The sequence below is a fragment of the Rattus norvegicus genome, chromosome 4, assembly GCF_036323735.1.
Source record: "Rattus norvegicus strain BN/NHsdMcwi chromosome 4, GRCr8, whole genome shotgun sequence".
Classification (NCBI taxonomy): domain Eukaryota; kingdom Metazoa; phylum Chordata; class Mammalia; order Rodentia; family Muridae; genus Rattus; species Rattus norvegicus.
In genome coordinates this window covers 125476414-125619248 of record NC_086022.1, presented here as the reverse complement: position 1 = coordinate 125619248, position 142835 = coordinate 125476414, and the positions used below count along the sequence as shown (strand labels likewise).

At 46.3% G+C, this 142835-nt stretch overlaps 4 protein-coding genes and 1 pseudogene across 4 annotated transcripts; 3 read left to right on the top strand and 2 right to left on the bottom strand.

Moving 5' to 3' along the window:
* Nucleotides 1–34819: 34819 nt before the first annotated feature.
* On the bottom strand, nt 34820–41064 carry Lsm3 (LSM3 homolog, U6 small nuclear RNA and mRNA degradation associated). The gene is made up of 4 exons (NM_001106611.1): nt 40944–41064; nt 40152–40262; nt 37655–37750; nt 34820–35200 (listed from the first exon to the last, which is right to left on the bottom strand). Exons 1-4 carry the CDS (start codon nt 40962–40964, stop codon nt 35120–35122), a joined length of 309 nt encoding a protein of 102 aa, NP_001100081.1. The 5' UTR covers nt 40965–41064; the 3' UTR covers nt 34820–35119.
* A 100-nt stretch (nt 41065–41164) lies between these two features.
* Xpc (XPC complex subunit, DNA damage recognition and repair factor) lies at nt 41165–68416 on the top strand. Its single transcript, NM_001107874.1, has 16 exons — nt 41165–41317; nt 46467–46671; nt 48471–48577; nt 50170–50290; nt 51664–51748; nt 52415–52572; nt 53024–53144; nt 56619–56708; nt 57480–58352; nt 59189–59349; nt 61499–61580; nt 64689–64823; nt 64921–65090; nt 65558–65651; nt 66353–66442; nt 67429–68416. Exons 1-16 carry the CDS (start codon nt 41224–41226, stop codon nt 67642–67644), a joined length of 2802 nt encoding a protein of 933 aa, NP_001101344.1. The 5' UTR covers nt 41165–41223; the 3' UTR covers nt 67645–68416.
* Nucleotides 68417–69262: 846 nt separating this feature from the next.
* Nucleotides 69263–84405, bottom strand: Tmem43 (transmembrane protein 43). Its single transcript, NM_001007745.1, is given in 12 exon segments — nt 69263–71035; nt 72464–72581; nt 75090–75191; nt 75801–75875; nt 76083–76204; nt 77408–77478; nt 78090–78159; nt 78409–78458; nt 79244–79338; nt 79733–79867; nt 80748–80897; nt 84309–84405. Coding segments are annotated over 12 exon segments (1203 nt in total). The 5' UTR covers nt 84321–84405; the 3' UTR covers nt 69263–70832.
* Nucleotides 84406–84686: 281 nt separating this feature from the next.
* Nucleotides 84687–93821, top strand: Chchd4 (coiled-coil-helix-coiled-coil-helix domain containing 4). Its single transcript, NM_001013431.1, has 3 exons — nt 84687–84882; nt 90269–90367; nt 92774–93821. The coding sequence occupies exons 1-3, from the start codon at nt 84861–84863 to the stop codon at nt 93070–93072; spliced, it is 420 nt and encodes a 139-aa protein (NP_001013449.1). The 5' UTR covers nt 84687–84860; the 3' UTR covers nt 93073–93821.
* On the top strand, nt 130784–131410 carry Vom1r-ps87 (vomeronasal 1 receptor pseudogene 87; annotated as a pseudogene).

Sequence of the window (142835 nt, the reverse complement as noted above, 5' to 3'; positions counted from 1 at the left end):
GGGAGATGGCTCAGCGGTTAAGAGCACTGACTGTTCTTCCCAAGGTCCTGAGTTCAATTCCCAGCAACTACATGGTGACTCACAACCATCTGTAATGGGATCTGATGCCCTCTTCTGATGTGTCTGAAGACAGCGACAGTATACCCACATACATGAAATAAACAAATAAATCTTTAAAAAAATTTAAACATACAATACTACCATTAAAATTGGGTGGGGAGGGTCTTCTAGAGCTGAGAAGATGGGTCAGTAAAGTACTTTCAAAGACCTAAGTTCCTCCTAACCACCATCAGTCCCATCTACAATAGCTAAACACAGTGACATACATTTGTAGTACTAGCCCTGGAAAGGTGGACACAGGAAGATCCCTAGGGCTCACTGACCATCCAGCCAGCATAGCTTACTTAGCCTGTTCCCAGCCAATGAGAGGTCCTATCTAGAAGAGAGGTAGAATTCATCTGAAGAGTGATACCTTACCTCTGTTCCATGTGCAGGAACACACAAATACATACATGCACCTCACACACATGCACCCAAACACAGGAACATGTGGGTATCAGAGGAAGGTCTAAATGCAGTCTGGGCAGTGCGCGCAGCTGGCAGCTGGGATGTACATTCACTTCCCCCATGGTCTTGCCTTAAGACATTTGGCTCTGCCCTTGGTTCTAGATATGGGAAAGCCATTGTTTCAGCAGATAGGCATTCTGGAACTGCAGTAGCAGCAGTGTTAAAGGAAACTGGCTGAGTATAAGCAAGCAAGCAGAGTTTCTCATGGGCCCCACCTTCGTCTGTCTGTCACTTGTCAGTGTCTTTGAAGCTTCTGGGAAAATACTGTCAGTGATAGGTTGGGTGTGACAGTCACAATGGTTGTGGTAAAATATGCTGACATAGCCAGCTTAAGTGACAAGAGGTTTATTCTGGTTTACTGTGCACCATGGCAGGGAAGTCAAGGTCATTGGGAGCTTGAAGCAGCTGATTGAGTTGTAGCCATAGCCCGGAAGCAGAGAGCCATGGATGTATCCAGCAGCCCAGCTCCCTTCCTTCACCCACACAGTCCAGGATCCCAGCCAGGGAATGGGGTCACCCTCAGTGAGTGGGTCTTCCCACCACAGTTAGCACAATCAAATGATCCACCATAGGCATGCCCAGAGTCCTGTCACCCAAGTGATTTTAGGTTCTGTCAAGCTGACAATTACCAAATACTTGTGCATCATTTCTTTGACTATGTTGGCTATCTCAGAGTGTCAGAAACTGCTCTGGGCTGATACACATTGCCCGTCTCTGCTTCTGCTTTCCCAAGCTGCCCCACACCTTTGCAGAATTATAGGCCTTTAACTGATGGTGGCCATAAGACTAGCAGGAATGGAAAGAAAAAAATTAACTGATTGCCAGTAACTATCTATTTTAGCACTCTGCCTTTTATCTAATAAGCCTACTTTTTGGTAAACATTCAGATGTCCTTCTGCACTTCTCTGGGGAGGCTGTTTTCCATGGCAGGGACAACTAAAGATTTGCAGTTTCTAGGCAGCCCCAGCCCCCTTGTCACCATTGAGAGCTCAAGAGCTCCGGCTGCTCTTGCAAAGGACCGAAGTCCAGTTCTCAGCACCCTTGTCAAGCAGCTCAAAACTGCCTGTAACGTCAGCTGCAGGGGATCCCTCTTCTGGCCTCATAGGCATTTGCTCTCATCTGCACACATTCACACCCAGACACAGAATAAAAAATAATAGTGATAAAACAGATCTTTTAAAAATACCATCATCGAACACGTATCATTTTCTCAAGAGCCTGTCTGATGATTTACAAAGTCTCCAAACTGTGTGGGTGGACTCCAGCCATCCCTGTCAGTGCTTGCTCTCATAATAAACCCAGCAGTGAGATCACCGTGAAGCTATGAATAGCAGACACACAGGCACACACTGCTCAAGGTGGATTCCTTCACAAGCAAATTCCTGCCAGAATTTCCATCCCATAAACACATGGGTCTCCAAGACCCAGGACCCTTTCTCTCCACTCACCACAATCCCTTAATATTTTTGGGTGATCATCCACAGCTGATATAACATGGTCTGAGACAGAAAGAACTCTTCCCCAGTTTTCTCATGGTATTAGACTGGGACCAGTCAAGGACAGCCATTGATGTATGTTGGCGTTGGACCTTCATAGTCATCTTTTTTGTGTGTGTGCATGTTCATGTATGTCCTCAGAGACAAGTTGTTCAATCCTTTGGAGTGAAAGTTACAGACATCTGTGAACCATGTAACATGGGTGCTAGTCCTCATGGTAGGGCGGCAAGCTCCTCTTAACTGCTGGGCCATCTCTCCAGCCTCTCAAAGTCATTTTGCAGTGTTTTACAAAACAGCTTTTCTCAACTAGGCATGGTGGTGTGAACCTTTGACCCCAGCTTTTGGGAAGCAGAGGAAGACAGATCTCTATAAGAGACCAGCCCAATCTACATGGTGAGTTCCAGGACAAGTAAGACCTTGTGTTGTGCCTTGAGAGATGGCTTTGCAGTGAGGGGTGTGTATTGTATTTGCAAAGGACCCAAGGTCAGAAAGCTGACACTGCAGTTCCAAGATATCTAATATCCTCTTCTGGTCTCCCTTGGCACTGCACTTATATGCAAAGTCTCCTATTCACACACATAAACTAATTAAAAAAATAAAAAGTAAAAAAGAAAAGAAAAAAAAAGTAAAAACACCCTGCAGATTTCATGATATAGGTGCATTTCCCCAAAAGGGCATTCATATTTTTCTCTTTACAGAATTGTAAACTTGAGTGTCCTGAATTCCTAGTTGAAGAGGGAAGACTCTGAAGGTCAAGCATTGGTGCACCCTGTAGGGTAAGTACCCTTTCTTGTTTGTCTTGGCTCCAACACATGTGCCTGGCCATTTCTGGTACAAAGGAAGACCTAGCAAACTGCAAGGAACTGGGTCTGTTATTGTTTTGAGGCAGAATCCCATATAACCCAGACTGGCTTTGAGTTCACTCTGTAGCTGGACACAACGTTGAATCTTCATGCCGCCACCCTCTAAGTACTGGGATTACAGCATGTGCCACTAGGCCAGGTCTGACTCGTCTAGTCTTTTCAATAAACTTTTGGAACAAACGCAATTAATATTGCCAGCCACCATCCCGTTCTGCAGATGAGAACAAGAGCCCAAGTTACATGGCTGATCCAAAGAGCTAGGAGTCAAACACCCGTGGCCAGCATCTTGGGCTCAAGCTCGCCTCCACACGGACCTACCATTCTTCCACCTGGGCCATTCCTCCCTCTCAGCTCTGTCTAATAGAGATCTCTGGAAAGGCAAGGGCTGGTCTGTAACTATTCTCTTCTGGCAGCCTTTCCGTAAAGGACAGAAGGCAGTTTGTTCTGTAATCATTGCTTCTGCAGAGCAGGGGAGCCAGGGAACTGGGGAGCTGGCTGGAGCTGGAGAAGTTGGGGGAAGGTAGCAGTGTTGGCCAGGCCTTTCCAAACAGCACCTTGTCCAAGTGGGCTCCATCCCAGGAGCATGGTTCAGAAACTCAGCATCTATGCACAGTCAGCTCTGGCCTGCCTCATGGCTGTCATCCTGGTTGAATCACTGGCCACCCACAACATCTTACCCACCATGGATTCTTGTTTCTGGCATCAGCTATCTCTAGCTGATCTCACAATCCTTCTTTCTCAAGTTCTGTCCTACATATTGAGCGAGGGAGGCATAGACCATCAGCTTATGGTGTTCATGGTGATCTCCCTGTGGCAGTGAGAAAGGTGCTATGAGTTCCAGTCTGCTGATGGGACACAGAGGAAGGTATTCACTAAAGGTCACACAGTAAGTGACTGCAGAGGTCTGGATCCCCCTCCTTATAGCACACTGGATCCTGTGGACTCCCCTCCAGAGACCCCAGAGAGCCCAGTTCTTTTGGTTTTTATCTGGTTTCTTTCTTTCTTTTTCTTCTTTCCTTCCTTCCTTCCTTCCTTCCTTCCTTCCTTCCTTCCTTTCTTTTGTTTCTTTCTTTTTTTTAAGATTTATTTATTTATTTTATGTATGTGAGTACACTGTCACTGACTTCAGATACCCCAGAAGAAGGCATCGAATCCCTTTACAGATGGTTGTGAGCCACCATGTGGTTGCTGGGAATTGAACTCAGGACCTCTGGAAGAGCAGCCAGTGCTCTTAACCACTGAGCCATCTCTCCAGCCCATTGGTCTGGTTTCTTATTTCTTCTTTTACATTTCCCTCTCCATACTCCCTCCACACATCTCTTCTCACTCCCACTGGTCAGGGTCTCACTCTGCAGTTCCAGGATGCTGAAATACAATGTAACTCAGGCTGGCCTTGAACCCACAGCAATCTTCCTCAGCCTCCCAGGTATGAGAATTGCAGACTTGGTTCATCATTACCGACTTTCATTTTTTTTTAATGTGTAAGTGTTTTGCTTGCATGTATGAATGTGCATCATCTGCATACCTGGTGACCAGGAAGGCCAGAAGAGGGCAATAAATTCCTTGAGACTGGAGTTACTGATAGCTGTGAGCAGCCTTATGGGTGCTGGGAATTAAACCTTAAGTTATTGTCTTAGTTAGGGTTTTACTCCTGTGAACAGACACCATGACCAAGACAACTCTGTAAATACAACACTTAATTGGGGCTGATTTACAGGTTCAGAGTTTCAGTCCATTATCAAGGTGGGAACATGGCAATGTCCAGGCAGGCATGGTACAGGAGGAGCTGAGAGTTCTACATCTTCATCTGAAGGCCACTAGGAGAGACTGACTTCCTGGCAGCTAGGATGAGGGTCTTAAAGCCCACAGTGATACACTTCCTCCAACAAGGCCACACCCACTCCAACAAGGCCACACCTCCTAATAGTGCCACTCCCCAGGCCAAGCATATTCACACCACCACACCTGGGTCCTCTGCAAGAGCACAACATTTTTTTCCCCTTTATTAACTAGAGTATTTCTTATTTACATTTCGATTGCTATTCCCTTTCCCGGTTTCGCCCTTTCCCGGGCGAGCACAACATGTTCTTAACCACTAAGCCATCTCTCTAATCCCCGGCCCCAGTTCCTTTGTGTTGTTGAGAGGAGTTGCGGGAGGGACACTCCAGAGGCAGTTCTGTGTGGTGACAATATGATGAATGCTGGCTGTTTTATACGCTCACAGCTCTGGAGGTTGAAAGTTCAGGACCCAATGGTTATACCTCTGGTGTCACGGTGCGGTGGCGTTTTGTTGTAAAACTGAGAGCTCTCATGGTGAGACAGAAAACCAGAGAGCAAGGAGAGATCAGGTTTGTTCTGGGGCTGAAACCTGCTTGCCTGGAGCTTGCAGGAACAGGATCAATGGTTCTGCCATCTGAAGACAGATGCGTATGGCTTCGAACCTCAATTCTGTGCTTTCTCTCCATGTCCCAGTTTAAAATTGGGAAGACAGCATCTGTGCTGGAGGACATGGTGTGAGCATGAAGGGCCACTACAGCCCTTGCCTTTATTGTCTCGTCCTGTGTCACCACTGTATTTGCTGTTAGCAGATCCTAAGCTCCTGGAGGGGAGGGCCCATGTCTAACAGCGCTCAGTGCCCATCACTACATTAATGCTTACGAAAGTAAATTTGAAGTACACGCTGACCTCCTCACTCTGGTGAGCTGCTCAGATTGCTGCTCGCCCCAACTCTTTGCACCCCTTGCCCTCTCCATTTCTTTACATAACACCAGTGGTTTCCTGCCTACAAAAATAGACTAATTCAATTATTCTGTATTTATCAGTTAGAACCAGTGGAATGAAAATAAGCTCCCATAGCACAAACCCCCCAGATGTTTGGGGTTAGTTTTCTAACACAGCGTTCAACTATTTTACTTATTTAATGTTTTTCTTAAGAGGCAAAACAAAACCAGTCTGCCCTGGGATTTGGAAACAGGATCCGCTTCTCTTGGAGCCTCCCGCTCCCTGCTGGGAGTGGCGTGGGCATGTGGGACAGACAGGTAATGGGAAACAGCTGCTTGGCCCACATCATCTTCCAAGCCCCAAATTGGTGATGAGGTGCCGCAGACAAAGGGCAGGCAGTGATGGTTTGAGTGGGGGTTCTGTGAACAGCAGTTAAACGCTTCTCACTAAGCTGATGGAGTGAATCAGAGGCTACCCAGATGGGCAGCCTCTGGCATTAGAAGCAGTGAGTCTATACCTCAGGCCCACACTTCTCTCTGACTCTGGGAGAACATCCCCAGCAGGCATTGATGCTGTGAAAAGCTCATCCCAATGTCTTGTCCTGCAGTGACCTGGCCACACTTCTCCATGATGCTATGATGACATGACATGACCCCAAACAGCAGGCACAGTCAACTTCAGAAGACATCATTGAGCTGAGGAACCAAAAGACTTCCTTATAAAGGACAAGACAAGAGTCGAGGTTGCACAGAGAAGGTGGGCTTTGGTAGAAGTGCTCATCAGTGCTCGTGTGGTGTGGAAGCAGCTGTAGATAACATGTAAATGACTGAATGCATCTATTTTCAGAAACATGTGGAACTGGATAGGGTGCACAACATGGATTTGGTTGACTTCTGCCTTCTTCACTGACCTCTCTGCTCAAACTCTGTGTGACTTCTCACTCCCTCAGTGTGAAGTGAAAGTCCTGAGTGTGGACAGGATGACCTGCAGGGCTGACCTTGCTTGCCTCTCTACCCTTGTTGAAGGCATGCCCAGGTTGTTCCTTCCCCCAGCCCTGTGCTCAGACTGCTCTCTTAAGTGCAGTGGGCTCCTTATCCCCACTTCTCCTTTCACACAAGTCACACATTCCCCCTCTTTGGAGCTCAGCACAAATGCCATGTCCTCAGAAAGTCCATTTCTGTAACATCGGAGACCACATGGCCATGTCCTCTCTCTCTGGTCAGAAGTTGCCATGGCACCCACCCAGTTTTATTTTCTGCACGGCACTTACTACTGTTGGAAAAGGTCTTCTGTGGCTTTGTGTGTATTCTTCATCCCCGTCAGCTCTAGGAGGGCAGCAGACTATCTCCAGTGCCTTGGGCCCATAGAGTTGGAGTACAGGGTGAGAGGGACCAGTTGGTCTCCCTTGGTCTCTCAGTCCCTCTAGTCTCTCAGCCATACTGCTGATTAGAGGTGACTTTTTAAAATGAGGACCAGATCATGGCCCATTTTTACAGAGTACACTTAGAATAGCATTCAGACTCTCACCATTGCTCCTGAGATGCTGCAAAGAGGACCCTCTGTCTCCTGCCCCCAAATCATCTCTCCCATCTCGAAGAGAAGGTTGCCTGTAGGTCTACTGATGTGAGCCCAAAGGATGCCACTTGGCAATGGATGTGTTTTTGCATTGATAACAGATAATGTGTGGTGTTCCAGGAATAATCTTTAAACAAAAGCACGAGGCCATAGATACCTGACTCACGAGTGCCTGGGAAGGTGTTCAGTTTCCTCATCTCGTCTCATCTGGGTCAGGCTCTCTCCTGTGGCATAGTCAGGGTAAAAATGGAGAACTTGATTGTTGCACAATGATGTCAAAGACCAACCAGACTGGAGCTACACAGATTTCGAGAATCACAGGACTGGGAGCACCAACTGTGCTTTCTGACCTGCTGAAACTACAGACTAAGGAGGGGAAGGGATGACGCAGGACTGTCAGCAGTTTGAGTCCTTTGAGTCATGGACTCCTTGTATATATTTATCTTGTATTACTTTCTCTAAAACTGAAAAGCTACTTACCATCCCACAACAGAACTTAGGCAGTATGGACAACTCGAATGAGTCTTAAGATGCATACCAGTTGAGTTACAAAAGGAAAAAATGTAATAAATGACTATCTTTTGTCTTCCTCTCAAAGAAGGCCCATGAATTGACATTTAAGTTGCTAAACGTGATATCACACTTCTAAATGACATGACATAAAGTATGTGTTTGAGATTGCAAGAGAATCCATCTTCCCCCATGGGCACTAACAAAATTATTTTAATTCTAGGTGGGAGGGATCATGGTCCATTATAATTTTTTTTCCTGAACTAGATTATTATAAAATGTTAACTGTTGAGCTGTTGGGTGTAGTGGTACCCACCTTTAATCCCAGCATTTGGAAGGTGGAAATACTTAGAGCTCTGAGATTGAGGCTAGCCTGGTCTACATAGTAAGTGCCAGGATGGTCAGGACTATGTAGTGAGTCAAAAAACCAAAGCAAAGCAAGACAAAACAGCAAAGCAAATCAAGGACCCTGCCCCAGCCCGCAGGGCAGTCAGCAGAGGTTGGGGACCACCTAGGAGAGAATGGAGGACAAGAGACTCGAGAAGGACACCAAGTCAAGAGTCTGATCAAGGTGACAAATTTTATTTTTTCCCAAGGCTGAATTTATACCATAGCAGGGGTAACAGAGGGAGGGGGGAAGCAGGAAACATTCACGAAAGCCAAGGACACTGTACTCTTGTGGTCAGGCAATGGGCTGAGTTCAACAGGATATTGGTTCCTCAGAAAGATCACAAGTTTGTCATATCATTAGGCAACCTGACCACCAGATTTGTATTAGTCTTCTGCAGCTGGCTGGGGATTTTTCATCGTCCTGACCTCTTAAAAAACCCAGTCATACTTAACTCTAACTATAATATTAACATCAATAATGGAGGATTTTAAGGGCATAGCTCCCAACAACAAAACAGCAAAACAAAACAAGAACCCAAGCTACCATAACCACCACCACCACCACCACACCACCACCACCACCACCACCACCACCACCACCACCACCACCACCACCACCACCACCACTAAACTAATTTCTGACTTGCAGTGCAGTGTTAACAGCAAGCTCAGCACATGCACCCCACTTCTGGTCATTTTTTCTTTGAGACTGAGTTTTGCTGTATAGCCCAGGCTAGCCCTGAATGCAGAAATTTGGTCATGTTTAAAGCCAAACCAAGGAACAAGGTATCACACCCTTTCGAGTTTATAAAAGGACATTTTGGTACCAGTGTCCTCTGATGCTAGTCGTGTTTTTGCTTTAGCTCCTTTTTCTGCTGCTAACTCTTGACTCTGAATTTCTCCATCTTTCTCATTATCGTCAGATTTGAGTATTTCCTGACACTCACATCTCTGTTCTCCCTGTAAGGCAGTGGTTCTCAACCTTCCTAATGTGGTGACCCTTATTTAATACAGGGTCATGTTTATTTAATATACCTCATGTTGTGGTGACCCCTAACCATAACATTATGTTCATTTCTACTTCATAACTATAAGTTTGCTACTGCTATGAATTGTAATGTAACTATGTTTTCCCACAGCCTTACACCTGAGACCCTGAGAAAGGGTTGCTTGACCCTCAGAGTGGTTGCAATCCACAGCTGAGAACCACTGCCCTAAGGATTTAGTCTTCTTGCTTCAATCACCTTTCAGTCTTTCTATATGTCCTATGACCTAAATGATATTCAAGCAGAGGTCAACTCTGATATTTGACCTTTGACCCTTGAGTAGGGAGCAAATGCTAGTGTGAGGTTACAGCGACACTGGACAGATTAGGAACAACATGCTCTATCCTTTGGGCATATGCCGCCTCTTTCATGCCCTCTCACCCTCCACTCACTGCCTTTCCCAGAGTACTTCCAAGGACAGGAAACTCCCAACTTCTCAGGACTGTCCTTTCTGTTTTTTTTCCTTCTTCTTCTTTTTCCTGACAACTTTATCAGAAAGCCCAAGTTGTCAACAAGCCTAAGAGCCCTGCAGTATTCTATTTCCTGCAGAGTGTCGATGTGTGGCATGAACTCCAAGGCAGCTGTCACCACACCCTCTCCCTGTCACTTGCTGTCGGCATGCGACAGGAATTAATCACTCCCACTTTTCACCACTGCATGTTCAGCCTCTGGTCATTCATGCTCAACAGATAAGTGACAGCCATAGCCACAACTGGAACATGGGCATGCTTCCAGGGTGGTCAGATATAGCCCATTATCACCACAGCTACAGTGCATGGGCTCATTGAGAACTTACTGGACACTTTATCAATGAGGGATGTGGGCCCAGAAGCACTGGTGCTGGGTTTCCGGTGAAGGAATGGAGGTGAAGATGACGTCTCCTGAGATAGCACCAAACGCTTATCTGACACGTTTGTCAAACGTCAATGCGTGGTCATCCCAGGTAGAGACACACTGTGGAATGCCTAGCCTGGAAGATGGTGCAGGATTTACAAATGGAAAAAATGAGATCTATGACAGGGTCAGAGTGGACCAAGGTCATGTAGGGAGACCATGACGGAAGCTCTGATTTCCATAAAGCAAGATCAAGACCCCATGCACTTTGCAAGCTGTATTGAACTTTATGTGAAAAGAAGGGGTGTGTGAGGTTTGTCTTGTTAACTTGACAAAGCCTAGCATCACATGAAAAGGAAGTCATGATTGAGGAATTGCTCAAATCAGATCGAACTATGGCATGTTTGTGGAGGGTTGTCTTGATTTTTAATTGATGTACAAGGGTCTGGCCCACTGTGGGTGGCACCATTCCTAAGCAGGTGGTTTTGTTGTATAAGAAAGCTAGCTGAGCTGAGCCTGAGAGCAAGCAGATAAGCAGCACTCCTCTGTGCTTTCTCCTGCAAGTTTCTCCTTGAGTTCCTGCCCTGGCTTCCCCAAATGATGAACTGTGACCTGGAAGTTTAAACTAAATATGAACCCTTTCCTCCTCTAAGTCAGTTTTGGTCAGAGTATTTCATCACAGCAACAGAATGAATCCAGGACAGGGGTCTTCACTATTTTGTACAAAAGCATATGAAATAGTCAGGAAGGACATGGTGGGGAACTGTGCTTTAGAACCCCAGTTCAAACCTCCAATGTGTGCCCCCATTCATTCCTTCAGTAGGCTTGTTTCAGCCTTAGGGACCACTGAGGACTTACAGTTAGTTTAACTTTTACAGAACTCTTGTTTTGAATGGGAAGATGGAGAATGAGTAAGTTAATGTCAGATGGGGGATAGATTCCAGAGTGTTCTGAGGACCCAGGATAAAGGCACTCAATAGAGAGGTATTGTGGGCTGGAGAAATGGCTCAATGGTTAAGAACACTACTGACTGCTTTTCCAGAGATCCTGCGTTCAATTCCTGCAACCACATGGTGGCTCACAACTGTCTGTAATGGGATCTGATGCCCTCTTCTGGTGTGTCTGAAGACAGCTACAGTGTACTCACATAAAATAAAAAAATCTTGGGGGGGCGTGTTGAGTACCAGTTACTTCCTGATGCCATCTGCAGAAAGAACAGTTGTGAAAAGGCCCTGGGGTACAGAGAGCTTGGTATGTATTGAGGGACATTCTCAGAAGCCAGAGGAGCTGTAGCTGAGGAGAGAGGAGGACAGGAAGAGAAGGGGAGGAGGGAAAAGGGCCCAGACCGCCATGCAAGGTTGTGAAGATCTTTGCTGGAATTTTAGATTTGCTCAGCATGCATGAAGGAAATCACTAATGTTTCCTGGGTCAGGAAATGAGGCAAACTGTGGCATCTTTTGAGTGAATTCAACTATTTGCCCATAGATGAAGGGTGAGAGAAGTGGGGTGACCTGTGGAGAACTGATGGGCCCTTTGAAATGTCACTTGGGCTGCAAGGTTGACATGAGAAAAGGCAGGCAGAAATAGACTGTCATGCTGATGGGTCAGATATGGGGAGGATATCAAAAGGACATCAAGAGTTTTGCCTGAGTTTGTAGACAGAGTTCTCATTTGCGGAGCCAAAGAAAATGACAGGAGGAGAACACGGGGTACGAGAGAGAATCAGAACTTTGGTTTATGTAAAAGACGGAAATGACCCCTCTAGACCATATATGGAAAGCTTGGTCCCCAGCCTGTGGTACTGCTGAGTGTGGCAGGGAAACTTTAGGGGACAGAGCCTGGTAGAAGGAAAGTCAGTTGTTTGGGAAGTGTCCTTGAAGGAGCTCCTGGAACCGGAGCCCCTTCCTATCTCTTTTAGCTTCCGGCAGCCATGCTGTGAGCAGCCTTGCCCAATCCCATCTTGCATCTCCTGCTGTGCTTTCCTGACTCATCATAAGCCCCGAGCAGCATTGCCAGCTGACCACAGTTCCTAACCTCAGAGACTGCCCTTCCTCCTAAGTTGTCTCACGTGTGTGGCCACAGTAGCCCTTGGGACAGGTGGCGCTCAAGTGGGGGAGGGATGTGGTCTGGGAGTGGTCAGCCAACAGGAAATATCTAAACTTTCTACACCTGAGCCCCATGAGGGGCAATGAATGTGTCAGAGGTCAAAGAAGTGACTGGAACTGAGTCTAGAGGCCCCCAACATTCAGAGGTCAAGGCTGTGAGGAGGCTTGCGTGAAAAGGAGAGGCATGATCAGTGAGGGATGACAAGCCCAGGGAGGTCCTCTCTAGATGGGCTGACAGTACTTCAGAAAGGAGGGAGCTGGAAGCTGACAGACCAAGAAATGGCTGGAGTCTTGGGGAACGTATCTGTCTCCCAGCTTAGCGTATACAAGGCCTAATGTAGCTGAATCTACAGTGCAGTTTACCTTTAAAGGGGGAGGAAAACGAAAGAGGGAATAACGGAGAACGACATGGGCATGGATTTAATCACCCGGGATCATTGCTGGTCGTTAGGGAAAAGCTTTGGTGGTATGGTGGGTGGGAGTGCCCGTGAGACCAGGGAGAGAGCAGTCAGAAGGAAACTCATAGTAGTTCTTTTAAGACTTTTGCCATCAGGAAGGGGAACAAAATGAGGAACAAGCTAGGATTACAAAAAGAGGGCAGCCTCCTTGTCCCTGAAAATGCCCCTCTCCCACCCATCACCTCAGACTCTGAAGAGCAGGCCTGAGCTCTTCATGAGCTTGGCAGGGTCCATCCCTCCTGCCTTTCAACACTCCCTGCTTTCACACCTCCACCCATCGGCCTCAGGCCCCAGGGCCTGTTTCAACATTTCTGTGTAGCCCAACTGGCACAAAGATAATCAGTACACACACCAGGAATATACCCCAGAAAACGCACAAGCAGAGTGTGAAAGGGGAACGGAGGAAGCTGAGGTCAGGAACTGCAGAGAACTGCAGCCTATGGGACGGAGGTGTTAGTTGTTTGAAAAGGGCAGCCCTTCAATTGCCCACTCCCTAGGGTTGAAATGGATGGCGAACCCCAGAGGAAGGGAGGCGAGGAATAGTGTGCCTCAGCCTGGGCTCCCCAAGAGGCAGTTCCAGCCAGGGATTTCATTACATAGCTTATTTCATGCCAAGACAAACTTGTAGAGGAATGGGGCTGAGATAAAGAAGAGAAGGAATGGAGAAAGCATGTGTGAACATACACGTTACCTCCGTGAGCGGCAGGAGCCGGCGTGGAACACCCTGGTATTCCTCCTGAGGCAGGCAGCAAGGGCTGCTGGTACAGTAGGTGTTCCCTTGGCAATTCTCGACTGCTGTATCTGTTCCGAGAGCAGGTCCCAGCAGCCAGAGGAGGCTCTCTGGCAGACAGGGTGGGCTGGTTTACATGGAAATGGAGACCTAGGATACTGGAGCCTCTTGGGTTAGGCCCACTCCTTTCTGCTACAGATTTGTTGATGCTCACGGTTTCTACAAAGAAGATAAGGATGTTTCTGGAGCCAGTGTTGTGCTAGTGCACACTTACAATCTCAGAACACAGGATGGAGAGGCAGAAGGTATAATTAAGCCCAGCCTTGGCTACATGAGACCCAGCCCTCAAAGTGACAAAACCAGAGTGTTCAGAGACCAGCTGCCACCCACTGCTGTGTTGGCTCCAAGTGCTCCTGCAGTTTCTGGTGTTCACTGTTGAGCTCCTGTTCCTTATGCTGTACACCATGGCCACTGCTCTGAGGGTGGATAGCTAGTCTTTGTCTCACAGGCCTGACCTCCTGGTCACCACTCTCTAGTTGGATGAAATTATTTCGTTGTTCATAGTTGTCATCACCAGTCAGAGAAACATCCAGAAGAGATCCACTGGGTCCCTTGAATTCTGAGCATGTCATCCCACACCAGCTGATTTCCTCATGATGACAAGACTCCATTGTTCCCACTGCTGTGTTGGCACAATGGGCCAAACCTAATAAGGCTAGGCTTAAATGCGTATGTTCTGATTCTCATCTTTCCACTCGTACGCACACACAGTCTCTCATTCTCTCACTCTCTCTCTCTGTCTCTGTCTCTGTCTCTGTCTCTCTCTCTCTCTCACACACACACACACACACACACACACACATGCATGCACACACACACATGCATGCACACATACACCATGAACCATGCAGGGACTACTAGTTCAGAGCCTAAGGTTCTAGGACGCCTGCAGTGAGGAATGACAGGCCAACCTCTCCTTTCTCTCCTTGCTTCTTCATAGTCCCAGCACCAGCTATGAAGTGCATACTACATTTTAAAGGACAGAGTCCCAGAGGAAGAACCACAGAGAGGGGAACTACAGAAACCCATGATCTACTGAAGGGGCAGTGAACTGGTAGAAGCTTCCAGAATCAACTTTATTAGAACTGGAAAACTAAAAGCTCACAAGACTCATGAGGATTCTTAATCAAGCACAACTGGAAAATGTAAACCCTGAAGAATCTTAACATTAGAACTTTGTGGTATTTGAACCCCTGCACCCATCAACCACTCCCATACCCAGGAGCCCAGTGCACAGGGGAAGAAGCACGGCTATCAAAGAACCCTGGTGTTCTGCTCTAGCCTGTTATTGATTCCCTCCAGGGACAGGGTCACTATTGAGCTTTCTCCAGAAAGAGGTTGAGTCAGCTTCCCAGGTGCTATCTGTTAAAAACAATGAAAGGCAAATGCATGGCTTCTATAGAGCCAGCAGAAAATGTCTGAAGCAAGCTAGAGACAGACCAAATTTCTTAGGAAGAAGGGTGGGAGATCGGCATTGGCTGAGGGATGAAGGCTCATCCTGGGGATATGCATTCTCAGAGCTTCAGAAGGCTCAATGGGTGTTCTCACTTCTGCCTGACCTTGTGGTCCTCCACAAACAGGAAGTGAAGACTAAAGTTATAAAACAAATAAAGACATGTACCAGCATGCATATGGTTGACTTGAAAACACTGGGAATTTTTTTTCTTTTTTCTTTTTGGTTCTAGGCTAAATGTATAGGTGTGGGTTAAAATCACTGGCTTTGGGCTGGAGAGAAGGCTCAGTAGTTAAGGGCACTGGCTGCTTTTGCAGAAGACCTGTGTTTTATGGCAGCTTACAACCATCTGTATGTAACTCCAGTTCTAGGGGATCTATCCTCCTGATTTCTGTGGCTACTGCATGCATGTGGTACACAGACACACATGAAGGCAAGCCCCTGCCCCAACTACGTACGTCTTTAAAAAGAGAATAAAAACCCAGTCACTGGCTGCCTGCCAGGTTAACAGAATGCACTCCTCAGAGGCTGTATGAACCAAGGAACATGATGTGCACAAGTTTAATTCAGAAAGGGGGACCAACAAGAGCAACAGAATGGTCACGACATGCAGCAGTGCACATTGAGTGATATGATTTCAGGGTTGTAGTATTAGAATATAAAAAAAAAAATTCTGCGAGGCATGGTGGCACAGCCCTTTAACTCCAGCATTTGGGAGACAGAGGCAGGTGTATGTCTCTGAGTTCTGGGCGAGCTTGGTCTATATAATGAGTTCCAAGTCAATATAGAGTTACACAGAAAGATGCTGTGCACACACACACACACACACACACACACACACACTCACACACACACACACACACACACACACACAGAGAGAGAGAGAGAGAGAGAGAGAGAGAGAGAGAGTTACTTTTAACAACAACAAACATGAATCTGTATGGAAGCTATGGAAGCCAGTTTGCGCCACGGACACATTACTAGAAACAGTCCTTGAGGGGCTGGGTGAGGTGGTGCAGGCCTTTCAGCTCAGCATTTGGGGAACTGAGACAGGAGGATCAAGGGTTTGAGATTTGAAAATGGCCAGGCTGGTCTACTCAGCATGATCCACGTGGGGAGCTGGAGAGATGGCTCAGTTAAGACTGGTCTGGGGGAGTATTGGCGTCTTTCCCAGCACCCATTGTTGACCGCTCACAATCACCTGTAACTCCAGCCCTAGAGATCCAATGTCCTCTTCTGGCCTCTGTGGACATCTGCACTCCTGCACAGACCCACCTACAGACATGTACACAGATGGACATAGTTAAACATAAAATAAGTCTTGTATATTTGTTTTGTTTGTTTGTTTGTTTGTTTGTTTTCTGGAAACAGGGTTTCTCTTTGTAACTCTGACAGTCCCAGAACTTGCTCAGTAGACCAGGCTGGTCCTAAACTCATACCTGCCTCTGCTCCATGAGTGCTAGGCTCAAAGGCATGCTGGCTAAAGCAAGTTTTTTTTTTTTAAGTTGTGAGGAAAGCAAGAAATTTGAGTTTAGTAAGCAAGACTGTATGTAGGTCAGCTTACTTTCAAAAGCTGAGGGCGGTACTTCTCTAAGGCAGGGATTTATGTGATACCAAAGCCAGGTTCAGACATCACAAGGAAACTGCAGACTAGTATCCTCATGGGTAGAAAATTTAACAATGCTTTCCATAAATTACTCATACAGGGATCATCACCAGGTAGGATTTCCTTCAGGAATGCAAGGATGGTTCAATACACAAAAGTTAGCCAATGCGAATAGACGAAATAACCCTGGTTAACCTATATTTATAGCATAACTGTTACAGCAGCTTCACGTGCCCACTCATTCACAATATCCCACCCCGACTCTGGCAATTTCCTTTCCCTATACTCTGAACTATCTGGGCTCATTTTATTTTAATTACTATTTGAAGATAAATTTAAATTTAAATTAAAAAACCCAAAAACTGTGATCATCTCAATTCTTAAGAAAAAGAACTTGATAAAACTACTCCCTTTTCATTCACACACACACACACACACACACACACACACACACACACACACACACACACACACTTTACCTGACAGGCTAGTAATAAAAGGGAAATCTTCAACAGGATAAGTGGTGCAAAGGAATGATTTAGAGTTTGTATGATATGTAGTAGTGAAAAGTTGACCCATCCCCTGAGGTCATGACCCATCCCCAGGGATGTTTTCCTTCACTGCTTCTATTCAGTATTGTATCACAAACTCCACCCTGGGCAGTTAGGCAAGAAGAAACGAAAAAGTACTTCCCAAGGTGATCAATAGATAAGTGCAGTCCCTACCAATGACTTGTTTTTGAAGAAGCAGGTGAATGGATCCTATAATTCCTTGAAATTGTGAGAGACCCTGAGTAACAAAAACAATGTTGAAAGGGATGTATGAAGTTGGAGGGCTTGCATTTCCAAATGTCAAAACTGAATGCAATGGTCCAGGAATCACAACAGAATGTGATGGGCGTAAGGATGGAGACACAAAGCAAGGGGACAGAACCTAGAGACCAGCAGCAAATCCAGACTGCATCTATGTTTAATTGGTTTTCAGCAGGGTTGTTGAGACTTTTGTTTTCTTTTAAAATTGTGTTAATTTTCATTTATATGTATGCATGTTTTCCCGTGTGTACCACATGTATGTCTGGAGCCTGCAGAGGTAGGAGAGGTGATCAGATCTCCTGAAACTGGAGTTTCAGATGGTTGTGAGCTGCCATGTGCACTGGGAAGTGACTGAGGTCCTCTGCTCTTGACTTCTAAGCCAGCTCTCCAAGCCTAGTCACAGCTTTTTAACTGGAAAAGAACAGTCTGTTCCAGGCAGTGGGAAGGGTCCCTGTGGAAGAGCAAAGTTGGGTCCATGCATTACACAGTAGAGGGACTGCACCCGATACGCACCAGATACCTCAGCATAAAGGTTACAACTAAAATGCTCACACGATTAAGCAAAAGCATCATCCTGAGTTTGGCCATAGTTTCTGATATCATAACCAAGGGCAGACAGTGAAAGAAATGCAGGCAAGCTGGACTTCATCATTGAAACTTTTGTGAAAAGGTAACCTGTATCTAGGAGAAATCATAGGCAACTCACGTTCCATATAAGGGATTGATATCTGGACTATGTAAAGAACGAAAACAAAAGAATAAGCCAACTCCAAACAAATGAGCTGGGAATAAGCCGGGTGCGCTGTGCGCCTTCAGCACCAGCACTTGGGAAGCGGAGGCAGAGGATCCTTTCAGCCTGCAAATGAGTCCAGAGCCAGCCTTCAGGACTTGAGCTACTGCCTCAAAACAGTGGAATCCCAGCTCTTCAGAGGTGGAGGTGGGAGAACCAGAATTTATTCTCAGCTGCATAGCATGTTTGAGAGCAGACCTACTTAAGACTTTTGTCTATAAATAAATAAATAAATAAATAAATAAATAAATAAATAAATAAATAAAAAGGCAGGGTTGGGGTGGGGCTGGAGAGATGGCTCAGTGGCTGAGTGCTCAATGCTCTTTCAGAAGAGCTAAGATCTGTTCCCAGCACCCTTTGTGGGTGGCTCACAACTGCTTGTACCTTCATCTGTAGTGGCCAATCAATTTACAGCCAACCAGGGCTCAGTTAATCCTAAGACTATACAGTACGACCTTTGGGAAAGCTGGCTAGCTAAGCTCCAGGATCAGTCTTTGCTGTTGCAGCTCTGATGCCATTAGTGGGTAGAGAACCTGCAGGGGAGTTAGCAGCCTTGTGAACACAGCCAGGGAGAATCAAGTTACCTGGGAATCTGGATGCAGGCACACCTGAAGTGAGAACCTTAATTTTTTTTGGCCTTAAGTCTGTTTAAGGGTCTTTGTTTTTATTTTAACGTTGGGGGTTTGGGAGTGGGGAGTGGTGGATGCCTTTAATTCCAGCACTCTAGAGGCAGGTGGGTTGCTGTGAGTTCCAGGACAGCCTGAGCTACACAGTGGGCTACAAATAGGTAGATGGATGGATGGATGGGTGGATGGATGGATGGATAAAAGTCTGTCATCTCCATGCCTGTTCTTGGCCTTGATTCTCATTTAAAGTTATGCTTTTCCTCAGCACTCACAAGACTGAGGTAAGAGGAACACAGACACACATGCACAGAACATGCACACACATGCACACACAGCCCTTCACCTTCTCAATGAAGTCTCCAGCATCTTGTGACTTCTCTTTGCCCAGGTTATACCTCCTCTGTCCTCCTTGCTGTGTCCTGTTCTACACTGGGCTTCCTGTTCAAACCTGCCCAGGGTTGTGAGAGCAAACCTCATAGCATCACCAAAAAGCTTCACTCTAATTTAGAAGATGTTTGGTCCCCAATGTTCCTCATGAAGGGATCACAACATAAAACCCTTGAAGTATGCAATGCCAGGGATATATATTGCATTTATTATCCCCTTTCCAATCACTGGCATCCTTCGAGATCAAGTCTGTTGATCTGTATGTCGAGAGCACACAAACTCAGGGCCCACATACCCAGCTCCCGCTCCTACTTCCCAAAGATGCCCTGTGGGAGAGAAGCCACAGCTGTGCCTTTTCTTCCCCAGTGGACAGGGAAGTTCTCCTGGGAGGAACCAGAGCTGCCTGTTTCACAGTTATCTTTCCAGTACAATAACCTTTAGAATCAGCTTGTCTAGTAAAATCCTGGGTCATTAGGCACTTTATGGCCTGGCTATCTCTCCAATAACTCTTTGCCAACCTTAGCTGGGAGGAGCTGCTGATAAGAGTACTGAACCCAGAGCTTGGAAACACGGAGTTCCAGGGCCTAGGTTGGCCATTAACTATGGCCAACTCCAGGTCTCCACCTCCCGTCTCCGAGTCCATTCACCACATCTTGGATACATCGGGAGTCTCAGTAGGATGGTATTTCTCAAGTTATTTTCCAGTAGCATATACTTTTTGGAAAATTTTAAAAAAAGGCAAAAGTGACTCCCTCTCATAGCCGCTGGCTGAGTGAACACGGTTCCTCATTATGGGCCTTGGGTCCTTAGTTTCTCTGTGTAATACTAGGTAGAAAGTCACCGCACACTGCAGGTCCCACACTTCCCTAACAGCGGAAGCTTGCCTGGTACTGTGTTTTGAAAAGTGTTTGCAAAATAGGCTTTGGGAAATATTAGGTTGAGGATCTGCAGGGCGATTATCAACTTGGTATTCTTTCTTTCATGCATAAATGTATACATGCTGTATGTGTGTGTGGGGGGGGAGGGGATGTACTCAGAGGCCAAAGGACATTGGATCCCCTGGAGCTAGAATTACAAGACATTATGAGCTACCTGATGTGGGTTTTGGGAACTAAAATTGAGATTGCTAGACTCAAGTGTAGTAAGTGTTCTTAACCACTGAGCCATCTCTCCAGCCCATAAGAAATTATCATTTACAATATATTGGTTTTTATTGTTGTTTATTCATATTTATTTTTCTTTTAGTTTGTGCGTTTGAGTGTTTGTATGCATGCGTGTATGTGTGTCCTATGCATACAATGCCCAAGAAGGACAGAAGAAAGTCTCGGGCCCCCTGGGATTGAAGTTACCGACAGTTGTAAGCCTTACGCAGGTACTGGGACCTGAACCTGGATCCTCTGCAAGAGCAGCAAGTGCTTTAAACCACTGAGCCAGCTCTCTGGCTCTTAGGGAATATCGAGGTGACTCAAGACTGTGAGATTTAAAAAGGGCATTCAGGATTCTGAGCAACAGAGTTTCATGGTCAATAAAGTTTAGATGAAGTTCAGTTGCAATTTACAGAAGGCAACTTGCTAGAAATGAGAGTCCCCATGTGGACAAGAAAGCCACTCAATGAACCAGAGCCGTTGGGCAGTTCTGAGCTGTAATGGGTTTGCCCTGCAAACTGGGCAATGCTGCAGTGTGCCTGGGCTGTCCTAGACTGACTGACTGACTGACTGACTGACTGACTGACTGGCTGATTGACTGATTGACTGACTGACTGACTGACTGATTGACTGATTGACTGATTGATTGACTGACTGACTGACTGACTGACTGACTGATTGACTTACTTAATTATCTTTCCTCCTCCTTGAAACTCTTTCGGTTTCTGGTCTGGTAGCACCAAAGTGCAAATAGCCTACAGCGAAGTTCCTAGGAGACTGTGGATGCAGAGAACTAATCCCACACTGTCCCTGGGAAAGGTAAAAAGCAAAATGAACTGTCATCTCCTTGCACATGCCAGGGGAGAAGACTAATTCCTCAGCAACCCTTATGACCAATCATAAAAAAATGACACCTGTGAGTAGCATCTTCTGTACTGTCTTATTCTAATAATTAAAAATGTTCATAAAAAAGAACTAATAGCTCTCTCTCTCTCTCTCTCTCTCTCTCTCTCTCTCTCTCTCTCCCCCCCCCTATATTTTTGTTTTGTTTTTGAGATGGGTTCTTACTCTGTAGCCCAGGCTAGCCTCAAACTCATGGCAGCCTCTACCTCAGCTGCCTCCTGAGTGCTGGGATTACAGATGTTACCACACCCAGAGCAACATCCTCAGAGACTACCACTGTGCTCACCTTCTCTGGGTTTCTTATACTGGATTCATCCACCACACATCTGCCCCGAGGCCTCCTGTGGCTGAAAGCTATAGCCAGAATGATCTCATAGGTCACCGGAATTCCTTTCAGATTTCAGTCATTGGTACACACAGCCCCGCCTGATGAGAGGCATAGAGGGTGCCTATCCTTCTGCTACAGTCTGGGTGCCTATCGAAAACTCACTCGTGTTAACATAGCCACCATAAGAAGATTGAGAGCCAGGCCCTTTAGAGGTACTAGGGATTGATGATGAAGGAGTGTGAGTAGGCTAATTCTCACAAGATAAACCTGTCAGAGCTGAGCTCTCTTGTTCTTCCATCTTGGACATGCTCACTGTCAGTCTACCCTGTGCCCTTGCCAGATGATGCCTCCATGATTTGGAATTTTCCAGTTTGGAATCCGGAGACAAACTTTTGGTTTATAAATTACCCAGTATGTGGCATTATGTAATAGCAGCAGAAACTAGTCTGAAATATCTTTATGATCCTCATTCCTCTGTGTGTGTGTGTGTGTGTGTGTGTGTGTGTGAGAGAGAGAGAGAGAGAGAGAGAGAGAGAGAGAGAGAGAGAGAGAGACTGTGACTTTCCCATGCCCCCAACTCCTTTGTGTTCATGGCCTGCAGCAGGGAGGCATGGTGTCCTTCAGTTGAGTGTGTGGCATCAAGAGATTAGGATCTCTGAGCTAAGGTCAGAGGATCTCACCTACTTGAACTACATAGCCTCTCCTGACAGTTTGCTCCTTCAGAGTCTGAGGTCAGGAGACTCTGTGGATGGGGGAATCTTCCTGTCAGCCACTATCCTGGCTCACTTAGAAAACACTAGCATGTGATGTCACCAGAAAAGTTGCTCCTCTCAGGAGTCATCCGTGAGCTGTGCTTCCAACAATAATGCTGTATTCTCTTCTGCTCCTCAGCTCTGAACTTTGTGGCCATTAAAAATAATGGAGCCGTGACATTTTTTCCTCTAGAATAACAAAACTTCGTTAATGTGTCTCTTTTATTCACACATTCTCCGTCACACATTCCTGTAAAGACTGTCCTTCAGATGCCCACAGAGAATGCATTTTCAATTCTTAACATAATTAGCTGGCTTCCAGAAGGAGCGAGAGAAGCATTTATGGGCATAGATAAATCATATCCTTGGCCAAGTACCCTCTTTGGGAACTCAAGGCGATCTCAGGACATGACTCCTTGTGTAGTCTCAGACACCCCTGCACAGAGAGCCGAAGGTCACCCAGCAAGTCCAAGGCAAGGCACGCACTAAACCCCAGGAATCTCAGACCTCCCAGTGCGGTAATTGATCTTCCAAGACAAACATTTGTCTTGCTAACTGTAGTCCTTGCTTTGGAGGCTGAGGATTATAGAGGGGTGGGGGCTGGTAATGAGTGTAGAGATTAATTGGCAGAGAAAGCTTTCAAGCTTCCAGGGAGGGGCAGGATCAATGAGCTGAGGAGAAATAAAACATCTTTTCAAGAAATGTCCCGCTCTCTTACATTGTTTCAATTCTTCATGCTCAGTTTCTTCAGGAGACATTTTTTTTGAAGTGGGTTTTTGTTTTGTTACTTTGTTTTTCCTTTTTGTTGTTGTTGGGTTTTTTTTTTCCTGCCAAGGTTATTCGATTGCATCTCCAACTTAGATTACTTCTTGAGTTGAACTTGACCTTTGCCCACTGAAGCAGAGCAGTCTCTGGTTTATCTAAAGGAAATGGGACCTGAAGGCTGGGAAATAATGAAAAACACAATCAGAAAGGGCTGAGAACCGGCACGTTCCCTCTCTGCCAGAAAGGTACGGTGGAGGATGAAAGCTGAGGTCATAGGACATTGGTGGGTGTGTAAGCTCTGAAGGGAGTCGCCTGGGACTGGAGCAGCGCTCTGACCCACAATTTCTAGTCTTCGGGGTACCATGTCATCTGCAGTGCAGAGAGCTGAGGGGCTTCCCAGCTCAGCTGTGATTTGCTGTGTGACACTGGCCAGTTAGGTGACTATTCTGTCCTAGGTTTTCTTAGCCAAGCTCCTACTAAGGTGGCAAGCTCCTTAGGGCCCAGACCCTGGGTTCTCAGGGCCCAACAGGTGCTCAGTACCTATCAGCTCATTGGGTAAACTGAATTCAATGTTGTCAGTAGGGTTGTAGGATCAGGGAGAGAATTGTCTGAGAAAGAATTTAAAGCCGAGGGCCAAGCCGGGCACGGGCATGGGCCTATATGTGCTTGGAGGCCGAGGCAGGACGATCTACTGTTTCCGAATTTGACTGTTGCCCAGGCAGCATAGAGAGGTCCCTGTGACTCCACTGAAGCACTGACACCCTCGGATTCTTCATTTCATCGTCAGACCAGGAAGGAGCCTGCCTGTTGGAGCTGGAGCTGTTTGTCCTGCAGATGGGGAAGCGGGTTCTTCATTCGTTCCACACGTATCCACAAGGCGCCTGCGGTCTGAAGGTCGCATCAGATGGAAACATTCTCCACGCTTAGGAAGTTTACATTCTGGCGGGAGGAGACCCTAAACAAGGAGACAGACATATATAAACAGAAACGGTTTACAACACAGAGTGCTGGGAGAAGAAGAAAACAGGTGATATGGGCTGGCAACATGGCTCAGCAATAAAGGTGATTGTCGCTAAACCTTGATCCCTAGAACACACATGGTAGAAAAAAAGACTGACTCCTACCAGTTGTCCCTCCCCTCAGGTCCCCCCCTCCAGAGAGAGAGAGAGAGAGAGACAGAGACAGACAGAGAGAGAGAGAGAGAGAGAGAGAGAGAGAGAGAGAGAGAGAGAATTAGAAAACAGAGGATGGGGCCTGGGAATGGTGGGAGTGGGGTGACAGGCTGGAGGAGTGACCAGATAGGACCTCTCTGTGGAGGTGACACAGGGTAGAGACCCAAGTGGTTGAAAATAATGCCACCCAGAAGTTAAAAGCTAGCACTCTAAGCCTCCTAAGCCTCTGCTTGTCCAAGGTCTGCCTTTGATTTTCTCTCTACTTTCTATCTATCTATCTATCTATCTATCTATCTATCTATCTATCTATCTATCTATCTCATGTTTATAGGTGGATTTTTGGCTGCATGTATGTCCATTTGAGGTTAGACTCTCTGGAAGTGGAGTTACAGACAGTTATGAGCTACCATGTGGGTGCTGGGAATTGAACCCAGGCCCTTTGGAAGAACAGCCAATGCTCTTAACCATAGAGCCATCTCTCAGCCCTCTCTCTTTTGTTATGGTAAGGAGAAGAGAATGCACTTTGATATAATTACAAAATTATGGAAGGCGATGGTTCTTCTCAATTTGTCAACCTGAGATCTAGAACCACCTGGGAGTCAGGTCTCTGGGCATGCTGCAGGAGATTACCTTGACTAGGTTCATCAAAGTGGGAAGACCTGCTCACTCTGGATGGCCACATTCTCTAGACTGAGAGTCCAGGCTGGATAAAATGGAGAAAGTGAGCTGAGTGCACAGGAAGTTCTGTGTTTCCTGACTGGATGTACCCAGCTGCCTCCTGCCGCTATGACTTCCCCACAGTGATTGACTGGGACCTGATACTGTGAATCAGAGTCAATCACAGCAGCGGGGAAGGTAGGCCAGCCTCTCCTACACTCACCATGTGTTTGTGTTTTGTCCTGTTATTGTTCCTCTATCATGTACGTTATACCTGGGATATCTACACCCCTTTTCTCAGAACCCCCTTTAAGTACATAGTACAAACATACTGCCCTGCCCCCAATACTTCAGTGTGTGTCTCCCAGGAAGAGCAACCTTCCCTCTCATGGCCATAGTCCATATCTAGCCTACAACCTATGCTCACCTTTTGTCAACTGCTTCAACAATGGCCTTTCAAAGTTATGCCATTTCCCAGGTCCTTGATCACACAGCACACCCATCCTTCTCATGTGAAGCCTTCGCACTTGGGTTTGATTGACAGCTCTGGAGGATTCAGTTGAGATTATACCTGTTTTGGAAGGAGGCCGACCAGCGTGACATGGAGTCTTCAGTGTGCAGTGGTGGGAGGCACATGGTGCTGGTTTGTGCTTCTAGTTTTGTGTGGTTAGGGAGGACACCACCTGGCTGACCCACTATGCCATCAGTTTCCTCTCAGTGATGTCTATGCTGTCTGTTGGGAGAAGAGGTGATGTTTTTACCATCCACCTATTTGGCCCCTAATTCATTTTACCATTCACAGGCAATTACCTTTATCTTTGCTTCTCCTTGCTAATTGTGGGTTAGCCAGTTTTCTGTCACCTGACAACATATCTGAGAAGAAAGGATAATTTTAGCTCCTGGCTTCAGAAGTGAAAGTCCATGATCACTTGGCCCCTGTTGCCTTGGGTCCATCATAAGATATGATCTCACGGAGGAAGCATGTGGCTCAAACTGTTTGCCTGCCCCACGGCAGAAGAAAAGCGGTGGATGGCCAGGTCCTAACATCATGCCCTCAATTTACTAGGCTCTTTCCACTGGGCCTTGCTTCCTAGAGGTCCCATGGCTACCCAATGGTACCATAAGCTGAGGACCAAGCTAATTACCCACATGGGTTTTAGGCTCTCTAAGGCTCACTGAATCAAATCTACACTCTAGAAGTTAGTGTTTTACTGTTTTTCTTCTCTTCACACTTATTTCTATAATCATCCTCTAACTACAAAATCACAGATTTATACCATATTACTAGTTTATATCACTACAACCAGATTCATCTCGAATCAGACCAATGAGGACTCTTGAAACTGGTTTCTGGGGCTGGGGAGGTGACTCAGCAGTTAGGAGCCCTGGCTACTTTTCTGGAGGACCAGAGTTTAATTCCCAGTATCTATAGGCAGCTCATAAACACCTGTAAGTCTAGTTCCAGGGTCCCTGATGTCCTCTTCTGCCTCTGTGGGCGCCATACATACACATACATACACAATACACACATAACTAAAAATAAAATAAAGATTTTAACTGGCTTCTGTGTCTCTGACATCACACTCATTTTTGAAGTGTTTCCTTGCTTTATGTGTATGTATGTATGTATGTATACATGTGTGTGCATGTGTGCAGATATGCATGTGAGTGGGTATGGAGAGGCCAGAGGACAACTTCAATTGATATCCTCAGGCACAGCCTGCCCACCCATTTTTGAGACATTCCCTCACAGGCCAGGAACTCCCCAAGTTGGTTGTGCTGGCTCACCAGTGAGCCCTAGGCATCCACCTGTCTCTGTTTAACCCATCACTAGGTACACACGCACACCACCATGCCCAGCTTAGAGTGAGCACAGGGGACAAGATTTAAGTCTTAGTGCTAACAGGAGCATGCCCTTTGCTGACTGAGCTACATCTGCAGGCTTTTCCCTGCTTTCTGACAGAGTAAGATGTTTCAAGATTGTCTCGTTCTTTCTTTGCCTCAGCCCTGGGCTGAGTCTTTTCTCTAACGAGCCTTAGTGTGCAAAGTTAATTAAGATGTGAGACCCAGGCAGGCCAGGCTCTGCTCCCAGTGTTTCACAGTTTCTGAGTCCCTCAAGACAGAGCTGAGAAACATCTCAATTCCTAACATGTATGAGTCAACAAGGACGGTTGGTCCAACAGGTCTTGTTTGCTAGCTGGAATGGTACTAGGAATCTGAACTCTGATAGCTTCCGGGAATTCTGATGCCCTTTACCCCCAAGACAGGCTGAACATGAAGGATGGAAGCCAGTGCTTCTCAGAACCTGGTGGGCATGTCACCTCAGGGCTTCTTTAAATGTGTTCTCTTGACTCTATACCCAAAGTGGCTCATTTGGTATCTTTAGACTAGGGAACAAGAACTTGCTTTGCTGTTGTTCTAAGAGCCTTTCTAACACACTGCATTTTAAACACATCTCCAGGTACTGCTGCTGCTTGCTGATCTGGGAGTGCGTTTTGAAAAACACTCATTCAGACATTGGCTCTGAAAGTGGCTACATACTAGACTTCTTAGAGATGTTTTACTGTTTTTGTTTGTTTGTGTTTAAATATCAACCCAGAAGACTCTAGAAACTATGACTTATTGGTGATCATTAAGAATTTTATGACCTTGGCAAGTGGGGCTGTTGCTCAGCACAACTGGAGATGATTCTAAGAGGAGGTAGGGTTCAGCGGAAAGGGATTTAGGAGGCAGTGAGCCTGGCCTTTGTGAGGAATAGCAAAGCCACTGGTGCATTTGGTTTGCAGGAGAGGAGAGTGAGGTAGGCAGCTGGGTAAGAAGTGAATGAGATGGGCCATGAATCTGGATGCTGCTCCAGTGGGTTGGGGAGCCTGGGGGCAGGCTGTGAGCTGGACCTTCTGTCTGGAGTGTCTTCACTTCAGTCACTTCGAGGCCAGCCTTCGTTTTACATACCGATCTTGAGTTCTCCCTAGCGGCTTGTGGCTGTGATGAAGGATGAAGGTGTTCCACTGTTGCAGGGTCACACCGTGAGCCCCAAGATCGGTTTAATCACTGGCAAAACCTGTTTCTAGTTGTACTGTGGCTCAACTTTAGTACACACTTTTAACAATGAAGGTAAAGTTAGCTTGTAGAATGAAGCACCCATGTTTGAAAGTAATGTCTAATTGAGTGGCAGACAAAGTGACGAATTAGACAGAATAGGCTATGCCCAACTCTCACAAGAACAGACAGGAAAGAGAGGCTATTTAAGAGAGCATAGAGAGAGGGGGTAGGAAGGAGGTACTTTTACCATACAGTTTTACAGAGAGAGGTAAAGACATGATGATCCAGAGAATGAGAAGGAGCCAGAAGATTAGAACAAATTGCTAGAGGCCAAGCAGGGCAATTCAGTCAGAGGCCAAGAAAGAAGCCAGATTCAGTCAACTTAGAGAAGTTTGAGTCAGAACAGTTGAGTTGAACCAGCCAGCCAGAGCTCAAAAAGAAATAGAAAGAGTGAGTTTATTCAGCAGTAAGTTTCAGAAGCTGAAACATTTCTAGGTTAGACTGTATGGAGACTAGAAGCTTCCAGGACTGGGCCTACCCTAGCAGATTGAGGCAGTGAGCCTCTGAGACAACACTTAGTACAGGCAAATAAAGTTCCTTTTACACTCTATGCTTTCCTCTCATATCTTGAGTCCTGCCCATGGATTTGAAACCTCTGAAAAAGAAGTCTACACAGAGTGATAAAGTATTGTGTTTGGAACAGGGACTTGGCAGGTAGGGGACATCTTCAGTCATTCACAACAGTGTGAATGCTTACTGTGACCAAATTCTACTTATACATCGGTAAGATGGTACATTTTATCGTGTGTGTGTGTGTGTGTGTGTGTGTGTGTGTGTGTGTGTGTGTGTTACTCACTTGTGAGAACACAGGTACAGGCCACCAGAGCACATGAAAGAAATAGTTTGGGACAACCATTTACTTTAACAGAATGACTCTTTACATGCAGTTCTACCCGTGGCTTGCCTACAAAGCAGGGCATGTGAGCTCTGAAGACACGATTGTTTGACGTGCAGCATGGCAGAAACACCAGCCCAGAGAGCAAGGCTGTCTGGCTTGATGCCTCCCGCAGTGGCAGTTCCAACAGCTCTGCCCTCCACAGGACATCGTGCAACCGAGTATGCTTGAATTAAACATGAGTGTTGCCACACGATTCTGTTCACATCTATTTTGATTCTGGCAGTTGCTAACCTTTCTTCTAGGAAAAGTGGGGGTGGGGATCCCTGTTGGTGAGACTCTACTGTTAGGAGCTTGTGAGAACGCTGGCTGGGTGGAGGCAGGTATGAACTGCTCCTGGGTAACTTTCAGCAACACTCCTAGGCCCTGATAGTTGGCAGAGGCCTGGCACCAGCTCTGTCACCCTGCCGTGAGGATGACCTGCCCTTTCCCTCAGTTACTGGAGCTCTGGGTTTTTTGCTGGGCCAGAGCTGACGGTGATGTCATCGTCTTGTGATGTTGTTGGATGACCTTGTTCGTGAGGCTGTTCTGCTCGTTTCTCTCACACCTGACAACTGAGATGAGAAAAGCATGAACCGAAGAGGGAAGGATGGAGGACCCTTCAAAGGAGAACTATGCCCACTCACTCAGCCAATCCCTAAACCCTAAGCACAACTGCCTTGGATCCAACTTAGTTTCTAGCAGTTCTCAGCCTGAAAAAGCTGTAAAGGAAAAAGAGAAGACATCAGTGAGGGCTGGGGTGCAGGTCAGAGGCAGAGCTCTTGGCTAGCTCCTATCTTACGAAGAAACTGGATCGAAGTGACTGAGTCTAGTGTTCAGCTAATTGTAAATGCAAGGTTTCTTGTCTCCTCATCTGTACCCTTACCTTGTAACACACAAATGGTGGCTCTCAAGTTCCTTTCAATCTCTCTAAACCTGTTGAATCAATAACAGGGTGCTCTTGGGCTGGAAGGACAGCACAAATGAGGACATTAAGGCCGACAGCAGGAACAATCTGCTCAGTGAGGTGGCAGAGTCTGGCCTTGAGCTCCACTCCCAACCCCCAAAGCTCAGATCAACCACCCAGATAAACCCAGGATAGAGTGATGGTGAAACCATCTTGCCTAGACTGTGTGTGCTTGGTGGTTGGTTCCAGCTCAGCATCATAGGAGCTGCCACTGTTAGAAGGATATTTTGCCTGAAAACTATCTCCTGGGGCTCTGGTGAATGTGATGTTGCCTGTTCTGTGCTTCTGGAACTGCGGTTGGAATTTCACATAGTTTGGATTTAAGAAATTAAATGGCACAGTCTGCCATCTAATATTGTTGACAGTGAACCTAGACAAGTTGAAACGGAATAGGGAGGAGTGTAGTGCCCTCTAGTGTCAAAACATGCTCTTGGCTGATCCTGGAAACTTAAAGTTGAACAAGAGCAACAGACCTGGGGTGCTACACAGTAGATTGTAGTTAATGGCTGTGTATTTCACAAGCGACAAGAAAAGATTTTAAGTTTTCACCACAAATAAACTAAATTTAATTATTTTTAAATACATGTTTGGAGATAAACATTTATATTCATTAAGATTCCACCCAGTGCAAACACGTTTTGGGACCACATTATACCTATTTACTTATGTGTGCATATTTTATGTTCTTGTCTATTGAGACCGGATCTTGATTCATAGACCCTGGCTGGCCTAGAACTTGCAATCCTCCTGCCTCAGCATCTTGAGTGCTGAGATTACAGGTATGCACCACAATGCCAAGCTCCAATGTTTAGCTTTTATGTACTAGCTAAAAATACATTTAATTGAGGAGGAAAAAAAAGAAAGAAAGAAACATGCAAGCTTAGGTGAATCCTCTTCGATGTACTCTATTTTCCCTTAGGTGAGCAAGTGCAAGCCAGGGACAGGAGAAGCTTGCCGAAATCCACAAAGCAGATTGGTGACAGAGCAAAGATGGGCAGGTTTGTTACCCACCTCTGCTTTCTCCAGGAGGCATTTACTCCACAGTGAGCATGAATAGGAAATCAGGTTCCATTTAGCCCAAACAGCAGCTGCTCACTCAGAAGGAAGAATCCTATCAAAGGGGAACCGAAGGTGCAGTGGGTGGCATGTGATCTGAAGGGACCACAGCCCCCAGACTCTATACTATATTCAGGTGCTGCTGGGCTGTGTGAACAGTGCTGCTCGGGCTGAGCCTCATGGTGCCCTGATTCCATTTCAGAGGTCCATTTGTTGTGTGCTGTGACCTAGGCAGGTCTCTTCCACTCCTTAGGTCTTTGTATTGTTCTGTGAGATCAAAGTACTGAGTGACGCCAGGCTTCCTCATTTCATTTGAATGCCCAACTTGACTCAGAATTTTCTAGCACTGGTCTCTTTGCTGACTTTCAGCCCAGGGAAGTGACAGTGACGGGAGCGGTGGTGGTGGATTCTCAATGCTCTGCCAAATCTTCACAGACCCTACTACTGTCCTGGGAGGCAGACCCCGAGGATGCTCGATCTTCTCCCTCCTTATCTTCTTACCCCTTCCTTCCTGCACAGCACTTGCTTCAGGCTCCTGTAGATCTGGCACATGGTAAACATCTTTCTTCCTCTCTGTTGTGAAGTATGTGTTCACATATGTTCGTGTGTGTGTGTGTGTGTGTGTGTGTGTGTGTGTGTGTGTGTGTGTGTGTTTGAAGAGGCCAGATGTTTATGTTTTATCATTTTCCACCTTATTTTTTGAGAGAGTCTCTCACTGAACCTGGGGCTTTCTGATTCAGCAAAACTAGCTAGCCAGCAAGCTCTGGCAATCCACATCAGCCTTTCCACATGGATCTGACCTTAGATCCTCATGTATATTTGGCAAACACTGTGCCATTTTCTCAGCCCTTGCAAACTACATTTTAACTGAATGAATCAAAGTATTTCAAAGCCAGGTTCTCCTGAAAACGACCCAGGGAGAGTGTGGGGAGCAGCTAGACTAAGGCAGCTTAAAGGAGTGACTTTGGCTCACTGTGCATGACCTCTCTGTGTTGCTCCTATCCTGGGGACAGTCCCAGGGCTGTCCTGGGCTGCTCATGTAGATACTCATCAGTCCTTACAGCTGACCTTAGGGTAACTCCATCTGCTTAGCTGGCACATGGCCAGCCGTTCTTTGAAGCTTGGTTATCTGGCACCCCTGCAGTGTGGGAACTTTCCCAACCCACAAAGACAACTGGGGGTGGGGGGATGTCAATATCTCACCCTGGATCTCCATGGCATAGGAAGTGGATGGGAGGAATACCAAGAAAAGAATCCCTCAGGGGTAATCAATATCAGAAACCACAGTGGGGCATGCTGTATCCACACCCCTGAAACTTAGGCATCAGCCAAGAAAATAAGAATCGACATGCTCTGTGAGAATGGAGCAACGGGCCTGAGGAGTTGAAAACACTGGGCGCTGTAGTCCTCAATTCTTGGCGTTTTCCATGTAAACTGATGCCTGGCCTGCTGGTGGTCTCAGGCACATGGTAGCAGGAGATGGGAGATGGCTGAGGGGTGAAAGGGAGTAAGGGGGACCCCGGTATTGGGGAATGATGTGCACAGCTTGCCTGGTCCTTTCTGCCTGCAGTTCATCACACAGCACTGCAGGCCAGGTGTCATTTAATCTTTACCTATTCAGCACTGATGGAATACAAGCTGTTGGCCAGGCCTCAGCCTGGGGTTGTGAATACATGCAGTCACTTGTCTGATGGGACTGTGTTCAATAAGTTCCCAGAAGCAGAGGGCTAATACCTACCGTCAGCTTAGGAACCCCACCCAGTGCTACAGCAGGACTCTGCAGGTGTCCCCCAACCCCCATGGTCCTGCTGCCACCATGCTGCCCAGTCTGTTACTGAACAAGCCTAAGCTTTGCCCTCCTTGATTTCTTGAGAGGCTCCAGAGCTTCTGGTGAGATTCCACAGCAATGGCCTAAGGGGTGTCCAAGGAATCTGTCACTGCTAATAAAACGCCCAGTTAGTTTCCAGCAACTTACAACTGACTTATCTGTAAAACAGGCCTTCTTTGCCTCTGACAGTGTCTCCTTGTTTTGACTGCCTGACAGAGGTGGGGAGCATTCTGCTCAGGCCTGGCTCATCGAAGCCTCCATTCGCACAGCTGGATGAACAGCCTATGGTTGAGCATAAGATGTCTGAATCTCCCATAGGGAAGCGCTTGCCCTGAGCTCAATGGAGAGCTAAGTGACAGGGACACCCACTGTGCTTCCTTTCCTTAAATAACAGAAATCCTGTGCAAGCCGGGGTGGCTTCCTTGTTTCCAGTGAGCTCCCTCATCACAGGTGAGCTTTGCTTATCGCTGGTAGCTGCTCACGGGAAGGCAACGACGAGTATCACCACTGGAGAGTAAATTTAAGGTCATAGGAAGCATTTGTCTGTTCAGATGGATGACACCTCATGTTGGGGCAGATCTTTGAAATTTACTACTTAAAACTGTCACTTGTAGCTAATGATTATAGATTAACTTTAGCCAAGTTACTTGGATTTCAAATAAAGCACGCTGCAAAGATAGCTCGCTATTTTCTGTCTTTGTGAGAAGCATCCACCATTCCTGTCTCTTTCATGAAATGACCAACCCAGGAGTGGAGGTGTGACATCTGCTATGCCCACGTATTTGACAAGAAGCAACTTACAGGAGGGTTTACTTTGGCTTACACTGAGGTACATTACCCAGGTAGGATGGCAGGAGCATGTGCTGCTTATGGGGGGTTCAGGAAGCAGAGAGAACAGGATGCAGGGTCGGACTATAAAACCTTAAGGCCATTCCTCTATCAATTACCCCATAAAGATTCCATAACTTCCCTCAACAGCAGCACCAGCTGGGACCAAGCATTGAAATACCCGAGGCTACGGAGGACAGTCCAAATTGTAACTGTCACAGACACTGTGTTACAAAAACCGCTCTTATTAATCCCACCAAGTGTAGGATACCCAGCTGAGGGCTCTCCGGTCAGAAGTCTAAGGCATAGTTGCTAGAAACCCTTTGCCAGTCTAGACAGTGTAGACCACTTCAAACCAATAGAGGCAGCCCTGGTATGGGGGTCAGCAGCAGGGGGTCTGCTTGAATTGTTAAGTTAGAGTCCTAAACACGAAAGAGCTGCCAACCTTACAGACCTCAGTTTGCTCCTTTTAAGACTGCAGGGCTTGTGAGGACCCTGAAAGAGACTTTGCCCGAGACATGCTAGTCAGTGAGCTAGTTATGGCCACTGCCGCTAGAATTTGGTTAAGATGTCTACTCAGGAAGGGGATCTCAAGGAATGACCACTTGACGCAGCCAAAATCCCAAGTCCTATGTGCCCCCCTGTGGGGGTGGTCAAGGTGGAGGGAGGGTTCTGCCCTGCCTACTCTCTGAAGACCAAACTTCTAGCAGCTCAGCCACACTTGTTTTTCTCTTCTCTAACTTGTAGGAACAGGTACAATAAATAATGAAAATAAAGCCTCATGACGTTGGCTCAGAGCACATAAGCAAAGTGCACTTGACAGTGGATTAGCAAACTCACTGAGCACATTTATAGACATCCCCCACAGTGTGGGCTGTCTACACGTTTCTTCTTTTTGTGGTGCAGGGACTATGCCCTAATGCATACAGGCTGAGAGCCACGGCCTCAGCATTATTTCCTGTATTTCACAACAGGGTAAGTACTAAGTGGAAGGTGCTGGCCCCAAGTGTCCTTGTGATTCTATGTGAAGTAGAGGCTGGCTGAAGCCAGAATGGAAGTAGCTTTGCTTTCAGCTGCTTCCCGCTCAAACTCTCCGACCTTGTCACTGGCGGCCTATGAGCCAGGACTGAAGACAGTTCTTCAGTCACAGAAGTCATGCTTTGCATTTTCCTAGTAGGTTGACAGTTGAGGTCACTTGCCTCCCTTCTTGTCTAGTTCTGAGTGCTACCTGAGCCCCTAAGACAGGCAAGGCTATCAACAATGGCCTCCCTATCCCAGAACTGCTGGCACAGCGCTACCTCAGACAAGGGCAGGGGCAGGCTGACCACTCTCTTTCCTTACACCCTAGACATGGGTGACACACTACACAACAGGTAAAAACTTGAGAATCCACAAGACACATTGAAAACATAGTACTAAAAAAGGAAACATCAAATTTAATTTAAAGAAAAACATCCTGAAAGTAACTGCAAGAACAATGGGCAAACCAACTCCTGAAGAGCAAGGCGGTCACACTGACTGGAGGGCTGGAGAAAGGGGCAGGCCATTTAGCTGGAGAGCTTGTGAGTTACTTGCAAATGAACTTCTTTGAGGGTAGAGGGATCCTCGGGTCATTTCTGACTATCAGATGCGTGTGAGCTTCTCTCTCTGGGAGTGTCCTGTACATCTCAAGAGGCAAAGTCTCCACTTCCCTACGCAGGCTCCATTTTTGTCTCAGCCAACTCTCAATGGAGGGGCGACTAGAACAACACCATCTCCCCGGACGAAGAGCATGGGGATATTCCGTTTTGTGGACTGGAAGAGAACAACAAAAGGGAAAAGCAGGATCAGGTTAAGCAGTTCAAGTGCCCATCTCCCGGGTGACCGCAACAGGGACCACTGCTGCACACCCAGACCCAGTGTACTGCTACAGTGCATTTCCCAGGCTTCTTTGTGATAGAGCTGGACACAAGGTAGAGGGGGGGGGTTGTGTTATTTTTTTGAGATGGGGACTGTCTTGTGGTGTAGCTCACATTAGTCTGAAATTTCTAATCCCCATACCTCCCACACCTCAACCACAAGTGCTGGGATTATTATTTTTTTAAGATTTATTTTCACTCTGTGTGTGTGTGTGTGTGTGTGTGTGTGTGTGTGTGTGTCCTTTCTTTTCTGGCATCCTTGGGCTCCTGTATGTACATGATTCACATGAACTCGCACAGATGCACACATACACATAAAAATTAGATAAATAAATGTAAATAAAAACAAGTCAGACATTGTGCCTCATGACTACAATGCTAGAGCATAGAGAAGGCTGAGGCAGGCAGGTCACCATGAATTCAAGTACAACTCGGCTACATAGCATGTTCCAAAACTGCCCATGTTATAAGACTGTGTCAATACCTCTCTAGCCTAGGTGCTGGGATTAGAGGATTATGTTACTATGTCTGGTTTTGCACTGAGTAGGGGAGAGGGTACTAGGGATTAAACTCTTTCACATTCTAAGCAAATGCTTAACTACTGAGTTAAATCCTTAGCTATGACTGAATTTTAGCTATGGATTTTAAGAATGACATCCTGAGTGTCAGTGGGTAGTCACTGTTTTACCAATGGATGGACCCTGTACACTAAGATCTCAAGGAGCAGGAGGGTAGAATGTCCCCAACTTAGCACTTGACAGGAAACCACTGTGCTGACTGTAGGCAGGGCCTCAGCCTCAGGTGAGCTCAGCCATCACACCTGCTTCTATGTACTCCTGGGAGCGCAACGGGGAACATACTTTTCAAAGCTTTAGCTCAGTGGTCAGGCTTTGGGCAGTCAGCAAACATGGTGCATCTGGAGTCATCACTAAACCTTGGCAAAGTGTTAGGCAGAACTTGGGAGCAGCCTAAAGACCTCCCAAAAACTACAGACTGCGGGGACAAATGCTGGGAAAAGCCAAATGTTAATAAGCGCTCTGGTGTAGCAGATAGATTTAGCAGGGAAGTACAAGAAGATCTGGCAAGAACTGGCTAGTTATCAGGAAAACAAAAAGAAACGATGCCAGATGCAACGATATTAAGTACAAAAAAAAAAAAAAAAAAAAAAGCACAGGCAGAGACCATGAAGGGTACTGGGTAATCAGGATGGTCTGATAGAGATGCTGTCTCCTCAGTTTCCAAAAGGTCGGTGCTTTAAGATGAGGGTCAAGATGGTTGTTACAAAGAGCACAGTACCACCACTAAGAGCAACCTGGCAGTTAACCACACTGTGGGCTGTATGGTAAAGGAAGGTGCTAAACATGACGGACAGCAGGAAAAGTGGGCTGGAGCCATTGACACTTTAGCAATCAACAAGAGCAATACTCTGTGGTGGACTGAGAACCACTTTCTGTCTTCCTATTAGCCAGTTGGTAGCAATCCAATCACTCAGGTGTTAATATCAACACTGTGGGGAGAAACTCTGGGAATCCTAGTGGTCTACGGTCCCCTTCCTGTTTTGGGAATGTTACAGTTCATTAGTTATGTCAGCTGAGAGAGAGCAAAGGCTGCTGTTTGTTTTCCCATTTCAAAGGTGATGAGAGATACAAGACAGCAATGTACTGTTCTCCACAGTGCTGCATGAAAAAGACTGTAGACACTGTCTGCAACACCAGTCTGTCCTGGCTTTGTCTGTAGTAAAGACACATGACACATTCGTAGACATGATGAAGAGGTGCTCAGCAGTTAAGAACATTGGCCGCTCTTCCTGAGAACCCAGGTTTAAACCCCAGCATTTATAGGGTGGCTCACGACTGTTTGTAACTCCAATTCCAAGGAATCTGGTGCCCTCTTCTGGCCTCCTTAGACACCAGGCATGCACATAGTACACACATATACAGACACCCATACATATAAAATACTTTTTAAATTTAAATTTAATAAAAGACACTATTGTATTTGTGGGTTTGGTGTGGTGGCACAAGCTTTTAATCCCAGTTCTCATGAGGCAAAGGCTCAGACCAACTCAGCTGACTGGAAAGCGCACTCTCAAACCGTTGAGCTGCCTCTAGGCTGTATAGTGTGCCCCAAGTCCCCAGCTTTGTGAGCTGTCACCCATGTTAGCAATACAGCTGACTTTAAGATTGGTGTTAAAAACGGGTTGTGTGACTCCCAAACCCTTGCACTTAGCTATACACTCTATCAGTGGTTCCTAAGTAGGCGCCAGAACATAGCGGGCTTTCCACAAACGTGTTAAGCTGCTGCATGTTGAGAACTGACATTGTGAAGAGAGAAGACTTGCAGGACTCACTTTATATATCTCTTCATACGTCTCCTCATCAATCTCTATCGTCGTCACAGTTTCTTCTACATCTCCCAGAATCATATTTAAATGTTGATCGTAAGCCTGAAGTAGAGGGTGAGATTTGAGAAACAAGGAATAGGGCTCAAAAAGTAGATACAAGTGGATTATAAGTAACAGGTTCAATACTTACACCCAAAATTTTTACATGAAAATAACAAACACTCCCTCTGTGCTAGTCTATCATGTCTTTACAAGCGCTACTGCTTATGATAAAAAGTAAGTTCACTCAAAGTAACCTGAGAGTACTTAAGTTCTTCCTTTACTTGTTACCCAAAGCGGCCCCACCATTCACAAGTTTATTATGAAAAACAGCAAATTCTGTCAGACTTCTTTCAGGAATACTAAGCAGCAAAAAGTCCTCTCACTTGTTGTGCGATAGATAGCACTGCGGTTCTCAAGCAGGAACTGTCATTTGATGCTCACAAAAATGAAACAGGTGTAGCAAAGTTTGGCCCATTTTTGTGGACATGGGTATGTGTGTACAGTATACACGGGTACTGCATGTTTACAAGTGTGTGGATGCCAGAGGCTGAAACAGATGCCTTCCTCAGTTGCTCCCCACCGTATGTATTAAGGTAGTGTCTTTAAGTTGAACGCAAGAGCTTGTTCTGGGGTCTCCACAGGTGTTAGGGATCTAAACTTCAGCACTCAAACTTTACCCACCAATCATCTGTCCCACCTTTACTTTGCCCATTTATAACTTGTCCAGAGCTTAACATGCTTTGGCATCTGTGGGCTCAGGCAGGAAGGATTGCAACCACAGTGTTTAGTGCAACCTCCAAAGTTCATCCCTTTTACTAACAGCAAACCTCCTGGGGCTTGTTCAGAACCCACTTATATGTTCTTCTAACAAAGTGCTAAGTGCTTTTGCCTGCTCATATCAAGATTAAAAATAGCCAGGCGCCACATTGAGAAGGAACTGCTTGGCAGCTACACAAATGAGCAAAATGTTCAGCTGGAGAGCAGGGAGGAAACAGAAACCTGGGCCACTTACTACAGAGGTAAGAGCTTCAGACACCTCCAAACTAAAGGCGATGGTCTAGCCTGGGGTCATTCCATGTGCCGAAGAGCCTTTCAATTTAGCTCCATCCCATGTTTCTCACCAAACTGGCACCGCTGTTTCCCTAATGCTGGCTTGTAGATCAACAGTCCAATTTCCTTCCAAGTCACAGAGGTTCTTTATCCTCAGGTTTCATGAAAGAACTAAAAATTTCTTCATAGAAGAAAGACTGAGACTGTCCCCCACACTGGCTCTGTGGGTGCCAGTATGGGGCTATTTCTAAGCCTGAACTAAAAAGACTTAATTCCAATTCCCGTTGTAAACCAACAGCTCTGAGGAAAGTAACAAGAAGAGACAAAACCCTAAGTGCACAATAATGCTACTTCAAGGGACCAATTCCACAGGCATCATAAATGTGCACAAGCAATATATGTAAAAGTGCACAATGCAGTTTTAAGGCTGGAAAAACAAAAAAGTGACCGAAGCCTTATAGAGAATCCTGGGCAACTGTGTCAGCTGCATAATCATTCCACACAGAAACCGTGTGGAAAAGGTGTGTACATACCAGACAAGGTTTCACTATGTAGTCCAGACTGGCCTCAAATATATGACCTTCCTACCTCAGTCATCTAAGTACTGGAATTATGGGCACATGCCACCGTACCTCACTAGGATCCTCCTTCAAACACAGACAGCATATACACATGCAGAAAAGATGTGGACGACTATGTAGCCAACTTTGAATAGTGCAGAGAAAATGGAATTTCACCTTTAGATTTCTATGGTGTTTAATTTTTTTTTGGTAGTGCTAGGGGCTTTGCCACATACTAGGTGAACGATCTCTGGCCTGCTATTTAGTTTTTTTCATGTCAAAGGAGAGTTTTATATGTCGAAAACCAAAACACCCTGTCCAATAACTTTTAAAAACATAGGACAATGGCAAGAGTGGTAGTGCATGTCTAAAATCCCAGTTCTAAGGAGAGAGAGGCAGGAGGATCTTGAGTTTGAAGCTAGCTGGGTTACATAGTATGACCTTGTCTAAAACAAAAAGAAGTTTATTCATTTTAAATAAACAGAGGACAAAGCTGAAGAAAACAAAAGTGTTCTACAGGGTTGTAGAGATGCTCAAATTAAGAGCACTGGTTATCCCTGCAGAGGACCTGAGTTTGGCTCCTAGCAACCACACCAGGCAGCTCACAACTGTCTGTAACTCCAGCTCTGGGCAATCAGATGCCTTGTTCTGGTCTCACAGGAGTCCCATCCCTCTCTAAAAAACATTCTGGTTAAGGAAAAAATATTTTAAAAGCCAATAAAGGAATTTCCAACTCCCAAAAGTCATTGTATAATTAAAAAAAATAAGTTTATGTTGCAGTTCTTATCTGTAAGGAGGTAGGAAGGGATGACAGGGGAGCATCTGGTTTTGAGATAACTTAACAGACTTACATGTAATCTGCCTCGAAGCTCTCGGTCATTTCTCATTTTCACATAAATTCGCTCATCCAAGCTGAGTCTTATAAGATCCAGGGGCTCCTCTACGGTATTGGTGGTCTGTTGCTGATGAGAGAAGAAGGCTTAGTAATGGAACACTGAGGTAGTGTGGTGTTTCAATCACTGTTAAGCAGTGAAAGCAACATGTGGGTGTTGGTACACAGCCAGGGTTGTCTACAAGAGCCAAAAGTGCTCTTAACCACTAAGCCCCAATAAATCCCTATTAAGGAACTTATATTCTAGTTGTGGAACGAACATTTTAAATAAAGAACACATTTAAAACAACATGCTCTGAAGAGAAACACTGTGTGCCAGGTCTTTGCTTGTTTTCTATATACTACATCTCTAGCAGTTTCTCTATCTCACATAACTGCACCTTTTATCTGACCTCCCCTCGTAACACACTCCAAGTGAGCCACTGCCTGCGTGCCAGGTGCTTACACGTATTACTATGCTGGTGTCCTACCGCTACAGTACTCTTTCTGTCGGAATCCCGACCGTATCTCCCATAGATGGGATATCCACAGCCGTCTGCATTCTACAGAGAAAGGGCGACGACGAGCGAGATGGGCAGATGGGCGGGTTGAGAAACTCTGGGCCTACGGAAGTTTTAGGAGCAGGCCTGGCTGCGGAAGGCCGTGGGAACTCGGGAAAAAGAAAAGGGCCATTCCACGGGAAGCGTGGAAAAAGCAAGCCCGGCTAAGAAACGAAAGCACTTCCTCTTCGGACGCCCCAGGACAAACTTACCTGATCTACGTCGTCCGCCATGTTTCAAACGCTGCGCCCTTTCCACCTCTCGCGAGAGCAGACACTAGGAAACGTTGGGCCGCCACGCACTGGAAGGCGAACTACACTATTTTTGTCCCTTCGCGCCCTTGTAGTTTGCATGGGGGCGGGATTTTTTGGAGGGCGTGGTCCTATCCGGAGCTGGGGGTGCGGCCAGGCATGGCACGCCTCGGGGCGGAGCCGGCACGCGGAGACTTTCGGCAGTCCTGCGTGGTTGTCCGGAGGAACGCCTCTGGCTAGCATGGCCCGAAAGCGTACCGCAGGCGGAAAGCGGAGGAAGCGCGGCCAGGAAGCCGAGGACAACAAAGCAACCCGGCCTGAGGAGAGCGATGCGGGTGAGAGGCCAAGTCTGCAGCATGTCAGGCGATGGTGGCGGAGGCTGGGGCGGGCGGCGGAGCGGATCTGTGTCTACCGCAAGGTCTTTACGGCCCGATGCGTCCCCCCTCCAGCCCCCGAGGGCCTCTGCTATCTGTCTTAACCCCTCGGTTAACCTTTAGTACCAAGTTCAGCCCCATAGCAAGTGTTGAAGGCCGAGCTGGAGAAAGCTTCGCAATTGCCTGGTATCTCAGGAGATGCCAAAAACCAGGACCGAGGGAGACCTGTAGTGAGAGATCTCTCTCATCAAGTTCCTGACTGCCATCCAGTGTAACTCCAGCTCCGGGTTTTTAGGATGCGCTTTCTGTTACTCTTGTTTTTTGCTTTGTTTTTCCAGACAGGGTTTCTCTGTGTAGACCTAGCTGTCCTGGAACTTGCTTTGTAGACCAGGTTGGCCTCAAACTCAGAGATCCGCCTGTCTCTGCCTCCCTAGTGCTGGGATTAACCGGCATGCACCATTACGCCCTGGCTGGAATGAGTTTTTAATCTAGATCTTGAACAAGATCCATCTTTCCCCTTAAACATATCCATCCCCCCAGTTGTTCTATTTCAATAAATCATCCCTTTTAAAACACACGTTAGAACACATCTCTTCTTAACTGCCAGTTCGGCATCAAGTCCAGTTCAGCTTTGGAACCACCGAAATCTGTACTTAATTCTCTTAATTTTATAGCTAGAGATCTTGTCCATATCGTTAAGGAAATGAACTTCAGGTTGCTTCTTTTCTGGCTTCCTCTCATCTGTCTGCCCCATCATCTAGCAGCCAAATGGATGTAGAACCACAACAAAACCTTATGCCTCTGTCTTCTTACTTAAAACCTCCTTAGGTTTATGCTCTCCAAGTATAGCATCTACCTCTCTTAGCTTGTTTCCCACAAGATTTGGAGGTTGTCACAATTCTACTCTGTCTCCTCTCCAGATACTCTTATTTTGATTTTTTTCCTGTTTAAATATCAGGCTGGCCTAGAAGTCGATCTTCCAGTCTAATTTACCTCCTGATCACGGGGATTGCAGATGTCACCATGCCTGGTTCTCTCTGACCATCTTTCTCCTCTTTAGACTTACTGTTTATTTATCTGGAGGCTCAGCCTTTGGTGTTTCTTTGGCTTAGAATGTTCTTTGTGGCTCTTGCTGGTGCTAATTTCCTCTCTGCTTCAGGTCTTAGACACTCCATGATCATCTTAAGGTAGTCATTCCTGGGAACCCACTACCACGGAATCCCAGTTACTGCCATGTCAACCTCTCATTCTCAAGTGATCTTCTTATCTGATTGCTTGAGGAAAATGTAACTTTCATTAAAACAAGTCTCATGTTCTTCAATATCCTATTTTGTATTTCCTCTTGTTTCCATCCCTGAAAAAACATTGCATTTTATTTATTTATTTATTTTATGGGTATGGGAGTGCCTTCATGCATGTCAGTGCACCATGTATGAGTTATGCCTGCAGAGGCTAGATGACGGTGTTGGATCCCCCAGAATTAGATTTGCGAGCTGCAGTGTGGGTGCTGGGAATTGAACCTGGGTTCTCTTGAAGAGGTAGCAAGTGCTCTTAACTGCTAAGCCATCTCTTTTGCCCTGCAAAAAAAAAAATTTTTTTTAATGTGTAAAATGCATGCTGCTAGAGAAGAGATAGCTGGACCTTTTAAAATAACCAGATAGAAAACTTGTTTAGTTCAGTGACCCTCCCCCCTCCCACCCTGTGGCTCCTACTACACTGGAATCCGATTACACATAGATCATGAATTCATCGTCCACTAGGAGATGCTAGTGTTTGCTAAACTTGAGAGGAGTTGGCTTACTCCACACTTAAGACGCTTCAGCTTACTCATTTACTCATTTGTTTCTGGAGTATGTGCCATGAGGCCATGAGGTGTCCACCAGTTAGGTACGTTCTACACAGCCGCTCTGAAGTGCACCCCTGTGCATGCAAATGAAGGTGAGGCTTGGCACCTTTTGGGAGTTGGCAGCAGAGAGCATCATCACTCACCTTGTTGCTGAGTGGGCCCCTCCTCTTCGTATGTCCCCCCCCCACCCCCCGTGATGTCTTTACTGGGAAATTGATTAGTTTCTCTATCATTTATTCAGTGCTCCCCAGCCACTGTCTAAGTCCTGGGAATATAAATGAAGCAGGCAAACTTCCTGTTAGGATGCTGATTTTTTTATGGGGAGGCAAGTGAGGTGCACATGACAAGATTTTAAAAGGAGAGAAAGAGAGAGAAGCAAATTGACATGGTGATGAGTAAATCTCCAATCAAACTGCCACTGTTGTGGGGAAGAGATTATCGGTGCCCTGGTACTGTAACCAGTTACTATGTGCAATTTTGAGCTCTTCATAAACCACTCGGTGGCATGGGGGCCAGGCAGGCAAGTATTCCTATGCAAAGAAAACAGGATGCTTAAAGGCTCGTGGCTAGACTCAGAATGAAGAGGTGAGAGGTGGGAATTGAGATGACTGAAGGGCAGGGACCTCGGCCTGGAGATCATGCTAAGGAATTTGAATTCATCTAAGTGTCTTGGGAGAAGGTGATTGCACTTGCCCTTAAGTCTCGGTAGCTGGATCAGCAAGCCACAGTGGTAATTCTTCAACTGTTGAAGTGACATTGAGCTCAAGCACTGGTTAGGAATGTTAGACAGTGCTCAAGTTTGGAAACTAATCTGGAGATTGTTTGAGAGGCTTCCTTACCCCTTTGTGTCTTGCGAAAAATAAACAGCAAAGAATACTGAAAAGCCACCTGTTTCTGTCATCTAGAGATTACCGCTGCAGGGTGATGGTCGATTTCCGTGCCATCTGTCTTTCAAACTTAGCAAAAACAACACTTCATGTTGAACATCGTATTATATCATTTTCCTTTATTTTGTGTATTTCTTTTTTTTTTTAAATTTATTTATTTCATGCATGTAGGCACACTGTTAATGTCTTCAGACACACCAGAAGAGGGCATCGGATCCCATTACAGATGGTTGTGAGCCACCATGTGGTTGCTGGGATTTGAACTCAGAACCTCTGGAAGAGCAGTCAATGTTCTTAACCACTGAGCCATCTCTCCAGCCCCCCATTTTCCTTTATTTTAATAATGATTTAATTAAGTCAGGCGTGGTGGTGGACCTTAATCCCAGCACTGAGAAGGCAGAGGCAGGTAGATCTCTGTGAATTCAAGACCAGCTTGGTCTCCATAGTGAGTTCCAGACCATTTAGGACTACATAGCAAGACTTTGCCTTAATAACAACAAAACATATTTTATAGGGTAATTTAATCATTTCATGGCAGGCTATTCAGGGTAGTTTGGTTTAGCATAGTTTATTTTTTGAGACAGGATCTTGCTTTGTAGCCCAGGCTGGCCTATTACTTTTAGCAATCATTTTTCCTCATTCTCCTAGTGCTTGACTCACAGGTAAATACCACCATGCTTCCCTAGATATTCAGAGTTTGGGGGAAAATTGATACTGTAAGTGTGCTGGATAGTTTTATATCAAATTGACACAAGCTAAAGTCATGGGAGAGGGGGGAACCTCAATTAAGTATCTCCATAAGATCCAGCTGTAGGCAGGCCTGTAAGGCATTTCATAATTAGTGTTTGATGTGGGGAGGGCCCAGCCCATTATGGGTGGGGTTATCCCTGGGCCAGTGGTCCTGACTTCTACAGGACTGAGCAAAACATGGGGAGCAACCCAGTAGACAGCACCCCTCCATGGCCTTTGCATCAGCTCTGTCCTCCAGGTTCCTGCCCTGGCTTCCTCCAGTGATGAACAACAGTGCTGTGGATGTGAGAAACCCTTTCCTCCCCAAGTTGCTTTGGTCATAGTGTTTTGTCTCAGCAGTGGAAACCCTAAGGACAGTAAGCATACTGTAATTCTTTTTCCGTAATTCTTATATCCTCCACCTTTTCAAACACAGAACCAAACTCTGCCTTTCAAATGACAAGTTTGTTAGTGCCTAAGAACAATTTTCTCTTTGTTTGCCATTGTATCTAAGTGTTTAAAACATGGAAATTGCTGAGGCAGGAGAATTATCACAAGTTCTTGACCCTGTCTTTGAAATTAAAAAAAAAAAAAAAAGACAAGAATTAGTGATTTACCTAGCATAAAAACAAATGTTTGTCTAATGTGAATTTTAGTTTAATTAAATTACTGTTTTATTTAGATCTAACCAAAGAGTCTTTGCCTCCCCCACAAATAAAAATATTTTTTCTGAGAATAGCAAGACAAACAGTGAATGACAGAAATGGGTTTGATTTGATAATTCAGCACTCCCTTTGGAGTCGCCTGCAACCCCATTTTTGAAACAGGGTTTCTCTGTGTAGCCCTGGTTGTCTGGAACTCACTCTGTAGACCAGGCTGGCCTCAAACTCACAGTGATCCACCTGGCTCTGCTTCCCTAGTGCTGGGATTAAAGACATCATCACCAGCCCTCTTTGGAGTCTTAAAGCTAATCTTGTCTCCCTAAAGTCAACTGGAGCAGAGTTATGGGATGCAGAGTTTCTGCTTTGGATTTGTTGATTAATGCAGATATTTCAAAAATGGAAAAACCTTTTGGTATCTGAACACTGGAATTGATGCCAAGTAGTTGAGAAACATCCACAGTCCTGAGGCTGTTGGCTTACATGCACCATCTAGGTTAGATTGGCAGTGGGCTTTGAGCAGAGTTTGGTCTAAAATATGTCAGAAACACAATGGTAAGAGTAAGGTGCAGAGGTTTGTGAACCGGAAGCATCTCACCTGAGGGTAATAGATAGATTCTAATAGGCCTTGACAGGTAGGTAACCGACAAGGTGTCGATGAGTGGGTTCAAGCATTTAGGGTGGTTTCAGTTTTAGAAGTACAATAAGAAGGGGGAGTGATCTGGTGGTGTAGCTTGATGACAGTGCTTCCCTACCATACAGATCAAGGCTTTGCGTTTGATCTGTAATTTTCAGCGTGACCATAGAGAAGGCTTCATGTGAAAGGCTGAGCACAGGGTGCCGTCTAGACACGGGCTGGTAAACAGGTCATAGGTGACCAGAGCCATGGTTGTGAGGAGATTATGAACGTTCTCCTGACCCTTCCTACAAGTCACACTGCGTCCACCCTCCCAACCACCCTTCACATCTTGCCTTCTATTGTTACCTAGACGACTTTGAAGATGAGAAACAGAAACCCCCAAGGAAGTGCTTTCTCCCGAAAGTTTCCCAAGGAAAGAGGAAGAGAGACTGCAGTGATCCAGGGGACCCCACAAATGGTGCAGCAAAAAAGAAAGTGGCCAAAGCCACCACTAAGTCCAAGAATCTCAAGGCTGTGAAGGAGGAAGCACTCAGCGACGACGGGGATGATTTCCGGTGAGACACCTAAGCACAGAGCCCAGTGGGTTGCTCAGAGGAGCGGGGGTAATGGGGGTGACTCCTTGCTCTCTAAGGGGATGTGGGAAGGAGGAGGGTCTTTAAGCATTTCTAGACAGGGCCAGGCCAGCAGGAGCTGGAGGCCTCGGTTCTCTGATGAGTTCAGTGGCTGCTCACAAATAGTGCTTTATTCATGGTTACACAGCTGGCTAGAAGCACCCTCAGGAGCAGAGCTCAGAATTCCTGATTCTTGGTCTGGTGTTCTCTCAACTTCACATATACTTAGCAGAGAGGCAGGAAACTTCCTGTCAACCAGAAATTTGGCACAGGTAACTCATGCCCAGCTGGACTTTGAGCATTCACTGGTCACATTCTTGTTCCCTGTTGCTCTTCTTAGTTTTCTGTTTCTGTTTTCTAATAGTTTAGCAGGTCAATCCAAAGGCCTCCTGTGTTGTGAGTAAGCACTGATCACTGAGCCTGAACCCCACCTCAGCCCCTCCCTCCGCTCTGGAGAACTCTCTTTCCCTCTGACTCATGTCTGAAGCCATCAGCTCTAGTTGTTTGTTTGAACAGATTCTTGGTCTCTTTGCTCATGTTTGGGCTGCTGCTGCAGCTGCAGAGTGTGATATGTCCACTTGGATGACAGTTATATATGACAATGCAGTGTATTCATTGCTACCCTCTAGGGTGATCACACCTCTTGAGTCTCAACTACAACTGTGAGCTTCATTCATGTTCACAGGGCCTTCATTCATGTTCGTGTAGGGTAGCTGAATATTCTTATTTCAGTACGAGGGACAGTAAAGATGAGACTTAGTTCATTACCCAGCCTCAGCAAGCTGGTAGGTAAATAGCAGGAAATGGGTAAGAGTTCTTTCGCTTCTAAATAGGTCAGACTTGCTGTTGATGTTGGGAGGGCAGTCCAGCAGAGGGCAGTAGTGGGCCGGGGGAAGCAGCCGGATTCTCCATTATGGTTCCTATGCTTCCTGGAGCAAACATAAACAAAAACAGAGGGTTTTTGGAGCTTTATTAAAGCTCAAGACTTTGATGGTCCGAAATGTGTGCTAAAATCTTGGCTGTTTCCAAGTTATAATACCAAGTTATAATAATGTTTATTTACAAGGCCCAAAGTAACCCAGAGCTGTAGAGGGGTTTTGGGGTTTATATATGAGTCTACGGAACCGTATCAGCTCACTGGCAGCTGTTCACCTTGCATCTCACTGGGTACCCAGCTGTTTATCTGCTGGGGTTTCCTCTGTGAGCAGCCACCCAGCCTGGACCGGTTACAGGTTCTTGTGTGGTCACACCTTACTTGCCCCGTGTGAGGTGTGCCAACTTCAGTGTCCTTGGGCTACATTTTCTAACGGGAGAAAAGCACTCTGAGTTGATTCACAGCTCTCCTGGTGTGAGCCTTCTCCTTGGCCTCCAGCTACTTGCTAGTGTGCCCAGCTACCTCAGTTCTCCCGGACTCCTAGGACCACGTGGCTGTTTTAATTTTGCCTTCGTCTTTTCAAGGTACAGGAAGGTTTTTGTTTTGCTTCGTTTTTATTTTTTTTGTTTTTTTCTTTTTCTCAAGGATTGTGAGTTAATAGGTTCTGGGTTTGTCTTGCTTGGTAACCAGGGCAGCCTTACACTGGCGCTCTTCCTACCTCAATCTTGGGACTTGTGAGAGTCAGCTGTCCATCATTTCATGGATGTGATTGCAACAGTCAACAGAAGGACTCCTGTAGGTTCTGCCCAGCCTGAGTGTGACAGTAGGACATGTGAGTGAGCCTTCTGTGTCTTTGATCCCTATACAGGGACTCATTGAGTAACTGCAGAAAGGCAAAGAAACATCCCAAAAGAGAGGTGGTGGACCAAGGCACCGATGAAGATGACAGCGAGGATGACTGGGAGGAGGTGGAAGGTGAAGTGCCTGTCTCCTTTTCTGAACTTTGCTTCTCTGTTTGCTGTTCAGAGCCAAGTCACATGTTGCAATCTTGTTTTTCTTTGTAACAGACCATCTTGAGATACAGTTGTAGTAGGCACTTGACAGAAGCAGTTTGGAGGAAGAGTGCACCTAGAAAAGCCCTGTAGTCCTAACTCCAGCCCAGCACCACCTCACATAGCTGTAGAGCGAGTTCTTTGCTTGCCTGAGGCAGGTCTCTTCACTGGCAGCGTTATGCAAATTGCATATAACTGAGCTGTGCCTAGTCAGCCTGCAGAATTTGGGGAGGAAGTCTGCAAGTGCTGTATGCCTCAGGTCTACACCACGAGAAAGAGCCGTAGTTAATGCTAATCCATGGTTCCTTCTGTGGGCATGCTTCCTCAGCCTTTTATTTTGACAAGGTTCAAATTACCAAGAGAGAGAGTAGTCTGGACACCCAGTCCTTTATATTGAGTGTTTCTTTCTCTGTTTAGTCCTAAAGCTCGGCTTTTGAATACTTGAGCAAACCTTTACTAAGAAGGTAGTGACGTCTTATCTGGCAGAGCTGCCTCATCACACCCCAAACACGAAAACAACCCTCAGTTATTAAAAAAAAGTCTTTAGAGCTCTCTTGCTTTCTTTCTTTCTAATTCAGGTCCAGGGGTGGTTGAGTTTGTAAATGCCTTTTAATTTAACTCCCACCACGTGTATTACCTTTATTAATTACTTGTGGTACAGAGGATTATAGCTTTAGGGATGCTAGGAGGGTGCTCTGCCACAGAGCTACAACTCCTGTTTCTTGCTTTTTTTTTGGTTTTGTTTTTAAAGTGTGTGTGTGTCTATTGTATGGATGTATATGTGTGAATGTGTGTGTGTTTTATGTGTGTGTGTGTGTGTGTGTGTGTGTGTGTGTGTGTGTGCGCACGATGTGTGTTTGATCAGAGGACAACTCCCAAGAGTTCTTTTCTATCACCTTGTGGGATCCAGCCCCAAAGTCAGGTCTCCTCAGGTTGTGTACAGTCTTGCCAGCCTCCAGGCCTTGTTTTGTTTTGTTTTGTTTTTTAGGTGAGATCTCTTATTGACCTGGGACACAAGACCATAAGACCTCTGGTCTCATTGCTGAGTGCTGGGATTACAGATGGGTGCCACCATACTAGGCATTGTCTTTTCCTCTTTGGCTTTTTACAGCAATGCCTGCTTTGAAAAGTTCTGGCCTCTTGCATTTTAGAATATCTGGTTTTGTCAGATAAACAATCTGGAGTGTTTATCTATTCCTGATTTTGTCTGTCCAGCAGAACCCCGATTTTGTTCCATATATTGACTATCGTTATTGTTAACTTTAACTTGTGTGTATAAGTGTTTTACCTGCATATATGTCTGTACCGTGAGTATAGATACCCATGGTACCCATGATACCCATGGAGGCCAGAAGAGGGTGTTGAATCCTCTGGGTCTAGAGTTACAGATAGCTGTGATTCACCACGTGGATGCCTGGAATTGAACCCAGGTCCTCTATAGTCAGGGCTCTAAACCACTGAGCTATCTCTCCAGCCCCAATTAGTGTTATTAACCTTTAAATTTACTGTTGGTAGAACTTACTGAGCCTGTGCTGGACATGGGAGAAAATTCTGCTACCTCGCGGTCTGACCTGCCTGTGAAGGCAGTGGAGATAGAAATTGAAACACCAGAGCAGGCGAAGGCACGGGAAAGAAGGTAGGCTGGGCTCTGCGTCTGTGCTCCTGTCCTGAAAATAGGCAGCAGATACACCAAGAAAGCCTTCACATGTTAGAGTGGTCTGGAGCCACAGGGAGGACCTAGATTTGCAGTAGGACTGAAAGGAGACACCTGGCTGTTCTGGCTGGGTGGGAGATGGAGGTGCATGACAAGGACTGGGCACCTTGTTCATCTCTTACTACCTGACCCTTAGAGCAGGATTGGAAATGACAGGCTCAGAGAGCATCAGTGACAGTCCTGGAGCCACTTAGCCAGTGAGTGAAGGAGCTGAGACTTGACTCCCCATTGGCTGACGTGGCACTCACGCTTTCACTACCACATATCCCTACAGGACTTGAGATAGTACCCATTGTGGAAGGAGCACCCAACCTTCCCAGGGTGCCTGGTTCCACTGTAGCCTCCCGATGGCCTAGGAAAATGGAGCAAACAAGCTTACTAATGAGGTTCTCTTCAGTGGGCAGGGAGGAGGGAGACGTTCAGGAAGTCCAAGGTTTTCCTGAAGGTTGATGGGCCAAGGGTAAAAGATTTTGCAGAATTGTCATGTAAATGTATTTAATTTAGCATCAGTGTGGTTTGCGGAGGTAGTCTGTAGTTGAGATTCTGAAGGAAGGGAATTTAAGGCCTGGTGAGGCACAGCATTCTGGGAGGGGTTGGCAGATGTATCACCCGTGTCCAAGAGCAGATTTACAGATGGGAACTGTTGCATCCAGGGGCTGCACAGAGACCTGTGAACAGGTTTGCAGATGAGCAGTGCTGCATCCATCATGGCTTCAGGGATGGACCAGACTGGGTCAAAAGACAGCCGTGTGGACAGTGATCAGTTGATCAGTGACTGGTCAGTTGATCTTAGACAGAGAAACCTCAACCCTCCAGATGCTCAGTGTGTTACTATAGAGAGGTGATCAGGGAGGCAGGGCTATTACACAGAAGTAAACAAGGAGGAGGGCTTATGGTGTGGCGCTGGATCAGGGGAACAGGCTTAGGCCGTCCCAGTAGGAGCAGTCTTCAGGCTGTAAACGTGGTGCAGAGCTATGGTGGACATTTTCTGTGTACACTTTTAGCATCCGTACATGAACCCCCGAGGGAGTGAAGCCTTCCCCATTTCTTTGAGTCTCATGGGCAAGGGAGGCTTTGCCATTTCCCTCGAGTCTGAGGCTGTGGGACCCTTGGCATGGCCATGCCTATGCCGACAACACATTTAGACATCGCTCTCTCCGCACAGAGACGGAGCAGATGGTGGTTGCTTGTTGATTTGACTGAGTAGCACAGCCCTGTGTAGGAACCCGGGGCAGGGACTCCTGTATCATGGCGGTTTCCTGCTTCAGTCTTGGTTCTCTCACTGTTTGTTTCAGTGAGAAGATAAAGATGGAGTTTGAGACATACCTGCGGAGGATGATGAAGCGTTTCAATAAGGAAGTGCAGGAGAACATGCACAAGGTAGGGCTAGGCGGGCCATGAGGAGCAGGGCCAGCCGGGACAGGCAGGCCTGTGTGGTTGGGCGCTGTCCTCACAGCTGGGCTTACAGGAGGTGCTTAAGTGGACTCATTTCACAGGTGTTGAGGCAGATGTGCTGAGGGAAGGAGGCGGAACGCTCTCTGTGGACATGAGAGAGAGTGGACAGCCTTACTATTACTGCAGTAGGTCAATGAAGGGTGATGTTGAGGGTGGAGGACAGGAGTTACGGTGGGGTGGCCAGCGGAGCAGGGTGGGTTTAGATGAGCAGGGTGAAACGAGAACAGTCAAGGAGGTTCATGCTCGGCCTCCAGTGGTGCCCTGAGCAGCCTGTGTCTCCCACTCCCTTTTCCTGCTGGCATCACTAAAGCAGACCCAGGTGATGTGATGCTTCATCTGAAATCCTGCAGTTTGTGAAGGGAAGGCTGTGGAGAGGAAATGTTCTTACTTGAACTAATGGATTCTTTGAGGAGAGACAAGAGTGAGACACAAAGCCTTGGAATATGGCTGATGCCAGCCTCTGTACTTGGACTTGCTGTGTGTAGAAGCACAGCCAGTGTTTCCTGTGCACAAAGCATCTGAACGTGGCAGCACTGTGCATGCTGTCCTCAGCCTTCCCTCTGTTCTGCCTTCTTCCACCCTACTTTGTAGGTTCACTTGCTGTGCCTGCTGGCCAGTGGCTTCTATCGAAATAGCATCTGCCAGCAGCCAGATCTGCTGGCCATCGGCCTCTCCATCATCCCTATTCGCTTTACCAAAGTGCCACTTCAAGACCGGGATGTCTACTACCTTTCAAACCTGGTAAAGTGGTAAGGCTGTCTACTGTCCTCCAGCACTGGGTTATAGGATTGGGCTTCTCTTGGGCTGACACAGGTCAGTTCTATAGACCTCTCCTGAAGTGGTCAGTTGGTATCAGGAAGGGGCATGACATTGAGGAGAGGGACACACACCAGGATGGTCCTAGGCCTAAAAGAGAGCCTTGGCTGGCTCGAGTCCCATATCCTCAGGCTAGTATGAGGAGTTCTGGGCAGAGGAGCGGAGGAAACAGGGTGCTTCCTTTGGGCGGGCAGTGGAAAGGGTGCTCAAAGAGGTGGCAGCTGAGTTGGGTCAGTGATGGTCAGCATTAGCTAGCTGGGCTGAGAAGAGCCAGTGCAGGTGTGTGAGTCCTAAGAGTCACTTCCTGTTGGTTTTCTTGGCTGTAAAAGACTAGAACTCCTTCACCTTGACTGCTGTCTAGAGGAGTACCTGGTCTCTCCCCAGGTTCATTGGAACCTTCACTGTCAATGCTGACCTTTCAGCCAGTGAGCAGGACAGCCTGCAGACGACCTTGGAAAGGAGGATCGCCATTTACTCTGCGAGGGATAATGAAGAGTTGGTCCATGTAAGTGGTTCCTCTGGTGACACTGCTCATTAATGGGAGTAAAATACCGTGTCATCCTGGGAGGTGCCTGTTGTCTCAGTGTCAGGGTTTCTGTTGCTGTGACAAAACACCACGTCTAAAAGCAAGTTGGGGAGGAAACGGTTTACTTGGCTTACACTTCTGTATTGCTGTTCACCATTATGGAAGTCAGGATAGGAACTCAAAATGGGCAGGAACCTGGAGGCAGGAACTGATGCAGAGGCCATGGAGAGGTGCTGCTTACTGGTTTGCTCCTCATGATTTGCTCAGCCTCCTTTCTTATAGAACCTAGGACTATTAGCCCAGGGATGGCATCACCCATAATGGACTGGACTCTCCCCCTTTCATCACTAATTAAGAAAATGCTTTACAGTCATAGCTTTCTTTTTTTAAGGTAACTTTTTTATTAACTCATATATTACATCTCCAACACAGTTTCTCCTTGCGCTTTCACTGTTTCTCTTCAGAAAAGAACAGGCCCCCTAGGGATATCAGCCAAGCATAGCTTAATAAATTACAATAAGACTAGGCCCAGACCCTCACATTGTGGCTGGAGGGGGCAACCCAGTGGGAGGAAAAGGGTCCCAGAAGCAGGCTAAAGAGTCAGAGAGAGGTTGGGGATTTAGCTCAGTGGTAGAGCGCTTGCGCAAGCGCAAGGCCCTGGGTTCGGTCCTCAGCTCCAAAAAAAAAAAAAAAAAAAAAAAAAAGTCAGAGACAGCCCAGCTTCCACTGTTAGGACTCCCAAAAAACACCAAGCTACACAACTGTAACATGTGCAGAAGGCCTAGGTCAGACCCGGATTGTCTCTGTTCAGTCTCTGTGAGCCCCTATGAGCCCTGGTTAGTTTATTCTGTGGGCCATATTCTTGTGGTGGCTTTGATCACTATGGCTTCTACAAGCCTTCCTCTGCTCTTTCAAGGAATTCCTGAGCACTGCCTAATGTTTGCCTTATAGCCAAATCCTATGGAGGTATTTTCTCAGTTGAGGTTCTATCTGTTCAGATAATTCTAGTTTGTGTCAAATTGACATAAGACTAGCCACACAACTGACCCCTTGTCACCTTGACATTCAAAGTCCAACAGTCTTTTACAAATTCTAATACTTTAAAATTTCAGTCTCTTTAAAATACCCAACATCCCTAAAAATCTAAATTCTCTTTTAAAAGTTTAAAGTCTTTTGGCTATGGACTCCTGTAAAAATCAAAATTAAATTAAATAGCTTCTTCTTTTTTTTTTTCTTTCTTTCTTTTTTTCGGAGCTGGGACCGAACCCAGGGCCTTGCGCTTGCTAGGCAAGCACTCTACCACTGAGCTAAATCCCCAACCCCCTTAAATAGCTTCTTCAAGAGGGAAGAACCAGGGCACAGTCATGATCTGAACCAAGCAAAACCAAACCCCAACAGTGTAAGTAACTTAGTGTCCAAATTATCTGGGATCACTCTTGATCTTCTGGGCTCCTCCAGCAGGCTTGAATCTCTTTCCAGTTCTGCCCTCTGCACACACACAGTTTATCTTTGGGACTCCGGAGCCTCCACCTCACTGCTGCTGCTGTTCTTGGTGGTCACCCCATGGCACTGGCATCTCTACAGTGCTGGGCAAAGGCTCTCTTCATGGTGCCCAGCCTCAAGTTCTTTGCATGACCTCTTCAGTCCTGGCCCTTCAGTGTGACTGAGGCTGCACCTTACCAATGCCTCCCCTGGCCTCTTACAGAGCCAAGCCTCAGCTGCTCTCTGTGACCCCTGCATGCCTTCAAAACCAATACCAATTGGGTGACTTTTTCATTACCAAGTTTGGCTGCTAGCATGAGGTACAACCTTGACTGTTTCTGAACAGCTTGTATGTGCTCCCCCTGAGAAAACACTTCCAGATTTTACTTCAGTGATGCTGGTTTCTTCTCTGTCATTGCCAATTTCTTAGCTCCAGATAACCATCATCAATTGTCCCAGCAAAGCAGAGGTTTCACTTTAGTAGTTCTGGTATCTTGTTGATCACAACTGATTCTTCAGCCCCAGCTAACCAGAACCATAGGCTCTTAATTCAAATAATAGCCCTGATAGAGCCTTTAAACTTCACTCTGAAATCTCACCAGCCAGGCCTCTGACTTTTGTATTCCTTCAATATTGTCATCTCCCAAGCGCCTACAGAAGAGCTCCCTAAGCACAGAACACTCATGGCTCTACCTGCAGAGTTGTAAAGCCCTTCCTCAGACAGTGCCTATTCAGGACACCACACTGCACTCAATTGTTGAGTCCCTTTGTTTCCTCCAGATTGTCATGGTTTCCTTTCTTTCTGGCTTTGGTGATCTTCACAATTTTGCAGGGAGCTGCCAGGGATCAGAGCCAGGGCCTTGAGTGGGGTGAACATGCTCTACCATTGAGCTGCCAGGGATCAGAGCCAGGGCCTTGAGTGGGGTGAGCATGCTCTACCATTGAGCTGCCAGGGATCAGAGCCTGGGCCTTGAGTGGGGTGAGCATGCTCTACCACTGAGCTGCCAGGGATCAGAGCCAGGGCCTTGAGTGGGGTGAGCATGCTCTACCATTGAGCTGCCAGGGATCAGAGTCAGGGCCTTGAGTGGGGTGAGCATGCTCTACCATTGAGCTGCCAGGGATCAGAGTCAGGGCCTTGAGTGGGGTGAGCATGCTCTACCATTGAGCTGCCAGGGATCAGAGCCAGGGCCTTGAGTGGGGTGAGCATGCTCTACCACTGAGCTGCCAGGGATCAGAGCCAGGGCCTTGAGTGGGGTGAGCATGCTCTACCATTGAGCTGCTTCTTTCAGCCCTTTCTTTCAGACAGGGTCTTTTATGTAACTCAAGATGGGCCATAATCATGACTTCTGCCTCAGCCTCCTGGCTGCTGGGATTGGGGGTGTGTGCCAGGACCACAGGACTGCTGTGTAACACATTGCTTTTGTTTGTTTGTTTTATTTAACTTTTTATTGGTTCTTTGTAAATTTCACATCATGTACCCCAACCCCACTCGTCGCCCCCTCCCTTCGTACCCGCTCTCCACCTTGCAACCTCCCCTGCAAAAGAAAAAAGAAAAAAATCTTGTCATGAAAGCTATAGTGTGTCATAGTGTGCCCTACAGTATACTCTTTTGTCCACACTTCTGGCAAATTTTAATTGCAGTGAGTCATTGGTCATCATTTTCTCTTAATTGTACATGGAACACTTGTCTACAGGGCAATCAAAAAGTAGATAAGCAGGAAGAGGCTGAGATAACTGTAGCCAGTGATGTGTTATCAAGTGTGCAAGTAGTCTAATATTATATTATACGTAGTCCTTCTTAGGATCCTCTCCTGTGAGCTGAGTCTCTGTAGTGTCAATTATATCAGTGTCCTGAGGACTGGTGTCCTGTCTGGGGGTGGTCCCGGCTCTCCCATCTCAGCAGCAGAGCACATTGGATTAGCTTCCTCACACTGTTCAGTTAAATATGTTTCTCTTATTCTTGTGTTATAGATATTTCTTCTGATTCTTCGGGCTCTGCAGCTGCTCACCCGGCTGGTCTTGTCTCTGCAGCCCATTCCACTGAAGTCAGCTGTGGCAAAGGTGAGGTTCGTGGGGCATCTAGAGAAAGGGAGTTGCTACTAGAGAGGAAATCTGTCATGTTTTATTTTATTTATCTTACATTTGAGTGTGTGTGTCATGGCACTTGTAGAGATCAGAGGACTTTTTTTCTCCCAAGATTGTGAAGTCCTGGGACTTAAACTCCAGTTGAGACTTGCCTTTAACCACTTGAACTGTCTCACTACCCTAACAATGTCGGATTTTTAAGAGTAGATATTCATGCAGCCGAGCTCCTTTGAGCCTACTTTGCTTTGAGGCGGTATTAAATGGACACACGTGTAGCTGTTAGTACCCCGAGCTCAGTGTGCGTAGTCATGTGAGAGAGGGTTGTTCCGAGCTATTGTTTCTAGCCTCTGAACCAGGTAGAAAGTTGCCCATCCTCGTGAGCATTGTGGAGGACCGATGGATAAAGGACTCTGCATTTTTAAGTATGTGAGGAAGGAGGTCAGTGCTGCCTCTCTGGGGCGTCAAGTCATCTCAGGCCTGGCAGTAATGGAGGTTGATTATCATAGTTTAGCCACAGCTGTACTCATGGAACAAATAAGACAACGGCAAAATTAATATGTCTCTCCCTCCCTCTTCTCCACTCTCTTGTTTGAGAGAAAGTCTCAGGTAGCCCAGATTTTTGCCTCAGACTCAACTGTAGTTGATGATGACCTTGAACTCCTGATCATCCTGCCTCTTCCTCCCAAGTACTAGAATAAAGGCATATAGCACCATACTCAGGAGTGCCAACATTTCTTACTGTTTCAGGGGAAGAAATCTTCCAAGGAGACATCTTTAGAGGGTCCTGGAGACTCTTCAGAACCTTCTAGTAACATTCCAGAAAGCCACAACAAACCCAAGACCAGCAAAAGAATCAAACAAGAAGAAACCTTGTCTGAAGGCAGTGGCAAGGCAAATGCCAGAGGAAAGAGAGGCACTGCCACCGCTGGCAGCAGGCAGCAGAGGAAGCCCTCCTGCAGCGAGGGAGAGGAGGCCAAGCAGGAAATCCAGAGCCATCCACAGGCCCAGAAGCGGCGTGTGGCTGCCAAGGTGTCTTACAAAGAGGAGAGTGAGAGTGATGGGGCAGGCAGTGGCTCTGACTTTGAACTGTCCAGTGGGGAGGGCCAGCATTCCTCTGATGAGGATTGTAAGCCTGGCCCTCGAAAGCAGAAGAGGGCCTCAGCTCCTCAGAGGTCAAAGGCTGGTTCTAAGAGTGCTTCCAAGACCCAAAGTGGGAGCCAATGGGAGCCACCAAGCTTTTCAGTGGCATCTTCAAGCTCTTCAGCCTGCAAGCGAGGCAAGAAGATTTCCTGTGGTGGTGAAGAGACAGATGATAGGAAAGCTGCTGGTGTAGACCAGTGGCTCGAGGTGTTCTGTGAGCCACAGGCAAAGTGGGTGTGTGTGGACTGTGTGCATGGTGTGGTGGGCCAGCCTGTGGCCTGTTACAAATATGCCACCAAACCCATGACCTATGTTGTAGGCATTGACAGTGATGGCTGGGTCCGAGATGTCACTCAGAGGTATGACCCAGCCTGGATGACAGCAACCCGCAAGTGCCGGGTTGACGCTGAGTGGTGGGCTGAGACTTTGAGGCCCTATCGGAGCCCACTTACCGAGAGGGAGAAGAAGGAAGACCAGGAGGTAAGACGCTGGCTGCACAGACCCAATGCTGGGCAGGAATCACGTTTGGCTCACAATCCCCATCATTGTCCATCGTTGAGGGCAGGAACTCAAGTGGGAGCAGAGACAAGAACATGGAGGAAAGATGCTTCCTGACTTGGTCTCCACGCTCCCATTCAGCTACCTTTATATCTTCCAGGATCACCTGCTAAGGGATGGCATTGCCCACAGTGGGCTGGGCCTCCTACATCAATCAGCAATCAAGAAAATGTCCCACAGATAGCCCATAGGCCAGTCTGATGGAGGCAGGTCCTCTGTTGAGATCTCTCTTCCCAGATATGTCTAGGTTTTTGTCAAGTTGAAAAAAAAAAAACCCATAAAACAACATCAACAAAACCAATACAATGGTGCCAGTCTGTAGGAGCCTCCTGGTGTTTTGAAGGAATACCAAGAGAAAGTTAAGTCAGCTTTGGGAAACAGAATTTGCTTCATAGCAGTGGGATTTACTACTGATGACTGAAAACCCACAATTCCTACTGAAGTACAAGACTTGTGCAGATCTCAGAAAAGCTGTAGGGTGGTTGCTTAAACCTGTCAAGCCTGTTTTCGTTAGAAGGTGGGCCTGGTCTGTTTAGGATTGGAGACAGATGCCTTTCAGATACGGGGGCACATCACAGTTACTAGGTCTTCCTGGCTTTCCTCAGTGCACCTCATGGCCACAGTGACTGGCAATGTCACCAAGTTGCTGATTGGTCTGGGCTCCACAGTCTATTGTCAGAACAGGCTCATGTATAGCAGCCCACTCGTAACCCCCTTCCTTGTCTAGGAGCATGCTCACCACTGTTTGTCCTTTGCAGTTTCAGGCAAAGCACCTGGACCAGCCTTTGCCCACCTCCATCAGCACATACAAGAACCACCCTCTGTATGCCCTGAAGCGCCACCTCTTGAAATTCCAGGCTATTTACCCTGAGTCAGCTGCGGTCCTTGGGTATTGTCGTGGAGAAGCTGTCTATTCCAGGTGCATGAAGCATTCTCCTTTTCCTCCTGGTGGCCTGGTACCTTACAGTAGAAAAATTGGTATTGTCTCCCATGAAGATCTTTAGTAGAATGGCTCACCCTGCTAAGGTTTAGCATGTTGAAGGATTGGTGACAGGTACCTTTCAGATGCTGGTGCACTTCACCATAGGTTTGGCTGTTAGCAGTAACCTCAGGGGTGAACCATGGTATGCGTGTACTGTGAAGAAGAAATGAGAGCTCAGTCAAACATGTATTAAAAGACCAAGGGTGAAAAGCTGTGGGGAGAATGATATAAGTGCAGGACGGTTAAAATACAAGACCATAGAAGTGCACCTCGAATCTAATGCACATCAAAGCAGAGAACGGAAGGAGTCAGGACCCACTCACAGGCATGCCAAGCCCTGCTATCTTAAACAAGTCATGACGTGGATACTGGCGGTAGCCAGACAATAAGTGTACCTGTGTGCTTCAGGCAAATGAAGTCACCAAAAAAAGTACTGTAAATAAAAACCAAATATACAATATTTACAAAGTTAAAACTGAAGAAAGAGGAATAGAATTTAGAACTGAGGAGAAAAGCAGCAGAGATTTTGAGCAATAGCAGTGGAAAGCAAATGAGAGGGATTTTTAAGGATATTGATGTGTAAGGACCGAAGCATGGGGCTGCTTTAAATAAATGGAAAACGCAGAAGAGATGTGTAGAGACCCAGCATGAGGATGAGTCTTCTGATGGGGAACAGGTCCTGCTTCGAGCCATGCTGGGGAGCCACACCAGACCTTTATTTTTACCTGTGAGTCATCTTACCAGCCTGTCCTTCCTTAAAACTATTCCCTGCCTGAGAAGCCATGGTTTGTTTACTCGTGTCAGTGGATACCCCAGCCCTTCCTTTGGCTGTTGGGAGTGATGTTGCTTTGTGTGTTAGTTGAGCAGATGCTTGGCATACTACAGAAATTTGAGGGAGATGGCTGACCTGTTTCCTCAGTGGCCACACCACTCACCTTCCCCTCAGCAGTGCACAATGGTACCAGCCACTCCATGTTCTCACCAGAAGTAGCTGGCAGTAGCCATTCTGAAGAGAGTGAAATGGTTGGAAGTTGGCATCATTCTGAGTGCTGTGTGCACTTCCTGGCTGTTTCTTAGGAGTTTCCAAGGGGTGCCTACCCATCAGCCTCTCTGCCTGCTAACTGGTCTGCTCCTGTCTGTAGTCCTTTGGGCAGTCAAAGATGATCTGGCTCCAGTAGGAGTGCAGGGTGAAGCCTCTGTCCTCACAGAGAAGTACTACCTGAGCTGGTCATCCTGGCTGATGGATGAGCTGCTGGGGCTCTACGGTGTAAGGGACTGATGTGGGCCTGCTGTGTTCTGCTGAGTCCATGCTGTGCTGTGTGAGCTATGCTGTGCGCAGCTTTGATAACCAGCAGTAGAAAGCAGTACACACAGCGCAGGCCTGGAGCAGCTTCCTGATGTCTGCAAACCTAATGACCCCGCTTGCCTCATCCTCAGACACGGGGGTGTGAGCTGAAGAGGTGCTGGGCTGTTGAAGAGGGCCTGGCCAGGGGCCGTCTAGCTTTACTGAAAGAATTGTAGGCCTGTGGTATAGCTCTGAGCTCAGAGACAGTAAAACAAGAGCAACTCTGCGCCTCATTACTTGGGAGTAATTACTCTGCCTGAATCATTTGTTGCTGGTATGGATGTCTTCCTCCACCACAGCCTATTCACTTCTTCAGTTAGTTTTCCATAGTTTTCTATTGAGTTTACCACGCCTTATGAGGAGTCACATGTCCCCACGTTGTTGAGAATGGTTAGACCCTCAGCAGGTGCTGCTCTGTGACTGCTGACACCTGCTTATGCTGGCTTTCACCGCACCCCACATGGCAGAGAGAGTTTGGACCATAGTCCTGGGAAAGGGGCAGTCAAAACTAGGAACAAAGCCTCAGAAAGCTCCAGCTGGGCGAGGGTCACACAGGCACAGGCAGTCCAAAGGTGAGGCCTTTTGCACTGTGTGGTGCAGGAAGGGTAAGGAGCAGGGCCTGCTCCAGTTGTGAAGTGAAGCTTGGGAGGAGAATTAACATCTGCTACATACAGACTCAGGTGAGAGCCAGAGGTCCTGCATCCCTAGTGTGCACTGAGTCTTCCCTTTGTCTTCCCTTAGGGATTGTGTGCATACCTTGCACTCCAGGGACACGTGGCTGAAGCAAGCAAGAGTGGTGCGGCTTGGAGAAGTGCCCTATAAGGTAACAGCAAGATTCCTGCGAAGAGAGATTGATTTTGCTGGCAGCAAGAGCTGGGAGGAGAAGGTAGTAAGGAAGCGCTGCTGGTGCATGCCCAGATAGAAGAAATAACCTGTTCTTTGCCTCCAGCAGGGTTTGAGGAGCTAAGCATTTAAATTTTTTATTAATAAGGCATGTATAGGAAATAAGTTTTCCAAATAAGAACTATAGGCCTGAAAGTAGCCTGAAGACTCATGCTATAAGCTCAAAGGCCAGCAGGTTAGAGCTGGGTTGCTGGGTTATTCTGAGGTTCAAGCCCTGCTTCATAAGAAACCTACTAGCCTGGTTGCCCTGCACACCAGTTCACCAAGCATTAGCTGCTGTGTTTCGGTGACCCTGGGAATCACTACCATAATGTCAGCCTTACAGATGAGAAGATTAGAGTTTGAACAGGATATGTCTTGCCAGGAGGCTTTGCAGTTAGTAACATCCTAGGCTCAGTAGGACTCACAGGCCCTCATCTCAGCTCTTGCCTCTGACTTTGACATCTTTAGGTTAGCTGCCTGTGAGAGCCATGAACTCAGCAAGATGTTCCAGACGTTTCTCTGGGCATTGGCTCAGTCACACAGGCAGAGCACAGTGGCCCTTACATACACGTACTGCTCTGTTGTCAGATGGAGGCGGAGCCCAGTGGGGCTGTAACTGGAGCTGTGGTGGGCCCTTAGCTAGTGGGAAGGGGTGGCAGGTCTCAGTAGTAGTGGCTGCCAGCAGTGGCTTAAGTGTATGGAGCTGCCTGCTGGGATCTGCCTAGACCTGCTCAATCTCAGACCAGTGTTGTCCAGGGATTATAGTTGAGTCGCACATTTAACATTTTTAGTATCCATTTCGTGAATTAGTAAAATTATTAATAAATACATAATTTATTATACAAAATTATTTTTAAACTTATTAAAGTTATAATAAAATTCTTAATAAATCAATAAACTAAATTTTATGTAGCTCCTATTTGTAATTCTGTGTTTGACTTTCAGTATCTCAGTTCAGACTAGATCCATGATTGCTCATGTAACACTCACTTCCTGAACGACTCCAGATTTCTCCTTTGTTCTGACCTCCAGCCTCCTGCCTCCTGCCTCAGTGTCTCTTCCTTGAGTAACAGTCACAGCCTCCTTCCTAGATCAAATGCATTCTCTGTATTAGTTCTGTGGCTCTTTCTGGAACACACTGGCCTCTGTGGTGATCTGGCTCTAGCCACCTATTACTTCAGGTAGTGGCCTCACGTGATCATGGTTAATGCTGTAGTACCTGCCTCCTCCTTTCTAGACCACCCCAGATGCAGCTGTTCTCCCTGTCCTGGCCCTAGATGCCCTTCTCTGCAGCTGTGTTCTGGTCAGCATTTCCCTGTCCCACTGATGTCTTGGCTTCTTTGTGGCCTGCTCCCATTCTTCCCTGCATTCCTTACCTCTCCCTACAGCCTGAGCTCTGTCCACAGGCACTGCCTCTTCCCCATGATTACTGTCCTGGCATGGAAGAGGTGCTCAGTGACTTCATTGAACACATGGATGGACTGTGGCCTAGTGTGCTTTCTGGTGCTGTGGTAGCCACCGTTACCAAAAGCAAGTCGGAGCAGGAAAGGGCTTTGGCCTACACTTCCAGGTCATAGTCCATCATCAAGGGAATTCAAGGCAGTAACTAAGGAGGAAGTATGCTCGCTGGCTTGCCGGGCTCGCTTACAACCCTGCCTGGGTGCGGGGCCCCAACAGTAGACTGGGCCCTCTCACATCAGTCTTTTTCAGATGGCCGCAGGCAAGGTTATCTGATCAAGGTAATTCTAAAGTTGAGGCTCTCTCTTCTTAGGCGACTCTAGGTTGTGTCAAGTTACAATAAAAACCTAACCAGAGCAAACAGCTTTAGGAGACTGTCAGACACGGAAGCCAGCTGAATCCACAGGCTAGCTGAGAGGTTATGCTAGAAGATTAGCCATCAGCTTGGGCCATACCAAGCCTGAGTCCCTTCGGTGGGTTCCTCATCTAAATAGTGATTTTCCAAACGCTTTTAAAAGGAAAAGAGTGAAAAGGGTGGGAGAGGCCACATGTAGTAAGCTCTTTACCAGCAGCTTTTGTTGACCTGACCCCTGCACCAGAGCAGCCTGTGTGCCCAGGTCCAGGCGCCATTCCTTAGCAGTTTCTTGTGCTGCCCGTCTGTGTTATGCAACCTCTGTTTGCCACTCCTCTCCTTCCACCCCTTAGCTTCCCAGGAAAACATGTAGGTCTTAACTGCTGTGCACTGCTTTCCACGGGTGACACTGGTGGATAGTGATTGATCACTCTACAGAGAGATGGGGGTTACCAGGATTAAAGCCTGGCTCTTCTCACCTATAAACCATGGTGCCTTAAGTAAGTCATGCCATCTCTGTCTCATGGTAATGGGTGTAGGAACTTAGGACAGAACTTAAAAGCCTTCGTGAGGGGTTGGGGATTTAGCTCAGTGGTAGAGTGCTTGCTTAGCAAGCTCAAGGCCCTGGGTTCGGTCCCCAGCTCCGAAAAAAAAGAAAAAGGAAAAAAAGGGGTTGGGGATTTGGCTCAATGGTAGAGCGCTTGCCTAGCAAGCACAAGGCCCTGGGTTCGGTCCCCAGCTCTGAAAAAAAGAAAAAGGAAAAAAAGGGGTTGGGGATTTGGCTCAGTGGTAGAGCGCTTGCCTAGCAAGCACAAGACCCTGGGTTCCGTCCCCAGCTCCGAAAAAAAAAAAAGAAAAAAAGAAAAAGAAAAAAAAAAAACCTTCGTGAGCTGTGACTTTGGGCACAGAATATCACGTGGGCTGCTCCTCTTGGGCTCATTGAGATTAGTGGTTATCTAAAGCATGGAGATGGAGGTCAGGCACGATGGCACACCGTGATCTCAGACTCAGGCTGAGGCAGGAGGATCAGGAGTTAGAGATCAGCCTGGGCTACAGAGCAAAATTCTGTTTCACCTCCCTCACTAAAAGAGAGTGAGAACCATATAATACCTACCCTGTGTGAGCTGGCTAGGGAAGGCCCACCTGTGTCAGATTGACAGCACTCAGTGCCTGGTGCAAGCTGAGTCCTGGAGCAAGAAGCATTTCTTATAACCCGCCCTGTTTCCTCTGGAGTAGATGGTGAAAGGTTTCTCTAACCGTGCCCGGAAAGCCCGGCTTTCGGAGCCCCAGCTGCATGACCACAATGACTTGGGCCTCTTTGGTCACTGGCAGACAGAAGAGTATCAACCTCCTGTGGCTGTAGACGGGAAGGTAAGGGCAGCTCTGGGGGTGGGGTGGGGTGGGGATCAGTATAGGCTGCCCAGTCTACCTGCCAGCTACTCTCTGGCACGCCCGTCTGTCTCTGCAGGTGCCCCGGAATGAGTTTGGGAACGTGTACCTCTTCCTGCCCAGCATGATGCCTATCGGCTGTGTCCAGATGAACCTACCCAACCTGCACCGCGTGGCCCGCAAGCTGGGCATCGACTGCGTGCAGGCCATCACTGGCTTCGATTTCCATGGAGGCTATTGCCACCCAGTGTGCGTGAGGGGCCTTTGGTGGCAGTTGGGGTGGCTGAGGTCCACATTTGACCATGGGTTTTAAAGTCAGTCTTCTCCCCTCATCAGCCCCAGCTTCTAACAAGAAGCAGTAGACCCAGTGCAGTGAGTGTCCTGGTACTGCTAAACAGAAGCCCTGCCCCCTAGTGCTACTCACAGACTGGGGACCAGGGCATGGGCTGTGTCCTTGCTTCCTGGGTGCTCCTGGGTGAAGTGGGGACTAGGGTTGGGAACTCTCTGGCGCTCAGGCAGGGTCTGTGGAGGAAGAAGTACAGGTTCTCAATAGGCCTGCCTCCTGCATGGCTGGCATCTGTCTCTTGACTGGCCAGGAATGTCGATCGGGGCTCCAAATGCTGAGAACGGGCCACTGGCTTCTGAGTAAGGGAGGAGGAGGAGGGGCTGGGTAGGTGGCCAGCTCAGTGAGCTCAGCTGTATTAATGTTCCCACAGAACTGATGGCTACGTTGTCTGTGAGGAATTCAGAGATGTGCTGCTGGCTGCTTGGGAGAATGAACAGGCCCTCATTGAAAAGAAGGAAAAGGAGGTGGGTAGTGTGAACGGGGCCTTGGAGGAGAGCAGCAGGTTCAGTTGGGGGCCCCTGACCCAGCCACTCCTTGCATCATTGAAGATGGTGGGAGGCTCCGTGTTAGCTCTTCCGGTGCTTGATGGAAGGTATCATTCTAGGGGTGAATGTATGTTCAAGGGACCGTGGGCCCTGACTTGGAAGGCCCAGATTCTAGACCTGATTGCTGCCTTCCCGTCAGTGTCAGTGATAATCACAAAAGGCCTTGTTGCTGGTGGCCTTCCCTCTTTTCTTTGTTATGTGGTGTGTGCATGTGTGTGTGTGCATGTTTATGGGGCACAAGGGAGGCACTCATGCATGTGGAGGCCCAAGGTTAACATCTGGAATCCTCAGTCATTCCCACTATTCACTGAGGCAGGGTCTCTAAATCAAACCCAGAGTTAGCTCACTGTTAGCTAGCCAGCTTGCTCTGGGGGTCCTGTCTCCACTCTGAGTCTGGAATTATAGGCAGGTTGCCATGTACACCCAGCATCTGTGTGAGTTCTAGGGACCCAAACTCTCATACTTGCACATCAGATGCTCTAACCACTCAGTGTCTACCCAGGCAGAGACCCTCCTGACCTGAATTGCATAGATACAGGTGTTAGAGCATCAGGCTCTGCCTTAATATTTTTCCGATGATGCCTTTTCTTCACCTTGCCTCCCTTTACTTCTGTCTGCAGAAAAAGGAAAAGCGGGCACTGGGGAACTGGAAGCTGCTGGTCAGAGGACTGCTCATCAGAGAAAGGCTGAAACTCCGCTACGGGGCCAAGGTCAGCATGGGGCCTTTGGAGACAAAATAAGCCTGGGGTCCTAAGGTTACCACTCAGTCGGTGGCCCAGACTCTGTGACATCACATTATAATTAGCTTTATATTAGGAAGCCTGCCAGTTGACCTCAGCTAGCTGCTCCTGCCCTCCCCTGCCCTGCTCTGGGTCCTGTTACTCTAAGCTAGACACTTACACTGGGACTAGTTTACTGCATAGTTCCATATAGGTAGTTCAAGTGTGTTGGGTCTTTTGTGTCTGCACCTCTTGGCTTCCAGGACTCCCAGTACTGTGACCAGCTTCCAGCCTGCACACTCTACGAACTTGTAGCATCTGTCCACAGTACTGGGTATGGGGGAGGGCTTTCTTCCCTGTACAGGCAGAACTTAGAACAGCCGAGTGATGGGTACTAAGTCAGACCCAGCAGGCCATGCTCTGAATGTTCTTTCCCTTTATGATCTCCCTTCCTATTGCCTGTTTGCCTGCTAAGAGACATTTTAGTCATGTGTTCCCTTGAATCTGGTTAGGGACCCCTTCATCTGGTTTGTTCTCACTTGCTTTTGGCTATCCATTTACTGACTTATACTGTTCATCCAGGACCCCTCCCCAAGCTAACCCAGCCAGCCTCCAGGGTACCACCTCAGATCCCTCAGTGCTGAAGGTTGGTCATAAGCACTGAGCAGATGAAAATGCCATGCATTTGTGTCAGAGTAAGGCGACATGCACGCCAGCAGCTGTTTGCCCTAGAACTTGATTGAGCTGCCTGCTTGAGCATCCTCTTTCCACCAGCAGTTTTCACCTAAGTACCTGCTTGGATGAGCTTGGATGAGGCTGGGGAGGGCCAGCAAGTCAGCCTGGGCTCCCAAAGCACCACCCACACCCTTGCCTTCCAAGAGGCCCAGTCAGGCTCAAGACTGGGTTCTTCTGGCCCTTTTAAAGTCATTTATCTGCAACTCATCATTAACTGTGGCCCCTCCCTGCCTTTCCCCCAGAGTGAGGCAGCAGCTCCCCATGCAAATGCAGGAGGCGGACTCTCTTCTGATGAAGAGGAAGGGACCAGTTCACAAGCAGAAGCTGCCAGAGTTCTGGCTGCTTCCTGGCCACAGAACCGAGAGACTAAAGAAGAACAGAAGCCCGACTACACGAAGATGACTCGGAGAAGGCGGGCAGCAGAGGCTTCCCATCTCTTCCCATTTGAGAAGCTATGAAGCCAGTGTCCTCGAGGCCAGAGAAGGCAGATAGCTGATGGGCCTGGGGACTAGGAAGTTGTGCTGCAGATCAGTCTGACACCAGCCCAGCTGGATCCCCATAGGGTGGTGCGGTAAGCTGCCCAGAGTCTACTCTGGTGTTTGGAACACTTTACTGGGAGATACCCTCTGACCCCTGGACCTTGGTATTCCTGTCTTTGGAAATGGGAGTGAGTTTTAGAGGGTCTTATTTGTTTTCCCAGCTGGTGTCAAATTTAAAATCCCTGTCTTATAGTGAGGGCTGAGATTATATGCATATACCACCATGCCTTATCTACCCTTTATTTCTGTTTTTTTAAATAGAAGTCACTGGGAAATTATGGGTATTGGAGCAATGAGAGGAATCCTCCTTTAGTGCAGTTCACATGTAGAATGCTTGCTCTCCTCTCTCCTTCAGACCCAGGGCATTTGCTTTTCAGGCCTGCCTTCCTGAGTCAGGTTTCCTGTACTGCCTGCTGCTCTTTTGTCAGAGAACACAGGTCATCTCTTGTCAAGGCACTTTTGGGATTTTATACTGACAGAAGACTAGAACAAAGCTAAAAATCAAGAATGAAAAAAAGAAAACAAATAGAGAATTATGAAAATGTTCATAAAAGATTATTAGTTTTTGGCTACATTTTATTCAATTCTGGATACATTTACTTTGTACTGGTGATACATTTTCTAAGCTGCTGTATGTACTACTCAGGAAAGAGTCCTTTTATAGAACCTACAGGAAATAAAGAATTTACCTAAAAGCCCTTGGCTGCTCATTTTCTTTCAGGTCTTAAGCCAGCTAGGAGGGTCCAGGAATTTTCTGTGTGCCGTGGGTGAGACTTGGAGAAAGCTCAGGTGTATTTTCATGGAGGCGTGGAACTCCTCACACACCAAGGAAGCTTTTGTGTTGACCATATTTGATATTGCTTCATCTTAGAATCTTTAAAATGTTGAGTCACTCTTACCAAGGCAAACAAACAAAACATTTGGGGTATGACTCATGTTGGACACTGGAAGAGAAACAGACTAGGGTCACCATGGAAACTGCACTCTCGTACTTTCTGCACCAGAGCCTGACAAACTTCCTACACTCGATTTCATTTCTGGGGTTTTGGTTAGGCATGACTATGTCTCTTGAGATGTAACCTGTTCTGGCAGCTGTGAGGAGGCATGATGGGAATGACATGTTAGGCTTGGAAAGTTTGCCTGCTTGAGAACAGCGTGGCAGTGCCTCAGATGGGCAGAGGCGCCATGCCCCAGGTACTTGGGCTACAATTGATTTATTCCTCACACCCATGTATGGTGACAGGCTCTGACCCCATTTTACAAATGCAGCAGGCTGGCCCAACACCATGAGTCAATAAGACAGACATGATCTGTGTGCCACTCAAAAACAGTGCTTTCAGCTCATGCTCCTAGCACATTCTCAAGGTTCATGAAGCATGAGTCACTTACTTTAAGTAAAGCCAAGACAAAGTAGACTTAGGGCAAATATTGAGCTGCCCTTTCAGAAAGAACTGAAACCATTGACAAGGAGCTGAGGGGGTTGGAATGGGTCTGAGTCCTTAAAAGAATGAACAACAAAAGACTACTGGCAAGATCCTATACCAAAAGATAAGTAGAAATTTATTTCAAAATTTAATACAAAGAATACAAACCTCATGGTTCCTCAAAGACATCAAATTACTCTTCTATAATTTTCTCCTAACTTTTGAGCTGGCAGGTAGAGACCATAGAAGAAAATGTTACACAGACCGAATCCCAAGCGTTGCGTATTTAAGCATCACTAACTGTACTGTATTTTCCCAAACCATCTGGGGAGTTTCGATGGGATTGTTCCAGCGTGCACTGAACAGTAGTGAATTATCATTTCCATCCTAAACCCAGTAAGCCGTCTCCGGCTGTATTTCACCCAGCTGAAAGCACAGAAGCCATAGGACATGAAAGGAACTGTCACTAGGGCCAGAGGGCCTGATACCTTGGTCAGCCACCAAACACTCTTGTTGCTACAGCAACCAGTTTGCAAACAGAAACGATACAGGATAAACCAAGGCTCTGTGATAACATCAGGGCTAAGTATCCCTTTCAAAGGGTGTAATAGTAGCAAGGTAACTTAGAAATTCTATCCATTGGTATGGATGAATTTTACCTGGGATGAGGACAGTGATGGACATTAAATGCAAAAAGAACCGCCCTGCAGCAACTACTTGGGGCTGGAGTGTCAAGGTCAAAAGCGGTCCCACAGAAAAGGGCCAGACGTGGCCTCCTGTAGGAAGCCTGAGTCCTGATTCTTGGCTTCAGTTGACTGGAGGTCACTTAGAAAAGCTTCCAGCCTTTTCTTAGAATACTGACTACAACATAAAAATGACCTCCAAGTGAACAGATGGTCTGATAGCAGAGGACAAAAGGGATGTGTTCCTCCACAGTCCCAACCCAGCATGACGGTGCATCCCCTAACACTGGTTCAAAAGCATAGCAAAAGTGAAGCTTCCCCATGCCTCAGGAGCTAAAACCAGGCAAGCCACGCCCGCTGAAACACCATTCCTGCTGAGTTAATTTCAGTAACAGCAACTGTCAAGTGTGAACCGTTCACACGATCCTTTTTGGGAAGGAAAACACGAGAAGTGAAGCAATAGAACCTAGAACCAGAGGCCTGAGGGCTTATATAGAAGCACTCTGTCCTGCCACAGTGACAGAGACCTTCGGGACAAGATCTTCAGTGTTAACTTTAGGCCACATCAGGTTCTACCCAGAGACCTGATGTGGGGTGCACTCCTCCAAGCCTGGGTGTCCTACTGATGAGGTGTCGCCAGCAGTGGAGAGTGATGGCTGTTTTCTGGGGTTGCGGTTGTAGCTGGCGGTTGTGGCAGTCCTGGCACTTGGTTCCAGCAAGGAGGGATGGGCAGGGAGGCTGAGCCCTTCACCAGCAGGTCAGCTGACAGCTCGAGAAGGGAAGGCATTAAGCAGAACAGTACTTGCTGGGTTGCCACCTCACGCTGCTTCTGCCCACCAAAGCTGCATTTTGGCAAGAAGTGGAGTGGAGAAGACATGAGCTGGTGAAGAGCAAACCCTACATGCAGATGTGGACACTGGCCTCTCAAAGAGTGGGGTGTGTAGATGCCTGCCCCAGCTAGAGCTGGGCAGAGGTGACAGGGAGCCTAGCCTCTGAGGCTTCACTCCAGCTTTTTGGTTGGCACCCGGGTCCGTGCAATGATAATGGGCACCAGAGCCAGGCAGCCGAGTAGAGCAGCCCACAGCGGTCGGTAGAAGAGCCAGCCAGCAGCCACAGTCAACAGTGTCAGTGAGGTGGCCACACAGAAGGCAAAGGCTTTCAAGCCAATGTTGACTAGATCTCGGAAGACAGGAAACCAATCCACTGTGGGGAAAGGAAAGACCATGAGTCCCTGAGGACATTGTGCTCCCTGCTCTAGACTGTTCCTCTCTGCCATTTGAAGGAGGAAACCAGTAAGTACACATACCTAAGGTACCAGGGGGTGGGAGTGGGTGTGGGGGGGTGGGTCTCAGCAAGCTACCACAATATTATTCCTGTGCAGCCCAGACCCAAGTATGAGTATGAATCTTCAAAGTCCATGCTTAGGCCACTGAAAAGACACCCATAAAACCCTCTCTCCTAGAGTCAATACTGACTGACAATCTACACTGTTCAGTCAGAGCCTGAGCTCTGTCACTGTGCCAACCCTACAGAGACAGGCTTGTCTATCCTCATGGCTCCATGCCTTGCATAGGAAGTCCCTGGAGTTCAGCAGGTCACATTTACTGATGGTCAGGGAAGGCTACATGGGTCCTGCCACAGCTTGCATTATCCCTCCACACTACATCTGCCCTAGGTGCCAGCAGGCCTCCAATGGAAGAACCAGGATCACAGGTAGGGCATTTCAAACATGGTGGATACTGAGACCCAGAGGGATTCAGTCACATGGCCAAGATAGTTGTTTAAATTCTGATGGCTGGTATTTGTGAGCACAACCTCAGATGTCCAGGGGAAGTCTGAGGGATGGATGACCTCAGTTTCCCATCTGTAAATGAGGAAGTCCCCCTCAACCCCAACAGTTACTGCCAATCTCAGATGTGCTCCAGCCACACCTCTCTCAGCCCACAGACATCAGTGGGGAAAGGGTTTCCGCTAGCACCACAAGAACGCTAGATGGGGACATGCTGAGGCGGAGGCCTTGGTTCAAGTCTCCCTGAGCAGGCTCTCCTCCTGCCTGGACAATGTCAGCCTGGCACACTCCACGTCCTGGGCACCAGGACTTGAACCAGGTTGGCTTGAACTTGGGTTCTCTGATGCCAAACTCGGCAAGTGAGCATCCCTTCCCCAGGCTCCAGATGTGCTGGCTGCTGCAAACCTGGTCTGGCTCGGGAGGGTGTTTCCACACAGGAAATCCCCAAGTAGTGCAAGAAAAGGAAGCCTAGGCGGGGATATCCATGACTCTGACTTGAGGGATTTCAGGTATAGATCCAGTTCATAGCACAGGCTGCTAAACCCCTCCCCATGGCTGCTCAGTTACCGAGTAAAGGATGAGCAGAGCAGGCCAGATCATGCAAACTGGACCAGCCCCCGACCCCTCAACGGATGTTAGTGCCCCGTCCCTCACACCTGCCTCTCTCTGCTCCTTCGTTTTAAGCTACTTACAGGGGTCACAGACAGGCCAGATGTTTGCTGTCTTCCTCACAGATCCCATCAGTATGAAAGGTTGACTGATGGCCGTGTGACTAGCACAGGGCTACAGGAGGCAGTAAGGCTACAGGAGGGAAGGCTGGCTCCTGCACCTCCCACACCTACCTAGGGTGTAGAGGATCCGTGTCATGAGGTTGAGGCCCATAAACATGGCCATCCATCCAGCTGCCCGCAGGCCCCACGTCTTCATGGAATTGCTCTTCTGTTCTCTACGGAACACCTCCTGTAAGACAAGGTGGAATGGTGTCAGGACTCAGTCACCAAGTGGCAGTGTGGGTCCTGGTGGTGGCGTTGAGGGTGCTGTTGGCCATTTCCATACAGGGCACCGAGAGACAGGCAAACCTCTCACCTAAGTCTCTGCCTATCTGGCTCAAGAATGTGGAATTGAGATCTTTGTGGCTTTAGCTCGTGGTCTCACCTCGAAAAAGGTCACCATCCTTCCCACTGCATCTATCCCATACGTAGACACCTCCCATCTTTCTGAATGGGCAGTCTGGGATCCTAGGTGAAGCATTAGCCCTCAACCCCAGTGTTTGCTGCTTCCAGAACACTGACCCCAACTGACTCCCTCCTACTCTGTAGGCTGTGCTTTCTGCTCCCATTGCTGTCCCTGGTTCTCTTCCTGCCTGTAAATGCTGACATCCTTTGGCTGCTTCATCAACTCTGCCCTGGGCTTGTCATACACCCCATGAGCCTGTAACTGAAACATAATACTATACACACAGCGCTACTTTTGGGCCACACTGCCCCGCTCCTACTGCCTCCTGGACACTGTCACACCTCCTGGAATGCTGAGCGCTGACTCAGAGCCTCACCTCAACCCGACTCTCCGTCCTCTCTGTGGCAAAGAATCCTACCACTTATCCAGAGGCACAACCTAGGGTCATGTGTAGTGTGGTCCCCTCACCAGAGAAGCAAGCTCTGTCAGCTGTTTCCCTGCTGTCTACCGTGATCCACATCATCACTGTTCCGCACAGGGCTCTTGCATCAGCCTGGCTGACCTCACTGTTTCCTCTCTTCACCTCATTCTCATACCACAACTGCCATAGCTCCAACCCCCTGACCCTCCACCAGGGCCTGGGCCACCTATGGTGCAGCCAGGTCCTGTTCACCCCTGTGGAGACTGTGCCCACAGCAACTCAGCAGCTTTGTACTCTCCTCCTGAGTCTTGGCTTAGATGTGATTTCTCCCGAGAGTCTCTCCCAGCCGTGGATTGAACAGTTCTCTGACTGTCCAACTCTAAGACATCACACAACGGACAATACCTGTCTCAGCATTTAGCGGCCACAGCCCAGTGGCTAAGAAATACCCCACTCTTAACCCAACTGGAATCTTCCTTCATTTTAAGGAGACAGGAAGCTGAGGCTCTGTGAGGTTGTCATAAAACCCCATGGCCTCACCATAAGGCAGTTAACTTGAAAACTATTCAGATATGCCTGTGCTACCCACATGAGATGCAGATGATGATGGTTTAAAATCATTTTAAAAATGATTTATTTCACAGATGAGGATGGTTTGCAGCTGGTGGGAAGCAGCGCCAGGACTAATGGGAACTTGACAGGAGCCTGTGATTCCTGAACTCTCCAGACTCTGGAGTTCCAGCTTTCTGACTTTGGGACCCAGCTTTCTTCTCAGTTCTGTGTGCCTGCCAGCAGCTTGTCTATAGATGAACCTTCCCTCTGGGTCCCTTCAGCCACGCATCCGACCCACCACTTTCTGGAGGATAGTTCCTGGGACTCTGCCAGAGAAGGCTAGAAACCAGGGGCTGGGCAAAAAAAGTCCTGGGAGAGAGAAAAGGACTTCTAATTTTAGAGCTGTCCCTAGGGTGACTCAGCCTAGGCTGGGAGGTAGTAGCCCCACCCTGAGCCCGGTAACCAGGCTCCCCAAACACAGACCAACCACACCCTATCTTGGCCAGGTAAAAGGAGCGGCTTGTGCCCTGACACTGACACACTGGCTATAGCTGGGAGGGAGGACAGAGAGCAGCTGAGCACCCAGTAATAGCAGCAGAAGGGCACAGCTGTGCTCTGAAGCCAGCTGTACCCTTGGCCTTTTCTGTCTGTTCTGGATTGAAACCCCCACATTTGCTTAATGCACACAGGGATGATCCTCTGGCTGTATCAGCAAGAGTGAGATCACCACAGTCTCACTGTCTCCGGCACAGAACTAAGGGTCAGCATCCCTCCACCTCAGCACTGGGTAAGATCTGACCTTTCCCAAACACAGCTGGAAAAGGCGTACCCGGTGGACTGTGGGACCTGTATGTAGGTGAGGTCACCTCACTCACATGGCCCTGATACTACAGCCCAAAACCTGCAATGGTGACCGTGAAGGAAGAAGAGATACCCAGGGTGGCCTCTTCTCCTCCTGGTGCCCACTGACAAAGTGGACCCTTTCCTGCCTGACTTGATTATTCTAGGGTGGACCTGTCCATTTTGAGACCTCTGCACAGAAACTGTCTATTGCTGGAGCATGGCTGCCCACATTCCTATCCCCACTTCCTGACCTTTCTCACTATCCCTCTACCCTCCCCCCCCCCCCACACACACACAAACTGACAGCCTGAGAGGGCAGTGCCTGTCCTCAGTGCCCTGCTCATGCAGGAAGCGGCTGTCGAGTTCCCTTCCTTGCCATATGGCACCGGCCATGACCAGTAGTAGTGGGGCTTCTTAAACAGCATTGGAAAGAAGGGCAGAGTGTGCCTGTCCCCACACAGGCAGCTGCAATTCACCTCAGCTGAGAAGTCTCCATGGTGCAGGAGCAGCAAGGTGTCCCCGGACTTGGTGGAATATGGGATTAACTGGTCACCTCGCTGCCGGGCAATCACAGTAACCTGATCAGAGAAGTCAGTATTAGAGTTGAGTGGAGTGACCTGAGAGACTCACAGCCCACCTCTCAGACTCCACACCAGCTAGGAGGTGAGGAGATCTGGGGCTTGCTTCTACGGGATAGCACTTAGGATGAAGCCCATCTTGGGGCAAATCTACACAGGGAAAGGCCCTGATGGCCTCCTGGACTGAGAGTTCATATAGATAGGACTGGTGGTCACTGCAGGCACTAGAGGAATAACAAGGCATATGCACATCAAGCAACCAGACCAGACCTGGATCACTGTTCCCCCATGGCTGCCTGAGCCCCAAGAGTCTCTGTCTGCCTCCTAAGTCAGGTCGTGGTACAGAGTTCTCACTGTATGTACTGTGAAGAACCACGACCAAGCACTGGGACTGTGTGAAGGAGCTGCCATAATTGGACTAGCTCCACTAAGACTGTGGCTCCCAGCCTGGGGTCCAGGAGGTGCTGTGGGGAACACAGACCTCTGAAAGGGCCCAAGAGCAGGTCTGATGTCTGTGCAAATGAGTGAGGCACAAAGTGGTCAGGACACATCCCAAGGTGTTTGGGCCCAGGGGATTATGACTGGGGTCAGCCCTTGGGAAGCAGTTACCACGTGAGCCGGGCCCAGGTCAGGGTCATCACTGCTCAGTCCCGCATAAGAAAAGGAGACTCGAACATCACCAACCTGAGGGTAGAAGAGAAGTGGGAAGAGTTAGTGAGTAGTGATCCCATCAACTCTCCAACACCTGGCTGCTGATCACTCTCGTCCTGACTGTCCTGTCCCTTGGTCTCCAGTCTCACTGAACAAGCGCAACCTGGGTCCAGCCGCTGCACACTCCACTACTCTAAAGCCATGGCCTCTGCTGTCTGAGCCGCCCGCATGCCCGCGTACCTCCGGGTACTTAGGGTTTTCACTGTGGTAGAAAAAGTCTCCTCGGCGAATGATGTCCACATGGGGGTCCTCCAGCTTGGCCAGGCTCAGGGGCTTGAAGTTGTCAATCTTGTCAATGAGGCCTAGGGAAGCGGAATGCTCAGAACCCATGGACTCCACTCAGAAGCCCAATCTGCTAGCTCTGCAGCCTGATCCTGTCTTTGGTGCCACCAGACAACAGGGCCAAAAGCTTACACTCTCTAGTTTTTGCTCAGTTGTCTTTCCCAGATGGAGTGAGCCATTTTTAGGTAGTGGGTCTCATGTAGCCCATGGTGGCCCCAAACTTGTTATAAAGCTGAAGGTGACTTTGAACTCTTGACCTTACTGCCTTTACTCTTCAAGTGCTGGGATGACAAACCTACGCTGTCATGCATGGGATCTTTTGTTTTGTGACAGGCTTTCACTATGTAGCCCAAGTTAGCCTCAAACTTGCTATCCTCCTGCCTCAGCTCCTAAGTGCTGGATGGCAGGCCTGTGTCACACCGCTGCAATGCCCTTTTCTCTTCCTCCTCTTCTAGAACTCCCATGTCAGAGTCCGCTTAACTTAATCACTAACTCCAGGACAGCTTTCCCATGCCCTCTCCTGCTTAGCCAGCTTGGCTACAGTTCTGAGAGTGACTTGGTTTCTGCCACTCCTCCTCAGAGCACACCCATCCACATCTAGGCTGGGGTTTCCTCCACCCTAGGCTCCAGCTGAGTGGCAGAGCTGCTGGGGCAGCCAGGCCAAGCTTGGCTATGTGGATCTCAAGGGTCTCTCTGTCACCCTCCCAGGTGAGGCCCAGAGATACAGCCTCACCATTACTGCGACTCATGCTGCCACAGTAAACCTAGTGGGCTTCTCCTTACAGTCACAACGGAAGTTGCGCTGCACCTCCTTGTGGCAAAGCTAAAAGCCAGGCAGGGCTCATAGGTAGAGCCAGAGGTCAGAGGGAGGAGGGCCTTGTCTGAACTCCTGGCTGAGAACTGCCTAAAGCAGGTCTCTGGTGCAATATCTGCTCAAAATAGACATGCACAGAAATGTGACGAGGATGTAATTACCTGGACTAATTTCTAGAACAGTCTAGGCTTCAGAAGAACTGGCTGGAGTGAGAGTTCTACAACCAAGGACTCACCTCTCTATGGTCCAAGCCCAGAATATGATTCTGAGATGGGGGCAAGTTGGACCCTGATATCAACTATCATAGGCTGTGGGCCCGCTAGGGGTGCTAGGGCCTCAGCCCTGGAAAAGGCCAAGGGGTTTTGAAATGCCTTTGGGTGGACACCTCTACAAGAGGCCTGAGACTCACCTGCTGACAGGAAAAACCTGCCAATCTGGACAAAGGGGGCAGTTGCTGTGAAAGACTCCACGGCCATGGCACTGTAGGAGAGCAGGGACAATCAGTAATAGGACACCAGGATGGGATCTGCTTACCTTCAAGTTGTAATGTATCCAGGAAGGGGATCCAGCAAGTCTAGGCATAGTACGGTCCCCAGGGCTCCCATTTCCCTCTCTGGGCTGAGCATCTCTACTCTGTCTCATTATCCAGAAGCTCAAGCTTTTACCCAGACCCACCAGCCGGCCCCGCCCATTAGCCATGACCACATACCATTTCCATCTGGACAACCTGGACCCTGGCTGCATATGATCTAGCCAATCCCAAGAGCTACATCACTGTCCTCACCCAAGCCCTAGAGTAAGTTCAAGGCTCAAACAAATGCCACTACGCCCTAGAGCCCCCAACCTGGGCTGAGAGTAACAAGACACTCCAGTGCACAGAGACCACTCAGTCTGTCACCAGTGTTAACTTGAGGGTCAGCATTCACCAGGCCTTGATCTATGTGGAGTCAACACAGGGCTTTGTTAAACTTATGTCTCCTGTGTTTGCCACCCTGTGGGGCAGAGTTAACTCAACCAATCACTCAGATTAACTGGGACTGGAGCCAGCAAGGGTAAGCAAGGCTGGACTCAGACCTAGGCCAAGTTCTCACCTGGGGTTTTTGTGGCCAATCTCTCGGTCAAAATTTTTGCTACTGACAATTTCTGACCTCCACTCTGTGTCTGCATGAAGAGAAAGAAGGGACAATTCAGACCAGTTAAGAGTGGCCTCAGCATCCTCTTACCAGCACCCATGGCCCTTGGGGATCAGGTCTCCCTAGATGCTGGGCATGCAGGACTCTGAAGACTGGGGTGCTGTGGCCTTCCACACTTGCCCATAGCCCCACAGTACTGCCCACCACTGCCAGCACGGACTACGATGGAGGCCACATGTCCTGAGGATGTACAGAGGTCTGGAGGCCCGGGACTCACTGTAGGAATACTTTGTCTCCTTCTTCACCTGTCCATCTTCCGTGTACTCACTGCAGAAAAAAAGGCAGTTAGCAGGAATCAGCTCAGGTACCCAAGGCCATCTGCTCTCTAAGTGTCTCAGGGCAGAAATGGCCTCAAGGCCCAGCTGCCCACAGGGAGTGAAGCCTGGTGGGCTCAGGAACAGACAGCCCCAATACCTCCCCAGGTATTGCCTCTAGAAGGCCTGCCTACAGAAAGATGCTTTCTCAGCTATGCTGACACACTAGGCTGCCTCACCCAAAGGCACCTGGCCTTGGGCTCAAAGAGCTATCCAGCTACAGCCTCTGGGAGGGCCTAGGGTGGCAGGGGACCTTCTCCAGCATCCCTTCACTTCCCTTTCCTCCCACTGGCCATGTAGTTCAAGTGGGGCTGCGGCCAGTCCTGGCTCCAAGTGACCCCTCTGGCCACTGAGAACTTGCCCTTGCCTTCTGATAGCCTATGAGTTAACTGAAAAGCAACTTGTACTCTTTGTGAGAGGATGGACCAATGCAGGAAAAGTGAAGCAGTGACTGGTAGGGGAGGGTCACACTGATCCCAGTGACACCACTGAGCTGTGTACCCTGGAATGCTCAGGTGAGGAAGCTGAGGAGCTCTCTCTCAGGTTTGGACCACTCTGCCCTAGATTATTGCTACCTCTGAATAAAAGGTCACCATGCACTAATGTTGGGGTTTGACACTTCTGACAGGCAGACCCTACGCTTTGAATTGAGTTAAATGGCATCTGCATGAAAGTCACTGCTCTTTATCTAACCCGAGCTCTTCACGCCCTCTAGGCCCTCAGCGCCCGGCTCCTCACTTGGACTCTTCTGTCTCCACCCACTGGTACATCTCCACATGCCGTCGAAGCTTCACAGCTGGTAGATGGACGCCATAATTTGGGTCAGACAAGAGCTTCAAAAAGAATCAAACAAATAAAAGTGTAAAGACCAGGCTCACGACAGTCCAGAGTTCCCAGGCCAGCGCTACCTGACTGCAAGAGAGACAAAGATGGCAAGACCGGAAGTGGGGGTGAATGAGGGAGACCAGCATGGGGCTGCCAACGTCAGCTCTCAACACAATGCCCATGACCCAGAGCTCAGACAACAGCCTAGCTTCTATCGTCAGACTGTCTGTGTGCTAACTGTAACCTGAGATGCTCTCACCCTCATGGCTGTGACTGCTGTCATTAGCACAGGGGAGACTGACTGAGAAGTGACTTGTCCACACACAGACACAGGGGGTCTGTGTATGAGGCCCAGTGCTAAGCCACAGCAGTGAGCAACTGCCACCCAGTCACCCAGCCTACCTTGGAAGTCCGCAGGGCCCCAATTATGTGTACCAGTCTCCCTTCATTCTCTGGAGCTACACTGTGGATGCTGTCAGGGGACACCACCAGAGACAGCCCCTCTGCAAGCAAGTTGGCAGTCTTCAGTGCTCGGCCCTGTCAGAAGCAGAAGAGGGGATTTCATCAGCTCAGGTGCTGTTCGGCTCCTTGCTGTGGGCACAGCAAAGGCCAGCCTCAGTGAGCAGAGACGTTGAAGTCTAGCAACTGCAGAGTGGAGACTAGAACCCAGGATCCCTTTCCCAGGAAGACCCCACCAATCTCCGGCTGCATGAAGCTGGGGAAAAGCTGTGTCTCCCTGCCCTGTACTAGTCCCGCACCTCCGCTTTCCTCCGCCGTCCACTCCCCTGGCTCCCAATCCATGTGACTTACAAAGGCCAATCTGAACCACTGTCCAAATCATGTGATCTAGGCCTAACCCACCAGCTTTGTTCTCAGCTTAGCTGACACACTTCAGCTAGCTCACTCAAAGGTACCTAGGTGCCTTGGCCTCAAAGGGATATCTAGCTGCAACCTCTGGAGAACCTATGGTGGCAGCAGACCCTCTCCATCATCTCTTGATTACTCCCCTCCCGTCACAGGTGGTGAGGTTCAGTGGGGCCTGAGTCCTGTCCTAGTTCTAAAGACTGAAACCTAAGCCAAGAACCTGAGAGATGGCTGTTAAATTCATGGTTCCCTTTTTCTCTAAGTCTAAACCGCTTCGGTGTGAGACTGGAAATTCGGGGTCCTTTTCTGCTCCCACAAGGGAAGGGGCTGCCTGAGAAAATTGTCACAATAAAGAGGCAGAGATTCCAGTCACCTAGTGTGAGTACCTGAATGCAGCCACGCCCAAAGCAGGTTTTCAGGGGTGTCGACCGACTCACTGCCCCTCTTGCTTACACTGAGGTATTTCTGATTACCTCAGCACCCTTTTCCCTCCTGTAAAACCTAAGCCCTTTGTTTCAGAGCCCAGCCATTGGATCCTCACCCTGCATCTTACCTCATTGGTAAAAATTAAGTAGAAGGAGAGCAAGAAGGTCACGAGCCCCACGAACATCCCACCGGAAGTCTCACTCAGCCGCTCCAAGAAGCCTGGCTGGGGGTCAGATGTCACTTTGACGTGTTCTTTCCTGCTGCCGGTACTGGAATACTGAGGGGGGAATTGACAGTTTGAGGAAGTTTGATTTTGGTGTCCAAGGAGATTCCCAGAAGAGACTCTCTTCCCCACAGATACTGGTGGACAACTATCCTTTGACATAGAATTTCTGGACCATAAGTTAGTGTATGTTAAAGATACCAATAGGCTATTTTACAAAGCAGCTAGAAATGTATTTTTTAATTAAATGTGAGAAGTAACGGCTGGGTTTCTTGAGCACTGTGATGTTCTGGGAGAGTGGCAGGTGGCCTTTTGGGGCTAAGAACTACCAGGAGGCTGTGCTGAGTGTCCAGTGAAAGGAGGCACTCAATGCTGGGTGTGCCTTCCAGCTAGAACATCAAGACAGGCTACGTGGAGGAAGGGGCATAGAGGCAGGCCTCAGGGAAAGGGTACCCTTGGCAGAGGACTGTGAAGTGATGGTGTGGAGCAGTAGCCTGCTGTGGCTGAGGAGGGCTGGGTAGACAGAGCAGACGGGCATGCCCAGGCAGCTTTCCACAGGCCACAAGCCACAGGTCAGTGGAGCAGGCTTCACCCAGCTTGTTACTGTCTGAAGTACGTCTAGTGCTCATCACCAAGAACAGGGACTGAGCCTGAATCCTGGCTCTGCCACCCACTAGTTGTGGGCCCTCCATGTCCTCACAGGTAAAGTGGGGGTGAAAACCCAATGCTTGGGGTGGTGGCTCCATGCTGGGGCCTCATAGGCACCTGTGGGAGTTGTGGCTAATAGGAACATTATCAGATTTCTCCACAATTGAAACTGGAGCTGCCACCCAGACTGTGGGTGTGGATGGAAGTCACAGAGATACAAAGTGGTCACCTGGCAGGCACCTCAGAGAGCCAGGCCCCTTCCTGCCCAGGATCAGAGGATGGATTTGAGACAGAATCCTTGAGCAGAGCTAATGCTACTTCTGGCGGCTGTCCACTGCTGGCTCAGGCCTGCTGAGGACACCCACGGTATCCAGAACAATACCATATAAAACTCAGTGGAGACAACCACTGCAGACAAGAAGGCAGCCATAAGCCAGCAGATGCCCAAAATGACATACTCATTTGTTACAGGCCAATCATGGGCTGGCTCAAGGGTAAAGAGGCTACCACTACCCATTTCACAGAAGAAGAAATCGAGACCCACTGTTTAGGTTATCAGCCTGGTTCAACACCTTGTAAGTAGTAAGTGGGTGTGCAATGCAGGGAGGGCCCTCTACCCTAGACTGTCTTCTTCATCGATTAGCGCAATTCAGGCTGAACAACGGAAAAGGAGACGTGTATCCCTGCTGGCTCCCCTTAAGGCCAGGAAGGAAGGGAAACCAGGAAGACGTCCCTCCAGCTGGGAGAGAGGTGAGGTGGGAAATAGCACCTGTGTGTATATGTGTGTGTATATGTATACACACTTATGTATCCACAGTAACGTGTTCCACTTCCAGCACACCGGGCTCAGAATCAACAAGCAATGAAGCAATGGGTGGGAACACACTGGGCCTGGAAATTGGCACACCAGGATTGGAGTCCCAGCTGTTGCTATATGAGCCTGGCAACATGTGCTCCGCCTTTCTGGTTCTGGTTCCTCACTTGCTGGTGACAACACCTACCTGACAGGAAAGTTGTTATACTGAATTCAGGGGCTTTTGTTCCACTCACTGTCTTAAGATTCCCTTGCTTACCCTGCCTGGTGACTCAGCTACTGCGTGGATGCTCTGGTACCGTCCCTAGGCACGGCAGAGCCACTGTCATATTGAAATCGGAATAGCTTAGATTGCCCAAATGAAGCCCTCACATTATGCGGCACGTTCCCTGGAAGAGTAGAAGAGGATCTTTATAACCTTGCCTGGGATTCTGGCTTCTCACTTCCCTCTGTGTCCCACCCCCAGCAGTGTGCAGAGGATACAGGAGGCAGAGGGCTAGTGGAAGGGAGGGCACACACCTCCATCTAGGCAGCCTTCCAGAGGCAGTCACCCATGCCGGCGTGGGACTCTGGTAATACCCACGCTCCTGTGAGTAAGCCCAAGATGGTTCACCAAGATGGAGTTGGTGCAATGGCTCCTTTGGTCTATGATTATCCTGACTGACATGGATGAATGTTCATGTCTTCCCGGGAAAGTCACGTAACAATGGATGGACAAAGGCACGCTTACTGAAGATATCCATTGTGTCTGTTTGTTGGTGTGAGAGTCAGACCCAAGATGGCTTCTGCCCACCAGGGCTGTGTGTACTAGCCTCTAAGTGTGACTTTTTCAAGGATTAAGCACCTCCCATGTACCAGGCTCTGTGCCCAGCAACCTCCCTCAAATTTCACAGTAACTGATCCCATGAGGGTAAACCCAGAGGCTTGTTAAGAGTGGAAGAATCTGGATTTGCCTCCAAAGCCTGCCCTCATCTGCACCTTCCCAGGCTGATGATATAGCAAGCCAAACTGTCTAAAAGCCCCCAAGCAGGTGTCTTCTGCTGGGGAACTGTAAAATTTGACGTTGAACATATGGATCCGAAGGGGTCCGCCCACTCTTGCCCGGCTGGCCTGCTGGTTGCCTTCTCCTCTGGTTCCAGTGCAGCATTCCTAACCTTTGGTTCTCCTCCCCTTCTAGGGCCGGACAATGTGCCAAGCAGATATTGCTTGGACAGTGGGTGAAACAAACTCTGATCTCCCAGGAGGTGTAGGAGGCCAAGAAGTTTGAGGACAGAGGAGGGGCCTGGGAAGAGGGTGTAACAGGCCCAAGGATGGCTGCAATGACACTCTACCAAGGAGGGAGAGAGGGTGTGACTGGGGCTGGCAGTGCTCCTGAGCTGGTTCCAGAGGCGCTTTCACCAGAGGCATTTATGAGTCACCAGCTTCTTCCACACCCAGTCCCCTAGTAGGTGGTGTTGCTCCGTTTGTTGAATGAATGTTAGGATTCACTAGGAAAGTTAAGGACTAGTTGCAGTAGGAAATGGCCAGAGGTCTGGGGCAACTATCTTCAGTCAGGGTCTCTACCCAAATCAGTGCACCAGGAACCGAGCAGTAGAGAAAAGCCTCCCTTTCTAGGTCATCCAGCCAGGCTTGTCCTGCTACATCACAGCCTAGGAGCACACACCCCCTAGGGAGCGGAGACCAAAGCAGCCTTTGTTGGACAGCTCCACCTGGGCAGGAGCACCTTAATCTGCTCACCGACAGACACTTTTCTCGTGGTCCTTCAGTTCCACAAGTTTTATATCCCCAGGGGCCCAGAAAGAAACTAGGAGTGGAAGAAGCAGCCGTGCACGAGCGGATTCGACTAAGAGCTGAGTCCCACAAACGTGCAGCCCGAGATAGACGAGTTCAGGGAGCTGAGGGCAGCCGCACCCACTGGGGTCGCAAGGCCGAAGGACCCAGCGCAAACCTAGGGGAAAAACGACCCAGATAATGGTGTAACCCGGGGATCAGGAAGCACTCACGTTCGCTGCCATGGTGGGCCTGGTTCGCTGCCGCCGTCTTGCTTTGTTCCTCTAGGAATTGGGATGACGACCGGAACGCAGAATACGGTGTCCTGTCTGCCACAGAGCTGCAAGACTCCTCGAGGAATCCAGGACCTGGCGGGACTCGGGATAAGAGTTACGGCCCCGCCTACGTCTCAAGTTGTCTGCGCATGCGCGTCTCAAGGATTGCTGGGAAATGTAGTCGGACGTCGGACGCTTTCACCACAAAATTACAAAACACAATATTTCACTGGTGCGCGTGCGCGCTGCAAGATTTCTGGGAAATGTAGTATAGCTTTAGTTGGCGGGCGCAAAGGCTGCTGGTCAATGTATTTTCGACTGAGAAGCGGTGCTGGCGCTTAGGACGAGCGGAGGCAGGCGCGCGGCGGGCAGGCCTGGAGGGGGCGGGTCCGTGTGGGCCTCAGTGCCACCCGCCAGGCCTGAGAAGAGGCGAGGGAGGTCACAACGAGAAGGTGTAGCCGCTGTAGCCGCGCCTGCTCCCTCTGCGAGCTGGGAACGTTGAGAACAACCATGTCCTACTGCCGGCAGGAAGGTGAGTCGGGCGCTGCCATGGAGACCGGCCGGCGCGGGCCTGCGAGAGACACGCGGTCTAGTGGTTTCCATCGAGCGGCTGCGGGCCCTTTAGTGGGCCTCACGCGGCGGTTTCCAAATGAGAAAGGCAGAGGCTCAGTGAGGAACGAGGCTGGTCCAAGGTCAAGGTGAAGCCCGAACTCGGGCCTCGGAGGCCCTCACGTGGGCCCTGCTAGTGTGGAGTATGTTGTATCTGGCTGGAAATCGGGGACTGTTAGGAATCAGCCCCCGTCGCTCCTCGCACTCACCACATGTTTCTCTCCCGCTTAGGCTTTTTAAATATCCCGGAAAATTACCACTTGGGCTTGAGTGGGTGTGCTGAAGTGCCACTAGCAGGAGCACTTATTGAGCTCCTCCTGTTTACTAGGCACTCTTTTAAATTTCACGTAGCGGTCTTTATATATCGGGTTCTTTTACTATCCACATTTTTATCAAACGGTAAATTAGGACAGGTTACTCGATCCAAGAGCCCACATCAGGTCATGAAACTGGAGCCCTATACGAAAGGACTTGCTTTCTTCCGTCATTTCTAGCCACGTTGAGGATCACTCACTTCCTCTACCTATTACCCATAGACAGGAGCCCAGAAGAATCCAGACCAGTCTGCTCTAAGGCCTCCCAGCACTAACTGGCTCCTTATATTTGAGCTGCCAAACCCTCCAGGCCCTAGTTTCCACTCTTGTAAATTGAGAGACCAGGCATCATTTACTCTGGTATTCATGAAGCACGTGCCCAAGGCAGGAAAGAGTTGGGAGGACTCTTGAGAATACAAAGCTACAGAAAGACGTAGTTCACCCAGAATTCTAAGCTCCTTTACTCTTAAGTCTAGGGAACCTGAAGTATAAAGGAGGAAGTAGTCCACCCAAGGCCATACATTCAGTTAGAAGGCTCCAGTCTACACTGCACTGCCTTTTCCTGTACCCTAGTTTGCTATAGAAGCCCCTCCTTCCCAGCATTGCAATTGACTAGTACCTCTCCTGAGGACTGTTTCTGTTGGTTAGCACTTGGTGTTCCTCATACAAGTCTCCAGCACTGTTAGGCAGACGATTCTTGTCATGATTTTTGTTTTCCTTCAAGTCTAGTTGGCAGGTTGTTGATGGTGAGTCTTTGGGGTAACGAAACTATGCAGGTAAACATTACTACCTCTTGATGGATTTACAAACCTCAGGTTTTCCAGGAAGGAGGGTGGGTCCATCAGCTGCTAATGCAGCATAGAGCTTTTCTTTCTGGTTCAAAAGATAATATGTATGTGTGTGTGTTTAGTTGTTTTCAGACAGTCTCACTATGTGCCCCAAACTCAAATTCTTCCCTTCCTCCCAAATCCTGGGATTAAAGCCACATGCCCCTACCTACAATCTCTGTGAGTTCAAGGCCAGTATAAAATAAATACCATGTTCCAAGCCAGCCAGGGCTACATAGTGAGATCCTGTCTAAAAAACAAGTCAAAACTACTATGTAAGGCCTTAGGTGACCATACTGTGTTATTTTTCTAGTATCATGGTTTTCTGCTTGCTCCTCAGTGCCTCTGGCTGTGCCATTTGTCAGGTACTTTCTCCCTCCAGCTCTTTGAATTGCTAACTTATCCTTTAAGAACCAGCCCAAGTGGGCATGGTGGTGCATGCCTTTCATCCCAGCACTTGGAAAGCGGAGGCACGTGGAGCCCTGTGAGTTTAAGACCAGCCTATGAGTTCGAGGACAGCTTGAAATTTATTTTACAGGGAAAACCCTGTCTCCAAAAAACAAAACAAAACAAATCCCAGCCCAAATGCCACCAGGTCTTCCTTGATACTTTGTGTCTCCATAAACACACTGAAATTATCCACTCCCACAGAGCTGAGAGATGGCAGAAAGCACCCATACAGTGGGTGCTCAGGATTTAATAGAATGACCCCAAGCTCATCCCCTATCCTCTGTTGTAATTAGGCAAACAGTTGCCTGGACACAGTTATGTCAACAGTCCATACATCTAGTCAGTCTCCAGGTTAAAGACTTCAGGTTGGCATTTAGGGAGTCCCACCATGTAGATGAAGCCTCAGTCTGGCCTTATACTATTGGTGTCAGTGCCATACATGGTTCCTTAGTCTTTTCCTAGTAATACACAGCCTGCCCTTTTCTGTTCATTCAGCAAACATTTTGTATCGCCGTGTGATATGCTAGCTATTGGCATGTAACAGTGAGTGAGGTGCCGCTTTGGATCTTTACAGAACAGAAAGAGGTTGGCATTAAAGCATTCCTGGATGGACAGATAATTACAAACAAAAAATAGGCACTGTACTGAGACACCAAGGCTCTGCAGGGGTTGCCCAGGGGTTTGAAGACCATTTTAGATGCTGTTTCCTCAAAACCTTCCCAGTCTTCAGACCAAGAGAGAATCAACACTGACTTCTTAGAGCCACCTTTTATTTACTTCAGGCTTCACTTGGCCTTAAGTTCCTAATCCTGCCTCTACCTCTGTTGGGACTCTAGGTGTGGGCTACTGTGCCTCCTTTATTTAGTGCAGGGATCAAACTTTGGGTTTTGTGAGCATACTCAGCCAACATTCGGTGGGCTGAGTGAGGCCCCAGTCCTTTTTAAACTGTCTTGACCCCAGATGACTTGACATGTATTATAGTCAGCTCTGACTCGCTTCCCCCTAAAGTCCTGATACAAACAGGAAGTATTGAAAGTTTATGGACATAGTAGATCTTTTCCTTTTTTAAAAAAAGTTTATTTTTTGTATATAAATGTTTTGCATGATATATATGTGTATCAATTACATGCCTGATGCCTGAGGTGGTCATAAGAGGGCATGAGATCTCATAGAACTGCTCTCAGTCACTGAGCCATCTCTCTAGCCCAATACTAAACTTTTATGCTTCTATTTGGAGTCAAGTTCTCACTGTATAGTCTTGTCTAGAATAGAACTCATCATTGTAGACCAGGCTGTCCTTGAATTCACAGAGACCCACCTACCTAGCTTCAGATATCAAACTCTTAATCTTTACCACCTGAATTTAGGTCCTAGCACCCATGTCAGGAGCTGCACCCTCACACACAGTATACACATAAATCACATAAATGAAAATCTTTAAAAACAAAACCCCTTACTTCAAGCCTGTTGTGTTGGTTCACATCTATAATCCTATCAACTCAAGAGGCCAAGGCAAGGATCATAGTTTTAGACCAGCCTGGGTTACATAAGAAACCCTGTCTCAACGAGTAAAGCAAGTAAATCAGCATTGATTTTTGTATCCCTTCTTGCATCTGCTCTTATTTTTCATTTTACCATTCTAGAGATGGGATCTAGGGCACATAGTAGCCCAGAGTCACAGCCCCCTGTCATCTGCTTTTAAACATTCCAGAAAGCACTGTACTGTGTAGCAGTACACAGTATTTTTAAAGGAACACACTTAGGATCCTTCAAAGCACAGGTCCCACCCTTGCTCTGGCCTTATTGTTTTCTTAGGTTTATTTCTTAGTACCTGTGGGCTTCCCCTTTTAAGAAAGGAGATTAGAGAAAAACTGCCCCTATGTGGGTGCAAGAGCTAACAGATGTAAAGGAGTCCTAAACTGCTTCATCCCAACCTGACTGGGTGTCAGTGTCCAGGAATTAAGGAGCCATGTGGGTATACCATAGGGTTTGCACTTTGGTGAGTGAGGTCTGGCCTCTGATATATCACATACTGCCCCAGGTATTTCAGAAACTTGTCCAGGTTTGTCCCCTTCCCTTTGGGTCCAGGTCACAACTGTCAGAGTTGAGCTGAGAGCTTCATGTCTGCCGATTTTACTTAGCACTCATCAGTTATGCAATTGCTTTTGAGGGTCCTGGAAACTGGCCAGTCTCTCCAGGTTCACTAGGTACTCTAACATGACCCATCGGTCTTGTCCAGATGCTCTCTTCAGCTGTAAGAGGAATAATCTGGCATACCGTTGGTTGCTGAGACCAAAACTGTCTCAGTGCAGAGAGCCCAAGTAGGGGCACTGGGGCTAGTCCTATATACTGAGACCAACCCATTGCTACTGTCCACCAGTGCATGAGACCTTGTCACCTAAACTGTCCTTTTCACTGATGTAACCTTTTAGACGTACCTCTCACTTGCCTTCTCCAGGCCTCTTCCTTGGATATTCCAGCCTAATCATGGGCCCAACACTTTGCCTTACTTTTCCATCACATGCCTGGAACTGAACTTTCCTAAATGTAAGGGGAGAAGTGGACACAGTGCTTGCAGCTTTCAAAGAGTCACCTATCGACAGCCTGACCTCAGCTTTCACAGTAGCAACCTCACTCAGGGCTACTCATGAAAGGCAGGCTTATTCATTCATACCTGAAAAGATTTTCCAATGTGCCCTCTGGATGAGGGTCAAGTGATCCCAGGTGCCTTGGGGTCAGGGTGAGCTGTCAGAAAACTCAGGATTGTCTTTGTGCTTTTCCTGAGGGTTAGAAAGACATTGGCCTTTCCTTTTTCCTCAGCCTGGGCTGGGATTGGTGGGTCTCTCTTTCTTTTATTGTTATGCTCAGTGCTCAGGTCAGATGTCAGTCATGCTCTGTGCTGGGGAGGAGTGTGTGGGTACGGAGGGACTTTGGAGGTTCCAGCCCCTGTGAGTCACCACTTGTGCACAGAGGGCACTGCTGTTCCTCTCAGGAGTGATGGGTAGAGGAAGTGGCTGCCACAGGGATCTAGAATTGAATCAGTCCAAGTCTTCCACAAGTAACACCATGGAAACAGACGAGCCCCTGTGCATTGTGGATGCTGAGGAAAAGTTGGGCGCCAAATATAGCTGTATAAATAATAACATGGAGGCTTCTGAAACAGTTTAAAGCTCAGGCAGTCCCCCATGCTAGTTCATCTAACTTAACACAATTAGCTTGCCCACTACTGTAACTTTCTCTGCTCTGTCTGTGTCTGCTATGGAATCTTCCTCTTCTGATTTCTTCTTCTAGTATCCCTCTCTTTCTCAGAAGTTCCGCCCCAACTTCTTGCCCAGCTGTTGGCCCTCAGCTCATTACAACCAATCAGCAGCAAGACAACCTCTGATATAATTCCAGATTGCCTCTAAGCAGAGAGGGCTGTCTGGCACTCAAGTATCAGAGCAGGTGTGGAAGGACAAGTATTCTTAAATATAAGGCCGCTGGTGATGGGCCATAGAAAAGACAATACCAATATTATGCCAGCGGAGCAAAAACAACAACAAAACAAAATGGTTACCCCAACACCCACCATCTGAGTACTGTTCTCATTCTAGCTGCCTCTCCTGGCTGCTGGGCCGTTTAGTCAGTGAGGGACAGATATAGGAAACCATCTTCAGATTGACTGTTCTGTGTTTCACTCCCCCCCATTGAATCTGTTTTCCTCTGCTCCAAACCCTAGGGAAGGATCGGATCATATTTGTGACCAAAGAAGACCATGAAACTCCTAGCAGTGCTGAGCTGGTGGCTGATGACCCCAATGATCCCTATGAAGAGCACGGTGAGAGATGGGGGACCACCCACAGACACACCCTGGGGAGGCTTGGTACTGAACACTGCTTTCCCACTTTGTCTCCCTTGGCCATGGACAAATGTCCAGCTCTGTGGTTGCTTTCTCTCCCTCCTAAGGGTTGGGATTGTGGCCAGCTAGCAGGCAATAGTTCCTTCTTACTAAAACATTGCTTCTTTCCTTCTGTGTGTCCGTACTGAGGTGACTAAGAGTGACTGGGAGGCTGTCTGGATTCCTGAAGTGAGGACTGGCAGGGCTCTCTGCTCTGTCAGGTTATTAGGGTAAGCCCTGCCAGGTGTGCCAGCTGAATTGCATGCAAGAGAGCAGCAGCCAGGCTGCTGGTCCTGCTCTCATGAGCACATGTTTGGTGAGGTGTCTTAACAGATCCCAGTTGCCTGGAGCAGGACTCAGCAAAGCTACTCATAACTGTCACACACATCTAGGCTCACCTCTAAATGTAACAGTAGCTTCTTGGACACGGGATTCACTCTATAAACTTCAGGATAGGCTTGTTGATCCTCCAGTCTGTGTGGGGTAGGTGTATGCAACATTCCCAGTCCACAGTGTCAACAAGACTCAATTCAGAACAAGTGCCTTGGGTGAAAATTGCTAGTGAGTGAAATTGAGGAGCTTAAAGCAGGCAGCCCTGGAGGACCAGCTTGTGGTTAGGACTTTCAGACCTGATCTAAAGCAGATGCATGTTCCTAGGTGGGACCCTTCACCTGTTTAACTACTGCTAAGCTAAGGGTGAATACCTAGCATCCTGTTGGGAAGAGGGCAAGTCAGATGTCACAGGGTGTTAGTGTTGTGAAAGTGATAGCTATAGTCAAGTCAGCCTTTCTTATCAGTTCTAGTCCTTTGTTACCTTGAGTCTGCATTAGCTGCACATATGTTACATATGTTCTGTGTGGACAGACAGGGTATATCTGCTTATGCTGCACCATAACTGGTAAAGCTACCATCTTGTGGATGTGTGTTGTATGTCCACATTCACATTGTACCTTGTCCTCTGCTAGGCTCTGAGAGGAAGGAAACAAGGACTTCTGTAGACCTAAGTTGTCTTTCGTTGTTGTTGTCGTCGTCATCGTCATCATCATCATCATCGTTATTGTTGTTATTGTTATATGTGTATGAATGTTTTGCTTGCACATGCATGAAGTGCCTGCTAGGGTCAGAAAAGAGTGTTAAGATTTCCCTGGGACTGGAGTCATATGGTTGTGAGCCACCATATCAGTACTGGAAATGGAACCTGGGTCCTCTGCAAGAGCACTTGGGAGTTCAAGGTTCCAGTATAGCCAGACCCTGTCTCAAAACAGTAGTTCAGGCTGGGGTCATAGTGTGTTCCTTGACAATTAGCATCTGGGCTTTTTAAGTGATAATCTTACTTCTTTTGAAAGCTGTCTATTGGTTCTTGCTGGAACCTACAGTGCTAGCATTTTATTGAGTCTCTGAGAGGTTGCAATAGCTGGGTAGTGTTGGGGCTCTGGAGATCTGATGGGTCCTGCTGCTGTCCTGACTGGGCCTCTGACCCAGAAACATGCAGACAGTGTCAGAAGGACCACTTCAGCTGTCACACAGCTTTGTGCATAGGACCTCACTCTGGAGGTGTGGTGCTGGTGATGAGCTTCCTGCTCAGGAGCACCAGCCACATGACATCTGTAAATAAGGACCAGTTGGGACAGGTTTGCTGATGAGTGCAGCTTTCAGAGCTGCAGTTGAGAGGCAGGCTTAAGCCTAGGACTTTGGACACTAGCTCTGCGGCCTCTCCCATACTTGCTGCTGGAGTAAAGGATCCATTTCAGTGGGCTTTGTACCGACCTTCTTCCTTTTGGTAGTGCTAAGACTCCTCAACACTGGAGGCAGGTGCTCAACGGAAGTCAGTGTAGTGTTTACTCAAAACCCGTCTACAGCTTGACTTCCCAGCTCATTCATAATAAATCACTCAACTTAAAATTTTGATTGATTTTTTTACCGGTTGGGATGGAACCAAGGATCTCATGAATGCCTGGCCCTGCTCTACCTCTGCTGTACCTCAGCCTTAATGTTTGACTTATTTTTATAGGAAGAATACAGCCCCACTAGTCTAACAGTACTTGCTTTGCATTGTACAACAGCTTTTAAGATCCTTTCACGTCCATATGTTTGTACTAGCTCTAGGCTATACTCACAGAGGTATGGAGCAGGACCTGGGGGATTAGATTAGTACTTGGTTTAGAAGATTCCTGGTATCTAAGTCTCAGTTCAGATTCTAGGTCTGAGAGGTGGCTTAGAAAATAGATCAGAATACACATAGAGGTCACAGGGGTTGCCTCCACACAGTAAGGACTAAACAGATTGTGCATGCTTGAGATCAAAGAGAATACCTCTCATCTTTCCCTGTTCATCTTTCTGTTCCAGGGTTGATACTGCCTAATGGAGACATTAACTGGAATTGCCCATGTCTTGGGGGAATGGCCAGCGGCCCCTGTGGGGAGCAGTTCAAGTCTGCCTTTTCCTGCTTCCACTACAGCACAGAGGATATCAAGGGATCAGACTGTATAGACCAGTTCCGGGCCATGCAGGAATGCATGCAGAAATACCCAGACCTCTATCCCCAAGACGAGGAGGAGGAAGAGGAGGCAAAGCCAGTGGAACCAGTGGAGGAAACGGCTGACACTAAGGCCTCTGCAGCCAAAGAGCAGGGGGCAAGCTCCTGAAGGCCTCAGGCCCTGGCTGCCACTCACCATGGGACTTTCTATACAATGCCTTTTGGTCACCTCTGTGAAAGTTCTTTCCCTCTGTGCACTGTAATATACAAAATAACTTATTTTAATAATCAGGGGTCTTGGCTACTTGCCGTATACACTGAAGAAAAGGGGGTGTGTGCACCTGTGTCCTGCATAAACCTGTCCTTAAACGTTAGGCCACTCCTGGATGTACTCTGTGATTGCCCTGGATTTTGCCACTTTGAAATAATGTGCTGAGGCTTCTCAGCAACCAAAAGTTGTTACTCAGGAAAGTTTACCGTGAGAAAGCTGATTTATTCTGGTCCATGGTATGTATTCCTTTTGGTAGATTTTTCACCTCTTGGGAAAATTAAGTAAGTAGATGCCAAAACTCTTAAGAGTAGGTCCATCCCTACTGGAAGAGGCTGGTGGTCAGGTACTGGAGCTGGAGGATGAGGCTGCTGCCTCGTTCCTGACAGCTATGTTTCTGTGTTTGCAGTCCAGGCTCCAGGGCCTACAGCTGCAGGGTGGGATTGGACTCTGTGACTCCCAGTCCCTCCTAAGTGAAAGGAGAGGCTGGCTTTGCAGTTTATTGTTTTCCTGTTCTGAGAGCCCTGGTTTGGGGCCCATGTTCACTCAGTTGTGATATTGAGGTGGGGACCTAGCTGCTTCCAGAGCAGAAGCCAACAGAGGAATGTCTGAATGAAGTACTCAATTAAAGAGAAACAATTTCTATCTGATTTTGAATGGCTTTTTTCGCCCTTTAACTAGTTAGAAAGTCGTTAGCTCTCTTGTGGTGGTGGAGACTGAACATGTATGAGGACTTTTGTGCCAGGCAGGAAGTCGACCATGAAGCCACATCCCAGCCTTTTGTAATTTTGAGACAAGGTTGGCCTTGATCTTTCTGCATTAGCTTCCCAAATAGCATGCCAAGCTACAAGTATTTTATTTTTATTTTTAAGATTTATTTATTTATTTATTTATAATGTGAGTACAGTCACTCTCAGACACACCAGAAGAGGGCGTCAGGTCCCATTACAAGTGGTTGTGAGCCACTGTGTGGTTGCTGAGAATTGAACAGTTAGTGCTATCCAGCCCTGAATATTTTTATATAAATTTTTAAAAAATAGGAAAAATTTAATCCTATTGAAAGCCTTCTTCAGAGATAACCAGTAAAACCAGTTTGATGGTGGCAAATGCCTCAATCTCAGAGGAGTCAGGTAAGTGGCTCTCTGAAACTACAAGATCAGCTTGATCTATCTATATAGTGAGTTTCAAGACAGCCAAGGCTACATAGTGATACCAGTTCTCAAAAAATGAAGCCAAACCAGGTTAAGTCTTTAAAAGGGTTGAGTGCAGAGCAAGCTCCTCTTTCTTCTGAACACTTCTACAGATAAGACAATTGAATATGGGCAGGGTAGATTGTCCTCTTTAAGAGGAGGGGTCTATAGATCCCTTGGCTTGAAGTAACTGGCTTAGTTCTTAGGCTGTGCTGTGCTGAAGCCTCAGATGTTCTGAGTGCATAGTTGATGTTATATAAAGGTAACCTTGAAGCCATAAGGATGTCCTTGCAAGGTCTGCTGGGGGCTCCCAGGTATGGCTTTCCCAGGTCTGCCCTTCAACAGAGTCCTCTCCAGGCTTGGCCAGCTCCTTATAAACTCTAGAGCCACTTTTGGCCTCAGTTCATCCTTGGTTCTCAGTTCCTGGCCATGCAGACCTTGCCTTAGAGCAAGCAAAAATAAGAGGGAAGGCACAACCCCTTTGTAATTTAAACTTGAAAACCAAGGAACACTCACCAAGCTACCCCACAGACTCCCAGTCAGTGGCATTGCTTCCCCTACTGCCATAGCTCTTTGTGAGAAGTGGCCCAGTCCATACTTCATCTTGAGTACCAGGATGCTGCCATACCACACTGGGACAGGTACCACTCTGGTAAACTCGAGAGCACAGAACTTTGTGAAGTTTGGGCTAGTGACATGGCTCAGTGGTTAAGAGTGCTTGCTCTTGCAGAGGACTTAGGTTCAGTTCCCAGCACCCACACCTGTAACTCTAATCTTGAGGGGTTTGATGCCCTATTCTGGCCTCTTTGGGTGTTTCATGCACACAGCACACATATGTGCAGGTTCTCATATCTAAAAATAAAGACCTTTATGTAAATGAGTGTTTTGTATAACTGTGGACCATGTGTATGCCTGGTGCCTACAGAGGACAGAAAAGGGTGTCAGATACCCTGCAACTGGAGTTAGAGTGGTGACCTGCCCTGGGGGTTCTAGAAATCAAACCTGGGCCCTCTTAACTACTGAACTGTCTCTCCAGCTTCAAAAACAAAGATAATTATGCATTTAGAGAGCTCAACCCGTGGATGGAGCTGACCAAATTTGAGAGCTGTGACAATCTAGATTTCACTGGATGCAACTTCACATACGGAACAATAAAACAGAAAGAAAAAGGTAAAAATTTGATCATAAGGTATTGATGTATAGACTTGCCTGATAGTATTCATTTATGAGTTCAAGAAACCTGAACACCCATATATAGTGTAACACATTGCATCTGCCAGGGCAACTAGGTAGGAGTGGTGCACACACATCTAAAAGCAAAAGGAATGATGAATATTAGGCTATACTGATAGACTATATATAAATATTGTTATCTGTAATTATGTGTGTCTGTAATTATGTTATCTGTAATTATGTGCATTACCTGTGGAAGCCAGAAAGGGTGTTGGAATCCCTGGAGCTGGAGTTACCAACAAGTGATTGTAAGCCACTTGACATAGGTGTTAGGAATGGAGCTCTAGTCCTGTGCAGTTCATGCAGTACATGATCTTATCCACTAAGGCAACGCTCCGGCTCCAAAAATTCACATTTAAACTGCCATCTGTCCTCATGAGCAAAAACAATAGATGAGGACAAATGACAGATACTGTTGAGCTGATTTAAGGAGAGTTGAATGAAGGTCAACTCAGTGTGAGACGCAGCTGCTTACAGCAATGTTCTGTTACTTAGTGATGATGGCCAGCACCCAGCGTCCACATAGGTATTTTTGTTGTTGTTTTGAAATGCGGTCTTTCTATGGAGCCCTGTGTGGCCTGAACTCAGTGTGTAGCCCACAAGATGTCCTTAAACTTGCTACAATTCTGCCTTATAGTATGCACAACTATACCTAGAAAGGCATAGTTCTGAACAGAGCCCTGGAGGCAGGAAAGGATTGGTTTTGGCTTACCGTTTGAGAGGGAACAGTCCATCGTGTCAAAGAAAGAATTATGACAGGCATGTAAGACAGTGGGTCACACTTCCAGCCAGTGAGACTCCACCTCCTAGGGTTCTACAGCCTTCCATAATACTACCATTGGCTGGTAACCAAAATTCGAACCAAAATTCAAACAAGCCTATGGTGACATTTCATGTTCAAAAAAAATAAATAAAATAAAAATCCTCACGCTGGACTATCTTCTCCATTGTGAGCAGATAGCTTTAAGGAAAACAGGCCAATATGTGGCCCTGGAAAACTAGCTATGTTTCTTATATCAGGTTTCTTAGTCATGTAAATAAAGAATGCCAATTCCCAACAGCCCTCAGGAAGCTCCTATCACGAGGTCCTCAGAAAACTCGTCACAAGTCAACTTAGATAGGAGTCTTCCCTTGAGAGTCTTGTAACTTCCAGCAAGGCTGCTGTTGTTGTTGTTTTAAAGCCTAGGTAGGGGCTGGAGAAATGCTCAGTGGTTAAAATGTATACCGCTCTTGCAAAGGACTTGAGTTCTGAGTTTGGGTCCCAGCACCCATGCCACACAGCTGGAAATCACCTATAGCTAGTGCCAGCTCCAGGAGATCTGACATCCTCTTCTGGACTCAATGAGCAACTACGTACATATGCAAATACATACAGACACATAATTAAAAATAAGTCATCAGCTCTTCTAAATTTTTTAAATTATCCTTTTTGAGATAGGATCTCATTAGTCTGTCCTGGAAATTTCTATGTAGACCTGGCTGGCTTAGAGCTTACAGGGAAGTCCTCTGCCTTATGGTGGTGATAGGAACAATTTTTTATTGTTATTTATTTGCATCCTAAGCAAAGCTTCCCGTCCCTCCTTTCCTCCCACTCCCTCTCCCCTCGCCTCCCTCCTTCTACTCAGAAAAGGGGAGCCAGGCCTCCCATGAATATCAACCAGCCTTGGTATATCAAGTTACAGTAAGAGACTAGGCATGTCTGTTGAGGCTAGACAAGGCAGCCCAGTTAGGGGAAGGGAAAATTCAAAGGCAGGAAATGTAGTCAGAGACAGACCCTGCTCCCACTTTAGGAGTTCCACATGAAGACCCAGCTGTACATCTGTCACACATGTGCAGAAGGCCTCATCCCATGCTCTCTGGTTGGCAGTTTAGTTTCTGCAAGCCCCTATGGGCCCAGGTTAGTTGATTGTGTAGGTTTTCTTGTGATGTCCTTGACCTCTTTGGTTCCTTCAATCCTTTCTCTATCGCTTCCACAGGATTCCCCAAGTTTGGCTTTGAGTCTGCATCTGTTTCCCTCAGGTGCTGGGTGAATCTTCCCTGATGATATACCTAGGCTGCTGTCTGCAAATATAGCAAAATGTCATCAATAGTATCATGGGTGGGCTCCCTCTCATGGCATGGGGCTCAAGCTGGGCCAGTCGTTGGTTGGCCCTTCCCTACTCCTGCACATCTTGTAGGCAGGACAAATTGTGGGTCTTAGGCTTTGTGGCTGGGTTGATGTCCAAATCCCTCCATTGGAAAGTCTTGCCTGGTTATAGGAGATAGCTGATTAAGGCTCCATATCCCCCATTGCTAGGAGTCTTAGCTAGTCACACCCATAGATTCCTTGGAGTTCCCATTGTCTTAGGTTTATAGCTTATTCCATATATTTTCCCCACCCTTTGCCCTAATCTAGTTGTCTCTTACATTACTTGTTACAGGATATTGATTGTTGTACATAGAAAACCTAATGTTAGAAAATTATAAAAGCTTAGATAGATGTCAGATGCGATTAAGAATGCACTATAGAGATGAGTGTGGGTGTTCCTCTAAAAGCCTCCAAAGATAAATTCTAAGAATGGAAGGTTCCTGCCTATCTTAAGACAAGTTACTTGGGATAGGTCTTGTGGTCTTTGCTCTATGACCAGAGGCAAGTTGGCTTAAACTGCCCCACTGTAAAGGTGAATTGGTTCAGCCCCTACTGACTTGATTTGGAGTCCCCCCACTATGATGGTGACATGGTTCAGCCTGCCAAAGGTGTGGGGGAAGAGCTAGAGACTTCTTTTATAGCAAGCAATTGGACCTCTGAGCTCTTCCCACCTGTCTCTTTCTCGCTAGTCCTCTCTCTCCCTCTCTCTCCTCCCTCTCTTCCTCTCCTTCTCTCTCTCCCACCTTCCCTCCCTCCCTCTCCTCTCTCCCCACTCTCTCTCTCCCCTTGGGTTTGGAGGAGCTCAAGAGAAAGGCAGACAAGCTCGGTAGAATGACATTAGCCCATGCTCTGCTTCTGAGTTCAGAGATAACTTGAAGTTTTTGTATATGGAGCCAGAACTCCAGCCATTCATCCTGGTGACTTTTTTTCTTGCCTGTTGACTACTAAAGAGTCTTGAAGGGGGGAGGTGTCCAGGATTGAAAGGAATTGGTTGGAAAGTGGGAAAATGAAGCAAGGAAAACATGACCAGAAAAATAAGTCTCAGAGGAGGCTGTTTGGGGTGTCCCCAAGAGGCAGGTAAAGTTTTATATGGTTCTTAGCAAAGTCAGGGCAACAAGGAAGTTAGTGGTGGACGGTCAGAGTGTAGTTAGTCCCATTTGAGCCTAACTGAGAACTAAACCCTGTTCCTTTGGAAGAACATCAAGAGTTCTTAACCTCTGAGCTATCTCTCCAGTCCTCAGTGAGATTTTGTTAATGTTGCTTTTAAACATCATAAATTTGTGAACTAAAAACCTATTTATAGGAGCCAGAGGGATGGCTTAGGAACTAAAAGCAGCTATTGCTCTTGCACAGGACCCAAGTTTGGTTTTCATGCCATGTCCAGGGGTTCACACCTGCCTGTAACTGCAGCTCCACAGGATCTAATGCTTCTGGCTTCCGTGGGCACCTGCACGTATGTGGCCTACACTTTGATTAAAAATAAATCTAAAAACAGATGAGTTGTGCTATGTGGAGAGAGGGGGTCAGGGATGCCTTTGGAGGTCAGATGACAACCTTCTGGGAACTGGTTCCAGAACTATGTAGTCAGACTGGGCAGCAGACACCTTTTCCTACTAAGCCATCTCATTGTGTAGGTGGATTTTAATCTAGCCACACGGCTACTCTGGCTGAACTACAGACACATCCTTAGTACACACTTTTAATCCCCAAAAATGAAGGTAAAGTTAGCTTGTAGGGGAAGCACCCATGTTTGAAAGTGATGTCTAGTTGAGAGGCAGACAAAGTGACAAATCAGAGAAAGATTTGACAAAATAGGATTTGCCCAACTCTCAGGAGAACAGAAAAAAGAAAGAGCCCTGCAGAGGGAGGAAAGGAGAGAACAGTTTTTGTTGAGGCCTGCCCCTCCCTGGCATAGCTGTGGTCATTTTGTTCCAATCCCCACTAGCTGTTTCATATAGTGGCTGCAATATGCCTGCCAGTCATTTACATACAAAAAACTTGACTCAGAGCAGAGTCATGCTGACCAAATACCCTGTTTTGTTCTGTCTGAGGCGAGGGTTTTTAATCTTAAGAAATTCCACAACTATAAACTTCACATAGGATAGGGTTAGGGTTAGGTCAATAGGAACTGTCCTCGCCGACCTCTGACCCACATCTAACGTAAAAGGCATGGCTTTTTCTGTATCTCGACTCCTTCTGCTAGTTGCTAGGATTTTCCACTTGCTTCTCCTGTTGTTTTCTCTCAAACTTTAATAACATTTTCTGGGGGACCCCTTCCAATTCCATTTAAAATTTTTTTCTATTACTGAACAGTGTAGGCAATAATGTTTTTATACACTGTGTAAAGATTAACCTTGTGTTATTCAAATTCTGTTTTCCCTGTCTCCTCATCTTCAATCTGGACATAGCATTGTAATGCTTATGTCAAGAATCTCCTGTCTCAAGTTTGTGTAAACATGCTTACCATTTAGTCTCTGCCTTGTCAATAAAAGCTGATCACCAATGGCTGAGCAGAAGAGGAATAGGGCTAGAGGAAGGAGAGAGAGGGGGGTAAGAGAGAGAGAGAGAGAGAGAGAGAGAGAGAGAGAGAGAGAGAGAGAGAGAGAGGCGCAAGAGAGAGGAGAGAGAGAGGAGAATGGAGAGAGGAGAGAGGAGACGAGAAGAGGAGAGTGAGCATGAGGAGGAAGAGGAAGTATAGAGTTCATCTGGAGAGCAGAAGGCCATAAAGTACTATGGAGATTTTGACTAGGAGGTAGCCAGATTAGTTTAGGGGATTTAGACTGCCAGGTATTGAGGTGAAGCTTGAAAATAAGTGTCATTATTGGGAACTAGCTAGGATAAAGAAATACAGTTGCTACTGGTCTATCTTGTCTAATGGTGACCTTCTACTTCTGTCTTCCTCCTCCTTCTCCCTCATGGTTTCTCCTGCCACCCCTCATTCAATCCTAAGTTCCTCCTTCCTATCCTCTCTTCCCAGTCATAGGGTCCAGCCTTTTATTAACAAATCAGAGATTATTGGGGAACATTCTTTACAGCCCATTGGTCAATACAATGCCCATGTCCAGACTGCAACCCGATCTTGGGGCACAGAACTCAGCATCTGAATACAGAGCTCACAAGACTAACCCCAACATCTCCCCCTTTTGGTCCAATAAAATAATCTTTTCTTACAATAATAAACTATATCCAATAAAAGCTATTATAAAACAATTATGAAAATTATCATGTAAGAGTTACACTTACAATGTTCAGTCCATTTGTATTTGGCAATTTGGAGAAAGAATTATCTATCTTTTCTGTATCAATTTTTTAATCCTAACTTGCATTACCATCCTAAAAACATCTTCTTAGACCAAGAACACTTTCTTAAATCCTAAATAACTTTAGCTTAATATGAGACTATAACCATCTAGTCATCAACCTCACCAGGGACTTGAGATGGAATAAATATTACCTGCATATGCAGGAAATGCAGATCAATCAGCTTCCAAAACCACAGGGATGACAAAGAAGCCGACTACCTGGACACTTCCCCCAAGTTTTCTTCATTGTAGGAGCATCCGTCTTCAGTCTTCTGGCCCAGATGTTTTTGTGAAGCAGGAGATATGAAGGACTGCTTACCTTGTCTTCATAAAGCTCAGTCTTCATAAAACTTCTCTGCCCCCAACACAGAGGACCTGAACTTCATGAGTCCTACTCTGGTAGCATATCCAGCTAGGAGATAAGTCGTCTCTCTCTAATCTCTTAAGAGCTCCAATTTCCCTCTTCTATAACAAGCTCTGGTTTCACCAGGAAACTTATTCCTTCCTTCCTTTCTTTCTTCCTTCCTTTCTTCCTTCCTTTACCCTAATCAGTTGGAAATGAAGGTAAGCTCCTGTGGGAGCTCTTTGGGTTTTGACATCCAAACCATCTCTTTCCCTCTCCTTCCTCCTCTGGCTCTGTGAGCTGAGGGCATTCTTGGCTCTCATCCTAGTGTGATTCATAGCTGAATTCATGCCTGGGCTGAAGTGTGCATACTTCACCTGCACCTGCTCCAGGGTACAGCCTTGCCTGGGAAGTGTTACTTGGGATTCTCTACAGAAACAACATGTAGAATGGTTATAAATTGCAAAGGATATATGTTAGAATGCCTTACACAAAAACTGATGGGTACCCCTTCAATGGCTGCCCACACGCTGGAGAGCTTGGGGATTTGGTACCTGCTTAGTCCCCAAAGTTTGGTTTTTGAGTAGTCCTAGTCTGATATTGAAGGCCCGAAGGAATCCTAGAGAGCCACTGAGGGTGAGTCCATGCTGGAAGGCCATAGAAGAGGGTGGCAAAGGGCAGGCAAAGGAGCAATAGCTTTCTTTTAGAACTCCTTGTATCTGGGCCACCACTTGAAGGTGCCACACACTTTGGGGGTGGGTCAACCCCACTCAATCATTTCAGGAAATACCCTCAGAGACTGTCTCAGAGGCAAGGATCTTAGTTGAGTTCATGTCCAGTCAAGTAAGCCAAGAGAGAGTACACTGGAGACAGTCCCAAAGACTCTGCTCCCACAACAAACGTAAACTAGTGGCCAGCAACAGAGCTCATCATATAAAACCACTTGCTTGCACCAGAAACTCATGGTGGGTGGAGAGAACCAATTCTTATCTCTACACCTGAGACATGGTGTGTATATGTACACACACACACACACACACACACACACACACACTAACTAAATTATTTATTATATTATACATAATATATTAATTGTAATACAATGTATGAATATTATTTTATAAGACATTATATAATTCCAACATACCATAATATATTAATATATACTATATACTATATTGCATATGCTAATATAGTATATATTAATGATATATACTATGTTATTATAAATTATATATTTTATAAATGGCACATAATATATAGTATATAGTAACTTTGCTATACAATAATAATAAAAATATCAACCTAAAATAGCTGCAAGTTCAAGGTAACAACTTAACTTTCTTCTTTCAACTTTCCTTGAAAAATGAATGTGCTTATCTATATAGGTCAGTAGGCCACTCAAAGGAAAGGAAAGACACAAAGTAACAGCAGCCATGCCAGACTTTTCGTCACACCATTTGGTTTGACCAGATGAGAAATTAATGCATTTTAAATCTGCTATAAAAAGGTCTTAATTTCCTAACAGATTGGTTAATTGGTTACTATGTTCCAACCCAGCAGTGAGTGCAATCCTTGCCCCTCCCCTTCCCCCTGCAAATGCTTGTGGATTTTTCTCACCTCCCACTCTCTTCATGCATCAGACTTAACCCTCCTCCCTGGAGGGGCAGCATTCTGGCAGACACAGTTAAGCAGGATCATCTCTGTGATGGGTTAGATTTGAAATGTCTCCACAGTCTTCCTGTGTTTGAACAGTTGATCTCCAGCAGGTGGTGCTTGGGGACATTACAGAACCCTGGAGAGTCTAGCTTAGAGAAGTGGGTCATTGGGGTAGGGTGTGAAACATAGTACAACTGGCCACCTCAAGCAGCCACAGCCTCTACCTTAAGCACCAGGAAAGTGCGAAACCTGCTGTGGGTGTGCCTGACTGGGATTGGTCTGTTTCTTGCAGAGCAATGCAGGGTCCCTGTTCATAAGAAACACGGGTTGTGGCTAGGTTTTACAGTTCAGAAAGTTGTTAGTTAGAAGGTTGTAGACTTGGAAATTGGAAATTTGTTGAATTTGACACTGATGCTCTGTTGGGTTTTTGACCTAGTGAGTTTGTATCCTGGCTTATTGGTTTGGGTTTAGGGGTTTAGGGCTCAGTAGAAGATAGGTAAACGTTTTGTTAATTTTTTTTTACATTTGTTTATTTTGGTATCTGTTTGTGCATATACTGCAGTGCATATGTGGAGGCAGGAGGACAACTTTTGAAAGTCAGTTCTCTCCTTTCACTGTGGGTTTCTGGGATAGAACTCAGGTTGTCAGGCTTGGTGACATCTTTACTGTCTGAGCCACCTGGCCAGCCCTGTGTAGGTTTTTACATAATACATGATCTCTAGTTCTACCCACTTTCCTGAAAATGACAGTTGTTCTTTATGGCTAAGTGTTATTCTTGTCCTGATTCTATTGCCTCCCTCTTTCCCATCTCTGTCTTTGCCTCTCTCTCTCTCTCTCTCTCTCTCTCTCTCTCTCTCTCTCTCTCTCTCTCTCCCTCCCTCCCTCCCTCCCTCTCTCTCTCTCTCTCTCTCTCTCTCTCTCTCTCTCTCTCTCTCTCTCTCTTTCTCACATCAATTCATATGTGTTGAACATCCTTATTCTTGGATTAGTTGGTGAACTCATCTTGGTCATACAGTATGGCCTACTTAATGTGTTATTGAATTGATGTATTAAGTATTTTTATAAGGGATTTTCACATTTACATTGTCCTGGAAATTGGCTTATAATTTCCCCTTTGTGTCTATCCAGCTTTGATGTCAGGTCATCCTGGCTGTGTGGATTAAGCTCTTTCCATTTCTGCTTTAGGGAAGAGTTGGGTTTGGTGTGGCCCTTCTGTAAAAGTCTTTAGATTCCTCAGTGAATTCATCTGGACCTGAGGTTTTCTTTACTGAGAAATTATTTAATCACTATTGATCTTGTTGCTTGTACATGATATGGTGTTTTCTCTTGGTTTGATGTTGGTGGACCAAGTATGCCTAGAAACTTAGTCTTTTCTTCCAGACTTTCTGGTTCACTGGAATGTAAGTTTTCAGAATAGTCCCACATAGGCTCTGGGTGTCAGCAGCACTGAGTATGATTCTGAAGCCTTTCTAGTCTCTCATTTTACTCACATTCTCTGTGAGCCAGGATCAGGCTTTCAGCTCTGCTCTCAGTTACCTCTCCACCTCACCAACCTTCCACTTCCTTTCTGTCCTGTGTCATTCACTCCTGCTCTGCTCTTTCTTTCTGTTTTCTCTCTTTCTTTCTATTGCTTTGGTGCTTGGTTTGCTTTGGTTTCTGTGGCCTTGAGGAGCATCATCAAGTTGTCTCTTTGGGATGTGTTCCTTTTAGGGTAACTTGTTTGCCAGGCACACAGTAGGTACAGCAAGCTGGGCAGTGCTGCCCACCATGCCTTCCTGATGTGGCAATTGGAGCCACAGTTCTTTCTGAGAACTGATTTCAATTACTTTAATTTTTAACAGCACTGTTAATTGCTGTGATGGTGTTGGTTGAATCTCAAGGTCATGGCTCCTAAAGAGGCACTTCTCAGAAATAGTTATGCGATCTTGAATGCTATTTACCAAGGCAGCTTTGGCAAAATGGAGCTCACCTGCCACCTCCTGCCTGAGACCCTGGTGGCCTTGAAAGTCCTGCCAAGGAACTCCTCCATTTTCATGTCAGAAATTAACATCATGAAATCTGTCAACCATCCCAATATTATCCAATTTTATCAGATAATCAACATTACTGTCAAGACCTACCTTGTAATGGAGCATATGATTAGGGGAGGGCTGTGGGACAGGATCCAGGAGGATGGCCATTTTTAGGAGGAGGAAGCCCTCTGACTTTTCCAGCAGATTAGGAGTGCTATTCATTAAAGTCATTCAAAAAATATGGTGCAGAGTCCCGAGGCCAGAAGATATGCTGGCGTTTGGTGAAGGCAACATCAAACTCAGTGACTGTGGGTTTGGCATCCAGGTGAGCCCTGGGAAGAAGCTGCACTCTTTCTTTGCAGCCTCCCAGAGCTTCTGCAGGAAAAAGACTATGATGGGCCTGCAGCTGCCATGAGGAGCCTGGGAGTGGTCCTCTACTTTGTGACCATGGGCTGCTTCCCTTTTCAAGCACATAACAATCTTAGTAAAAAGTAGAAGATCCTGTGTGGGAAATGCTGCAGCCCATCTTATCTCTCTGATAAACATAATCGGCCAGTTACTCACCCTGGACCCCAGCAAAAGGGCCAATGGATACTCCATCATGCACTGCTCATGGCTCTTGCAAAGCGAGGAAACATCCCTTGAGTTTTTCCTTGGAGGCATTCCTCAGTCTCCCAAACCCCACATCATGATCATCATAGTTGATTTAGGGTATGGCCCATATAAGGTCCTGGAATCTTTAAAAGCACAAACCTTCAATGGCTACATATTTGATATTACAAAACAAGAGCCCCTGAGAGAATAGCCAAGAGAGCCAAGTGAAGACTGTGCAGCCAGGCGTTACACCTTGTACGACCGCTGCAGATCTTTCTACCTTCCCTCTCCCTCCTGAACAGGAGAGACAGTGAGCCTGCACTTCATGCCTTCCCCCATAAACATCCTCCTCTTCTTGATGATAAACAGTTAAGGACAGGCGGGCTGGCTACCATGTCTTCTGCCCCCCAGTGCTCCCTACTGAAGAGGACCATCTCTTATGTCAGGGCAGCCAGCCGTCATGGTGATGAGGCTACCCTCTGCACTCACTCCAAGGATAGCTGTGAAGCTGAGACTGAGAGCCATGTGGGCTCTCAGGATACACAACCAGAAAACAACTCACTTCCCAGGGAGGATCTTCAGACTCTGGCCACCAAGCGTGCTTGTACAACAGATAACAGCTCATGCTATGGGGATCTATCACCAGAACCAGTGATCTTGTCCAGTGACCAGCCCAAGAGTCTGGTGATTGCCTGGACTCACAGACACTGCCCAGGCTGGAAGAGGGTGAGGATGGTGATGAACTGTGCGCAAAACTGTGCTGCTGTGTGTCTGTCCAGAGGAAAAGTCAGGTCTCTAGCATCGAAGTGGTTCCAGTCAAAGGGAAGGAGAGTGGCAAGATACCCAAAGCCACGAGGTGAGGCAGTGATATATTTGTGCATTGGCCTCATATGCACTGTTATTCTGTGCTTTTTAACTGACATCAGATACTGTGCACATGCATGGGGTGTGTGACTTTATGTGTCTGTCATCTCAAGAGGACAAGTCTTCAGGACTGACTCATGTAGAACTTGTAGCGCATGTGGACAGCAAAGAGTAATGTTTAGGTGTGGGGACAGAGTTGGAGGGGGCAGGAAATGGTGGTAAAGGAGTGAAAGGTCCAGACCCAAGGAATCAGTTGAGCAGCTATCACACCGTGAGGAATAAGTTCTCTGGGTCTCAAAGCCACTAAGGGATGCTCTCTCATGTTTCTCTGCTTTTAAGTGGTGAGGGGGCAGCCCTCTAGCTTCAAGGATGATGAACTGTAGGGTGAGTTCAGCCTGGCAAGGACTGAGACCACTGCAGCAGTGAGCCAGGCTGAGAGTGCAGACTGCTGTGTGTCCACGTGCACAACCCTGAGGTCACTGAGGCAGGCCTGCACAGATAAGTCTCAGTAAGTCATGGGGAAATATGTCCTGACCCCAGCCTTTCTCAGCATTCAGTGTGGGAAGTTGAGCTTCTTGGGGATGAGAAGGTTGGGTCCTCCTGGGGGAAGGTCAGACTGCCTTGCCCTGCCCCCATCTGCTTGTCTATCCTTTCATTCAAGTTTCTGGACTTAGGGTGGGTGGTCTTCAGTAAACAATGTCTATCACTTGAAGTGGAAATTTCTGGTTTCTTTACAAGTTAGTTGTGTCATGTGATACTTTTCTAGAAGCTGTCTTTTGAGAGAGCACGTGATGTTTTGTTGAAAACAGACACAAGAGGGCTGGTGATCTTTAGAAAGAATGCAAATAGAACCCCACAAACTGCTCTTGCAGTGCTGCATCATGCAGTGCTTTGCTTCTTGACTGGTCCTCATAACTGGTCTTCACTAGTCTTTGCTTTGTAGAGAGAAATGCACCAAAGAACTTCTTGTGGAATTCGAGCTAATTCTGGCTGACTCATGCTGATTTGGTGGAGCCTTGCTGTTTCTGCTGGATCATGCTGCTGCTACTGAATCATGTTTGGTGTTTGCTATTGAACTGTACTGCTGACAATAGAGTGGGATCTCCCCAAGGAACAACTTAGAAGAGAGATTGAAGCATTTAAGAACCCTAAATAAAATAGGTTTTGAAAAAAAATCTAAGCATACAATCACATCCAGATAACTACAGTTCAGGCTAGTCTGCTTTTGTCAAGGTTGAATTCACGAGAATGAGGATTGTAAGCCACCAGCAGCAGACCTGTAGGATTCCTCTGTAGGGCAGCCAACTGCCATCCTGTCCTCAAAATAGAATGCATGTGCCTGAGTCCTGGGAACCAATGTAGCACACAGCTTGGGAAAGACTCATCTAGACACTGGAGTACTTGTGTTCCCTCTCCCAATGCTGCCCTCTGACAATCTAGCCTCCAGTGTCTTTGTTTTTGCTCCATTTGGATCCTTCCATCAACCCAGCTCAATGGCTAGAACCAACAGCTGCAGCATCTCACAGTGACCAAGAGACTGGTGTTTGAAGCTGATGCCCCACTTATGATGGCTGTTTTAGATTAGCCTGGCTGTGACGGGATTTCAGCAGATCAATTTACAGGAAGCATTTCCAAGACCTGGCCGAGATCTTAGACCTAGCCCCTGAAGCTACACCCAAAATCCAGGGCACCTCCATGTGGACAGGCTGCCCTGAGGACACTGGTCAGTTGATGTAGAAGAGCTGACTGTTTGAGGTGGGACACTGGTTTTGGACAAGCAGGAACAGAGTGAAGACCCTGAACAAGCATGGTCTGGTGGAGGGCTTTAGGGTGTGGCCAGAGAATGCAGAGAAGAGAGTGTTCCTGGTAGAGGGCCCAGCTATGCCTGGGAATCTGATCTGGGGGCAGAGCAGGAACACATGACAGCAGGAGGAATAGACAGATGGACTCATCCTGATGTGGAGTCTCTGGGCCTCCTCTAGCTCCTGCCTGAGCCTTCTCAGGCACTCTGCCTCCACCTGTGTCTTTAAATCTCACAGCCTGCTTCCTCTAGACCTGAGAGGTATCCTCTCTTCCCATCCTGTGCTCTTGTCATTGCTCAGGGTCACAGGTAGATTCCCGTCCTTGTGTTATTGTCACACCAGCAGTTCCAGAACATCTACTACGGTTCTGGAAAAGTGAAGTTGGAATAAAAATCAGGCACGGCCTCAGCCATCTGCTCACAGGCTCCTGGGAACAGTCTGGAGGAATGCAGGATTTAGAGAGGGTGGTGGTTGGGAAATATCTGAGTGTAGTGACAACACTCAGGTGACCGGCTCTGAATGGCGTTCCTTTTTTCAATCCTCCTTCTGTCACATTTTCTGAGCCTCTTTCAGCCCTGGCCCAATGTCTTCCCACCCAAGGTGTGGAGGTCATGGCTGTTACAACAGTGCCAGGTGAGGCTGGGAGGGGTTGGGGGAATGGAGTGGGGCTGAGAATGGCTTCATGAAGGTGGTGATCTCTGATGAGCTGAATCTACAGGATCCATGTTTTACTTTCCAGGGCCTGGTACTGAGCAGGGAATGAATATATGAATACAAACCAAATGAACTTGTGGACACACATCTCCTCAGCAGAGTGGAGGGGATCCCACCCAGGCTGAGGCATAGAAACTGAGGCACATCGGAAATGTAGAGACTCCCCCTAAGAGTCTCTGTAACTTTTACACTCACACTTGCCTGTACTTGTGTTGTGGGTGAAGTGGGGTGGTATGTGTGACTGGGGATTTGACTCCAGGGCCTGGCCTATGGGAGGCAAAGCTCTACCACTGGGCTGCATCATTAGCTCTTGAGGGGTTTTGTTTGTTTGCTTTTCTGAGACAGTATCTCACTCTAGCCAGTTCTACAATGAGAACTTGTGAGAGCTCTCAGGGCCTCCTAATGGTCTGCATCACTGCCCACAGGCTGTGAGGACTGAGAGATGCCCAGGAAATTTAGAAACACACACACACACACACACACACACACACACACACACACACACACACACATACACACACACACACACACACACACACATACCTGACTGTGTCTGGTATAACATGTATATTTTCCAGGGGTGTCCATTCACATCTTGACATTGTGATTGACAGTATGTACAGATGTGTTGGATTATACTTAAAGCTCCTGGGATGCCTACCTGTGGGCCCTGAGTTATAGGCTATATACAACTGTTTAGGGTGATATTTCAAATGCTTATTGTCAAGTGGCAGAACTAATAAAAGTAGGTCTACTTGTTAAAGTAGGTTAATAGGGTGTGACTTGTATGGGTATGATTTGACCCTGGCCCCTTCCTTCTCTTTGCTTTCTGGCCACCTGAGGATGAGGCACTCTGCTCACTGTACCTGCCACCACGATTCCCTGCTTCATCACGGGCCCAGCCATAAGGGAGCTGGAGCCCTTGGACAGAAACCTCAAGCATGAGTCCAGGTGTGATTGTGGGGACTTTGGGAAGAGGGATTGCGAATGTGCATCCAGAGGCAGTGAGGTATGCGGATGCCACCTCTGTAATGAGGGGGTCAAGCAGTGGAGATAGGGCTCACAAACCTGACAGATTGTGAGTTCTCTTTGCTCAACAGTCATGAGCACATCTCTATGCCAGGAACTTTAGAGGTAGCTGGAGCCCATCAGGCCTCTGAGACTCAGGACACATGTGATGTCTGGTAGTTGACCAATGTGGGACAGACTAGATGTCACATCATTCTTCAGGTATGAGTGTAGACAAGCATCACGCAAACAGTAGCTTTATATTCCGGGACCTTCCTGACCCTTTCAGCTGCTTCCTGAGAGGAACAGGATCACAGGGTAGAGGAGACACAGCACACTTCATGGGATACCAAAGACAGAGTAGAGAGGTGTAGATTGTCAAGTTGGTCTGGTGTCCCCTGGGTCTGCTCCCTCCCATGCAAGACAGGGAGCCTATGTGTGTGATAGGAGAAACAGCTGCTGCAGGGGGCGGTTGTGGCTGCGCACTGTGAGAAAACGGAAGAGATGATGGGTCTGAGGATAGCCTTGGGATTTGTAACAAGCAGCAAGCACTAGACCTGGCAGCGTATATAGGATTCATCACGTGCTGCTGATAAGGAAACGGAAGAACACCTGGAGCCAAGCCTCCTGCACCAGGAGGAAGATGAACCCGGGGCGAGGAAGAGCCTATTTCTGAGGCCTATGAGGACTGTTTCTGCCGTGGCAGAAATATGCATGCACGCTTTCCCTTTGACAGTTACCATAATGTAAGTTCTTTGGAAGTTATTTTCACACATATTCACTTATTAGGTCGTTTTCCCTCTCCAGATCTCAGGCAGAAGTCATCCCAGTGTGAAGAACCGCGGGAGTAGTGAGCACCGAAGAAGGAAGGGTCAGAAGACAGCCCTCAGGGACCACGGCAAGGGAGGGACGCAAATTGATGACGCCACTGGCCAGCGCTTTCTGATGACGCTATGTTATTGCGCCGTCGCCGCTACAGCAGTAGAGTCTCCGCCCAGTCAGGCCTATAGCCTTCACTGCGCACGCCCCAGGCTGTCAGGAAGGTACTGTGCTTCTGCTGGAGCTTCATATCTGGGTGAAGCTGGCTGTATGAACATTATCTCTTGAGAACTGTATTCTCATATCCGTGGCTCATCACTTGACTTCTAGCTATTCATTTTTTGAGCGTCTGTATATTTTAGCCATTTGCCGTGTGATGTTCAGTTAACAAGGTTCAAACTCGTGCCCTGATGACGCCCAGCGGGTAATGACCTCCAGCCCTCAGTGTTCTCTCTCAGATATTGCAGGGGCAATGAGTAGACCACGTAGTACCAACTCCTGGAACCAGAGTATGTGGAACCAGAGTATGTGGAACCAGATGAGTGTGAACTCGAAAACTGTAAAATAGTTGGTTTTAACATCTATGATACATTTTTTAGTATGTTTAAGAGCTAATCTCATTCATTTGTTATTTTGATAGCAAACTTTGGATAAGATTTTTTCCTGAAGGAACACGGGCTTTGTGATCGAGTGTCCGCCGAGGGAGCAGGTATTCAGCATGAACTCCACTTTCTTCTCTAGCATTTAATATTTTTAAAAATTCTTCAAGGTATTTAAGATATATCAACAACTGCCCTATTGTATGTGTGTATATGTAAAAAGCAATGTATTTAATTGATGTGAAATTAAAACATAACTCCCATGACTATATATATATATATATATATATATATATATATATATATGAACATGTACTATTTCAAATCAGTAATAAAGATGAGTATCGCTCTTGCCAGTTAAGGAAAGTCATCTTATTAAAACCAAACAGTTGAAATGAGTATTTCTCATGACACAAATGGACTAATTATATAGATCTCAAAAATGTTTTAAAAAGTATCCTAAGAAGACAGTTTTCTCATTGGACTACACAGAAACCATCATCTGGGAAGGGGAGTACATGGAGGGATGAAGGGCAGCTGCTAGGGCTAGAAGCCTCTCCTGAAAACCTCACCTAGAGGTTTAATCTGTCTCCTTTCATAGCTTGCTCAGGACTGTGCCACCTCTGAAGGAATAGAAACTCCTGTACAGCACTTGTCTAGTCATAGACTCAGTGTGGGTGTCAATCATTTGATGAATGGAGAAACAGCACAAACACACAGACCCTAACTCCCCGTGGCACACACCTAACCATTCTTTCAATCTGATCCTAGTATCCTATCCTCCACATCCATTCTCTAAGACTGATCCCTAGTTTAAGTCAACTGAAATGTTTTACAGTGAGTGATGCCTCTCCTGTTTGGTGAGACTTCTGGTACCTCCTGTGAGTTGGCAGTAGGCTCAAAGGTCCTTCTCCCTATGCATGACAGGATTCCCCCCTCACACCTTAATCCATTCTCACATGCAGATTTGTTTATAGGTGTCATTGGTTGTGCTTCCCATGATTTCCAAGTTGTGAATGGTGCAGCTTCCAAGCTGCAAGTTAGATCTAAATGTAAGCTTAAAAGAAGTCAAAATAAATTTGGAAAAGGGGGCTGAGCATGGAGTTCAGTGGTGGGGTGTTTGTTTAGTTCATAGTGAGGCCCTGGATTCTATTCCTGAAATAAGAGGGACAAAGAGGGAAGCAGGGAGGAAGAAATGGAACCAAGTCACCAACTACGTGGTGTGCAGCAAAAACAAGGTCCATGTGTAGATTTGTGTCACTCGGTGTATACCCTGGAAAGAAGAAAGATCTGGTGTCAGTAATTTAAACTTCCTCCTGAGAATATTAGAAAGCAAACAGTGAAATAGTAGAAGGAAACAGGAAAATCATTTAAAAACTGGAAACAATATCATAGAGGAAAAATGAGAATCAGTTCTGTTTTCTTAAAAGGACAACAGGTCAAAATGTTGCAAGAGGGATTACCAATGTTGATAACATGACTTTCTAGGAATATGGAAAGAGGCACAGAGAAGATTCTAAGACGGCTAATCATGTGCCAGCACTGGCTGGCCCTTACAGTATTTTGTATGTAAACAATAAAAATATATGTATTCCCTCAAAAATAGCATTTGTTTCCATTTATTTTCTGGTTTGTATAGACTAGGACATTTCTTTAAAGCACTGAGTATACAAACTCTAACATTTAAACTGGGGAAAAAGTGCTTTCCTTTAGAAAGTTTTGGGAGAAAATTGTCTTAACAGTTTACTTCTATATTGTTGCATTTGCTACGTAATGATTAGACAGAAAATGCAAATAAATGTTTAATTAGTACCCATTAAAATAGTCATTAATCAAGTACTATCAGAGGATTCTGTTGGGCAATGTGGAACATAAGAATTATATATATTTTTCGTTATAATGTTTTAACAAAAAACATTGTGACAATGGGCAGTATTATTCTCTGGAAAGCTTTCGATGAGAATGGATTGATTTTTGTTTTAGAATAATTAGAGAAAACATTTATAAATTAACTGCCTGGTATTTTTGCTCTCTTTGTAAACTTTTAATTCAAAGTTAATTTGTTATTAAAAATAAAAAAGACTGTTAATCAAAGGCTTAGATAAAGCTGATCGATTCCTTCAGACACAAAAACTTCCAAAGGAGAAATAGAGAGTATAACGGAATCATATCACTGGAAAAATTGAATGAAGGAATAATGTAAAAAAAAAACTATCACCAAATTGTTTTTCTGATGAATTTTACCAAACGTTTAAAGAAGCAGTACTGTCAGTTCATTACCAATTTTTTCAGAAAATAAAGGCAGAGAGAAACCCTCCTCATTTTAGGGAAGAACCATCCTGACAGTGAAACCAGAGAGGACATTACAAGAAGGAAACAAGATGGATCCAGAGGGCTTCAGTAAATATTAGCGAGGTGGATTAGCAGTGCTTTAGCAGACTCCAAACCTTGAGCAAGTGAGAGTCACTCCAGGTGTTTAAGCTGGCTGGAAGGTGAAAAGAAATTAATAGAACTCCATCTCAGCAGCTCAAGGAAAAGATATCAAATTGTATCACCTGATGCAGAAAAGCGTTTGGCAAAATTCAGGACCATTTATGATAAAACAAGCAATAGAGGAAAACTACCCCAGCCTGCTAAAGAACATGTAAGAAACTATGGAGAGCCAATACCATGGCTAACAGCTAGAAGCCAAGTGCCTTTGCTCAAGGTCATGAATGTGGTAAGTTGTCCTTCCTTACAGGCCTCATTCAGTGCCAAGCTAGAATCTTGTCTAGTGCTATAACTAATTTTCTTTCTCTTTTCCTTCCTTCCTCCCATCCTTCCCTCCCTCCCTCCTTTCCTTCATTTCTTTAGTTATTCTTTTTCTTTTTTTAGTTTTAATATTTTTTTTAGTTTTAAAATTTCTTTTTTCATTTTTTACTGAATATTTTATGTATTTATATTCTGTTATTCCCTTTCTTGGTTCCCCCCCTTGCTATCCCCCTTCTCCCTGCTTCTATGAGGATTCTCCCCCTCTCACCCATTCTCACCTCACCACTCTGGCATTCCCCTACACTGGGAAAATGAGCCTTCACAGGATCAAGGGCTTCTCCTCTTATTGATGCCTGACAAGACCATCCTCTGCTACATACACAGCTGGAGAGCCATGGGTCTCACCCATGTGTACTCTTTTGTTGGTGGTTTAGTCCCTGAGAGCTCTGGGGCAGGTGTCTGGTTGGTTGATATTGTTGTTCTTCCTATGGAGTTGCAAACCCCTTCAACTCCTTCAGTCCTTTCTCTTTTTTTTTATTTTTTTTTCTTTGAACATATTTTTTTTATTAACTTGAGTATTTCTTATATACATTTCGAGTGTTATTCCCTTTCCTGGTTTCCGGGCAAACATCCCCCTCCCCCCTCCCCTTCCTTATGGGTGTTCCCCTCCCAACCCTCCCCCCATTGCCGCCCTCCCCCCATAGACTAGTTCACTGGGGGTTCAGTCTTAGCAGGACCCAGGGCTTCCCCTTCCACTGGTGCTCTTACTAGCAGTCCTTTCTCTTAATTCCTCCATTGGGGTCCCCGTGCTCAGTCCAATGGTTAACTGCAAACATACTCATCTGTATCAATAAGTCCATATCAGACTCCTGTCAGCAAGCACTTCTCGGCATCAGCAAAAGTAACTGGGTTTGGTGGCTACATATGGGATGCATCCCCAGGTGGGGCAGTCTCTGGATGGCCTTTCCTTCAGTTTCTGCTCCACACTTTGTCCCTGTATTTCCTCCTGTGAATATTTTGTTTTCCCTTCTAAGAAGAAATGAAGCGTCTACATTTTGGTCTTCCTTCTTCTTGAACTTCATATGGTCTGTGAATTGTATCTTGGGCATTACAAGCTTCTGGGCTAATATCCACTGATCAGTGAGTGCATATCATGTGTGTTCTTTTGTGACTGGGTTACCTCACTCAGGATATTTTCTAGTTCTATCCATTCGCCTAAGAATTTCATGAAGCCATTGTTTTTAATAGCTGAGTAGTACTCCATTGTGTAAGTGTACCACATTTTCTGTACCCATTTCTCTGTTGAAGGGCATCTGGGTTCTTTCCAGCTTCTGGCTATTATAAATAAGGCTGCTATGAACATAGGGGAGCATGTGTCCTTGTTATATGTTGGAGCATCATTTGGGTATATGCCCAGGAGTGGTATAGCTGGGTCCTTAGCACTATGTCCAATTTTCTGAGGAACCTCCCAACTGATTTTCAGAGTGGTTGTACCAGCTTGCAATCCCACCAGCATCCTTTTTCCACATCCTCACCAGCTTCTGCTGTCATCTGAGTTTTTGATCTTAGACATTCTGACTGGTGTGAGATGGAGTCTCAAGGTTTTTTTTTTTATTTGTCTTTCCCTGATGACTAAGGATGTTGTCTTAATCAGAGTTTCTATTCCTGCACAAACATCATGACCAAGAAGCAGGTTGGGGAGGAAAGGGTTTATTCAGCTTACTTCCATGTTGCTCTTCATCACCAAAGGAAGTCAGAACTGGAACTCAAGCAGACCAGGAAGCAGGAGCTGATGCAGAGGCCATGAAGGGCTGTTACTTACTGGCTTGCTCAGCTTGCTCTCTTATAGAACCGAGACTACCAGCCCGGGGACAGCACAACCCACAATGGACTGGATCCTCCCCACTTGATCACTAGTTGCAAAAATGCCTTACAGCTTGGTCTTGTGGAGGCATTTCCTCAACTGAGGCTCCTTCCTCTGTGGTAACTTCAGCTTGTGTCAAGTTGACACACGAAACCAACCAGTAGAATTGACCCCTTGTCAACTCGACACACAAACACACCATTATTAAGCCTCAAGCCCTACTTTCATATTCATCCCCAAGATCTAAATAACTTTAAGAATCCTAGAGTCTTGGGGTTGGGGATTTAGCTCAGTGGTAGAGCTCTTGCCTAGGAAGCGCAAGGCCCTGGGTTCGGTCCCCAGCTCCGAAAAAAAAGAACCAAAAAAAAAAAAAAGTATCCTAGAGTCTTTACATATTAAAAGTTCACTCCTATTAAAATATCCAATATCTCTAAAAATACAAAGTCTTCTTAAAATTCAAATTCTCTTTAACTATGGACTTCACTAAAATACTTTCTTACTTCAAGAGGGAAAAATATCAGGCCACAGTCATAATCAAAAGCGAAATCAAACTCTTAACTGTCCAATGTCTGGAATCTACCCATGATCTTCTAGGCTCCTCCGAGGGCTTGGGTCACCTCTCCAGCTCTGCCCTTTGTAGCACACACCTTGTCTTCTAGGCTCCAGATGCCTGTTCTCCACTGCTGCTGCTGCTGCTGCTCTTGGTGGTCATCTCATGGTACTGGCATCTCCAAAATGCTGTTTTCCGCTGCAGTTAGGCTTCACCAATGGCCTCTATAGGCTCTCTTCATGGTGCAAGCCTCAACTCCTTTGCATGACTGCTTCAATCCTGGGACATCAATTGCAACTGAGGCTGCACCTTCACCAATGGCCTTCCATGGCCCCTCACAGTGCCCAGCCTCAGCTGCTCTTCATGACCCCTTCATGCCTTCAAAATCAGTACCACCTGGGTTGACTCTTACACATTACTAAGTCTGGCCACACCACGAGTTATAATCTCTGGAACACAGCCTCTTTGCGTTCTCAGAAAACACTTCCCAGAAGATTTCACCTCAATGATGCTGGTCTCTTCTTAATCACTGCTAATTTCTTAGCTCCAGCTGACCAGCATCAATTGTCCCAGTAATGCAAAGGTTTTACTTTAGCAGTTCTGGTATCTTTTTAATCAAAGTTGATTCTTTAGCCCCAGCTAACCAAAACCACAGAATCTTCACAATCAAAACAGCAATAGCCCTGATAAGAGTCTTTAATCTTCCCTCTGAAATTTCACAAACCAGGCCTTCATCTTCTACACTGTTTTGCACATCATCTTCCAAGCTCCTACAGATCCACAGAACTCTCAACACCCAATGGCTCTTCTAGCCCAAAGTTCCAAAGTTCTTCCACAGTCCTCCCCCAAACAAGGTCAAGTTGTCACAGGAATACCCCACTCCTGGTACCAATTTGTCTTAGTCAGGGTTTCTATTCCTGCACAAACATCATGACCAAGAAGCAAGTTGGGGAGGGAAGGATTTATTCATCTTACTTCCACGTTGCTCTTCATCACCAAAGGAAGTCAGAACTGGAACTCAAGCAGGTCAGGAAGCAGGAGCTGATGCAGAGGCCATGAAGGGGTGTTACTTACTGGATTGCTCAGCTTGCTCTCTTATAGAACCGAGAATACCAGCCCCGGGACAGCACCACCCACAATGAACTGGGTCCTCCCCACTTGGTCACTAGTTGCAAAAATGCCTTACAGCTTGGTCTTGTGGAGGCATTTCCTCAACTGAGGCTCCTTCCTCTGTGGTAACTTCAGCTTGGTTCAAGTTGAAACCAATCAGTACAGATATTGAACATTTCTTTAGGTGCTTTTCAGCTATTCGATATTCCTCAGTTGAGAAGTCTTTGTTTAGCTCTGTACCCCATTTTAAAAATAGGGTTATTTGGGTTGGGGATTTAGCTCAGTGGTAGAGCGCTTGCCTAGGAAGCACAAGGCCCTGGGTTTGGTCCCCAGCTCCAAAAAAAAGAACCAAAAAAAATAGGGTTATTTGGCTCTCTGGAGTCTAACTTCTTGAGTTCTTTGTATATATTAGATATTAGCCCTCTATCGAATGTAGGATTGGTAAAGATCTTTTCCCAATCTGTTGGTTGCCGTTTTGTCCTATTGACAGTGTGCTTTGCCTTATAGAAGCTTTGCAAATTTATGAGGTCCTACTTGTCAATTGTTGATCTTAGAGCATAAGCCATTGGTGTTCTGTTCAGAAAGATTTCCCTTGTGCCTATGTGTTTGAGGCTCTTTGACACTTTCTCTTCTATTAGTTTCAGTGTATCTGGTTTTACGTGGAGGTCTTTGATGCACTTGGACTTGAGCTTTGTACAAGGAGATAAAAATGGATCGACTTGCATTCTTCTACATGCTGATTGCCAGTTGAATCAGCACCATTTGTTGAAAATGCTGTCATGGGCTGGAGAGATGGCTCAGCCATTAAAGGCTAGGCTCACAACCAAAAATATAAGAAAATGCTGTCTTTTTTTCCACTGCATGGTTTTAGCTCCTTTGTCAAATATCAAGTGACCACAGGTGTGTGGGTTCATTTCTGGGTCTTCAATTCTGTTCCAATACCGTGCAGTTTTTATCATGATTGTTCTGTAATACAGCTTGAGGTCAGGGATGGTGATTCCCCCAGAAGTTCTTTTAGTGTTGAGAACAGTTTTCGCTATTGTGGGTTTTTTGTTATTCCAAATGAATTTGCAAATTGCTCTTTCTAATTCTTTGAAGAATTGAGTTGGAATTTTGATGGGGATTGCATTGAATCTGTAGACCGTTTTTGGCAAATGGCCATTTTTACAATATTAATCCTGCCAATCCATGAGCATGGGAGGTCTTTCCATCTTCTGAGATCTTCAATTTCTTTCTTCAGAGACTTGAAGTTCTTATCATACAGATCTTTTACTTGCTTGGTTAGAGTCACACCAAGTTAATTTATATTATTTGTGACTATTGTGAAGGGTGTCATTTCCCTAATTTCTTCCTCAGCCTGTTTATCCTTTGAGTAGAGGAGTTAATTTTATATCCAGCCACTTTGCTGAAGTTGTTTGTCAGGTTTAGGAGTTCTCTGGTGAAACTTTTGGGGTCACTTAAGTCTACTATTATAACATCTGCAAACAGTGATATTTTGACTTCTTCCTTACCAATTTGTACAGATTTGACCTCCTTTTGTTGTATGATTGCTCTGGCTAGGACTTTGAATCCTATATTGAATAAGTAGGGAGAGAGTGGGCAGCCTTGTCTCGTCCCTGATTTTAGTGGGATTGCTTCAAGTTTCTCTACATTTTTTTTAAAGATTTATTTATTTATTATATATAAGTACACTGTAGCTGTCTTCAGATGCACCAGAAGAGGGCATCAGATCTCTTTACAGATGGTTGTGAGCCACCATGTGGTTGCTGGGAATTGAACTCATGACCTCTGGAAGAGCGGTCGGGCGCTCTTAACCGCTGAGCCATCTCTCCAGCCCAAGTTTCTCTACATTTAGTTTGATGTTGGCTACTGGTTTGCTATATATTGCTTTTACTATGTTTAGATATGGGCCTTGAATTCCTGATCTATCCAAGGCTTTTATCATAAAGGGGTGTTGAATTTTGTCAAATTCTTTCTCAGCATGTAATGAGATAATCATGTGGTTTTTTTCCTTTGAGTTTGTTTATATAGTGGATTATGTTGATGGATTTCCATATATTGAACCATCCCTGCGTCCCTGGGATGAAGCCTACTTAATCATGGTGAATGATTATTTTGATGTGTTCTTGGATTCGGTTTGTGAGAATTTTATTGAGTATTTTTTGCATCAATATTCATAAGGGAATTTCGTCTAAAGTTCTCTTTCTTCGTAGGGTCTTTATGTGTTTAGGTATAAGAGTAATTGTGGCTTCAAAGAACGCATTGGGTAGTGTTCTTCTGTTTCTACTTTGTGGAATAGTTTGGAGAGTATTGGTATTAGGTCTTCTATGAAGGTCTGATCGAATTCTGCATTAAACCCATCTGGTCCTGGGCTTTTTGGTTGGGAGACTTTTAATGACTGCTTCTATTTCTTTGGGAGTTATGAGACTGTTTAGGTAGTTTATCCTGATTTAACTTTGGTACCTTATATCTGTCTAGAAAATTGTTTATTTCCTCCAGATTTTCCAGTTTTGTTGTGTATAGGCTTTTGTAGTAGGATCTAATAATTTTTTGAATTTCTTCAGATTCTGTTGTTATGTCTCCCTTTTTGTTTCCGATTTTGTTAATTCGGATACCGTCTCTGTGCCCTCTGATTAGTCTGGCTTAAGGGTTTAATCTATCTTGTTGATATTCTCAGAGAAACAGCTCCTGGTTTTGTTAATTCTTTGTATAGTTCTTTTTGTTTCTACTTGGTTGATTTCAGCTCTGAGTTTGATTGTTTTCTGCTGTATACTCTTCTTGGGTGTATTTGCCTTATTAGTTCTAGAGCTTTCAGATGTGCTGTCAAGCTGTTAGTATATGCTCTCTCCAGTTTCTTTTTGCAGGCACTCAGAGCTATGAGTTTTCCTCTTAACACTGCTTTCATTGCATCCCGTAAGTTTTGGTATGTTGTGCCTTCATTTTCATTAAATTCTAAAAAGTCTTTAATTTCTTTCCTTAATTCTTCCTTGATGAAGTTATCATTGAGTAGAGCATTGTTCAACTTCCATATGTATGTGAGCTTTCTATCATTTTTGTAGTTATTGAAGACCAGCCTTAGTCCATGGTGATCTGATAAGATGCATGGGATTATTTAAATTTTCTTGTATCTGTTGAGGCCTGTTTTGTGACTGATTATATGGTCAGTTTTGGAGAAGGTACCATGAGGTGCTGAGAAGAAGGTATATTCTTTTGTTTTAGGATGACATGTTCTATAGATATCTGTTAAATCCATTTGGTTCATAACTTCCGTTACTTTCAATGTGTCTCTGTTTAGTTTCTGTTTCCATGATCTGTCCATTGAAGATAGTGGGGTGTTGAACTGTCCCACTATTATTGTGTGTGGTGCAATGTATGCTTTGAGATTTAGTAAAGTTTCTTTTATGAATGTGGGTACCCTTGCAGTTGGAGCATAGATGTTCAGAATTGAGAGTTCATCTTGGTGGACTTTTCCTTTGATGGTATGAAGTGTCCTTTCTTATCTTTTTTGATAACTTTTGTTTGAAAGTCGATTTTGTTCGATATTAGAATGGCTACTTCAGCTTGATTCTTGGGACCATTTGCTTGGAAAAAATTTTTTCTAGCCTTTTACTCTGAGGGAGTGTCTGACTTTGTCACTGAGGTGTGTTTCCTGTATGCAGCAAAATGCTGGGTCCTGTTTATGTATCCAAATTGTTAGTCTATGTCTTTTTATTGGGGAATTGAGTCCATTGATGGTAAGAGATTTTAAGGAATAGGGATTGTTGTTTCCTGTTATTTTTGTTGTTAGAGATGGAATAATGTTTATGTGGCTCTCTTCTTCTGGGTTTGTTGAAGCAGATTACTTTCTTGCTTTTTTTTAAGGGTGTAGTTTCCCTCCTTATGTTGGAGTTTTCCACCTATTATTCTTTGTAGGGCTGGATTTGTGGAAAGATATTGTGTCAATTTGGTTTTGTCATGTAATATTTTGGTTTTTCCAACTGTTAATTGAGAGTTTTGCTGGATATAGTAGCCTGGGCTGGCATTTGTGTTCTCTTAGGGTCTGTGTGACATCTGCCCAGAATCTTCTAGCTTTCAGTCTCTGTTGAGAAGTCTGGTGTAATTCTGATAGATCTGCCTTATATACTACTTGACCTTTTTCCCTTACTGCTTTTAATATTCTTTCTTTATTTTGTGCATTTGGTGTTTTGACTATTATGAGGCAATCACAAGAACCTAAGCAACTGAAACCAAGGCTACTTAGTATCATCAGAACCCAGTTTTCCACCACATCAAGTCCTGTATACCCCAACACACTGGAAAAGCAAGATTTGGATTTAAAATCACATATTTCTGTTGCTTAGGTTCTTGTGATTGCCTCTCGCCATCTGGTTATTTCTGGTGTTAGTTGGTCTTGCTGTCTCTGACTGGAGCTTGTCTTCCTGTGGGCCTGTGAGCCTGTGATCTTTGGAGTGAGAGCACTCCTGGGAGACCAGCTCTCTTTGGGAGGGGTTTGGGTATGGAGAGCTGTGGGACAGCTTTAGCTCTGCGTGCAGATGGAGATAGGAAGGATCTCATTATTTTTTTTAAACACATGCCACAACACAAACGTGGAAATCAGAGGACAAGTTGTAAGAATCAGATCTTTCCTTCTACTCTTTCTTGGGCTCAGAGGTTGTCAGGCTTTACCTGCGGGCCATCTCATTGGTTCTCTAATAACATAATTAGGAGAAACACTAAAACAAAATGAAGGGAATGTTGGTAGAAAAGGAAAAGATAAAACTGCCCATGTGCAAGTAACTTTTCATAAAGAGAACTCCAGATGATTTAAACCTCCCATTTACAGCCAACTGAAACAGGGCTATTGCATCGAGGCTGACAGAAAAGCCAGCTGCTTGTCTATACTTCAGCAGAACACTGGAATTAGAGATGCAAACTGAAAACATCTTTATCAGCACAAAGACACACTTAGGTCCTGCACTGAGAAACATGTGCACAGCATCAGACTACACAGGCAACATGCTAATGGGAAGAGATGGAAAGACGTTCAAGTTCCTCTGACATCACTTCTGAGACTCCATCATTCCAAAGTTCACTCAGAAAATCCAAAAGAACCCCTGAAGTCAGGCTGAGTGCAGGGAAGGGGTCCAGGCTGAGTCATCAGGGCTCCAGCCTCACTGTAGTCCACAGTAAGCACTGACACCATGTGTTTTTTGGAAAGAGAACAAGCCAGTGGGACAGAACAGAGAGCCCAGAAAGTGACTCATACCCCATCATGGCTGGTCTTGCTAAAGGACAGAGACAAGTAAAGGAGAAAGGAGTTTTTCAGCTTTCAGAGATGGAAGAGTCAACATTCTTTTTTTTTTTTTTTTTTTGGTTCTTTTTTTCCGGAGCTGGGGACCGAACCCAGGGCCTTGCGCTTCCTAGGTAAGCGCTCTACCACTGAGCTAAATCCCCAGCAAGAGTCAACATTCTTAACTAAGAAGATGAATGTAGATGTGCTGACCTGCAAACTTTCACAAAAGTTAATTATAACTTTCAACATTTGCAGGCCTGAATGTAAAAAACTACAGGATTTCCGAATTGATGGCATGAGGGAAAATCTCCATGGCCTTGGCTTCTCAAGGGGGGCTGTATATCCAACCACAAAACTACAATCTCTCAAGAAAAAAAACCCTACACTTCACTGCATTAAAATTAAAAAATCTGGGCTGGAGGGATGGCTTAGTGGTTAAGAGCACTGACTGCTCTCTGGAGGTCCTGAGTTCAATTCCCAGCAACCACATGGTGGCTCACAACCATCTGTAATGGGTTCTGATACTCTCTTCTGATGTGTCTGAAGACAGTAATAGTGTACTCACACTTATAAAATAAAATCCATTCATGGATTTAAAAAAAATTAAAAATCCATGAATGATACTATGGCTCATAGCAGACAGGAAGAAACTATTTGCAAACAATGTGTTTGTATCCAAAATACAAAGAACCCTTGCCACTCAACAAAAAGAAAACAAGAGAAATGGCAGATGAAAAATCTGAACACACCCCTAGCCAAAGAAGTTAGTAGAAGGCCCATCGCCCACGGGAAATGCTGAACATGTATGATCACAGTGACGCATAGCATTGCTGGATGCCCTGGAAGAAGCTGGAACCCTATGAATTTCCACAGGCAGTGGCTTTCAGGGGGACTGACATAAACTGCTGCTTTTTGTCTTTGACAAAAGGTTCTAACTGAAATGCCAGCTGCTTAAGACTGCTGAACTTTACCCTGTCTGATTGCTTCTGAACATAGTGAGTTCCTGGCTTCTGTATCTGTCACTAGCATGAGTCTCACAGATTTTGTCTGTCCTCTAGGAAGCCCCAGAAAGGCCCTAGTCAGCAGTCTTCTACTGGGATTTAGGCTGTGTCAGTAATTGCAAGGAACTCCCTCGTCTGACTATCTTCCATGTTCTGACCTTGTGTGACTTCCAAGTCCACACAATCAGAGATAGAAGGTATTGCCAAATAAATAGTGTGTTGAAACTATTCCTCATTAATAGGCAAAGAGCATGAACACTTCTATTCTCCAGTGGTGCAATACTCCACATGAGTTTTAGCATGCTCAAGGCCCTGAGTCTAATCCCTGGTATAAGTAAGAGATGAGAAAATGTTGGAGATTGGTTCTAATGCTTTGATTCAATCAGGAATCTGCATGTCCAAACGCTGAAGGTCCTTGTCCCCAATTGTTCTTTGATAGATTAATAAAGATGCCAATGGCTGAGCACAGGGTGGGATCCGTAGAGTTGTGAGGGCTAGGACCAAAAGAGGGAGAGAGGAGAATCGATGACTCGAGGAAGAAGGATGGGATGCAGGAGCTGTAGGAGAGAAAGCCAACCAGCCATGTTAGAATTTGGGTGGGTAGCCACCAACCACTTCCCAGATTGGGCCAGGGGTAGCAGGAGAAGGTTTAGGAGTGCCCAGCCTTTGAGGTAGCCAAGGAATTTAATTTTAACTGGTGTGTGTGTGTGTGTGTGTGTGTGTGTGTGTGTGTGTGTCTTCCATTTGAGAATCCAAAGGGTTCCTGAGTAGGTGGCTGGAAGCATGGGACCTACCAGGCATTGTAGCCAAAACTCACTGCTACAAGATAGGAAGGAAAGATACCTGAGTAAATCACGAAGAGAGCTAGCTCACATGTGCTCCACCATGCTTTGTGGTGTTTTGAGTGTGATCCCTAAGTCCATGGGCTAGAAACTTTGTCCTGCATATGGTGGTATTGAGAGGTGGTGGGCACTTCATGAGGTGGCAACTTATGTAAGGACTAGGGTAAGAGGGCCACCATTCTTGGAAGGAATGTAGCTCTTACATGATGGGCTGATGTAAAAGAACAAGTCTGGCCCTGAACCACTTTGGCTCCCCTGCCATCTCTCATACTCACATGTACTCCCATGATGATGAGACACATCCAAGTGGGCATCGCCAAAGTCAAATTGAAGCCACCACCATGCTCTTGGAGCTTCAGAGTGTGAGCGAAATAAATTTTCCGTTTATAGAGTACCAGCCCTGGGCATTTTGTTAATGCAACATAAGATGGACACACTCACAGTCAAAGCCAGAGCGCAGCAGAATCCCATTCTACATTTCCTCTTTACAGGCCTTACATTGACATAACCAGACACCCACTCACCATCACTATAGTTGTTACTGTGTTCTCCCCTCTCCAGGAAAGAAGGAAGAGGACACCAGGACAGAAATAGTGTCGCCACTTCCCCTTCCCTCTCTGGGTAACCCTTGATGAACAGTTGGCAGGTTTTCTCTTATTCTGAAAGACCTCTCCTCATTGTTTTTTGGTGTTTTTTTCTGCTGTACAGAGTATTTTCAATTTAACATGTACTCATGTATCAGTTCTTCCCATTATTTCTTGAGAGATTCGATATCAATTCAGGAAGTTCATGTTTGCGCTTAAAAGCTTTCCCCAGGACTTTTCTCTATCAGGTCCAAGGTTTCAGCTGCTACAGTAAAGTTTTTGGCCCATTTGGGTTTGATTTTTGCACAGGGTGTGAGAGAGAGAGAGAGGGGGGGGGAGGGAGAGAGAGAGAGAAGGAGAGAGAGAGAGAGAGAGAGAGAGAGAGAGAGAGAGAGAGAGATCTGTTTTTTTTTTCTTCCACATGAGGACGCTCAGTTTTCCCAGGTTAAAGCCTCGATATTTTGCAAGTTGTGATTTTTAGTTGTTGGCTTTTTTGTTTTTGTTTGTTTTTGTTATTGCTGTTGTCTTTTTTTAAAAAGCAATGATAAAAAAGGGTAGGAGTAAGAGGAGGAAGAGGAGGCAGGGGAGGAGGAGGAAGAGAAGGAGAAAGAAGAGGAGGAGGAGTCAGGGGGAAGAGGAGGAGGAAGAGGAGGAGGAGGAGGAAGGTTGTTATTGTCTTAGGGCCACTTTGTACTATTGAGCAAATAATCTTTGGGAAGAAAGGGTTTATTTGGTTTACACTTCCACATCATCACTGTTCACCACTGAAGGCACTCAGGACAGGAACCTAAACAGGGTAGGATCCTGGAGGCAGGAGCTGATGCAGAAGCCATAGAGGTGTGCTGCTTACTGGCTTGCTTCCATGGCTTTTCTCAGCCTGTTTTCTTATAGAACCCAGGACCACCAGCCCAGGGATGGCACTACTCAACATAGGCTGGGCCCTCCCCTATCAATCACTAATTAAGAAAATGCCCTACACGTGGAGGTTATGGTGGGATTTTTTTCAATTGAGATTGTCTGCTTTTTAGATGGCTCTATCTTGTATCAAGCTGACATAAAACTAGCCAGGACACATATTTATATGGTTTGTGGAAGGAGTTGTGTAGCAGTTTCCTGGGAGATTTAAAACATTCTGTCCTACAGGGAAGGCCCTTACGACAGAAAGAAAACAACTTAAAATAGCTTTAGGAAGTCCCTGAAGCTAACAAATTAACTAAACCCCTCCCTCCCCAAGAGTAAACAGTTAAGACTGGTGAGAGTTACTTTCAGATGCCTTAAGCTGCAAAAAAGACTGAGACAAGCTGAGCTGCCTGGAAGAGGTTCAGACTCACTGAGTCACCTGGAAAGGCTGCTCTCCGATGTGTTGAGCTGCCTGCAGGCTGCGCAGTGTACTCCAGGTTCTCAGCTTTTGAGAGCCATCACCCATGCTGCAGGGTTTTGGTGATACACTGTCTTTGAATAATTTCTGCTCCTCCAAGTAACCCCTCACCCATATTCCTGTAACTCTAATAAAACCCATTGATTCACCAAGTTGGACTTTGATGATATTTGTACTTCAGTCTGTTGTGGGCTCCCTATGTGTTACAGCTCCCTAAAGGTTTGTCACAGAGTGCACATACCAAGACATGCACATAGAGGTCAGAGGACAACACTGAGGACTTAGTTCTCTCCTTCCACCTTTACATGGATTCCAGGGATAGGACCTGGGTCCTTGGGCTTGCTGAACCCTCCTGCAGACTTTCTGGTTTTGCTCTTTTGTTTCTTGTTTCCCTTTCCTTTGTGGGGGACTTTGGGTGGGCATTGTTATTGTTTATCTGAGACCCACTTTGGACATCAGATTTCACTCAGTGGAGGGAGGATCCAGACATCACTGGGATTGTGTTATTTAATCATCACAACTAAACCGCAGTTTCAGTTCCTTTTATTTAAAATCATGAACTCAGCATGGTGTCTCATTTTTTTTCCCTAAAGCCACACACATCTACAGTAGAACCAGGGTGTGTGTTCAGACCTCACTGGTTTCTCCAAAGGATCATTCTTGGCTTTCTAAAACTGCAGCCCCATCTCTGCCATACTGTTCCCAGTGCCATTCAGGGGCTATCGGGGAGGGGACACTGTACCTGCCTATAAACAGGTGATCGATGGCTCATGTCATGCTAGACATGGGCGGAAGGCAGAGGAGTACTGGGTCTGGGATGAAGTGAACTACACATGGTGATTGATGTCTCTCAACTTGCTTTGAAGGTCACTGTAGCTATTCCACAGTCTCTAATTCTCACTAGAATTTGAGGTTGGAAATCTATAGCTTACCATTTCTCTATTTCTCCTGAGTTCATTCTAGGTTTCCAGTTCTCTCCGAAGCTACTAACCTTTTCATCCTTATATCCATATGAATTTCTAACACTGGCAATGGTTGTTTTAAAGTATTTTTTAATACCTGAACTATTTATTCATGAGTCCACCAAATAACTGTTTATTTCTATGCAGTCTTGTTGTGCTGGGAAGTGTTTGTGAACCCCAAAGACCACCAAGGACAAGTAGCCCCAAACTCTCATCAGGACAAAGGTTTATAGGAAATGGAAATAAGTAATGGGGGGGCAGTGTCCAGCCTGGCAAGCATCTAACTGAATGTCTATAATAAGCCGACAGGTGGGTGCTCTGGAGCAAGACCATGAACAATCACAGTCTGAAAGTACATCTGAAACAATTGGCCCAATCTTTGGTTAACTGTTGCTAAGAAGCAGCCATGGAGTAACTCTGGCCAGGGATAAGCCGTGGGGTCCTTCCTGGTATGTGGGTTTAGCTGCAGGTCAAGTTCTCAAGCTTGCTCTTTTTCCTCTTTAGATGGAAGCCGATTCCAAGAGGAAGTATGTTTGGCCTCTCAATCTTGAACACATATGCTCCTGACGCTACCTTTCAAGTGCCAGGATTGCAGGTGTTGCCACCTTGACTGTAGGTAGAGGCCACTGGGCTCTGTTTTCTCACCAGATTCCTAATGCTTTGTACAACTCCATATAACGACATGAAACGCTGGAGAGCACTTGCAGGGAGTGTCTGTCACCTCAGGAGTGTGACTCTCTGTTGCAGTGAGGACAAGGCTGGTCACTCAGGGTCCTCTGGGACTGGGGTCCAGCCTGGGCTTGCCCTTGGCCTCAGCCACTTTCACCTGCCTGTGACTGCGTCACCACCAGCCCCAAGTTCTGCCTCTTTCTCTGCTTCTTCATTTTTCTTTCCAGTTAAATTTACTTGTGAACATCATTCCCAGCTCACATTCTAAAGCTGAGAGTATGAAAATTGGGGCACAGAGAACCAACACTACATAGAAACCAGGTGGTCCACACGCCTGGTAACGCTGTAGGGAAAGAACCTCAGAGCCATAGAAGTCACCAGGGGCTCAGAAATCTCTCACCCTAGAGCAGACACATCAAAAAGTATGAAATGGATTGGGATTGACTACATCTGAGGCTCAAAACGAGCAGAGTCAGGTTGTTTACATAATGAGGCCTACAGGTGTGGCAGATAAAGTTTATTTTCAGCTCTCCCCAGATGGCTGTTCTCCAGGACACAAGGAGTAGGATCAAAGGTGGGGAAGATGCTCCACTGGGATGCCAGGTCTCCTCAGTGAGAACATGTCACCTTTGATAGACACAAAGATTATAAGCACAGGGATGCATTTAAAGACTCCCTTCACCAAACCTGTGCAGAATCTCCTCAGACCCAGAGTCCTCCCCTGCCATGTTCATCTGGGTAAGTGCCCTGCAGAATCAGAAGTGCAGTCAGAAGGTGGTCAGGTCTGGGCAGGCTGAAGGAGGAGGAGCTCGGGAACTGCAGGGGGATTTTCAGCAACCCGCAGAGGAGATGCTGAACTCTGACCCCCTCACCACAGGGGACTATGTTCTTCACGGGCAACAAACGTATTTTCTTCTTAAGATATCATTTCTTTAAACACTTTCAAAATTAACTTAGAATTCACATTTATTACTGGGGACTAAATAACTCACAATGACTATCTGGATAATCTGTCAAGGCACATACATTTTACTGATGTACTTACTCCTAAGACAAGTCACTAGAGAATTGAAAGGCCTCACTAGAGAATTGAAAGATCTCACTTTAATTAAACATCCTCGGTTGGGTATCTATCACGTCAGTGTTTGCAGTAGAACTGTTTTGATGTAAGTTCTTCTGTTGTTTGACTTTTAAAATCTCTGTGAGGAATGGAGGCTGCTGCAGAGGGCGACCTCACGGGACTGCACACTGCCCTCTAGAGTTTGGTCATGGTCACTATTCTTCCCAATTCAATGTCAGAAATCACAAACTGGTGGAGTCGGTCCCCAAGGCTCTGCTAGCCTGGTAGGAACTGTCACAGAGCAGCCATGATGGTGAGGTTGTTAGGATCCTAATGACTCAGTCACAGTAAACTGTGGCAGGTTCCCTTCCCTGACTCACAAGACCAGAAACAGGATTTCCTGGGAAGAGCCGGTTGCCTGTTTGGTCTTTCGCTGTGTTCTCCCAGGTACCGTGTGTAATGTTTTCCAATGGAAAAAACAAAACAAAACAAAACAAAAAAAAAAAAGAAAAGAAAAACAAAAAAAAAACCACCTCATCTCATTTTGTTTGAGGAAATTTTTGGAAAACAGACCCCACCCTGTCTTGCTGTCTTTACTTGATTTTCAGGTTTCTCCCCCAAACCTCATCTCTGAACCTTTGTGAAGAGATGGACAGGAAGGGACTCACTCCTCTTGTTACTGACGCAGTGAATGCACTGGGAGGGAGGTCACGGCTGTGTAGCAGCAAAGCCGAGCCTCTCAGGAGACATCACTGGAGATAACAGCAGCTTGTGGGTGGAAAGAGAAATGTCTGGATTCATAGATCACAACCCCTAACATTTGCTATATACATATATTAAGAAATTTGGTTTTACACTAAATAAAGATAGCCCCAAATAGAAAAAGTGCATACCCAATCCACAGGACCTCTTTCAATGGGAAGGGCTGGTTTCTTTAACACAGTCTTCCTCATTCAAAATCACCCAAAATAGTAAAACTCTGTAATGTTCCTGGAAATCAAGATATTCTGGATGAAAACCAAGTAAGATGCTGTTCTGCTCCAGGGAAACCTGACAGGCTAAAAAAGAAAAGACATAATCTATGATGTGTGCAGTATTTAATGCTGAAGGAGCTCTCACACTGATGCAGCCACCTTGGGACACGGGATCCAGGCATGACTCAGCTCAGGATGAGTGAGAGCAAGAGGATGATGTGTGGGGTGTGAGGTGGAGCTGAGGTCTTCATTGGAATGAGGTGAGGGGAGCAGTGTTGTCAAGGAGTGATGAGTGAGATATTGTTCTCCTCAGGCACTGTTCTCGTATATGATGAATAAGAACAGCAGACTCCACACTGATTCTAACATAAGAAACACCTTTTTCTCTGAAATTGGCATTAGAATCTCAGCCAACAGCCTCCTACTTCTCTTCCACATCTTCAAGTTCATTCATGGGCAGAGGTCCAGACCCACTGAACTGCCCTTTGGTCTCTTGTCCCTAATACACCTACTGATGCTACTGATGGTGGCATTCATAGCCACAGACATTTTTATTTCTTGGAGGGGATGGGATGACATCACATGTAAAATCCTTATCTACCTGTACAGAAGTTTAAGAGGTCTCTCTCTGTGTACCACCTGCATGTTGAGTGTCCTGCAGGCCATCACCCTCAGCCCCAGAAGATCCTATTTAGCAAAGTTCAGTCTTAAATTTCTACATCACGATCTGTGTTTCTTCCTTCTTTTGAGTGTCTTCTACATGTCCATTAGCAACCACCTCTTGATAACGATTATTGCCACTACTAATTTGACCTCAGATAACTTCATGTGTGTTACAAATTCTTGCTCTCTTTTACCCATGAATTACTTGATGAGACACATATTTTCTATACTGCTAACCCTCAGGGAAGCCATTCTTTTTTTTTTTTTTATGTAATATCTTTTTTTTTTTTTTGGTTCTTTTTTTTTTTTTTCGGAGCTGGGGACTGAACCCAGGGCCTTGCGCTTCCTAGGCAAGCGCTCTACCACTGAGCTAAATCCCCAACCCCGCAGGGAAGCCATTCTTACTAGTCTCATGGTTCTCTCCAGTGGGTACATGGTGATTATTTTTTTTCCCCTCAGAGCTGGGGACCGAACCCAGGGCCTTATGCTTGCTAGGCAAGCGCTCTACCACTGAGCTAAATCCCCAACCCCCATGGTGATTATTTTATATAGACACTAGAAGCAGACGCAGCATCTTCACAGCACCAGCCTTTCTCCAAAAGCATCCCCGGAGCAAAGGGATGCCTGGACCATCCTGCTGCTCATAAGCTTCTTTGTGACCATGTCCACCTTGGACAGCATCGTTTCCTACTTAAGAACCACACTGAATGATCATCCGGTATTTTACTGTATCCAGATTCTTGTGGCCCACAGCTCTGGGGCACTCAGTCCTCTATTGTCCCTCCGTATTGAAATATGCACAACAGCTTTTCAGGGTCCATGTGTGGGAAGACAGTAGATAGCTGATTAGTGAACATACTTTTTTTTAAAGACTGACATCACAACTATTAATAATGGAATAATGTATATGTTCTTTGTTTAAATGAAAATATGAATCTGTGTTTTCTGTTCAAACTATTTAGTTTGGTACATGTGCATGACAGATAAAGAAAAGAGAAAATTAAACCACATGCCTTTTGAGATGTTGCAAATGTTCTATTTCTCAATGAGTCTTCAAGGAAACCACATAAGGTCACACTCATGGCCAAGGCCTGGGCTGTCCAGCAACAAGGTGAGCATGAGCCAGAGGGCAAGCCAGCAAACACTGTTCCTCCATAGTTTCTGCTTTGATTCTTGCTGTGTTCACATCCTGACCTCCTTCAGTAATGGATTGTGAGCAGTAAGATGAAATAAATCCTTTCCCTCTCCAAGTTGCTTTTGGTTGTAATAAAACACTTTCTTACAACAGAAAAGCAAACTAGACGAGTCTAGCTAGTGCTAACCATCTGTGCATACGTGTGTCCATGTACTGGGGCATGCATATGTGTGTCCATGTACTGGGGCATGTATATGTGTGTCCATGTACCGGGGCATGAACAGCCTACCAGTGGCCAAGTCCCCCAGTAGAGTGCTTCTCTTTCAGCAGACATCATTGATAATATCTCCCTTGATAGGGGTGATGCTTTAGGGGTTCCTCCCCAGTTCATGCTGGGATTTTGACTAGCTCGATCTGGAACAGGTAACTGAGGTAACTGTGAACGCTGTGAGTTGATTCATACACCAGTCATGGCATGGCCAGAGGTCAGTGTTTCTCAGCTCATCCTCTCATGCGAGCTTGCGCACTGGCATCGGAGTGATGCATATTGGAGTAACTCATATAGGTTTCATTTTAAATGGAAAAAAGACCTGAGCTATTCTTTTGTTGGTGTTAAGCTATTTATTGTGTGGCAGACATAAACGGAAAGCCACATGCCAGATGCATAAGTGTTTTATACTTTCTCGTGTGTCTTCAAAGAAGACATGGAAAGTCCGTCTCACCGTCTGTATTGTTAATTTACTTACAAATATGACAGCTTGTGATAGGCTTCAATCATTCAATTCTTCAGGTATCTCTGTTATGCCAAACTTGGTGTGTAAACACTTATTATTATTATTATAATCACCATACAACCAGAAAACACAGAGAGACAAACAAAAATAGAATCTATGGATAAAGCAGTCCTAAGTATGGATAAACAAAGTGCAATCCCCTCCCCCCACCACACTGGACTGTCATTCAGCTTTAAAACAGAAGGGGATTCTGCACATGGTACCACAGGATGAGCATGAAGCTGCTGTGCTGACATGAGGGTCATACAGAATGGGGTCTGTGCAGCTGACTCGGAGGACGAAGAGCTTAGAGACTCACATGGGAAGAACCAAACCAGACTGCAGTGCTCAGCTCAGGCTAGAAGGCCATGGCGGTGTGCTGAGGGTGGGTGGGTGGGGGAGGCCGGATGTTGTGCAGAAAGGTGAAGTGATACAGACAGTGGCAAAAATATAAATGACCCCAAGCAGCTTAAGGTGAGAAATGCTTGTCCATGTTTGCTTCCCCATAGTAAAAATGTGCTCGGTTACTGCAACCTGATGAATATTCTCCCTGAAATACAGTAGAAAGGGGGCTGGAGAGATGGCTTAGGGTGCAGAGAACTGGCTGCCCTTGCAGAGGACCCAATGTTGAGGCCCCGCACCCACACAAAGGCTCACAGCTGTCTGTAACTCCAATTCAAGGGAAACTGACAGTTTCTGGTCTCTACAGGCACCAGTTGTACATTCATGCATACAAAATAAAAATGAATAAAATTATTAAAATAAATAATTTAAAATGTGAAAAAGACTTGAAGTGTTGAAACGTACTTTCTCAAGTTTTAAGACACAGCAGGCTTTTCTCGAACGATGAACATTACCAATAGCACTAGTCTTAGTCTTTTCTATCAGTCTTAGTCTCGGCTTCTCAGAGCAAGCAGAGATGTTCTCCCTAGAGACACAGGTGCCACCACTGCCTGTGCTCAGCCTTTCAGTGATCTTCAGGCCTGTCAGCCTTGGCTACAGGGAAGTTAGGCCAGCCTGGGCTATTTGATAACCAGCCTCAAAGGCAACAAAACTTAGTTTTCAAAAGCTCTCAGTCTCCTCTTAGCTCTAGGGCTCTGACTTTCTGGACCAAGCATTTCTCATGAAGTTAAACTCTGGAATTCAGTATAAATTAGACATGAAAGTCACCTGCCTGTGACAGCAGTCAATGTCATGGAAGGGACACATTCGTCATGTGTGTTTAATTACAAAACCAAATAAAATATCCAGGGCCACCACAGGTATATCTTATGCATGTGATAGAATTATGTGTAACTCAATATTTCAGAAGAGCAACTCAAGGGTATGGTGACACACTACCCTTAAAGGGTAAAGTGACTAAAGGTCACTTAATCTCTCTGACCTAATGACCTAGTGACCTTGTGACAGCTACACTCTTCACTTTCATAATTTTGATTTTAGGATTTTTTAAAAGAAATAACTTTCAAACCGGGTGATGAGGTGGGTATAGTGATGCATGTCTTTAATCCCAACACTTGAGAGGCAGAGGCAGGTGGATCTCTGTGAGTTCAAGACCAGCCTAGTCTATAAAGTGAGTTCCAGGACAGCCAGAGCTATATGGTGAGACCTTGTCTAGAAACAAACAAAAATAAAATAAAAACTGGGTGGTGGAGGTAGACAATTAGGAAAAAATATTAAGTTATGTAGACTTTCTACATTTTGAGCCAAATGTTAACAAAATGAAGTTTTAAACAACCAGTTGACATAAAAGGATATTTGCAACTATTAAAAGGCCAGGAATATGGGAGGAAATGATATAGCTGATACGTGTGGAAAATTCAAGTAGAGAGTGAGACCTGGGTGTTCATGTCTATTGCTCTAGCATTTAGCAGGTTGAAGCCCAAGGGCCACAAATTCAAGGCCAGCTTTGGCTACACAACGCAATCCATAATCCAATCTATTCCAGCATTCACTACCATGTCTCAAAAGAGGAGACATGGACAGGCCCTTCAAAAATAAGCTATCCAAGCAGCAAGTAAGATTTAGCTGGATGAGGTGCATAACGTTAGAGCCCCAAGGAGATACTTGTCTACCATCAGATCAGCATGAGTCACTGACCCTCAGAGGGAAGGACAAACCCAGATGCCTTTGAGAAAACTGTGGTAGATCCTCCTCCATCACACACATACCATATGAACCAGCAATCACACGCCTGGTTCCACATAAGCCACGTGAAAACATGCATCCACACAGTCCTTCAGGCCAGCGTTTCCAGCAGCAATCTTCATGGCCACTATAAAGCGTGAAGAGCGATGGCGCCCCCAACCAAGGGATGGATGGACAGACGAACTTCCACACAATGAATTCCTGTGCAGCAAGAGGGAAGGGGCTAGTGGTAAATCATCACACAGGAACTGTAAATGCATCCTATTAAGTGAAAGGAGACCACAAAGGCAGTGTTTACTGGTTCATTTCCTAGAACAGTACTTAAAAGGAATATTGGCAGGCAACAAAGACATTGGGTGTTGATGGCTGATGGAAGGGCAGTGTGTGGATGAAGTAAGACTGTGCATCCGGGGGCTTTCAAGGTGAAGGACTGTTGTGTATTTGACAGGGAGATGGGTCCATAACTGTATATTTGTCTATAGCATTTCATATCACAAAGGGTTAACCTCAGCATTTATAAACTCTTAAAAAAACACAGAATCTTTAGTAAGTGGTGGCTTTTTGTGAAAACAATAAGGCTAAAGTTGAAGGATGGCATGAAGCTACATATACACTGCACTCTCAGCAGCGAGATCGTGCTGCTGGCTTGCTTAGTTAGTCCCAGCTGGCATAGGACTTACTGTGTAGTCAAGGGTGGCCTTGAACTCCGAAACATCCTGTCTCTACCTCTAAGTGCTAAGATGACAGGCTAGGGCCAGTAGACCTGGATAGCAAGGAACTACCCAGGAACTCGTAGTCTAGAATGACTTGTCTGGCTAAACAAATAAATACACAGATGGTCTAGGTTGCACCCAAACTCGCCAAAAACATGTTCCTCCACACCCCACCTGCTGCACGTGCTGCCGGCAGCTTTCTTTACAGTCACTGTCGAGTGTGGGGAATGGCGGCACTCCAGCACAGGAACACACAGGCAGAGGGAGTTGACATTGAATACCTGCAAAACAAAATGTATCTCCACACAGTCAGTGAGAGGAGACGAACTGCACAGGCTGTGGGTTGATTGTTTCAGTCACAGAACAGTCTTTATGAGGAGCATTGTAGAGTAGACAGTGAACGACGGGAGGGTTGACAGGAATGGGTGGGTTGATCAAAGGAGGTGCAGTCAGGAAATCTCAAGGTGACGGGATGTTCTATATTTGGTAGGGATATGGAAACAGGACTATATGTTTTTAAAAACACATATAATTTTGTGTGACAAAGGGTGATTCTCAAGATTTTAATCTTCAATAAAAGAAACGAAAATAAAAACTTTGATATTACATTTTCCTGAAAATTATAAATTTATAGTTTATATAAGCTGTGAGACTCCATACCAACATGGGTGTTCAACAGTAAATGAGTTTCTTACACAGGTAGGAGTTAATATCCTCAGGTTGCCACTGTGGTTGAATAATAGGTTGTGAGTGGCAAGAACTTGAGAACTTGCTGGAGAGTGGGAAAAAAAGTTTAAAATCCCATTGTACTGCGCTATTATCCAAGATATAAATATGAATTCAGCTTGGCTTAATAAAGATATAGATGGATAAATAGGGAAACTATTTAGATTGCATTCATTAGTGTCGTTTAACAAAACATCAATTGTACAATTTTACCAATGAAGACTTGGGAGGCAGAGAAAACACCCAGCTGATCTTCCTCCTCAGTTCAACCCAGAACAAATCCCTCTCTCTTCCAAACTGAATGTCCCATGCTTATACTTTCTGTTCTTCTCTATCCATTCCCTGACTCTCTCTTACTCTCTATATTTTCTTTTTCCTTAATGATCCTATGTTCAGTTCTTGTCAGCTGGTTGCTTGCTATGCTTCTTGACCTATGGTTGGCTTTATTTAACCCTGCTTACAATATTCAAGTGGAAAAAATCGTGAATTAAAGGTGTGTGCTAGGGCTGAGTCACACCACAACTAAAAACGGGTTTTCTAGTAAGTAACACAATCTCAGGGTTCACAGTGTGATCAAACATCCTGCAACACGTCAGAACTGGGTGTGGGCAATATGCCTATAAAATTATCCTGGTCTATTTGTTGAGATACATTAGAGAAACAGTCACTAGTAAGATCCAGATCTCAATCCCTAAATACCAAGACCAGATTGTACTGCCTGCAAGATGGACCTCAGAGAAGTCCCAGAGCTTGCAGGGTATGATGGTCTTCGCAATTAAGAAACTGAGACAGGAGAATGGACTCCAAGTTCAAGACCAGGGTTGGCTACATAGTGAGTTCAGGATAGCCTGGACTACAGGCTAAGACTCTGCAGAACTCAATCAATGAAACAATGTATCCACCCATCCTAGAGTTGGCTGTCTAGAGAATCTAGACTAATTGGTGAATTCCAGGTCAATGAGAGACCGTGACTCAAAGGAAGTGAACAGAGTTCCTGAGGGTGACACCTAGGGCTGTCCTCAAGCTTCCACATACATGCCCTCACAGGCTCTTGTGCACACACACACACACACACACACACACACACACACACACACAGAGAGAGAGAGAGAGAGAGAGAGAGAGAGAGAGAGAGAGAGAGAGAGAGAGAGAGAGAGAGAGAGAAGTAAATTCTGATTGGAAGAGACATCCAGGGACCAGGGGTTGAATGATAGAAGTCAAGCTATCAAAACCAGAAGAGGAGAACAAGCCGGTGTCTGTAGCTTTAATTTATTTCAAATACTAATTTTAATGATGGTTCTTAAATGCTTTAACCTTCTTTGTATCTCACCACCCACCAGAGGTAGAGAAAAAGAAAGGACACTGGGGAAGTGGACCTGTTTAGACCAGTTCTTTGGAGAAACTCCCATCTGTGTTGTCTGAAAATCAGCAGTTCGGTTCACAGGTTATCAGTAGCAACTCGATCCACTCGCAAACATTTCACAGATAAAACAGCAGTTTAGTTCGGTAGAGTTGGGTTAGCAACAGTGGTGACATGGCCTAGCAGGGAAAGCCAGGCCTCAGCCTCAGCTTGGAGTCAGCAGGAGGAACCAACAGGAACGCCAGGAGAAGTTCTCAGCCATGCCTCTCTCAGGGAAGCGAAAATCAGTGAAGACTTGAGACCCACGAGCATTGCACAGCTAGCTGTACCCACAAGTCAAGCTCTGTCTTCGTCACTCTGTGGAGTCCTATTTATACCCTCCGAACATCATATGTCCACTTGCCTCAACACATGCATCCAATCAGCCTGGGTCTGTGGAAGTGACAGTGATCTACAGCACACCACTAGAAGGTTTTTGGTGCGTTTCTCTCTATGATGTCCTGACAAGTGCATCTCAACTACACAGTGTAAGGCAAACCAATACACGTGTGTCATTAGCAAAGAAGCCTTTGTCATGTGTCCTTTCACATGCTTCCTTCAGCAGAACATTCTCTCTTCAGTGTGTCTGCTTCAGCTAAACGCTCCTTCATGAGTCTGCCTTAGCCTTTCACACCCGTGTCCGCTTTAACGAAACGTTCCTTCACAGTGTTTGCCCCAGCAAAACACCATCCAACCAACTTTCCAGAGAACACTTAAGTTTCCACTTCGGGTGTCATTACTCTGGAATCTGATAAAATGAACTTCACAGTTAGAAGAGATAAAGAAGGCCATTGCATAGTGACATGGCAACTAAGCCATCAGGAGGATATAACAAGTCATAAACATACATGCAATGAAAGGGCTCCCGATTTCATAAAATGATCACTAATGAACATTAAAGGCATCTAGATCCTACTGTAACAGCAGTGAGAGATTTCAACACCCTCTCACATTTAGACAGGCCATCCCAATTAAAATGAGTCAAGAAACTTCAGAGTGAAACTACACCACTGTTTAAGTGAACTTAATATTATGGACCATTCCATCCAAGAGACACGGAACAGAAGCACATTTCAGCAACACGTGGGTATTCTTTAACATAGATCATACTCTAGCCTGCAATGATCACTTAGAAAAGGACAAAGAAACGGAAATATTCTCTTGTGTATTAGTAGATGATAGATCATAGATAATAGATCACAGATCACTGTAGATCATAGGAATCTCTAGCAAGAGAAACTACTTAAGTACTTGAAGGCTGAACAATATACCCTGAGTGAAGACTGGACTATGAAAGATACCATGGAGTAAATCTAAAGTTTCTAGAATCAAATGAAACTGAGGACACTTTTCCTTACCAGAACTTTTGAAGTACAGTAACAATGTCTCTTAAAAAGAAAGTTTATGGCTTTGAGTACTTATCTTAAATAAGCAGAGAAATCATAAATAACACATTGATACTCCTCAGGTGACAGTGACCCTATGATGTCATCCTTTCAGAAAGAAGATACAGGACAGGTGCCTTGGCTGAGAGAACCTGGGTTTTAGGGAATTCTGGTCTCCCACATCAAAACTTGGGGCTGCCCTCAGTTCTGACCGGTCTTCCCATCTGCAGGACTCACCTGCTGACAGAACTGCATTAGCAGTCTGTGAGCATCTGTTGAGTGCTCTTGGTGTACCAGACAGTGAGAAGGTATACCAGACATAGCAAGGTCCCTCCCCTGGAGGGAGTCCCTCAAAGTAATAGAAGCAGATGTTGGAAAGAGTCCAGGCCTCTGCTTTTTCTGGTCACATGTCTTTGCACTCTTCCTTAGCCTCTTAACCTTTTCCTCTCCTCTGCATGATGGGCACGCTCCTTAGCAAGTAAGAACTTCCCCTCCCACCTTAGGAGGAGGCTGCTCAGATATGCAGGTGGCCGTAGGTTTCCCAAGGTTGGCTCTCAGGGGAATGACCTCGTAAAATAATCTCTGGATCATCTCAATCTGTTCTGCAAGCCTCTTGCAGCACAGACTCAGCACTTGGGAGTCGGGGCAGCAGGTGAGCACGCAAGCAAGCACAGGAAACGGACATGAAGTCCTGGGATAAGGAAAGCCCAGGGCTGGGCTGCACCATGTGGACTCGGTGCCAACCCCCTGCCTGAACAGTCTTCCCTGGACACTGTGTCCAGTGAGTGCACACTAAGCCTTCTGTTGTGCATCTGTCACTGCTCAGATTCTCAGACTCCAGAGAGGGACTGATTAGCTGGATGTGTGTGGGGGTCAGGAAATGCTTCACGTTGATCTGGGTCTAAAAAGAGCAGAACTTTGGGCATCGCAGGTAGAAGGAAGAGCATGTGCATCACCAGGAAAAGGATCCCAGGCTGTCTCAGAACTGCGCATGCCATGCTACTCCAGGTGCTTGCCTGATCCAGCAATTCAGTGTCTCCGTCCTGCTAAGTGGACATTACAGAATTTCTGGAAATTTTATTAAATCACTGTATTAAGATGCCAAATGCAATTTTAAAGAATTCAAGTTATGTATATGATCATATTTTCAAATGAGGATACTCTGACTTCTTGCACATTTGCATCTCTTTTATCTCTTTCCCTTACCGTATTGCTTTAATAAAGACTTCAAGTCCCCCTTTGAACAGGAGGGGGCAGAGTGGACATCCTTGCCTGTTCCTGATTTGAGAAGCAATGCTTTGAGTTTTTGTCTATTTAGCATGATGCGGGCTGTGAAATGTGTCCCCTTTTATCCCTGGATTTTTCAGGACCTTTATCATGAGGGGATGTTGGACTTTGTCCCAGGCCTTTTGCATTTGATGATTTTGGGTTTCTCTCCTTGAGTCAGATTATGTGGTGGATTATGTTTACTGATTTACATATGTTGAGGTACTCCTTGCCTCTGGGATGAACATGACTTGGTCCTGGTGGATAGTCTTTTTTATCTGTTCTTGAATTCAGTTTGCAAGTATTTTATCAAGAACGTTTGGGTCCATGTTCATTATAGATATTGGTCTATAATTTTTTTTTTGTTGGGCCATTATCTGGTTTTGGTGTTAGGGTTCGATTGCTGGCTTTGTGAAAAATATTTTGGAAATGTTCCTTTGTTTTCTATTTTTTTAATGGAATAATTTATGGAATAATTTGAGGTGTATTGGTGGAGTTCTTTGAAGACCTAGTAGAATTTCTACACTGGATCCACCTGGCCCTAAGTTTTGTTTAGCCGAGAGAGACTTTTAGCTCCTCTTCCACTAGATGTTCCATCAGTTCCGCTAGATGTTGTGGGTCTAGATTATAGGTTTCTTCTTAGTTTAGCGTCAGTAGGCCATACAGAGTAGACATTCATCCATCTCTTTTAGATTTTCCAGTTTGGGGAAATATAGTTTTTAAATTTTCTTTTTAAATAAAATACTATTTGATGTGTTTTGCGTGCATGTATATCTGTGCAGTGTGGCCTGACACCTGCAAGGCCAGAAGAGGGTGTCTTATCCCTTGGAACTGGAGTTATGGACAGTCGTGAGCCACCACATGGGTGCTGGAAAGCAAACCCATGTTCTCTGGAAGAGCAGCCTGTTCTCTTACCTGCAGAGCCATCTCTCTAGCTCTGTCCTCTTTTGGTTAATTTGGCTAAAAGTTTGGCTAATGCCTTTCTTTCCCAAGAACCAACTCTTTGTTTCATTGACCCTGTGCACTGTTTTTGTTGTCACTTCTATTTTATTAATCTCAGCCCTGATTTTTGTTATCTTTTCCTGCATCACTTTTTTGGAGGGGCGGGGTGCTTGCTTGTTTTGTTTTTCCAGGGTCTTCAGGTACATCATTAAGTCACTAAGCCGAGGGCTGGAGAGATGGCTCAGAGGTTACGAGCACTGGCTGTTCTCTCAGAGGTCCAATGAATTCAATTCCCAGCAACCACATGGTGGCTCACAGTCATATGTCGTGAGATCTGGTGCCCTCTTCTGGCCCATAGACATATATGTGGGCAGAACACTGTGCACATAATAAATCAATCTGTCTTTTAAAAAAGTTATTAAGCTGAGCTCTCTTGATTAATGTAGGGACTTAGTAGGCACTTTCTTCTTCCCATTGCCTTCATTTTGTTCCATAGATTTTGGTATGCTGTGCTTTCATTTGCATCCAATTCTAGGAATTAAAATTTTCCTTCTTGACTTCTTCCATGACCTGGTTATCATCCAGTAGTGTGTTGTTTAGTTTCTATATATTTGTATACTTTCTGTAGCTTTTACTGCTGTCAATTTCCAGCTTTATTTCATTGTGCTAAGATAGAATTCAGACTGATTTCCATATTTGTGTGTGTACATGTATATATGTATGAATGTATGTATGCGTGTATGTATGTATATGTGTGTATGTATGTATGTATGTATATGTGTGTGCATGTACGTATGTATGAGTATGTGTTTATCATGTATGTATGTGTGTATATGTATAGATTTGCTTTGTGTCCTATGTGGTCAGCCTTGAAGAAAAGTTCCAGGAGCTGCTGGGAAGAGAGTGTATTCTTTAGTGTTTGGCTGGAATATCTGTTAGGTCTTTTGGTTTGTGATGTCATTTAACTCCAGAGTTTGTCTGTTGAGATATTGTCTGTCTGATGGTGAGAGTGTAGTACTGGCATCACCATATCACTGTGTTGGGGTCAGCCTGTGGTTGTAAATCTATTGGTGCTTCTCTTATGTGATTGGTTGCCCTTGTATTTGGCACATGTATGATGTTTAGGATTGCATTAAATATAATGAAAATCCAGGCTGAGATCAACAAAATAGAAGCAACAACAAAACAGTGCAAAGAGTCAATAAAGCAAAGTGTCGGATCTTTGAAAAG

What these genes read in the sequence shown, in the direction of transcription:
- Lsm3 (NM_001106611.1), bottom strand. Translation starts at nt 40,964, where the DNA reads ATGGCGGACGACGTAGATCAG. An exon ending in TGGCGGACGACGTAGATCAG is followed by an intron (nt 40,263 to 40,943) that starts GTAAGTTTGTCC and finishes TTCTCTCATCAG; the next exon opens with CAACAGACCACCAATACCGT. An exon ending in CGTATGAAGAGATATATAAA is followed by an intron (nt 35,201 to 37,654) that starts GTGAGTCCTGCA and finishes GTTCTCTTCCAG; the next exon opens with TCCACAAAACGGAATATCCC.
- Xpc (NM_001107874.1), top strand. Translation starts at nt 41,224, where the DNA reads ATGGCCCGAAAGCGTACCGCAGGCGGAAAGCGGAGGAAGCGCGGCCAG. An exon ending in GACGACGGGGATGATTTCCG is followed by an intron (nt 46,672 to 48,470) that starts GTGAGACACCTA and finishes ATCCCTATACAG; the next exon opens with GGACTCATTGAGTAACTGCA. An exon ending in AGAAGAAGGAAGACCAGGAG is followed by an intron (nt 58,353 to 59,188) that starts GTAAGACGCTGG and finishes TGTCCTTTGCAG; the next exon opens with TTTCAGGCAAAGCACCTGGA.
- Chchd4 (NM_001013431.1), top strand. Translation starts at nt 84,861, where the DNA reads ATGTCCTACTGCCGGCAGGAAG. An exon ending in GTCCTACTGCCGGCAGGAAG is followed by an intron (nt 84,883 to 90,268) that starts GTGAGTCGGGCG and finishes TCCAAACCCTAG; the next exon opens with GGAAGGATCGGATCATATTT. An exon ending in TGATCCCTATGAAGAGCACG is followed by an intron (nt 90,368 to 92,773) that starts GTGAGAGATGGG and finishes TTTCTGTTCCAG; the next exon opens with GGTTGATACTGCCTAATGGA.